At 41.9% G+C, this 142,242-nt stretch overlaps 16 protein-coding genes across 21 annotated transcripts in view; 11 read left to right on the top strand and 5 right to left on the bottom strand.

Annotated features, from left to right (window-relative positions):
* Positions 1–20,537: 20,537 nt before the first annotated feature.
* On the top strand, positions 20,538–21,840 carry LOC126556155 (cleavage stimulation factor subunit 2-like). Its single transcript, XM_050211377.1, has 3 exons — positions 20,538–20,601; positions 20,668–20,746; positions 20,817–21,840. The coding sequence occupies exons 1-3, from the start codon at positions 20,547–20,549 to the stop codon at positions 21,838–21,840; spliced, it is 1,158 nt and encodes a 385-aa protein (XP_050067334.1). The 5' UTR covers positions 20,538–20,546.
* Positions 21,841–25,242: 3,402 nt separating this feature from the next.
* LOC126556510 (glutactin-like) lies at positions 25,243–27,235 on the bottom strand. The gene is made up of 5 exons (XM_050211773.1): positions 27,012–27,235; positions 26,808–26,960; positions 25,845–26,744; positions 25,439–25,775; positions 25,243–25,358 (listed from the first exon to the last, which is right to left on the bottom strand). Exons 1-5 carry the CDS (start codon positions 27,228–27,230, stop codon positions 25,243–25,245), a joined length of 1,725 nt encoding a protein of 574 aa, XP_050067730.1. The 5' UTR covers positions 27,231–27,235.
* A 3,140-nt stretch (positions 27,236–30,375) lies between these two features.
* Positions 30,376–39,641, top strand: LOC126567481 (uncharacterized). Its single transcript, XM_050223700.1, has 10 exons — positions 30,376–30,714; positions 30,798–31,319; positions 31,380–31,757; positions 31,832–32,073; positions 34,244–34,365; positions 37,626–37,876; positions 38,047–38,565; positions 38,650–39,012; positions 39,077–39,389; positions 39,481–39,641. Exons 1-10 carry the CDS (start codon positions 30,376–30,378, stop codon positions 39,639–39,641), a joined length of 3,210 nt encoding a protein of 1,069 aa, XP_050079657.1.
* Positions 39,642–42,248: 2,607 nt separating this feature from the next.
* Positions 42,249–44,289, top strand: LOC126567479 (acetylcholinesterase-like). Its single transcript, XM_050223699.1, has 5 exons — positions 42,249–42,639; positions 42,714–43,232; positions 43,303–43,680; positions 43,744–44,053; positions 44,129–44,289. Exons 1-5 carry the CDS (start codon positions 42,277–42,279, stop codon positions 44,287–44,289), a joined length of 1,731 nt encoding a protein of 576 aa, XP_050079656.1. The 5' UTR covers positions 42,249–42,276.
* A 3,329-nt stretch (positions 44,290–47,618) lies between these two features.
* On the top strand, positions 47,619–49,667 carry LOC126556160 (esterase E4-like). Its single transcript, XM_050211382.1, has 5 exons — positions 47,619–48,008; positions 48,073–48,591; positions 48,676–49,038; positions 49,103–49,415; positions 49,507–49,667. Exons 1-5 carry the CDS (start codon positions 47,646–47,648, stop codon positions 49,665–49,667), a joined length of 1,719 nt encoding a protein of 572 aa, XP_050067339.1. The 5' UTR covers positions 47,619–47,645.
* A 2,633-nt stretch (positions 49,668–52,300) lies between these two features.
* On the top strand, positions 52,301–64,595 carry LOC126567478 (uncharacterized). The gene is made up of 10 exons (XM_050223698.1): positions 52,301–52,666; positions 60,151–60,669; positions 60,758–61,135; positions 61,197–61,509; positions 61,596–61,762; positions 62,364–62,738; positions 62,959–63,474; positions 63,563–63,937; positions 64,000–64,327; positions 64,411–64,595. Exons 1-10 carry the CDS (start codon positions 52,304–52,306, stop codon positions 64,593–64,595), a joined length of 3,519 nt encoding a protein of 1,172 aa, XP_050079655.1. The 5' UTR covers positions 52,301–52,303.
* LOC126556157 (esterase E4-like) lies at positions 56,372–58,410 on the top strand. Its single transcript, XM_050211380.1, has 5 exons — positions 56,372–56,749; positions 56,814–57,332; positions 57,407–57,784; positions 57,849–58,158; positions 58,250–58,410. Exons 1-5 carry the CDS (start codon positions 56,387–56,389, stop codon positions 58,408–58,410), a joined length of 1,731 nt encoding a protein of 576 aa, XP_050067337.1. The 5' UTR covers positions 56,372–56,386.
* A 1,885-nt stretch (positions 64,596–66,480) lies between the features above and the next one.
* On the top strand, positions 66,481–68,724 carry LOC126555986 (GPI mannosyltransferase 4). The gene is made up of 3 exons (XM_050211140.1): positions 66,481–66,638; positions 66,706–67,645; positions 67,707–68,724. Exons 1-3 carry the CDS (start codon positions 66,494–66,496, stop codon positions 68,647–68,649), a joined length of 2,028 nt encoding a protein of 675 aa, XP_050067097.1. The 5' UTR covers positions 66,481–66,493; the 3' UTR covers positions 68,650–68,724.
* Positions 68,725–69,102: 378 nt separating this feature from the next.
* Positions 69,103–99,067, bottom strand: LOC126556119 (single-stranded DNA-binding protein 3). 6 transcript variants are annotated; one of them, XM_050211337.1, is made up of 12 exons: positions 98,974–99,067; positions 85,866–85,938; positions 85,568–85,714; positions 84,529–84,660; positions 82,501–82,599; positions 80,991–81,074; positions 80,849–80,897; positions 79,336–79,365; positions 76,886–77,076; positions 76,656–76,802; positions 76,362–76,568; positions 69,103–69,165 (listed from the first exon to the last, which is right to left on the bottom strand). In XM_050211337.1, exons 1-12 carry the CDS (start codon positions 99,027–99,029, stop codon positions 69,121–69,123), a joined length of 1,260 nt encoding a protein of 419 aa, XP_050067294.1. In that variant the 5' UTR covers positions 99,030–99,067; the 3' UTR covers positions 69,103–69,120. The 6 variants fall into 6 exon arrangements, with proteins under 6 accessions (XP_050067294.1, XP_050067289.1, XP_050067290.1 ...); XM_050211332.1 differs by lacking the exon at positions 69,103–69,165 and adding an exon at positions 72,104–72,361; XM_050211333.1 differs by lacking the exon at positions 69,103–69,165 and adding an exon at positions 72,104–72,361 and having other exon boundaries at positions 76,886–77,067.
* Positions 99,068–117,561: 18,494 nt separating this feature from the next.
* Positions 117,562–118,103, bottom strand: LOC126556364 (uncharacterized). Its single transcript, XM_050211629.1, has 2 exons — positions 118,092–118,103; positions 117,562–118,020 (listed from the first exon to the last, which is right to left on the bottom strand). The coding sequence occupies exons 1-2, from the start codon at positions 118,101–118,103 to the stop codon at positions 117,562–117,564; spliced, it is 471 nt and encodes a 156-aa protein (XP_050067586.1).
* A 2,242-nt stretch (positions 118,104–120,345) lies between these two features.
* Positions 120,346–121,167, bottom strand: LOC126556477 (adhesive plaque matrix protein-like). The gene is made up of 2 exons (XM_050211741.1): positions 121,057–121,167; positions 120,346–120,988 (listed from the first exon to the last, which is right to left on the bottom strand). The coding sequence occupies exons 1-2, from the start codon at positions 121,066–121,068 to the stop codon at positions 120,359–120,361; spliced, it is 642 nt and encodes a 213-aa protein (XP_050067698.1). The 5' UTR covers positions 121,069–121,167; the 3' UTR covers positions 120,346–120,358.
* Positions 121,168–122,034: 867 nt separating this feature from the next.
* LOC126567477 (adhesive plaque matrix protein-like) lies at positions 122,035–122,750 on the top strand. Its single transcript, XM_050223697.1, has 2 exons — positions 122,035–122,046; positions 122,109–122,750. The coding sequence occupies exons 1-2, from the start codon at positions 122,035–122,037 to the stop codon at positions 122,742–122,744; spliced, it is 648 nt and encodes a 215-aa protein (XP_050079654.1). The 3' UTR covers positions 122,745–122,750.
* Positions 122,751–124,213: 1,463 nt separating this feature from the next.
* On the top strand, positions 124,214–125,126 carry LOC126556315 (adhesive plaque matrix protein-like). The gene is made up of 2 exons (XM_050211560.1): positions 124,214–124,400; positions 124,469–125,126. The coding sequence occupies exons 1-2, from the start codon at positions 124,389–124,391 to the stop codon at positions 125,096–125,098; spliced, it is 642 nt and encodes a 213-aa protein (XP_050067517.1). The 5' UTR covers positions 124,214–124,388; the 3' UTR covers positions 125,099–125,126.
* Positions 125,127–126,806: 1,680 nt separating this feature from the next.
* LOC126556314 (adhesive plaque matrix protein-like) lies at positions 126,807–127,720 on the top strand. Its single transcript, XM_050211559.1, has 2 exons — positions 126,807–126,993; positions 127,062–127,720. Exons 1-2 carry the CDS (start codon positions 126,982–126,984, stop codon positions 127,689–127,691), a joined length of 642 nt encoding a protein of 213 aa, XP_050067516.1. The 5' UTR covers positions 126,807–126,981; the 3' UTR covers positions 127,692–127,720.
* Positions 127,721–129,104: 1,384 nt separating this feature from the next.
* LOC126567476 (uncharacterized) lies at positions 129,105–129,800 on the top strand. The gene is made up of 2 exons (XM_050223696.1): positions 129,105–129,125; positions 129,201–129,800. Exons 1-2 carry the CDS (start codon positions 129,105–129,107, stop codon positions 129,798–129,800), a joined length of 621 nt encoding a protein of 206 aa, XP_050079653.1.
* Positions 129,801–138,442: 8,642 nt separating this feature from the next.
* LOC126556078 (E3 ubiquitin-protein ligase ariadne-1) overlaps positions 138,443–142,242 on the bottom strand; it is a 157,895-nt gene continuing 154,095 nt past the window's right edge. The window contains exon 10 of the mRNA XM_050211275.1: positions 138,443–138,454. The gene's annotated coding sequence lies outside the window, so the exon portion shown is untranslated. The remainder of the gene's footprint in view (positions 138,455–142,242) is intronic.

The following is a 142,242-nucleotide window of genomic DNA, read 5'->3' as shown; positions in this document are numbered from 1 at the left end:
TTACTTATATTCCGCTCCGCTGTCAGTCAGACAACACTGACAACATTCGCTGCACATTGGCCCACCGTGCATTTGGGACACACGATTAGCCCGAGCCGACCGTTTTTTTTTTTTTATGGTTGGGTTTTATGCGTGCAGATCTTTTTTTATGTCACCTTTTTTGTGTGTGCATGTGTGCTTTGTGGGGTGATTTGTATTCGCATCAGTTCTTTTTTGCTATCGCCATCGCGTACCCACAGCCCACAGCATTGTCACGCACAATGTACAAAACGCATCCGGACGCACACAACAGTGGAAAAACAAATATTGGAAAATAGGAATTGTTCTGGTGGAATTGCTATACGATCGACAATTGCCCCCATATCTATCGACCCATCCACCCACCGGGCTTTAAACTCTAATTTACGATTGTTTGCAAAAGGCTACCGAGCCGGGTCGATTGTTTGTGCCGAAGGAAAACACTACCGGGACCGGTGCTTCTCGCCGCACAATCGCCGCCTCCGTTCCATTGTGCCTGTGCGCACCGTACAAAACCCGTAATAAAGTGATCCGGTGACGGTTGGCTGGTATTTTATTGAATACTTTCACGCATTTTTGTTTCACATTTTCCACCGAGAAAAACTGCCTTTCCACCCTGCATTCACTTTAACACCTCCTAATTAACAACTCTTTCCTTTTTGCCGCGGCACCGATCGGACCATAAAACCCCATGGAAACAAAGACGACGACTAAAGAAAAAGGTTGCAATCGTTTTGGCTTCCCTACAATTACAAGCTCGTTTGCCGAGCTGCGCAAACACACAGAAAGCTCAAACGAGCTGCTTGAGTCTTTGCCTTTGGATTGTTTTATAGATTTTGCTGTATGAAAACCCCCAAACGGTACATATGGTTGTAAGAGGTGAGTGAGAGAAAATGGTGTTCGAATCGAATGGTAATATATTGCACATTACGGTAGGTTTGAATTTTTTATGTTAAGTTATACCACCATACGAGAGGACGATGGGTTTATGATACAGTTAATGTTTATTTTGCAGATTGTAATGACTGACAAATGTCTAATCCTTACAAATTGTGCTTGAAATCTTGCGTTCTGTTTTCAGCTTCAGTTAAATTAAATCTGTTTATTGCAAAACTGGTTTCAAAATATTGTTCTAAGATTTTACTCAGCTGTATAAATTATGTTTTTCACTAGCTTTTGTTTGATTATTTACTTTGTAATGAAGCTACACTTTCAAGCTTTTTTAACGTCTCATGAGCTAAGTTGCTTATTGAGTTGAGGCGACAGCGGCGCTGGTCTTTAAACGGCAGGATCGAAGTTCAAATCCCATCCGTACCCGCCCCTCCGTAGTGTGAGGACTGACTGACCAACTAAGCCATTCGATACCCGGTATGGCCTTAGAAGGTCGTTAATCCAAGAAGGAGAAGAATGCGTCATAATACATTTCGAGACTAGTTTTCCTTTTTAAGTTGATTAACTTTATTTCTTTTTTTACCTTTTTTACTGCTTATTTTGAATTATTTGCTGCGTTTCAGTTATTTTCTTGTTACTTGTTGTTAGTTCAAGGAACCGAACCATTGTAGTCGGATTCGAGAACCTTCGTATAGCATCGATAAGCTGCGATCAATAAGGCTTAATATAGGAATAAGTTTGTGGTCTGAAAATGGAACATCACCGAGCAATGGCTGATATCAATGTGAGCTATCGAAAGGGGAAATGATCTCAACACTTATTTTGCTGTAACCACTACAGTGGCACCAATTGCTAGTACAGAAGGGAATGGTATCAAATCTATTCTGGGGTCACAGAACTGATTTTCTATGTACTAAAAATCAAGGGGAATATCAATATGATTATAAAATTTATTCAAAACAAGCGGTGTTGACAATACGGCACTGGACCGTCATAATTAATTTTAAAATAAAATAAAAATAAGAAATCAAAAAACAAGGGGAAACCTGACACCTCTTGCCTACATAACACGAATTTTCAGTGTAGTAGAGCTAAAGATAGGCGCGGGTGCGAGGCGTACACCCGACTGAAACGCGAGGCCAATAGAATTGGATTAAGCATCAATGCGACGAAGACAAAATACCTGCTTGCCGGAGGCTCTGACCGTGGTAGAGCCCGACTCAGAAGCAGAGTATCAATTGACGGCGACGATCTCGAGGTGGTAGAGGAGTTCTGCTACCTTGGTACGATCGTAACTTCGGACAACAACGTAAGCAGCGGAATCCGAAGGCGCCATTGTTCAGGGGAATCGTGCCTACTACGGACTCCACAAACTCCTGCGATCCAGAAGACTCCAACAACACACAAAATGTACGATTTACCGCACCTTGATACGTCCGGTAGTTCTCTACGGGTACGAGCGAGCAGGGTGTGTTGCGAAGGAGAATGAACCACGAGCTAGCTGAGCTGTTTGGCGGTGCTGATATCCTGACGGTAGTCAAAGCCGGAAGGATACGTTGCCTCATGCCCCAGCAAGAAGGTGCTCGTTAGCCACAGCGAGCTCGTTGGCTGGATCATGTGGTCTCTAACCTGTCAGAGATCGGATGCAGTACTGGATCGAGTTTCCTGGAAACTGATTGGAGACCTGGCCATGTCGACACGACGTGCTCAATCCTGAGCAGGTCAAGAAGTAGAAGAAGAGCTAAAGATACAGAATAATACTTGGATGGATGACTCTGCTTCATACACTACAGAAGAAATAACAAACTCAAGCCTTTTCTAAACATCCCGCCGGATCCATGGTTTTCCGAGCAGTTTCCAGTTGAGAGCAGGTGAATACAAGCATCTATTTGGACATTTTGAAGAATAAGGTCGTCTCTTGGACCAAAGAGAACTTCGATACGCCCCAACTGGTAATGTTTCAACACGACGGAGCGCCGTATTACACCTCTAGAAAGACTCAAGAGTGGTTGAAGAAAAAAAGGGGTTTTGATCAAAATTTCCTCCTAGCAGCCCAGATTTCAACCCCCTCGATTACTCCGTATGGGGCAAATGTTCAGGCAAAACCCTGCGTTAAATCTCATCCCAGTGTCGACGCCCTAAAAGCTTCCATTTAAAAAAACGTGGAACTCGATACCTAATTCATACATTCAACAGGTTGTATGAATACATTCAACAAGTATTGAGGTTGAATAAACATATCGATAAACTACATTTTTGATGCTCTTCATTAACACTAGAACTAGCGGACCAGTCATTTTGACTGGTTTGATACCTTAATAATTCTGTCGATGTTGATGCATGACTTATACACATGGAATAGGATGTTCAGTTATATGAATTTAAAATTGAAAATATAATTTAATATTGATATTAAGTTAAGTGTTAAGCAAATTCTACGTTTTCCAGCCAACTGGTGGCTTGTTTCTTTTGACTGGTGGTTTGTCGAAACGATGAACAGTGTATTTCAATGCGAAATTCTCACAAAAAGGTGATTATATATAAACGACAGACAGACAGATAAAATATATAAAATACACAAGAAATAATGTGTAGTTTTATAATTTTATAAGTAACAAGGCTGCAGTAAGATGATGCTGATGATGATTATTTTTTTGTAAACGTTTTGAATCTTCGAAGTTTCAACGCAACAGGATCACCTATTGATTTGTTCTATTTGTTGGTGTTTCAATGCTGGCATAAAAAACAACCAATCAAATATGTATTCGGATAAGTATGCAAACTTAAAGAAATATGAAAATTTTAATCAGGTAATAAAAATTATTTATTTGGTAGCCACCAGTCATATTGACCAGTCGCGGTAGAGTTGCACGCGTTAAAAATTGCGGAAGTTCTAGTGTCAATCCAACTGAAAATGATCTTATAAAGTAGTATATAGATTTTCGGTCATTTTAAAATAACCAAATTTATCGTTTGAAGACTTGATAGAAAGAAGTTCTAAAATGCCTTATTGATTATTAACATATTGATTAAATGGCACTATAATTTGCGTATTTTTTACTACTCAATGATTTCTTATTTCACAAATGTTTGCTTAGTCTTCTAAACGACTTAAAGACCTTTGTTTGGTTATGCCGGTCATCTAATGCCTTACGAGACTTGTTGATACCACATCGTTTGATAGTCAATCCTCCCTACAGGGAGACGAACTCCAGCTTGTGGCTCAGCTTGAATGAACCCGCTACACAACATTTCAAACAAGCAATTAATAGTATTATGATTGCTGCACCCTTCATACATTGTTCCGACAAATACACGCATTTCCGACCGGATGTCGACCTAGCAAAACGAAGAAGATAGCAAAAATCAGTAAAGATAGATCGATCCGTCAGCCGTGCGTAGCCCGTATTGATCGATGGCGAAATGATTATCTGCTCCTTGGCTTAATTTTCTTTCACTCATTCCACATAAGCCACAGAGTGCTTCTTCCAAACTACCGACCATTACCAACTGTGGAGAGCATGTGTGAAGTGCAGCATTAGCTGAAGAGAGCCACAACCACTCACGGCGGCTGCCACCCTTGCCAAATTGTAAGCCATTTTTTATTGCCACAGCTTCTGCTTCCGCCGGTGGATCTACGATCGAACGCAAAAGATTAGATTTTAATCGAATCCATCTGCACTGCTATGGCTTTGAGGCAGACCTGATGAACGATGCAGATAAGGGAGGGGGGCAAAAAAAAGGACGGACAAACAAAGCAAACAACATCTCATTCTTTTGGTGGCTTTTTTATTTGCCGAAAAAAAAGCCTCTTCAAACAGGAGTCAATTAAAGCGAAGGTTTTTGGCAAACGTATCCTCCATATGCTTCCAAGGAGAAATTTCTTCTGTAAATCATCTTCCATCCTCCCGCCGCTTTTGAGTTTTTCTATTTCGATTTTTTCCTGCTTATTTTATCTTTATTCGGTACAAATTTCGACCCGCTGCACGGAATTGGCTCCTATTAATGCGTAAAGAGGCGTGAAAATATCGGAACGGAAGTATGCTATCGGAGTTTGAAGCGGTTTTCTTACCGTATTTGCCATATGATGATGCTGATGATGTTGCCTTCCCTAGCTAACTCTGAAAGCTCAACAAACCATTGTGTTGCAGCGGTATCGGTGTTGGGAGGCAATTGAACGATGAGAAAATAATCATATTTGTACTATCTTCTACAGATCTTGTTTTTTTTTTATTATTCTTCTGCAGCGCCAATGTACGGCTACTTAAGTTATGTTTATCTTTTAGCTGCTTTTGAATCACTTTCAAGCCGAATAAAACATATAAATATTTTGAACACAACCCGTTAGCCGCTCAACCGGTAAGCGCCAACGTGAATCGATGGAGGGTAGCCCGGCATGTATCGCGTAAATTCACCCACTATCGGGCACCACAAATCATAGCGATAATTTATGGCAAATAAATTAACCACCCATCGATTCGACGGTCCAGGTGAGATAAATCATGGCGTAATCCAGTAATTTATTGTGCTCGTTTTGCCTCTTCGGCTACCCCAGTTAGATCCAGTAAACTCAGCTTCCAAGGGTTCATATGGTGTTGCAGAAAGAAATAGTTCCAAAATATGGTAAAAATGCAACAACAAAAACCGTATTTAATTAGAATACAAATGATTAAACATATTGTCGTCTCAATCGTGTTTTGCTGAATGAAAATGCAATTGATATACTGGAACAACAAATCAAACATTCAAGACTGGTATAAAACTGTGCGCACTAACACGTTCTCGGTTGCAGTAATCTAATTTTTAGAACATGTCTAAACTTATTTATAAAATTCCAAATTCACATAATGCGGTTTAGCGTATGGTTAAAGCACTAAACCCACTTGTCATCGGTCATCTACAGTGCGATACATAACAATATGTGCATTAACGTAAGTTCACGCAAAACGGCGAGACAGAAACTTGACAAAGAGCAATTCGTCAAGTGAGTAGTGAGTTCACTATAATGAATAATGAGTTCACTACAGTGAGTAGTGCATGAGTGTCACTGACATAAGTATCCAAGATTTACAGTGTATCCCGAGTTTTTTTGCCACGTGAACATTTTTGTTGTCGTCCCAAGGTTTACTCCCATCAGTGGCAAGTTAAACGGTAAGCAAACTAAGCAGTTTGTGGGAGCAGCCGGCTCCAAGCTGATGGGAGCCTCGAACCTAGTGGCATGTTATGGGACCGCGCTGAGTCCCGTTGCCTGATCTGCACGATACGGCCTGATCTGCAGGGACTCACCTTCACCAACCCAATTGACAAACAAAATGTTTTGCTATAGGAAATAGTTTTTGCCAAAAGAAGACTATTTTATCATGATTTAAATTGGACAACGATAGATCATCTTCTTCAGAGGAGCACGGTTTAATAAGTGTTGAAAACTACATCGGTAAACAATTATTTCGAATCAGTAAATAACTGGAGTCGGTGAACAATCAAAATAAGCCCAAAATACTTTTTAAATTTATTGTTTTATGCCATTAATCATCAGTAAAGTAACGGGAAAATTGGTTTTTTTAAACATCTACTTTTTTTGGTTAAATGAATATATAATTTACACAACTTCGGGACGTCAACAAAAATATATGGGCAGACACTTAAAATAAACATGTAGTTTTGGAGTTTAGTTCCTCTCATTGCTTTTAACTGCCAATTGTTTTTTTTGCTTACTCTGAACGACTTCATAGTTTCCTGAAGTATTCGAATCGGGGAGAGTTTTTTAGAACATCGTTTGGAATTCGAATCGCAGAGAGTTAAAAAAAAACTTTTTTGTGATTCGTATCGCAACCGCTCCCTTTAAGCCGCCATCTCTTTCCAGCAATGGATGATTTCTGCGTTAAGAGAGGCCTTCTGCCACGTTATAACGAAGCTGAGTTGTCAATAGAGTCGAATCTCAGTTGGAAGTGAGTAAGAGCTACTTGATTTGAAAAAAGGACGTGAAGGACGGCCAGGCGCATTTGTATATATTTTGTGTATTTTGGTCTTACTTTTTTGACCATCACTGTATTTTTCAGAGACAAACCAAAACTTTACTAGCTTTAGTTTTCTAAGTTATTTTTTTGCCAAAATATCTAGTTTGGCGATTATATTAAAATTTCGTTTTTAATGTCATTTTTATCAAAAATCACAAATACAAAAATGCGGTCAAAATAAGTCAATTATCGATTCTCCAAGTGTTTGAAGTGATGACCAAGTGATACTAGTTTGAAATGTTGAATGGCTTGAACGTAATCGACTTCCAACAACCATGCCTAACAACTTACCTATTTAGCAAATACGGCCATGGCGTTCTTTATGAATAAATAAGCATCACTGCCATTTTTATCAAACATACTTAAGACACCATTTTTGATGAGAAAACTGTACTTCCCAGTGTCGAGCTCTTAAGCTGATGCTCAATTATGAAATAAAAAAAACGCACAATAACACACACACTGCACGATCCATACGACCCGATTGCCAAGACACCATCGTTCGCCCGAGAAAGCTCTTGATGCCTTAGAATGATTGTGTCAAAAAGCCAATCATATTGATTGCAATCCGCAATATAGCGACAGCTAAATAGGAGTCAAATTTAGTTGCCTTTGCACCGCAACAATCCAGCGGGTCTCCGAGTCTGATTGATGTCCACAATTAGCATACAACCCGATGCAAAAGAAAGCCAATAATCTTGTCTCCCTCTCTTAAGCCTACCGAGCACACACACACACACGCATGCACGCGACTACCTGGTTAGCATTGGCCGCCCGTAACACCAGCTAATCCGATTTAACGTCGTCACCTTCGGCACGGTTTCGATTGGCAAAAGCCAACAGCAGGAGAAGGAAGAACAAAATCAGGTGCCAAAACTCGTTCACCGACCATTATAGCTGAACATTCCATCCCCTGAATATTTTGTGGCAAAAAATCATTTACACTCTGCGGTCGGCTTAAACTGACCACCAGTGGCCGGAGGATTGCCCACCGACCATTGAAGCGTTTCCCCCGATTTATCTGTTTCGGCTTCGGGAAGGATATTTTCCGTCCTCACCGTTGAATGAATTGAATGCAAATCGGGAAAAGCGGATTATGACACGTCTTTGCCTATCTTCCGTGCCGAGCCGCACGCACCAGCTTGACCACCACCGTTTGAGTCTTGCCGGCTCGTGCAGGAAAATGAATTCTTTTTTTTTTTTTGCTGATGTGCGGGAGTGTGAACAAAGAGAACAGATTACAGAGATCAATTGGACAAAGGTATTGTTGGGGGTACGATGGCGGATGCTTGCAGAAAGGGAAACCCTATTGTGATTCATTGTGATGTTGAACATTGATTGCAAGAGAAAGTTCAGACATGGAGTAAATACAGACTGCATCATTACTGACGATAGTCTATCCAGAATCGATGTCAATTATTGACACATATTAATGTGGTGGCAAAGGAAACTCCTGGATTGTGACAGATTTCTGTCTCCAAAATGTCTAGGCCTGACATTTACTGGTTTCCTTTAACTATTTGAAAGACCACTATGACTTTGAGAGGCCATTCAAGCCAGAGTCTATGAGGCCATGCAAGCCAATAACATCACAACGAAAGGTAACCAAAGAAACGGATTGGCGTCCTGGCCATGTCTACGCGACGCGCTCAACCCTAGACAGACAAAAAGAAGTAGTCAGAAGGGGGGATCCGTTAGCAGGGGTCCCATCCATTCAAGCCGTTCCTCCCCAGTGAAAACTGACTATCTTACTACTTCTTCTTCTTGGCTTAACGACCTCTAAAGCTGCTCCGGCCATCGAATGGCTTGCTGGACTACTGATACCACGTAGTTGTATAGTTAGTCATTACTACGGGGGGACGGTCCCGAATGGGATATCAATCCTAGTCGTGCCGTTTGAAGACCGTCGTCGTTGTCGTATAAACCACCGGCCCACCGTCTTACTACGTTGTATAAAAAAAACATCATATTATGGCCGGGATTCCGAGGTCATCCTTAAGTCAAGTACAAGAAAAATAAGAAACACCTCACATAATTTTTTACCGATTGACAGTGGTTACTTGAGGTAGAGCACACTGGTATCTTAATATCACGTTTGGCTTGAGCATGTTGATGATCAAGAATTGCTTTTTATGACAAGGATTCATCGGCTAACTTCAGGCAAACCTACCGAATTTGTTATTTAGATGTAGTGATGTATTAGCGATAAAATTGTCCAAAATCTTCAACTTTCAAACATTAAATCAGACGAGACAATTTTGACCAGCTGATCTATACGCCAGGAATAGGCGCAGGTGATTTGGAGATAGTTGTTAGAATTGTTAAAGAGTTCCTCCTCAACTTCTCTGCTTGTTGTCCGATATTCTCTGTCAACTGTGACCGCTCGCACAGCAGAGTCTTATCGATATATGTATATATCAGCACACTTTCACTGTCCCGCTAACATCTTAAAACCACATAATCTGGGAAATTCCATCCATTCCGACTAATCGTCATTCCCGTCATTCCCAACCATCTTCAAACGTTACCCAGCCGAGTGCAGCTCGAACCACCAATCGATTCTATTTGACTTTTCCATTATGTCACTCTCGAACGATGATTGCCAATCGCTTTTGCGTACCTCGTGCGCTCCTTACGCCGGCCACTGGCCTGCAGAAAGATATCAAGGCGATCCATCCTCACCCTCGGTCAGGTTGCATCCCACAACAACAAAAATTGGAAGGTGTATCCTGCCCAAAATTGGACTCCTCTTTCTGCTCCATCGTTCACCGACGAGGGGGCGTTACGGGCAAATTAGAAAGTTAACTTCAGACAAAGGTGGTGCGCATTGTTTCGCACCGATCACGGTATCGCCCACATTCCGCCACAGCCTAAACAAACAAATCCCGCGTCCGAGAGTACAGCGTCTTGGTTGCTTCGTCGCTGTTGGCCATGGGTAGCCAATAATGCGTCTGAAGAAGTCAGAGAAGGATTCGTCAGCAGCGCAATAAAATTGAGTATTTCTACCTGTTGTTCTTTCTGGACATCATTTCCCTTCATACATTCGGGGATGGGAATAAAACTTCTACCCATCCAGAACTCTACCTCGTCTAATTTGCATTGCTTTTACCTTTTAGCTGGGATCGAGTGTTGTATGATGGGCGATAGTGAAATTGTTTTATTACGGCTAAAAGAAAAAATGAGTCCCGTTCAGGATACACTAACTACTCGGCAGTTGGTTTTCAGGAGCCTTTGCCTACATTCTGCAAAACGGTGGCAATAGATATGCTCCGTACAATTCGTGCTGAAAGGCCGGCAATACAATAAAAATTAACTGCCACCAGCACTAGCTGCTAACGCTGGCGACGAGGATCGGAACAGGGAAACCAAACATACGCACGGGGCAATTATCATTGCACGAAAACACCCGATGCCTCCCAAGGACCCGGCAAAGTCCTGATGCCCCTTTTTGCCCCCAGGGGGTAGATTGATCCTCAGGAAGTCGGTGAAGCTCCCGGGCATGACGCTCGTGCTTCGTTTCGTCACGGAGTTTGGTTGGACGGCCGCCACCTTGCCTCAAAACTCCAGGGTGTCCTTCGTGTACGTGTGCTGACTCCCGGACTCCCGACTGTGGCGTACGAACTTTGGAAGCTGCTGTTCGTGGGCGAGTAATAAAACACAACACGCACCGATCGATCACAACCCTGCCGACCGTATCACCCGGAATGCAAATAAGCAATTGCAATTGTTTGTGAGTAAGCCGTTTTGGGGTGCGAGAGTGCGATGAGTTTTGCGTTTGCGTTTGCAGCTATATTTCATGCATGCGGGATGCATGTGGAAGAAATGGTAAATCTGCGCATAAAATGTTTGTTTATGGTATGCTGCCAAATTAGATTTGCTTGCACCAAACAAACAACAAACAGGACACAATGGCCAATTCGAGAAACATTTCTGTGTGCGTTGTATTCTGGGGTTTTGCTACCAGGTTATGACACAATGCCGTACCGATTGGTGCGTATATGCAGGACAAATAAACAAACGGTGCGCTCGTAAATCGATTCAAAGCCAGGTACCTCACTCGTAAAGGACGTAAAATTTCGGCGACAGTTTTACGGCACTTTTGGGTGAGGTTTTTGGGCCGCGTTGTGTCGATTGTCTTACCAATGCGTCTCGTTTGAATGTTGTTTTCATTAGCACCGAAGTCAAATGGTATGGCAGTAAGCATTAGATTTTAATTCTGCTTTGAATGTTTCAGCATAGCTGAAGGGTTTGGATGAGTTACTGTTGGCATCGGAAGCGAACGACATGACAGCAGCATTGGTTGACGTCGTACTCATACGTTATATTGATATTGCAGAGGTTCAGATCATATCTTTCGTAACTCGAATCTGGGACCTCGGATCTCGGACCCTGGATACCGGATTCTTGATCTTGGATCAAGACTGGAAACAACAATATTTATTTATGTTTCAACGCACAATATTACATTTGCCATGCTTCAAATCTCCGAATCACTGGTATTGGATCTCGAATTTCGTTTGACGGATCTTGAATCTCAGATCTCAATTACCGGATTAAAGATCTTGGTTACCAAGTTCCTACTTTCGGACTCTGGATATCTAAACTCGCGTCCCAGATCACGGATCTCTACTACCAGTGGAGGATTTTACCCCTCGGAGACTAAATCCCTAAGTGAAATGGAAATTGTTGATCCATTGATCACATTGAATCAACTGACCGACGGGAAGGTTCTCCGTGAATTCGGGAACAATTACTAGTTCGGGGCTTCTCGTATGCTGGATTCTTGTTACATTCAGATCTCGCATTCTGGATCCTTGCTTTCGGACTCAGATCACTGATTTCCGACTCAAGCAAAACAGTATTTTCGCAAACTGATCATTCTAGTTTATTTTAAGGAATCACTAGAGTTAGAAACCTTAAGCTCCATGTTCTGAATACCGTATGATTTCCATGTGTATTTTATTGTACAATGCTGGAAAGAAATCATCATCGTCAGTAGATCTTCTTCTTCCTAAGATCAGTGAGTTGGAAAGTCAGTCCTCGCTACGGAGGAACGATTCGAATGGGATTTGGAAGGCGGGTCCTGTTGTGTGGACTGGCGCTGCTGTCGCCTCTACCATGGGGCCATGTGGTAGATAACATCACCAAATATGATCGGCTAGAATAGTCTGAGTCAGTGAGCGAGAGTCGTGATGAAATGGTTGGTTTATGCTCCCAGAATGCAGCATTAGACCACAAATTCTCTAGACATGGAATTGCTCCATCACTGAAAGCCATGCTTTCGTCAAACAACGATAACAAACACACAAAACCATCCTTTGTAGCGTTTGATGTGTTGCCACTGTTAAGACCATCTTCCACTGTGGCAAGATAGTTTGCATCACATCACCAATAACAATGTGTTAAGAAAAAAAAAGTCGAACACTTTAGACAACGATTCCGGCCAAAGGGGTTACGAAAAAAAAGCGACTTAAATCAACATATTATTAACCTTTCATAATATTCCATTCACAACACAATCAGCCTCAGTCGAGACCGGTCAACCAATTTCACGTCTCAGAAGCGTCCTAAAAAAATGAACCAGAGTGTACTCTTCATTTCCTCCAGTGTTGCCGTGTTCAGCTTTTCTCTTGTAGCACCGTACAGTGCAATTGCCGTTTCCAAATTTTATTTATTTTCCCTCTGCCACACCATCAATAGCAGCAGCACCAGCAACAACAATTGCACAAATCATACGGTAGCGCATAATTGTAGCTTCTATTATACTCGCACTCAAACAGACCCATTATGGTGCCAAAGGGGTTAGAGCCTGGTTAGCGGGAGGAGGAAAGCACGAGGAAAGCATCCGGGAAGGTGCTTATTAATCGTTTTGAACTCAAACATTTAAAAGTGATGGGCCCTGGATGGATGGTCGATGATGGTTTGATTGACTGTGGTCTTTCGGGACCGAGCCACTGTGTGGCGCACCGTGGCGCACAATCATCATTCCCATCCCAATCGGTGCTGCTGCTGCTCCGCACACAACCGGGTACGGGTGACGCCTTCGATTTTGGACCATGGTACGAAAGGCTTGGAACCGGTGGGACAGCATTCCGAACGGAGGCAGAGACGGCAGCATCAGCAGCGACCATGATTTTCGAGCTGGCAATCTAAGCCACGCTCGTTGCTTATCCGCACCGGTTCGTCATCTCGTCCGGTGTCGGAGCTGGGCGAGAGATCGAGAAGAAACCCACCCCAAAGGTGTGACGATTTCCTCCCATCGAAATTTTCCCTAAACTTGCCGGCACTGTGTACGCGACTCTACCCGGTGAGGATAATTATATGTTTCCAGATCCTTTTCTTTCGGTGGCATTCTTTGCGAACGGGGGCAGGACGAGAATTTGAAAACAACTTCGTGTGCAATATCGGCGCAGTTTGGACCAATGTTGGATTTGAGTGCGTGAGTGCGTTTACTTAGCGCTACACTCCATGTTTGAGTTCAATGAAAATGGCACAAAAAGGCAAATATTTCCACTACAGAATAGACTATAAACATTAAAGATTATCGTTATTGCAGAAGAAAATGTTCTAGATATGTTCCTTTTGTGACTGTTTATGTAACTCGTTGTTTAAGCTACCCAAGTATACTAAATTTCCAAGAGCAATTGCTTCAAAATATAAATCAAGCTTAAGAAATTCTTTAAAAAAAATTGTCACCTCTTTACTGTAACACATAAAATTTAAATACGAGAATGAATCTTCACAAAATACACTCCAAAAATAACGAATAAAAGTTTAGAACACTGCGTACCAATGTTGACAGGATCAGGATTCGTAATATTCGAAGATGTTACATCCAAGAAATATTCGTACCAGATTGGGATTCTGATTCTATTGGAATTCGATCAGGATTCGATTCGGAATCGAACTCAATACATTCACTAAATCAATTATTTTTATGTTCTTTTTATAGATTGGAAATTCCATAACCGATTCAAAACTGGGCCAGCAATAGCTCTGGTTTGCGTTAAAATCTTGACTGTTCGGTGCCATTTTTACAGCAGGACGTAACTATTCAACTACGAGCAACTTTTTACAACCTTTTCTTTGACTCTACAACCATAAGAGTCTTCCTTTTCCTTATCTTTCCCTCAGAGTAAGATTTAAATATTCGAGGCAGGTTTCAAGTGGCGGAACCTATGGTAGAGGCGATAGCGGCCCCGGTCTTCACTCGGCGAAACTGGGGTTTAAATCCCATCCGGAAAGTTCCCCCGTGAGGACTGACTAACCAACTACGTGGTTATATTAAGTCTAGTAAACCTTTCGATGGCCGGCGTAGCCCAATAGGTCGTTAAGCCAGTATCATACCAGTCCTGAAAGCAGTGAGACGATCTGGACTGGATATGATACAGGTTCTTGTCGGAGCAGGTCGGTCTCGCTCTTCAGTCTGTCATCAACTTTTTCATCCTTTAAAGTTCTAAAAATATATAACAGCGTGTTCATACTTTACTCAAAGTCGAAGTAACATACGTAACGTAAAGAAGGCCTAATTTTTGCTTCGAGGATGTTTGAAACAAGATATTATAAGCACATCACTTACTTCTTCGACACGTAATCTACTATTGAAACGTCTCCACCTGAAGTACTTCCTCCCTACGATGCTGATCGTGATTATTAGATGTCTAAGCTTACACCTCATCCGATTAAGTAGCAACCCTGTATGGTAGGATTGCCTTGCAGCATAATGAAAAATGCTGGTGCAAGGTGCGCTCGATTTAAATCCCCTCTTTTTTGTTCATCAAATGTTCAAACTGTTCATGGTAAGGTGACTTGCACACTTGTAGAGAGTGATTCATACCATTTCGTGAAAAGAGACACCTAATAACACATAATGATGGACTGCCCACTTCATCATTCGGGCCAGATATTCATCCGAAAACGCATTTTTTTCAACACCCATCCATCCAACCTTCCAATTCGCACCCTGATGGACGTGAAAGTTTGATGAGGAAATTATCGACTTCCGACCATTTTACAAGCACGCTTTTGTCTTGCTTTGAAAATACTCGATCAAGCAATTAAGATAAACGTACAAAATAATTTACAATTTTGTATATTGGAGCAGCTACTTGGAATTGAAGCTGTTTGTCTTATAATGAAGAATAACTTAGTTGCGTATGTAACTCTTCTAACAATCAATATTAAATTAACCAAGCGTACAATAAACACTAACCTTTTCATTCTCATCAATATCTGCCGACTGGAAACTTAGTTTTATTGTATTCCTCGATCAAGAATATTTTTTTATACAACCATGTTAGCCATACCAAAATCAGCAGTGCCAACGAGCAACAGAAATGTAACAAATCAGCTGGCAGCGATGAGCTCATGGTCGAACTGTCTTAGATAGGTCCGGAGAGCTTGCAGCTATTACGCGCCGACAGAAAGGGTTTGAAATTAGGAAGAGCTAAAGGTCGAACGATTTCGTTGGAAGATATATCAAGCTTTGTTGGAGGCAAATCCACCACTGACCAGTTCTTAACTCTATGGCGAATCCTCTTGAAACTTTGAGAACACCAGATTCATACGCGACACCTGTTCATTAACTTCAAGGCTACCTACAATATTATAGATTGGACCAAACTTTGAAACAACATGCAACAGGACGGATTCCCTGGTACGCTGAAACGGCTTTTGAAGGCCACTATGGACGTGATGTAGTACAAGAGGAGAGTATGGAGCATGTCGTCGAAATTGTTGGACTTCGTCAACCGGGGCCAGAAGATTTTCACCCGATCCTTCCAATTCCTTGGCTTCACGGATGACATTGACATCATCCGACAGGCAACGCGGGGCCTCTTTGTCAAAGTACCTTGTTGTCAGTGACGTTAACTTTAATGGAGCCCGACTCGGAAGAAGACTATCACTTGAGGGCGACGATCTCGAGGTGGTAGAGGAGATCTTGCTTGGTACGATCGTAGCTATGAACAAGAATGTAAGAAATCCAAAAGCGTATTGTTCAGGAAAATCATGTCTACAAAATCCTGCGCTGAAGAAGACTTAAGCAATACACGAAATACACGATATATCGGACCTGAGATGTCTGAGGATCATTGCTCTAAGAGTACGAGTCCTAGACTATCTAGATGAAGCATGCCAATATGCTGGCCATTTTCGAATAGCGGGTGCTAAAGACTGCTACGGATGGCAGACTCATGCCCCACCATGAAAATAACTGAGAAAACGAGAAAACGTTAAGTTTTGATAGATATTCTCTTGTTGTCTAACAAGTTTTATCCATCAATTACTCTTCTAGTACTATAATTCCAGAATATACAGTGAACTTGTAATATCTAGAACCTACCGCATGTGAATAATCCTTCATTTGAAGCAGTTCTTCCTTCTAACTCCATCAATGTACATCTCATCGTTTCGTCTACTAATTCCGTTTCAAAAAGATACCAAAACCAAAACGAATGGAAGGATTAAGTGCATCTGAGGAGTGTTAAACACAGTTATCAAAACCAGATAGTTCAGACTCCTCTTGTTTATCGCTTTTTGTACAAATGAGAGCATATAAACTACCATTTTCCTAAGGCAATACCACAAACCTCGACTAAAAACCATGAGAAATTCAATTAACTGATCAATTACACATAGCCTTCAGCTGTAAAGCTTATGACCATTGATTGTAAGTAAAAAAAAACCTTCGAACCTTCTAGGCTTCTGTTTGTAGTTCTCAAAATTTCACAATTGAGCCAGATCCTTGGATACTTAGACGTGCTGTAGACTTCACACAACAACAAAAAAAAAACACTTTCAATGGCACCGGTACAGAAAAAGTCCCACACAGGCAGTATCACATGCAAATCGCCCTCTTTAGCCACTAGATTAAGTAAAGATCAATTAGTTTCAAGTGATTCTTAAGAAAACGGTTCCCAGAGCAACCGGACGAAGTACAAATTTTTACTCCTTGTTGGTCAAGGACCCGAGGCTGCTCTCCCGAGGCGGTGCATTAAGTTTGGTTCGAAATTCCATCAGTCGACGGTGAAAAAGGTGGGAAAATGACTTCATTGTCGGATCGGATACAACAAACTAAGGAAATCTCGTCGCACAGAGAGAGCGAGAGACAGAAAACGCAACATAAAGAAAACCAATCCGCCGAGCAATGGGTTCCAAAAGCGGGGAAAGAATCAACAAATTAACTTGCTCACAATGGATCTTGGCTTTGGAAGGATGAAAAAAAAACGGAAGCAAAAGAATCCATCACTTGACAAAACTTCCTGGTCCGCGGACGACTCAAGTGGCGACAGCGTCCCAAGCGTCTTAATTGCTGCGAAAGAACCTACATCCCACGGATTCTGTGTGGCCACAGAAACAGTGGGCTTCGCGGTAGTGTAAAACGCGGGACAACCTGGGAAGAAGGGCCTCGAACGAGTGGTCCATAAAAAAACGGACTCGCACACACACACATACATTTTCTGTGAACAATATTGAGAAAATGAGGAGCAAAAAAAACCCACCACAACAATCGCTAGCGGGCGCAATGAGACGATTTTTTGTTCACTTCCGCAAGATTTTAATCGCACATTACGTATCCCGGACGGATCGCGATCAATGAACGGGGGTACACAAAAAACGTACCTTCTTTCCGCTAAAGGGTCCGCTACGGGTATAGTGTGTTCCGCTTCCCGGTTGAAGGAGTTGTGTGCTTGAGCCGAGAACGAAGGTTCACGGACTGCATCGATAGCACCTCTCGGAGTGGCGGTGTCGCGGAACCGGCGAACCCTTGTTCTCGACGACGTTCGCCACTCGAGCGCGGGATCAAGTGCTGTTCAGCTCGAAATCGATTGCACTATTTTGCATTTGCGGTGTAGTTTTCGTGTGCTGCTTTTGCCCTTTTTTCACAAAAAAAAAACTGCAATGGATCCCGATCGTCGTCGATACGCTCTCGGTACCGGGAACCGAGTCCAGCCGTGGAACAACTTTACCGCGGGACGCGGTGGTACTTCGGTGCAATTGTTGGACGTAAAATGCCACCGGGACCGTTGACAACTGGACTAACTAAACCACTTAGGCGTGAATGCTGCCAGAATGCAATAGCGAGTAACCGATGAAGAGAAACAAAATGTGTAAGTAAAGTTTTCAATGGAAAATCGTTTATTCCAATGTTTCAAGGAACGATATATTTGCGTTTCGATTGGCGTACCATGTTTTAAATTGCTTGGCTCTTTGTGAATCACATTGCTCGCTTTTGTTGCTTTCGCCTCATTAAACCTTTCACAAAAAAACTTTTTGTAAAATTTAGAAAAAAAAGTTCAATGTTCTTTGATTATTTGAATCTGTATTCAAATAATCAAAGAAAACAGAAAACAAAAATGAAATGAAATATACTTAAGTAAAGAGAAAACTCATAGAAATCTTTAAAAAAAAATTCAATGATTGAACAAAACAAAAATAATTAAAACATAACTCTGCAATAAACAAATAAAAAAAATGAAGATATGATAAAATATACCAACACTAGCTTTCTAATGAAATTGTAGAACAACTAAAACAGATTTCATTTTTCTAATAAAATAGACAGCAAGAGTAAAAATAACTAGGTTTCTCTTTTGAGAATAAATGCAAAACAATTAATGTTAAATGTTAAATTATTTTGAAAATTAACAGAAAATCTAAAGCTGCAATCAATAGGGTTTTCTTTTAAAATAAACGTTTTACAGGCAAGTAACGTTGAAGAATAGAACTTTAAGAAAAATCGAAAGTATAGATGACACAAATTCACCTGTAATATTAAAATAAAAAAAATTAATTAAAATATATTAACATAACTGTCATGCACCGGGTCAAGGGAAATTTCAAGCTATTGAAATCGATGTGAACTTGTAAAAAAAATCGATGTGAACTTGTGTCTCCGTTGCTCCGTGAAGGTAGCTTATGAATAAACCATGTTCTCAACAAGCGATTGCAAAGCGAGAAAATTTCACGAACTAACATGAGAACCTGAAAATCGCATTTTGAAATCTCGGGTTAGCAAATACGGCAAAGCCGTTCTTTATGAATAAAAAAAATCTTATACTAATACTTTCTTATACTGATATACTGAGTTCAATACTTTTCTGCTTTTTAAATGAAAAAGTCATTGGAAGCCAGAAAGACTAAATATGCTCGAAAGTAAGCGTTTGTGGATTTATTGTAATTTCCATTTTATGTTCCTTTTCTGTTACTAAAGATGGCAATCGGTAAACAATACGGTCAGGCCATCCTTCACGAAATAAGAAAAATAAAGGATGGCAATCGGTAAGTGAGCTAGATTAAATAAGAGAGTGTTGAATAATATATGTATTTGCAAACAATAACGCCTCTAGTTTGGTAATTTATGTCACCGCGGACTACGACCTCGGAGGCAAGCAAAACAGTATTTAAAACATCAAAATCTCATGCTATAACATTGTAAAAGTATTAAGACTTTAAATTAATAGTGAATTTAAGAACAGACTGCTGCTCTTCATGTACTCAATGTGTCAAATAATAAATATAAAAAAAGGCTACCGTGTTTCTTCTCTCATCGTAATTAAATTGTCAATAATCAATTACGAGCTCAAAGCTAAGGTTCTAAAACGTTCCAATTCTTCCCAACTGCGACTGGAATTTATTATAACCAACCTTTGAAGAAAACCCGGTGGGAAACCGTTTCCCATATCTCCGTGTAAACGGGACCGGCGGGTGGGCCCGGCTCGGAACTCAGCAAAAGTATTCCATCATGCTCAAACTTACACGAAAGGTGCGTACACGCCGATCGTGGTCCACATGTAAAGATCAAATTACGTACGGGTTCAGACCCTTTTCTCACACACACAGACGCACTGCAGACAGGGGCGAAGGATGGCTTAAGTTGGGGTCGGTGTGAAAAAAAGGATTGAGGGCAATGCGTGGCTGTGATTCCTGGCGTGCACTATTGTGAGGGTTAATTGACCACTTTTCTCCTTAATACCCTTTCATGGGTATGGGGCTCTGCATGCTGCTGTGACATCCGGTTGCTATAGTGACTGTTGCCAACGAATGTCCGGCACCTAATTTTCTCGGTGGGCTTTAGCCTTGAAAAAAAATTGAATATAGGAGAACGGAAAAGCACTTGACTTGGAGGGCTCTATGTGGAGAAGAGTGAGGAAGCTATTAAAATTCAACAAAAGTTTTATTCTAAATTCAAATATTTATCTTTGTATACATTACATTACTAGGACTTGAATTCTAAAAATTTGGGCATTACATCAACCAGTTTCGCTTTTGTAGCAAATTACAATTCTACTAAAATTCATATTATGTATAAATGTAATTTAAACAGTCCCAACTGTTAGCAGAAAAGTGGTTAAATTCAACGCACCGCTTGAATTTCGCATGTTCTAAAATCGTTTCGTCGTCTATGGACACCCTTTCTACCGACGCGGCGAAAATGGGGCGAAAATGAATCCGAACGAAACCCGAGCTGTCACAATAACCGGCCGCTTTCAACGGGAAACAGTTTGTTTACATTCTAGTTTCTGTACAAAAAATCGTAGAAAAACCGCACATTTCGTTTGAGAAAAGTGATTAAAGTTTATTAAATATTGCGTACACAAGTCGCAATACAACGTCAAAATGGTGGACCGGCACGATCAAACGTTGATGGACAAATCGATGCGTTCGGTTTTCGGTACGTAGTTGGCGGAGTGTGCCATTTCCTAGTTGCAATAATCCTGTGTTTTGAAACCTTTTCCAGTTGGAAACATCCCGTACGAAGCGACAGAAGAAAAGCTTAAAGATATTTTTTGCGAAGTAGGACCAGTTCTGTCACTAAAGTGAGTATCCGAGCGCTCTGTTGTGTGTCCGAAAACCATGTAAAATCTATTCTCTCTACCCTCTACACAGATTGGTGTTTGACCGGGAAAGCGGTAAACCGAAAGGATATGGCTTCTGTGAGTACAAAGACCAGGAAACGGCGCTCAGCGCAATGCGAAACCTGAACGGATACGAATTTGGCGGACGCGCGCTACGAGTGGACAATGCTTGTACGGAAAAATCGCGCATGGAAATGGCCGCCTTACTGCAAGGCCCACAGGTAGAAAATCCTTACGGGGAAGAATGTGACCCATCAGAAACACCTGACTTGATTGCGAAAGCCGTCACAGGTCTGCAGCCGGACCAGATGTACGAACTGATGCGACAAGCGAAGGCCTGCATCCAGAACGATCCACACGAGGCGAGAAATATGTTGCTGGAAAATCCGCAGCTCACGTACGCCTTGCTTCAGTCGGCTGTCGTTATGCGGATTGTCGATGCACACACGGCGCTTTCGTTTCTCCATCCTCGACACACTATGCCTCCGGTACTGACGGAAGACCCGATCAGTGTTCTGCCCGTGCACGATTCCATTCTTCCTTCGTTTGGACCGGACGGGCACGGTGGCCCAATGCAGGGTACGTTTCACGATAGCGACGAACGCCATTTGCTCAACGATCGAGGCATACCACCGCAAGTACCGGTTGCAATGGACATGGATTTGCGCATGATAGATCCATTCCTGGTACAGGGGAATGGTCCTGAACCTAGCTTTCCCGCGCCAGTTGATATTCGACCACAGCGTCCCGTTGATCCACGGTTGCTAAAAGATCCACGTTTGGAGGCAGCATCGGTTGCATCAACTTCAGCAGCTGGATTGCCAATAGGAAACAAACCTCCAATGGTACCACCATCGGCATTGGTAGATCATACAGCAAGCGAAGCGGGATCAAAGTCGAAACCCGGTTCAAATGATGCATCGGATCAAGAAAAGGCGGCCCTTATAATGCAAGTGTTACAGCTTTCTGACGAGCAGATTGCTCTACTACCACAAGACCAGCGTGCTAGCATTCTTGTATTGAAGGAACAAATTTCACGAAATGCTCCAAAATGAATCGGAGAAATCAACATGAAAATTAGAATACTAAGATTGAAATGCAAATAAAGAGGAACTGCACATAACAATGTCATCTCTGTATTGTCTTCAATCTGGCGTTAGAGAGACCCATCCGATGCTCGGAGATGGAAATCCAGATGCTCTCCTACGTAGCAGAAGGTTAGCAAAGGATCGATCAATCGGCCAAAGTCCTCGGGATGGAGACTAGCGAGGCGGAAACCAAAACGATCGTGAAGCCATCATCAGCCATTTCCATAAATACTGATTAACTCAAAACTTATTTACAGCCCGGTCAGAGGAATTATTGGTGGTAGAGGCGATAGCTACGTTGATATTCAAACGATACGATCGGAATTCTAATCCCACCCAAATGATTCTCCCGTTGTTAGGAAGGATTTTCCAACTACGTGGTATCAACAAGTCTGATATGTTAGTCGATGGCCGGCGTGACTTAGAATAAAAGTTCGTTAAGCCAAGCAGACAGGATCGTATCTTTGAAGTCGTAAAAAAATCATGTATCGTGGGTCAAAATATACCACCGCAAACAGCATAGATGTTAAGCAACGCGCGCATCTCTGAGGCAAAGACTCTTCCCACCTCTGGCGAAGTCCTCTTAGTCACAGTTGAGACACTAAAGCTGCGATCTCACCATCTTGCAGTTTATTAAACTTGACAGCCTCCGATGAGGTAGTCATGTAATGAACAAAGCACTGGTCGCCTCCATAGAAAGAGGAGTCCTTCAAAAAGCCCGGGATATTGGATTAGCAGGCGACAGAGCTACAGCAGTTTCAAAGGTTCCTACAAGTGATGGACGAATCCTCATTTTTTCCTATGTTGGATTTTCTCCGACAGGACCAAAAGATGGATTGTTAGCCCACAAACATTTAAGTGTGCCAGGCACCTCTTATGCTCATGCGAAAGCGTGTTCTCCAACACAGGACAAATGCTGCGAAATCGATTGGGACGACTCAAAGTAAAGCCAATAATCTTTTTTCGATGTAGTTATGAGGTCAAATGATAATAAAAATAGAACGATGAAACATGAAACTGTGGCGAAGATGTTGATATTGATGCAAAAATATAATGTGGAGAATGTGAAAGGGGACACAGGAATTATTCCGGAAACGACAGCCATTTCGATTTCAATTTTAAATCCAAAGTTAAATCCCGAAAAATCAGAAATAGACAACAAAGTAGTCTGCAGTTGGCTCGGGAGCAATCCGGAGTAACCTTCAGTGCACTCCGGTGTTGAATTCAGAGATACTCCAGATTACGTCGAAGTCAACTCCGGATTTAACTTCGTTTAATGCGGTTGTCCCGCTTAGTAGGTAAATAAGTAGCACATTAAAATGCAAATTTTCACTTCAAAAGTTTTTTTACCGCATTGAATCGAATTGCAATTTTTCATTCCCTTCTCAAAGCCGATTCCCACACACCCGGATCGTGTTGGTCTAATGGCTAAGGTTCATTAAAAAATAACAACACCCGAGCACAATGAGCGACATTCGACTTTTCCTTTACAACGCACCCGTCAGAAACACAATCGACGCCGTCGATTGATTTTCCTTCCACAAAGCCACAAATCCATTCAAATCAGATACATGCGGAGAAGGGTCCTGCACGTACCGAACTTTCCTCTCAATCAAGCTTTTATCCTTGGAAGGAATAAAGAGAGAGAAAACTTACCTGCCCACACACACACGCGCGCGCCCTTCCTCATTCTACATCCGAGATGCCGTAGAATGGCGAAGGGCTGACAGGAGCTCAACATTTATTTGAATAGGATTCGCAGGAATAACAGCTTCAACGAACAGGATCGGGGACTTTTTTTTTCTTCACTCGGCTGAAAAACATGTCAAAAAAAAGAAAAGGGAAAACACTATAATTGAAGCAAAACAAGGATAAAGATAGAGAAGAAAAATAACATCATTTCTAATAATACAACCTTTACGAGCCCATTGCATGTCGGGGGTGAGAGGCTGAAGAAAAGAGAGAAGAAAAAAAAAACGCCCACTATGTCACCGGAACCGCTCGCCCTTTCTTCACAAACAAAAGGCCCAACAAGGTGACGATTATTGAAATCGAATATCCTGTGTCGGTCTGAATCGGAACACGTCCGGGGGAATACAGGGAACATCAAGAATGAAACGGTGCGAATACCCAAAGGGGGTTGCTAGAACTCTCTTTAAAAAGTGTCAAATGCAATCCATGCCTGAAACCACGCATTTTAACGCCCATTTCCGGATGCAATGGGTGCGTGCGTGTTTGATAATGAGTTTGATGAGGCGAGGACCGCAAGTAAAATGTGTCACTGTGTCTGACTGAGTTTGGTCCGGTAATTTGTGTGGAACATTCATTTGGGTAGCAAACATCGATTCCTGCGTCTTCTGCACTCATTATTTCACCAATTCAACGATTTTCTCTGTGGACTCACCTCCCCTTGGCAGGTCCTTTTATAGAGGACCTATTTTTTATATGGATCCAAATGCTCAATCAAATCCAAAAATTCTGCGGCCAACTTTAAATCATGATGGTGATCATGTTATGGTTTGGGATGCCTTTAGTGTAAATTGCATCAAAAACTTGACGATGATTCACTCTACAATGGATCGGTTCAAGTATTTAAACATTCTGAAAAATTAACTTGAAAGCAAATGCAGTAAAATTGGACGATTAATCAAATTTTCAGCGCAAAACATACTTCTAATTTGGGCATGGGATGATTGCTGCATAGCATCAAAACAATGCTTCGCATCCGCCCAAGTCTACGGGCATCAAATCCTGTTGAGAATTTAAGAAAATTTCTTCTAAAACAATTTAAAAATTGAGTTTTTCGATTAAAAGGTGTTGTTTTTTATAAAATCCATCCTGGTTGATGATACCAATACACTGTACTACTTTGTGGAACAAATAAAACATTTGCTTTGATTGGTTGAACATGTGTCATCAATTATTTTGTATTCCCGTCTTTGCTGTACGGACAATTTCAGACGCAATTGTACTTCCTTATTTTTGTACATCCTGATTCCCATTCGTGCCATTGCTACCGTAAATATCTTCCTTTTCCAACAAATTCCATTCATACCAATATCATCCCACCTACAATAGACGACACTTGGCTTCCCACGTCCCTTTTTACAAATCGTTCCAAGAAACGGTTGGCCAAACAAAAGGGATTACACACTGCACTTTCACACCTTTTTTTCGGATCTTTTTTCCGGCATGCATTTTTTCGCATTGTTGTGTTACCGTACAGATATTTTTGTTTTCTCTCAATTATACGCTTTTATTAGTGTTGAATTCCCTTCTTTTTTTGTTACCAAATGCAGCACCAAATGCTGCTTTACCTTTTACCCATGTTGATGTGATGAATGTATGTAGTTTTAGTTTTAACTTATACTATACGTGTTCCTTAAGACGATGACGTTTCTCGTCACTTGCTACCGTAAATTCGACGTAATAATTATCACCAACGCTCTGTGGATCGTCAATGTGTAAGTACGGACCGGCATAGTCTGTAGGATACGGTGAGAAAAAATACTTTTGATTAGTTCTGATGGTCAACTCCTCACGAGAGCCTCTCATCAGTACTCACGTTCCATCGGATTCCACTGAACAGTGAGATGTGCCGACTTTGGAACTCCTTCCGATGCGAACGACGTCCACAGATCAACCATCAGCTTTGCCATGGCAGTATCATTTTCGTTTAGCTTATCCGGCTTTCCCGGTGGATAAGGAAACAAGTACAGCTTATCGTTCGAATGATGTACTCCACCATCAAACGGATAATGAGATGTATCGCTACCATACCCAAACCGTGTGTGCTCTCCGACATAATCAAATGAATAAAGATATGTTGAATTTGGGCTCGTTCTAGCATTAGCTTGAGCTTCACGTAACAGTGGCGCTTTTATCAATATGGTTCCTGCCAACTGAAAAAAAAAATTACAAGAATTTAATTTTATACCTCAGAAGTTACTTTAAACCGATCCTTAACTTACATCAATTAATCCATCTGCTAGCTCACCAAAATCCCCACTTTCTAGCTCTTTCCCGGAGAACAAAGTTCGCATCTCGTACCCTCCCAGCGCACCGGTTGGATCCCGGGCTCCGAGAAACTTGTTCACTTCATCAACAAGAAAATACTTTATGAATTTGGCATCATCTAGCTTCCCGGTGCGTTTGAAATGATCGTACACGGAGGTTAAAAGGAACGTTCCCTCGTGCTTCGTCACACCCGCCATCATCGGTATGTTATTCCTTATCTTGCCCTGCTTCATACATTCCCACGGAGTTTGCGGTAGAAATCCGTGATAGTCTTCCGTCACGAGCCGATTCCCACCGACATGGTCCAATCCTTCCGCTATGCTTTTCTGCACCTTTAAGTCAATGAAGCTACGCAAAAGTGTCCAAACGTCCACCTGCTGAAGAAATGCTTCAATCTCATCCAGCGTAGCGTTCGCGTGCAAACCGGCATTGATTGCGATACCAGTGGCACTACCGATCGGATCCTTGTCCCATACCCATGGCGATGCAGATCCGGCCGATTGCAGTATCACTTTGTGGAACAATCCGTCCGACACTTTGGGGCTGTACATTAGCGCCGAAATAGCGGCCGCACCGGCCGATTGTCCAAAGAGCGTAACATTGTTCGGATCGCCACCGAATCGATCGATGTGCTGCTGTATCCATTCTAGGGCTAGCGTTAAATCCATAAGCCCTGCATTTCCCGGTATGCGTTCCGTTTTCGTCGAAAGAAATCCTAACGGACCCAATCGATACTGTACCGTCACCAGTACGACATCGCGCTCCATCAGATATTCGGCTGTTTGGTTCTTGGCACTGCCCTCATGGAATCCTCCACCGTGGACGAAAACCATCACTGGTCTGCGGGCTGCCAGCTATTGGACAGCAATATCAAATAAATTAACCGTCACGTTATCGTTGCTCAATCCAATACTCACATCCGAGCTGTAAATCGACACAGTCAAACAATCTTCCACATCCCCTACAAACGCTTTGCCGGTAAACTGAGAGATAAGCTTCATCTGCGGGCAAGGCATCCCGTGACGTGTCGCATCTTTGATTCCTTGCCATGGGGCAACCTTTTTCGGAGGCTAGAAGAATATTCATCAGTAAAGTGCCGGGCGCTGATAATACTCGCTCACCTTAAACCTGTTCTGACCGCCAGTGGACTGCGCATATTGTACGCCCAAGAATTGAGAGAACTCGCGCCCCGTCCAGGCACTCTTACCAGTGGAGCCTTGTAACGCTCCCAAACCGGCCAAATTCACAATCGGAGAACTGTTTTCTGCTTCCGGGCTGGTCATGACGAGCAGCAAATGACTAAGTACTACGGAAAGGGTTAAACACGAAAGATAAGCCATCAAATTGTGTTGCTTTTTTCCCTCGAGTTCCGTAACGAAGATCCACACAACGAAACTCGCTACTGATTCCTACCGATGCCAAAACAAAACTGAACTGAAGATCAACCGTTGGGGAAAGTAGATCACCGCTGTTGTGTTCCAGGTTTTCGAAGATCGTTTGCTAACTAACAAGTAATATTCTTGTGTTTACGGTGCCTGGAGCAGGCTAACAGCTGATGAGAACCGGTTTATCATAAAGATTGTGGGTGCTTATCATAATTTTTGTTGCGGTGTTCCATGAAGGGGAGCGCGGAGCAACGAATCAACACAGTGGAGCACTTTCTGGACAAGCACGTTGACGGTTGAGCATGTTTTGTTTGAATATTTGAAAATTTGAATTTTTCGGTAGCTTACAACGGAAACAAGAATTATAAAAAATATAAATTTTGCATAGCATAAACATGATTTATAAAATCTTACAGTTAATCTAGTTTATAAAAACAGTCAACACATGCGGTGGTGATAATACGGCGCAAGCCGTCATGCTTCAAATAAATGAATAAGTATATAAATAAATCTTACAGTATCTTACAAAGCATATACATAATTTATAAAATGAACTTTAATCTATGAAGTTAAAGATGAAGTTGCTAGCAATAAAATACAGATCTTAAAATATACATTTACACCAATCAATCAAGAATTCAACAGAACGCAGAACAGAACAGTGGTGTTTGTTCTAAAATTGGTCATATGTTTATCATAAGACTAGCATTTTCAGATGCTGAAACGTTACTAGTAGTGATGAGCGGGTCGACCCAAAACTACCGGGTCGGAGCCATCAATAAGGAACACGAAGCGATTCGTAACGTAATCTCAATCCCGACGAGTTCGGGTCGACCATTAGGTCCAGCAAAGCATATGCGAGTTGTTGGTTCGGGTCGACCCTTGGGTTATGTTCAATTTGTAGTAGCAATAGGTGCGGAATGACAGTATGCTTTGCTGCACCTACTGGGCAATCCGAACTCGTTGCACTCACGGATCGAACTCCATTCCTAAAGGAAGGTACTCAACTCCTGGTCGATCCGTAAAAACTGTCATTTGAATAGTTACTAGTTACCCTCCATATAAAGGGTGTCCAGGAGGTATAGGCGAAACTGGCGCCGGTCTTCGCAAGCCAGGATTGAAGTTCAAACCCCTACCGGGATTTGATCCCTTTCCCCCGTCGTGAGGACTGACTATCCAACTACGTAGTATCAGGAAGTCTAGTAAGCCATTCGATGGCCAAGCCAGGTTAAGCCAAGAGGAATAAAAATTAATCCTACACATTTCAAAACGCGTACTAATAATTTACTGATTAAAAAAGCAGATTCGTTTTAGAGATTGCTCATGTAAAAAGCTCGAAGTCTTAACTATCATCCTAGCAATAAATTGTCTTTTGTATTAGGTTTTATTTTTATTTTTCTTCTTCTTTTTTACTTAACCACCCTCTCTAGGTCACGCAAGTCATCGAGTGGCTTACTGGACTTATTGGTATCACGTAGGCGGATAGACAGTCCTCAACTACGGCAGAACAGTCCGGATGGGATTTAAATCTCGGTCCTGTCCTGTCAACGCCCTGTCTTTTACCTGCAAACATCATATTATCAGCGACATCTGTTTATTTGAAGAAGCTATGAGCAAAACATGCGAGAAGCCGCAGTTGATTATATATTCTTACTATGAGATTTTTCATTTAAAGCTAAAAACTAGAAAAAGGGGGACACATTCTGAAGATGTGTTAAAATAAAATAAATAAACGTCTAATAGGACTTTTCGAAAGCAACGGTAACTTATGAGGGAACCAAGACTTTATAGTCATACTTGTAGAAAATTAGTGCCCAGTGCTCAGTGGAACAATACAATGGAACATATCCTGGACAAAATGGTCTTTGTTATGCAAACACTCGGCCGTCCGTACGAAAAATCACGCAGAATGAGTAGATCGAAGAGGGGAGTCGATCCAAGAGACTCCCTTTGAGCTGACCTAAGCAAACGATCAATCATGTTTTGGGCAAACCTTTATCAGGCGAGCTTATCCAATCACCACGCAACTTATCGCTTTGTCTCAGAAAGGTCTGAAAAGTATCGAACATTTACTTTTAGGACAGTCATTGTCAAAGTATCAGATACTGAGTTAGAACTCAGAGACAAATGAATGGATCACTTTAAGTTATCTGAAGACTTTTTTGTCACCCAGAGTATATGGTAATATGTACAGCAAAAAAAAGGGTAAAGTAACGTGGTTTTGTTTACTAAACATTTATTCTTCAAAAATGTCCATTTTTTTTAAATTTAAATAATGTTCATTCCATGGTTACAAAAAGGATATCCTCATTTATAAAACCAGCAATAACCAATAAAAGTTGCCACTTAATAAATCACACACAAATGGAAACCAGTACTGCAGAAAAATTATATAACTGTGCCATAAAACAGGCCACAAAAAAAGAAAGCAACAACTGGCGTTGAACATGCAAAAGCAATACAACATTGCAAATCCATGTGAAGAAAGAATTCGTTAAATAAAGAGAAGAAAAAAACACCAACAATCCAACTAACGAACAACATGAACAAACAAACCCACATGGCATACATCTTCCACCAAACAGGTTTTCCCAAAATAAGAGTTAGGCCAAAAAAACAACATAACTTGCCAAGCTGTTCCAACGCCAGTTGCAAAATCGCACGCCATTTACACCTTCAGCTTCAATAGAGATAGCTGTGCGAAGTAAACAAATAATTGCGGCTTAATAACTAACTACTGTTTGTTCCAGTGCGTAACTATCGCTTGTTTTGAAGGTTAACTCACGTGGATTGACAAATTGAATTCGATCGTAGCGATTTGCAATCGTTTACAAATTTGATTGATTGTTATCTATGGTGTAACTATCGAAGCAACGTTATTTGACAACGGTATGTATCACACCGCCCGTTAAACGCGCTCTCCCTTTTTCGCCATTATTATCGACGCACCTCAAGCACAAGGGCGGCCCCTTATCCAACTCTTATCATTTTATCGTCAAAAGTCAGCAATTTATTGCCCCGAGCAACGGTCATCAGCGGTCGGGGATTGTGTTGTAAGGTAGATTACGTCGTGCCGGAGACCGTGCCAGTCATTAGCAAGATGTTGCTCGTGTCGGTTCTGTCGGTGTTGTGTCTCGCTACAGCTTCCAATGCGCTTACGGTGCAAATTCAGGGCCTCGGACAGGTGACCGGATCCGAAACGGTGACCGCCCGCACCCAGCAACGGGTGTACCAATTTTTAAACATTCCGTACGCAGAGGCACCGGTCGGAACGTTACGATTTAGGGCACCGGTACCGATCGTACCGTGGACCGCAGTCAAGGATGTGTCTCAACCTGGACGACCCTGCCCACAGTCCGGTGTAACCGATCAGCTCAATCCGGGCGAAATTACACCAGCGGTCGAAGACTGTCTCTCGCTATCGGTGTACACGAAAAATGTAAGTCATTTTGACGCTTGATAAAGCCATCCCTATTAATAAACATGTTGTCGTTTCGATTCTCATTTGAATTCAACCTACAGGTGACAGCGAAATACCCCGTCATGGTGTACATCCACGGTGGATCATTTTCGCTTGGTCGCGCTGCCGACCATCCTCCAAATTATCTGCTCGAACGTGACGTTATGCTGGTCGCCATACAGTACAGGCTTGGTGCGCTTGGCTTTCTCTCTACGATGAGTTCCACCATTCCGGGCAATGCCGCCATGCTTGATATGATTATGGCACTGAAATGGGTACAGGACCATATCAGTGATTTTGGCGGTGATCCACAGCGTGTTACCATCTTCGGACAGTCGGCCGGATCGGCAGCTGTTAGCGCATTGCTGTACAGTCCATTAGTGCCGGCATCCTACTTCTCCCAAGTGATCCTACAGTCCGGTGGATCAACCAGTGCCTGGGCGATCGATCCTAATCCGATCGAAAACGCTAAAGAAATTGCCAGATTTGCTGGTTGTGACATAGTGCGACCCATAGAGGATGTGGAGAGATGTTTGCAAGAATTGCCGGTGCTAAGCTTGATCAATGCGCTCAATATGCATTCGGTAAGAAAGATCAGCTCAGGTTCGATGGTTTCACTAAACAACTAACGACATATTTTGCAGCAAGATCGAATGCTCAATCAGGGAGTCAACAACATTGGCGGATGTGGCATGGTTATTGGTGGACCGTCCGGCTTTCTTAATGCGGATCCTATCCACGTGATACGATCGGGACAAGTACGCAAAGATGTGCGTATGATGGCCGGTGCAACAAAGCACGACGGATCGTTCATGATGACTGGCTTGTACGATATGCTGGCAGCGATGGAACTGATCAACAACACGCAATTCAATCAGTACGACTTAATCGACACGGCCAACCGTGTCTTCGGCATTGACGAGCATAGCGGAGCACTGGCCGGATACGAAATTGAAGCCTTGTTCGGGGAACAGGATCTCAAGAGTGGTAACTTCTCGCAGCTTATGGCAGGCTTAATAGATGTAAGTTTATGAGCTCCTTCTTCCTTCCTTTATTTCTGTCCTGCTCAAGAAGGTTTTGTTTTTCGTTCACCTAGATTGCTGGAGCAATCGTCATAAAAGCGCCTGTTTTACGAGACGTACAAAACAACGTGAGGCACAGCGAGAAGGAAACATACCTGTACTCGTTCGACTACCAGGGTGAACACACTCGCTTTGGTTATGGGGCCAGTACTTCGCACTATCCGTTCAAAGGTGGAGCACACCATTCCGATGAAAATATGTATCTGTTTCCTTACCCGATGGAGGTTACCAATTTCAACGCCGCTGATACGTTGATGTCCGAAATTATGGTCGACCTTTGGACCTCTTTTGCAATTGAGGGTGAACCAAAGTCGTCAAGAGGTGTGCCAACTTGGCCAAAAGTTAATGGTAAGAAGATGTAGATCAGTACATGGCAACGGAATAATAACCGCGAATGTTTGTTACTCCTAGGTCCTACCGGTCCATATCTGCACATCAACGATCCGTTTTCTATCGGAACCAACTATTACGACGAATATGCAGTCAGTGCTCATGATAGATCAGCAGCACACACTATTGGAAACATGTCTGCGTCTTTCATAGTAACACTTGCGATAGCTGCTTTAACTCTAGTTTCACTTAACCACCTACGTCAATAAAGTCGCCGAAAATTATGTTTTGCTAGTAATCTTTGGTTGAATATTGCATACAATGCTCTATGTTAATAGGCATGTGTTTATGCGTTTGCATAATTCTTACAGCGAATTAGTAGCGCATTTAATCCTGTATCAACATGTTGCGTAAAAATAAATTAAAAACACAGTAATATCAGCTGCTTGTAATAACCGCCATATACAACACGAAATATATATTATTTCTCAATCAAAGAGTAGCAATTTAATTTGAAATTTTGGTAATAATAACAGGGAAAAAACAGGGTAAAATAATTATTTCATTGCAAAAGTAACTGTAGAAAACACAGTGAAAAAAAAGTCTTGAATTAGTTAGGAACGCTATTTTAGTGGAGCGAAGCAAAAAATTAGTTTGATTTATTTTCTGGTTTTCTAGCGGTACTAATGCCGCTCACGCGTTGTTCAGCCCTTTTATGAACCTATTTCTCGTCCTGGTCCTTCACTCACCGCGGAACTCAGTTATCCCGACCGCGAAGCTTTCTTCCGACAACTTCGTAAATACGAATTAAATTCCGACAATGACAGCAGCGGTCGGTGTAAACACCGCTTGTTTACAACAGTAACAATTGACAAGTAATGTGTGCAATAATTACAAATTATATAGATAAAAATGCAACACATACTCGTCTTATCTATTCTGAAAAGAAGAAGCAATTGTTGATGTGAAAACAGCGCCATCTGTTTGTGAAACCTCGGAACTCATCACAACAATCAGTCGACATAAAGGTGTTCAATAGTAAAAGCCGTTACAAGAAAAGGACGTGTAATTTATCTGATATCATACTGCATCAAAATGCTTTTTAAAGGGAAAACGAAATCTATCCTGATCAGCAATATCTGTCTTTCAAAACTAATAGCACAGCCGGCATAACCACGACAGGAGAAAGTTTATATAAAAGTACTTTTTTGTTAGAGGCAGCCAGGTGATAGAGGCGAAAGCCACGCCACCTCGTCACACGGCAGGACCGGGTTCCCATCCGGAATATTCCTCCGTAGTGAGGACTCATCTACGTGGTATCATCAAGTCTAAAAAGCCATTCAATGACCGGCGTGCCCTAGAATAGAAGTTCTTTAAGCCAAGTCAAAGAAATACTTTGTTGATGCGTATTTCTTCGAACACATTTTATGTTGTGTGATAAATCACTTCGAAAATTTAACCACATGTTTCAAGGTTAACAATACCCAATACAATCCTTTACTGTGGGAAAAACCATCCAGACGACTCAACATTATACATGATTTAATACAGATTGCAGTCTTAAAATCTTACTTCCGCTCGTCTACACGTTGGTGATACGGCGTGATCAAAGATTATTATTGATTACACAGACAAGACTCACATTCTGATAACGCTCACAAAAATTACCATCCGTTCAATTGATATGTTTGTTTACTACGGTCTTATCGGACTTGCCTTTAGCTCAGCAACAGCCGTTCAATTTAACCAACATATTCACAGACCGGTCGATTGCTGAAGAGTCTCGATCAGTTAAGCTATCTCCAGTATCATTGGTTCTTAAACTTATCATCTTTTAATCGCATCCGTGCATTTGCGATCATCATCATGTGCAACCAGTTCATAATCCATTCCTGTCGCGTGCAATTTACTACACAATCGAATAGCTGTTATCAGCCTTATACGATATCTAATGTTCCCAGTAAGCCAATACAGATAGCGAACACCTCAGCGACCTAGTAGCTTCTACCGCTGTCCAGCCCATATAAAAGGATGCAGTTTCGGATGCTTATTCCAGAAAGCGATTGCTTTTCATACATGAGACACGTATCCACTAGACCACAGTCTAGTAACATGGCACGACTTCAACATTCAGTAGCTGCACTGCTACTCGTGCTCTCGATCACCACGGTCACTACAGATGCACAGGATGAACAAGGTCCGGTGGTAAACATCGAAGGTCTGGGATCAGTCTTGGGAGTCAAGGGAGAAACTGCCTGGACTTCAAGACCCATCTACAAGTTCTTCAACATCAGGTATGCAGAGGCACCAGTAGGAGAGCAGCGCTTCCGAGCTCCAGTCAGTGTACTTCCCTGGTCTGGAGTCTTGGACGTAACTGCCCCGGGCAGAGCCTGCCCTCAGTCTCGGACAGTCACTACCGACGACCCGAACGCCGAGGATTGTCTGACGCTTTCCGTCTACTCCAACGATGTAAGTACCACATACATCTCTACGCCTGTTATGCACGTATCTAACATCAAGTCTCATCTCTCAGCTTCAAGCTAACCGTCCTGTTATGGTTTACATCCACGGAGGCGCATTCGTGGTCGGTTCGGCAGAGCGCTTCGGTCCGGAATATTTGCTCGAGAAAGACATCGTCCTTGTCGTCATCCAGTATCGTTTGGGTACGCTCGGTTTTCTCTCAACTGGTACCGAACGTATTCCTGGTAATGCCGCCATGTACGATGTAAGGGAATCCCTCGAGTGGGTGTCTCGACACATTCGAAACTTTGGAGGAAACCCACAGGACGTTACGATCTTTGGTGAGTCCGCCGGAGGACATGCAGTGTCCGCAATGCTGCACAGCCCACAAGTGCGTGAGGGTCTCTTCCAACGCGCCATTATCCAGTCTGGTACATTGTTCATGCCGTGGGTCATCTGTCAGGATCCTACCGAGGGAGCATATGAAATTGCTAGTATCATTGGTTGTCCCCTAACTACACCCTACGAAATCGACAACTGCCTTAAACAAGCGTCTGTTCGAGATCTCGTTCAGGCTCAAGACCAGCATAAGGTAAGTCATTATATCATCGTAGGTGTAACGCAATTTCATTACATTGTACTTGGTTTATCACAGAAAAACGAGTTCAGTTCCCCGGGATACCCGAAAGTAGCCGGTGCTTGCATCACCATCGGCACTGACTTCATGCCCGTTCATCCTAAGGAGTCTACCTACTTCCGAGATGTCCCGATCATCTTCGGTATGAACTCTCAGGAGGGACTCATATTCTTCAACGAATATTTCCAATATGCCCTCGACTCGCAACCTATTGAATTCAAAAACCACTGGGACTTCCTCGAGTTTGTCAAAACCGTCAACGTCAAGTTTGGATCTTCCGCTTTCGTCGATGCTGTCGTTGGTTATGAGCTCTTGACCAAAACCACCTGGGAGGAAGTGAGCCGTGCCAGCTTCTCGGAGCTTGTTCCAGTGCTCATCGATGTGAGTTCACAATTCAATTAGTTTCAGTACATGCAAGCATCTCAACATTAATAATTTTCTTCCTCAGATTGCCGGAAACTTGGCACTCAAGTATGGATCAGTCGAAGAGGCCAATCGATTCGCTAATGCACACCCTGGACAAATTTATCTCTACAATTTCGATTACGTTGGTCCGCCGTCTCCTGTGACACCAGGTTTCCCGTATGACTTCCCTAACAGTGTTGGGCACGGCGATGAGCTCAAGTTCCTGTTCCCGATGACGAGCAACCTTGGTGATGTTCATGTGCTAATGGCTAAAATCATGGTCGATCTTTGGACATCCTTTGCGATTACTGGTGTACCTCAAGCTGACAACGTGATTCCATGGCCACCTGTATCGCGTATGTATTGCCACAATGACTTTGTTTTCAAATTTTCCAAAGCGCTGTTGAGCCAAACCGTTTTGTATTTACGTTTTTACATGCACAACTGAAAAAATTAGAAAATTAAATGCAGCCTATGAAACTTCCTTTCAGTAGCTGTGGAAGAACAACGGAACTGACAGCTCTTTGAACAATGGATGCCTATGCACATATTAACTATATTTTGATTTCCCTTCCAGGACCGTTTGGCCCCTACTTCCGACTAGTCAACCCACCGGAGCAGAAAGAGTACTTCGTGCAAGAGCTTACTAACAGCGTTGAGAAGGCCCGAGCATCCAACGAATCATACGCCCTTAAGAGGTGTCTTGATCTGTTCCTCAAACGAGATCCCAAGAACTGAACAACGATTCCAACACTTTATATGCAACTTCAGATCCTTTCCTAAAGCAGTCGATCTAATCACGGCAAATGGAGAAATAAAATAATTATCAAGCATCATAAGCTTTCATGTTTAGATTGATTGAGTAAGATTACGTTTACGTTAGTGTGTTCAACGTTTTCCACGACCAAATAATTAAATGCAATGATCACAAAAAAATTTAATTTGGACTTTGTTTTCAGGGATTGACATCTAGACTGCACAGTACTATAAGACTTTTACATCTTATTATATTTCATTGCTCTAACTCGAAACCAAGGCTCACAAAGCTTTCAGCATAGGAGCCCGAAGATTCCGAGTCACTTTTTCGAAACGTCCGTATCTAACACTGCCACACCTTTATCACACACCAACAAGCAATAAATAAATAATCAAGCATCATACATCGGTACGTGTTCATTGACAGATTGCGATAACCCTACGTCACTTTAAGTTACGTTACTTTGGACCCCTGGAGAGTAAGAGAGTTAGAGATGTGGATGCGAGATTGAGCTTTGAGCTTTCATATTCATAAATACATGATACATTGGGCTGGTGCTTCTGAAGGGACTATCAAATACACTTATTTCATTATCTCAATGCCCGTAGCTATAGATAAGAAACCGGTTTATACTTCCGGTTTTGGAGGTTGACTTTAATCAATGCAATAAATCTATCTCCGGTCTTTATGGACATCCACTGTGGAGTATCATCTGCCAGAATTTTCGATCCAAAGATATTCGTAACAAATTGAATAAAGATTATAGTCACCCAAATCTCACTCCAGCAAAGCTTGTTACTGATTCCACAGACAATAACTCCATTTCTGATACCGCCTTTTCGTAAAAACCGAAATCTCTGACTTGCAGCTTATCAACCTTTGATCACCTTTTATATAGGTGATCAGCAGATCACGCACATCAAGTAAGGTGCCATTTTTTACAATCGAATAGCTGTTATCAACCTCACGCGATATCGCATTACAGATAGCATTTACATTACAGATAGTGAACACCTTCTATCGCTCCCCAAGTCATATAAAAGGACGGAATTTCGGCTGCTTGGTTCAGAAAGTAATAGCTCTCCACAGTAAATCGGAGGACTAAACATGGGACGCCTTCAACATTCAGTAACTGCGCTGCTTTTTGTGCTATCGATTGCCGCGATGACCGGCACCACAGATGCACAGGATAAACAAGGCCCATTAGTGCGGATTGGAGCACTCGGATCAGTCTTGGGTACCATGGGAGAAACTGCCTGGACTTCAAGACCCATCTACAAGTTCTTCAACATCAAGTATGCAGAGGCACCGGTCGGAGAACAGCGCTTCCGAGCTCCAGTCAGTGTACTTCCCTGGTCCGGAGTCATGAACGTTACTGCTCCTGGCAGAGAATGCCCTCAAGCTCGTACTCTCTCTATGGATGATCCAAACGCCGAGGATTGTCTGACGCTTTCCATCTATTCCAACGATGTAAGTAACACATTTACTTCATCAAGATTTGCTAAGGTTAGGCCGGCCATCGAATGGCTTACTAGACATGCTAAAACCACGTCAGCTCTTACCTTCTTGCTCTTACTCTTATCAGCCTCTAACTTATGCACCTGAAATGGATATTTTCAAGTCCTAGACTCTAATTTCAGCTTCAAGCTAGACGTCCTGTTATGGTTTACATCCATGGAGGTGCGTTCGTGGTCGGTTCGGCAGAGCGCTTCGGTCCGGAATATTTGCTCGAGAAAGACATCGTCCTTGTCGTCATCCAGTATCGTTTGGGTACGCTTGGATTCCTCTCTACTGGTACGGAAGGTATCCCTGGTAATGCCGCCATGTACGATGTGATGGAGTCCCTCGAGTGGGTATCTCGACACATTCGTCACTTTGGAGGAAACCCACACCAAGTTACGATCTTCGGTGCATCTGCCGGAGGACATTCAGTGTCCGCAATGTTGCACAGCCCTCAAGTACGTGAGGATCTCTTCCATCGTGCCATCATTCAATCCGGTACCACATTTATGCCGTGGGTCATCTGTCAGGATCCTACCGAGGGAGCTTACGAAATCGCTAGAATCATTGGGTGCAACATGACATCACCTAGACAGATCGATTACTGTCTGAAAAATGCATCAGTCCGGGATCTCGTCCAAGCACAAAACCAACACAAGGTGAGTACATACTTACATTGCTTTTAATATTTTTAAGCCTCAACGTCTTGTATCTTGTTTCATTCTAATGCATTTTGTCCGCAGAGAAATGAATTCAGTTCCCCAGGATACCCGAAAGTCGCCGGTGCTTGCATCACTATCGGTACCGACTTCATGCCCGTTCATCCTAAGGAGTCTACCTACTTTCGAGACATTCCAATCATCTTCGGTATGAACTCTCAGGAGGGACTCACATACTTCAACGAATATTTTCGTGATGGCCTGAACTCGCAACCCATTGAATTCGAAGACCACTGGGACTTCCTCGAGTTTGTCAAAACCCTCAACGTCAAGTTTGGATCTTCCGCTTTCGTCGATGCTGTCGTTGGTTACGAGCTCTTGACCAAAGCTACCTGGGAGGAAATAAATCGTGCTAACTTTTCCGAAATAGTGCCTGTGCTCATTGATGTAAGTATTCCAATCGATCGCCTCTTAGGCCTCTAAGAAACTTAACTGTTATTTTCTTCTGCAGATTAGTGGAAACTTGGCCCTGAAGTATGGATCGATGCAGGAGGCTAACCGATTCGCTAGGGCGCATCCCGGACAAATCTACCTTTACAACTTTGATTACGCAGGACTCACGTCTTCTGTGACCCCAGCATTTCCGTATGACTTCCCCAACACAGTTGGGCATGGTGATGAACTTAAGTATCTCTTCCCAATGTCAAGCGTTCTCAATGAAGTGCACGTTCAGATGGCTAAAATCATGGTTGGTCTATGGACATCTTTCGCAACTACTGGTGTACCACAGGCTGACAACGTCATTCCATGGCCCACTGTATCTCGTATGTATTGCAAATTTTGTCCAAAAAAAGAAAACATTTATCTTTCCTAATGTTTTTATTTTAACCTAAATTTTCTTACGTGCCCTTCCAGGACCATACGGCCCCTACTTCCGACTAGTCAACCCACCAGAACGGATGGAGTACTTCGTGCACGAGCTTACTAACAGTGTTGAGAAGGCTCGAGGACCCAGACAATCCAACGATCTTAAAAGTTGTGTAAATCTATTTCGCAAGCGGGATCCCAAGAACTGATCGACAATTCCGGCAATCCTTGTATGTCTACTGAAACTATTCTTATGTTATCAGTAGTGATGAGAACGTATTAGGTTCGCTCCGTTCTTTAATGAAACAATCGAACCTAGGTTCAAATAAAATCACAAACTTTTGCATCTACATTTTGTTGTCTATGAAAATGTTAAAGGACTGCATTTGCGAAGTTATTTCTTGCATAAAACTGCATTATATCTATTTGTTCATGTAATTTTTCATTAATTTAATAAATGTCATTGTCTGCCTGAGAGGTTTCACAATTTAGATTCATTAGTCTCTAGTTTAGGGCGAAAATGAATAGGAAAACGTGTATGGTAATAGGTTACAAGACATTGGTCGAGTCAATGGGGCTTGTTCGAGGGTGCGGAAGGGGAAGGTGGAAGTCAAACATTTGATGATCCCCATTAAACGAGACGCACGCTCTTTACCAAGGAACATTCTAGCCTAAAATCAAACAACGGGAAAAGAAGAAAATAGCAGGTCTTTCCTTCTATTCTCTCTGAAAAATACAGGGAATGAAGTAGAACTGCGCATGTGAATGCCGAGACTCAATATCGATCAAAAACAACAATTGGATAGAGTTTCGAGACGAAGTCGAAGAATTGCTCCGCACTGATCATCCAACAACGTCTTCAACTGAACTGAACTCAGAAAGTTTGCTAATGACTTAAGCGTGTCTCACGAAACGATTCGCCAAACGATGAGCAATAAGTAAATAAAGAATACTATTTGCAATTAACGTTTGGGAAGAAAGTGCGTAAGAAACGTAAGAGATTAGAAGTAAGTAAAATCACAATTCATCACACCGTCCCGTCGTCTCGCAAGGCTCATATTGTGAACGCTTTTTTGTCCAACCAAATGTCCTCAGGGAACCACCATATTAACTAGACTAGGACTCTCTGTAACTGCTTTTTGTTCCCAAAAATTAAGTAACTACACCATAGATGCCACTTCGAGTCAATGAAGGTGATCGAGGAGAAATCGCTGAAGGAAAAACGTAAAAAAATGTTTCGATGACTAGAAAACGATGGCATATCTGTTTTGCTCCTATTGAAGCCTATTTTGAAGGTAACCAAATCTATTCCGATTATTGAAAAATTCATTTAATTTTTTTTTAACATATTCAGGATACATCTTCACCAACAAAATAACCCATATAGAACTCGCAATGACATGCTAGGCATGAGTGTAATGTCCTATTAGACTATTGCATCTTATTATATTTTATTGCTCTAACTCGAAACCAAGGCAGGTTACAAAGCTTTGAGCATAGAAGCCCGCAGAGTCCGAGTCACTTTCTCGAAACGTCCGTGTCTAACACTGCCACACCTTTATCAAGCCCCAACAAGCAATAATAAATCATTTATCAAGCATCGTACGTCGGCACGTGTCCATTGACTGATTGCGATAACCCTACGTCACTTTACGTTACGTTACTTTGGACCCCTGGAGAGTCCAGATACGAGATTGAGCTTTGAGCTTTCATTCATAACGACCTGCTTATCGATACGTTGGGCTGACCCTTCGGAAGAGACTATCAAAATGCACTTATTTCATTATCTCAAGTCCCGCATTTAAAGATAACAAACCGGTTTATGCTTCCGGTAGTGGGGGTTGAGTTCAATGAATGCAATAAATCCATCATCGGTCTTTATAGACAGCCCAATTAGCTATCGATAAGCAAACATATCGAATGTTTCTTCACATAAACCGAGGCTGATCAACGGAATTTTCGTATAATCCTTACATTCATCCATTCAAGCAGTACAATGGCTTATTAGATTTATTGGTAACAAGTAGTAAGAAGGTCAGTCCTCACTATAGGGGATCGGTCTTATAGGGATTCCAGGATCGATTTTCTGTCCTGCCATGCGTCTACTCCATGCTATCCCCTATATTACCGCACCAATCCTTAACTCCATGGAATTCAATACTTGTAAGTCTTCCACTTCTCAAAACACCGCATATTAGTTTTAAAGACAAATCTGAGAGAGTTTTACCTGAAGGTTTAAAAACATTACTCGCTTGGTGACTGACTTCTGCCACAAAATACCAATGAAGTAAAGAATTTTCATCGCCTTCATCCTCAACGAACTGGTAAAAAGTATCCTCTGATACAATCCTTCCTCTATTAAATCGCATGACAAAGCTGCGTGAAAGTACTTTGATATGGGGAAAACCAACGATTAAAGTGTGACCGGAATTTCCGCCCCAAATATATTCGTAACAAATTGAATAAAGATTATAGTCTCCCAAATCTTACTTCCGCTCGAAAGTATGTTGCTAGCCACACCTGATTAAAGATTGTTACTGATTCCACAGACAATAACTCCATTCCTGATACCGCCTTTTCATAAAAACCGAAATCTCTGACTTGCAGCTTATCAACCTTTGATCACCTTTTATATAGGTGATCAGCAGCTCACGCACATCAAGTAAGGTGTCATTTTTTACAATCGAATAGCTGTTATCAACCTCACGCGATATCGCATTCTACTAGTGAGCCATTACAGATAGCGAACACCTTCTATCGCTCCCCAAGTCATATAAAAGGACGGAATTTCGGCTGCTTACTTCAGAAAGTGATAGCTCTCCACAGTAAATCGGAGAACTAAACATGGGACGCCTTCAACATTCAGTAGCTGCGCTGCTTCTTGTGCTATCGATTGCTGCGATCACCGGCACCACAGATGCACAGGATGAACAAGGACCGGTGGTGAACATCGAAGGCCTGGGATCAGTTTTGGGAATCATGGGTCAAACTGCCTGGACTTCAAGACCCATCTACAAGTTCTTCAACATCAAGTATGCAGAGGCACCGGTCGGAGAACAGCGCTTCCGAGCTCCAGTCAGTGTACTTCCCTGGTCCGGAGTCATGAACGTTACTGCTCCTGGCAGAGAATGCCCCCAGTCTCGTACTCTCTCGAGAGATGATCCAAACCCTGAGGACTGTCTGACGCTTTCCGTCTACTCCAACGATGTAAGTAACTAATTCCCCTATACATCCTGTATGGACTAATTCCCCTATACACTGTATCAACTCTCTTCTATCAGCTTCAAGCTAACCGTCCTGTCATGCTTTACATCCACGGAGGGGCATTCGTACTCGGTTCGGCAGAGCGCTTCGGTCCGGAATATTTGCTAGAGAAAGACATCGTCCTTGTCGTCATCCAGTATCGTTTGGGTACGCTCGGTTTTCTCTCAACTGGTACCGAACGTATTCCTGGTAATGCCGCCATGTACGATGTGCTGGAGTCCCTCGAATGGGTATCTCGACACATTCGTCACTTTGGAGGAAACCCACAGGACGTTACGATCTTCGGTGAGTCCGCCGGAGGACATGCAGTGTCTGCAATGCTGCACAGCCCTCAAGTACGTGAGGATCTCTTCCATCGTGCCATCATTCAATCCGGGACCACGTTTATGCCGTGGGTCACCTGTCAGGATCCTACCGAAGGATCCTACGATATCGCTAGAATCATTGGATGTCCTATGACTTCTCCAACTGCAATCGACAATTGCCTGAAACAAGCATCTGTTCGGGATCTCGTTCAGGCTCAAGACCAACACAAGGTGAGTACATTCTTCACTTGTTTTGCATTTTCAGGGGTCTCTATAATATTTTTAAATTTAATCTCCGTAGAAAAATGAGTTCAGTTCCCCAGGATACCCGAAAGTAGCCGGTGCTTGCATCACCGTCGGTGGACCTTTCGGAGACAACAACTTCATGCCCGTTCATCCTAAGGATTCCACCTACTTCCGAAATGTCTCGATCATCTTCGGTATGAACTCTCAGGAAGGACTCATATTCTTCAACGAATATTTTCAATATGCCCTCGACTCGCAACCTATCGAATTTGAAGATGATTGGGACTTCCTCGAGTTTGTCGAAACCGTCAACGTTAAATTCGGATCGGCCGCATTCGTCGATGCAGTCGTTGGTTATGAGCTCTTGAGCAAGACTACCTGGGAGGAAATGGGTCGTACCGATTTCTTGGAGTTAGTTCCAGTACTCATCGATGTAAGTATTTTGATCAAGATCAACGATTCCAAACAACGCAATATTTACAACTTTCTTCCTCAGATTGCTGGAAACTTGGCACTCAAGTATGGCTCAGTGGAAGAAGCCAACCGATTCGCCAGAGCACATCCTGGACAAATCTACCTCTACAACTTCGATTATGTTGGACCTCCTTCTCCTATGAGGCCTGGTTTTCCATACGATGTGCCCAATAGTGTTGGTCATGGTGACGAACTCAAGTTCCTGTTCCCCTCGAACAACCTCAATGAAGTGCATACACAAATGGCTAAAATTATGGTCGATCTATGGACATCCTTTGCGATTACTGGCGTTCCCCAGGGCGAAAACCTAATTCCGTGGCCACCTGTCTCAAGTATGTATAGTTACTGTCGACAATCTTTCACACGTACGAACGCACTCACACACAAACTTCTTCTTCTATTCTCAGGACCATTTGGCCCCTACCTTCGACTTGTCAACCCGCCTGAAGAGAAGGATTACTTCGTGCACGAGCTTACTAACACGGTTGAGAAGGCCCAAGCACCAAGAGAATCGAATGCTCTTAAGAGATGTCTTGATCTATTGCTCAAACGAAATCCCACGAAATGAGCAACCATTTACGTGTATCCTAACGCTGTCGAGCTAATCTCGATCAATGAAATATTTAAATAATTTTTAGTTATTACGGAGTCCCAAAGTAAACAAGATAAGACATTGCACTTTACACTTTCTTTCATGAAAACCTTCTGTTCAGGCAAAAACATCGAACGGAAACATGACGAAAGGTATTTCGACAACTGAGTTATTTGTCCACTTCATTGAGCAGTGCGTGAGTGGCACATAGAACGAATAAGGCAAATTTAGGAAATAAATCTCTCTTCGCTTTGTACTCCTTTCAAACTATAAGCACAGTGTTAATATTCACCCACACAAAACAAGTCCGAATGTTGCGCGATTGTAGACGTCCTTATCGATTCGTTGGGCTAATAACTCTCACGCCACGTTTGAACCAATTAAAAAGCAATCCGTTGTTGGACTTCTTCTTCTTCTTCTTGGCTTAACGACCTCAAAAGTCATGCCGGCCATCGAAATGGCTTGCTAGACTGCCGATACCACGTAGTTGGATAGTCAGTCCTCACTACGCGGGGAAGGTCCGGATGGGTTTTAAACCCAGTCCTGCCGTATGAACACCGGCGCCGTTGTCGCCTACACCACCGGGCCGCCCCAACGCGGGCCGTTGTGGTGTAGGTGTCATTTCATCCGTAGGGCCATCACTGATCATTTTCTTCGCAGTCCACAATAATTCCACTGTGTGAAACCAACATCTCTTCAATGAAAGACCAATCCCCAGTATCACGGCATATTTCAGTAGAGATTTCACATTCGTTAATTTTTCTAGAGAAGACTCTGTTTGATTTAAACTATGCTCTAGTTTGTCGTCTCAAGTCATTTAAATAAAATATGTTTATCACCTACCTAGTTGGTATGTGTCAACGGTACGAGCCTAGGTTCTTGTCCCATTTCTCAATCAATGCTTAACGAAAGGTAAGCTCTTTGTACCAATGAAGCTCGAAACGTGACAGACTTCTCAGCGTACTCTAACAACTGTCACACCTTTTTCACGCTCCAACAAGCAATAATAAATCATTTATCAAGCATCGTAGGTCGCGGCACGTGTCCATTGACTGATTGCGATAATCCTACGTCACTTTACGTTACTTTGGACCCCTGGAGAGTCCAGATACGAGATTGAGCTTTGAGCTTTCATTCATAACGACTCTCTTATCGATACATTGGGACGGTCACTCAGTCAACAAAATGCATTATCTGAAGTTCCGCAGCCGTAGATAACAAACCGGTTCATACTTCCGGTTTAAGGGGTTGATTTTCATCAATGCGATAAATCTACCTCTTTCTTTCTAGAAAGATCATAAGCTATCGATAAAATAATAAATCATTTGCCAACAAACGATAGCTGATCAAAGTCCTAAGTGTTGATCTTTATAATCGATCGCGATTAACGATCAATCTTTAAGACATACTTTTTTCATGCATCTACATAGTTCGCATTCGCAGGTTTTCACCAGGCTCGGAAATCGAATCACTTACAAGACCTCTCGGTACGCAAAACTGGCTATCCAGCTACGGCTAAAATTAACTCCAGTAAATCCAGAATTGTCGGAATCGTTCGAATTTCACAGGGGTCTGAGGCAAGGGGACGGACTCTCCTGTCTACTGTTCAATATAGCCTTGGAAGGTGTCATACGAAGCGCGGGGCTAGACAACGACATCCGTGGCACGATTATATATCGGTCTCTTCAATTTCTTGGCATCGCGGAAGACTTTGATATCGTTGGCAAGACGACAGCGAAGGTGTGTGAGGCGTACACCCGACTGAAACGTCAAGCAGCAAAAATTGGGTTGATGATCAATGCGATGAAGACGAAATACCTGCTTGTTGGAGGCTCTGATCGTGATAGAGCCCGAGTGGGAAATAGTGTGTTAGTCTTCTTCTAGTCTCTTCTAGTCTAGTCTTCAAATCTTCTTCTTCTTCTAGTCTCTTCTAGTCTAATCTTCAAGTCTTCTTCTTCTTCTTATAGTCTCTAGTCTCTTCTATCTTGGGACTGTCGTAACTTCGGATAACGATGTCAGCAGCGAAATCCGGAGAAGCATCGTGTCTACTACGTCCTTCACCGTTTGCTGAGATTCAGAAGACTTCGAGACCGCACGAAACGTGAGATATATCGCAATGTATTGGACAATCCGAGCGGAGGATGCAAACGCTCCAAAGCTTTAGCTTAAGCTCCAAGCTCCCAAGCTTTAGCTTCAGCTCCAAAGAAGAAGAACTGTTTATGGAGAAATTCATGATTGATAATCATAATTCTAATAAAAGTAATCCTTATATGTTTTTATCTAAATAGTCTGCGATTAATGTGCTAAAATGTTACATTGAATTATTATTTTATAGCTAGATTTGTAACTGTTTTTTCAAGAATGATCCAGAATTATTTACGAGCTGAAACTCTATGTTACAGGGCTACTCAACTGTCGGATCGACTGACCAGCACTGCTCGGAGGACTCAACCTATACCTTGATAGAATGTTATTTGACGTAGAGAAACGCCGTATTTGTTTTGGTTCCTCTGATTCGTCGCCCGTTATGTGCCGCCTCTCCGTTTCAACCTTCTCTTCTTTTATCGAGCGTTACATAAATCAACGACCTCTAGGTTAAGCAACTCAAAGTTTGGAGGAGCAATCTCTCATTTAGCCTCGCATTTCTCACAGTGTAGCAGACCTCATTTAAGCACATTTATAGTTCATTGAATGTACAAAGCAAAACGATCAGCAATTTTAACAACATATATAATTTAAAAAACAATGCGCAGAAAGATTCTCGAGTTGCATTTGACAAAGCCAATCGCTTTTTCCCAACACAGACGCTTGCGATAATTATGAGTTTCAATTCGATTACTATACTGCTAAAAAGTACTTTGCAATGGGGAAATCCAAGATTATAATTTGACCGGAATTTCCGCCCCAAAGATATTCGCACCAAATTGAATAACGATTATAGTCTCTCAAATCTTACTTCCGCTCATGCTCATGCACATGATGCTGGCCACGCCCGATAAATGCAATCTACTAACAATAAACCCCTATTCCTGATACCGTCTTTTCGCAAAAACCGAAATCTCTGAATTTTCAGCTTATCAACCTTTGATCACCTTCCTTATAGGTGGTCAGCAATACGTACACCAAGAAGATTATCCCTTTCGCTTACAATCGTCATTGCTTTTACAATCGAATAATAGCTGTTATCAACCTCACACGATATCGCATTCTACTAGCAAGCCATTACAGATAGCGAACACCTTCTATCGCTCCCCAAGCCATATAAAAGGACGGAATTTCGGCTGCTTACTTCAGAAAGTGATAGCTCTCCACAGTAAATCGGAGAACTAAACATGGGACGCCTTCAACATTCAGTAGCTGCGCTGCTTCTTGTGCTATCGATTGCTGCGATCACCGGCACCACAGATGCACAGGATGAACAAGGCCCATTGGTGCGGATTGGAGCACTCGGATCAGTCTTGGGTACCATGGGAGAAACTGCCTGGACTTCAAGACCCATTTACAAGTTCTTCAACATCAAGTATGCAGAGGCACCGGTAGGAAGATATCGTTTCCGCCCTCCACGAAGCGTACGTCCATGGTCCGGAGTCATGAACGTTACTGTTCCTGGTAGAGCCTGCCCCCAGTCACGAACTATCAATACAGATGATCCAAACGCCGAGGATTGTCTGACGCTTTCCGTTTACTCCAACGATGTACGTAACCCATTTACTTGTGCACCTTAAATGTATGTTTTCATGCCCAATACTCTAATTTCAGCTTCGAGCTAGACGTCCTGTTATGGTTTACATACATGGAGGTGCGTTCGTGGTCGGTTCGGCAGAGCGCTTCGGTCCGGAATATTTGCTCGAGGAAGACATCGTCCTTGTCGTCATCCAGTATCGTTTGGGTACGCTTGGATTCCTCTCTACTGGTACGGAAGGTATTCCTGGTAATGCCGCCATGTACGATGCGATGGAGTCCCTCGAGTGGGTATCTCGACACATTCGTCACTTTGGTGGAAATCCACTCCAAGTTACGGTTTTCGGTGAGTCCGCCGGAGGACATGCAGTGTCCGCACTGTTGCACAGCCCTCTAGTGCGTGAGGATCTCTTCCAACGCGCCATCATTCAATCCGGTACCACATTTATGCCGTGGGTCATCTGTCAGGATCCTACCGAGGGAGCTTACGAAATCGCTAGAATCATTGGGTGCAACATGACATCACCTAGACAGATCGATTACTGTCTGAAAAATGCATCAGTCCGGGATCTCGTCCAAGCACAAAACCAACACAAGGTGAGTACATACTTACATTGCTTTTAATATTTTTAAGCCTCAACGTCTTGTATCTTGTTTCATTCTTATGCATTTCGTCCGCAGAGAAATGAATTCAGTTCCCCAGGATACCCGAAAGTAGCCGGTGCTTGCATCACTATCGGTACCGACTTCATGCCCGTTCATCCTAAGGAGTCTACCTACTTCCGAGACATTCCAATTATCTTCGGTATGAACTCTCAGGAGGGACTCATATTCTTCAACGAATATTTCCGCTATGCCCTCGACTCGCAACCCATTGAATTCGAAGACCACTGGGACTTCCTCGAGTTTGTCAAAACCGTCAACGTCAAGTTTGGATCTTCCGCTTTCGTCGATGCTGTCGTTGGTTACGAGCTCCTGACCAAAGCTACCTGGGAGGAAATAGATCGTGCTAACTTTTCCGAAATAGTGCCTGTGCTCATTGATGTAAGTATTCCAATCGATCGCCTCTTAGGCCTCTAAGAAACTTAACTGTTATTTTCTTCTGCAGATTAGTGGAAACTTGGCCCTGAAGTATGGATCGATGCAGGAGGCCAACCGATTCGCTAGGGCGCATCCCGGACAAATCTACCTTTACAACTTTGATTACGTAGGACCCCCATCCCCGGTGACGCCAGGATTCCCGTATGACTTCCCCAACACAGTTGGGCATGGTGATGAACTTAAGTATCTCTTCCCAATGTCAAGCGTTCTCAATGAAGTGCACGTTCAGATGGCTAAAATCATGGTTGGTCTATGGACATCTTTCGCAACTACTGGTGTACCACAGGCTGACAACGTCATTCCATGGCCCACTGTATCTCGTATGTATTGCAAATTTTGTCCAAAAAAAGAAAACATTTGTCTTTCCTAATGTTTTTATTTTAACCTAAATTTTCTTACGTGCCCTTCCAGGACCATACGGCCCCTACTTCCGACTAGTCAACCCACCAGAACGGATGGAGTACTTCGTGCACGAGCTTACTAACAGTGTTGAGAAGGCTCGAGGACCCAGACAATCCAACGATCTTAAAAGTTGTGTAAATCTATTTCGCAAGCGGGATCCCAAGAACTGATCGACAATTCCGGCAATCCTTGTATGTCTACTGAAACTATTCTTATGTTATCAGTAGTGATGAGAACGTATTAGGTTCGCTCCGTTCTTTAATGAAACAATCGAACCTAGGTTCAAATAAAATCACAAACTTTTGCATCTACATTTTGTTGTCTATGAAAATGTTAAAGGACTGCATTTGCGAAGTTATTTCTTGCATAAAACTGCATTATATCTATTTGTTCATGTAATTTTTCATTAATTTAATAAATGTCATTGTCTGCCTGAGAGGTTTCACAATTTAGATTCATTAGTCTCTAGTTTAGGGCGAAAATGAATAGGAAAACGTGTATGGTAATAGGTTACAAGACATTGGTCGAGTCAATGGGGCTTGTTCGAGGGTGCGGAAGGGGAAGGTGGAAGTCAAACATTTGATGATCCCCATTAAACGAGACGCACGCTCTTTACCAAGGAACATTCTAGCCTAAAATCAAACAACGGGAAAAGAAGAAAATAGCAGGTCTTTCCTTCTATTCTCTCTGAAAAATACAGGGAATGAAGTAGAACTGCGCATGTGAATGCCGAGACTCAATATCGATCAAAAACAACAATTGGATAGAGTTTCGAGACGAAGTCGAAGAATTGCTCCGCACTGATCATCCAACAACGTCTTCAACTGAACTGAACTCAGAAAGTTTGCTAATGACTTAAGCGTGTCTCACGAAACGATTCGCCAAACGATGAGCAATAAGTAAATAAAGAATACTATTTGCAATTAACGTTTGGGAAGAAAGTGCGTAAGAAACGTAAGAGATTAGAAGTAAGTAAAATCACAATTCATCACACCGTCCCGTCGTCTCGCAAGGCTCATATTGTGAACGCTTTTTTGTCCAACCAAATGTCCTCAGGGAACCACCATATTAACTAGACTAGGACTCTCTGTAACTGCTTTTTGTTCCCAAAAATTAAGTAACTACACCATAGATGCCACTTCGAGTCAATGAAGGTGATCGAGGAGAAATCGCTGAAGGAAAAACGTAAAAAAATGTTTCGATGACTAGAAAACGATGGCATATCTGTTTTGCTCCTATTGAAGCCTATTTTGAAGGTAACCAAATCTATTCCGATTATTGAAAAATTCATTTAATTTTTTTTTTAACATATTCAGGATACATCTTCACCACCAAAATAACCCATATAGAACTCGCAATGACATGCTAGGCATGAGTGTAATGTCCTATTAGACTATTGCATCTTATTATATTTTATTGCTCTAACTCGAAACCAAGGCAGGTTACAAAGCTTTGAGCATAGAAGCCCGCAGAGTCCGAGTCACTTTCTCGAAACGTCCGTGTCTAACACTGCCACACCTTTATCAAGCCCCAACAAGCAATAATAAATCATTTATCAAGCATCGTACGTCGGCACGTGTCCATTGACTGATTGCGATAACCCTACGTCACTTTACGTTACGTTACTTTGGACCCCTGGAGAGTCCAGATACGAGATTGAGCTTTGAGCTTTCATTCATAACGACCTGCTTATCGATACGTTGGGCTGACCCTTCGGAAGGGACTATCAAAATGCACTTATTTCATTATCTTAAGACCCGCATTTAAAGATAATAAACCGGTTTATGCTTCCGGTTGTGGAGGTTGAGTTCAATCAATGCAATAAATCCATCATCGGTCTTTATAGACAGCCCAATTAGCTATCGATAAGCAAACATATCGAATGTTTCTTCACATAAACCGAGGCTGATCAACGGAATTTTCGTATAATCCTTACATTCATCCATTCAAGCAGTACAATGGCTTATTAGATTTATTGGTAACAAGTAGTAAGAAGGTCAGTCCTCACTATAGGGGATCGGTCTTATAGGGATTCCAGGATCGATTTTCTGTCCTGCCATGCGTCTACTCCATGCTATCCCCTATATTACCGCACCAATCCTTAACTCCATGGAATTCAATACTTGTAAGTCTTCCACTTCTCAAAACACCGCATATTAGTTTTAAAGACAAATCTGAGAGAGTTTTACCTGAAGGTTTAAAAACATTACTCGCTTGGTGACTGATTTCTGCCACAAAATACCAATGAAGTAAAGAATTTTCATCGCCTTCATCCTCAACGAACTGGTAAAAAGTATCCTCTGATACAATCCTTCCTTTATTAAATCACATGATAAAGCTGCGTGAAAGTACTTTGATATGGGGAAAACCAACGATTAAAGTGTGACCGGAATTTCCGTCCCAAATATATTCGTAACAAATTGAATAAAGATTATAGTCTCCCAAATCTTACTTCCGCTCGAAAGTATGTTGCTAGCCACACCTGATTAAAGATTGTTACTGATTCCACAGACAATAACTCCATTCCTGATACCGCCTTTTCATAAAAACCGAAATCTCTGACTTGCAGCTTATCAACCTTTGATCACCTTTTATATAGGTGATCAGCAGCTCACGCACATCAAGTAAGGTGCCATTTTTTACAATCGAATAGCTGTTATCAACCTCACGCGATATCGCATTCTACTAGTGAGCCATTACAGATAGCGAACACCTTCTATCGCTCCCCAAGTCATATAAAAGGACGGAATTTCGGCTGCTTACTTCAGAAAGTGATAGCTCTCCACAGTAAATCGGAGAACTAAACATGGGACGCCTTCAACATTCAGTAGCTGCGCTGCTTCTTGTGCTATCGATTGCTGCGATCACCGGCACCACAGATGCACAGGATGAACAAGGACCGGTGGTGAACATCGAAGGCCTGGGATCAGTTTTGGGAATCATGGGTCAAACTGCCTGGACTTCAAGACCCATCTACAAGTTCTTCAACATCAAGTATGCAGAGGCACCGGTCGGAGAACAGCGCTTCCGAGCTCCAGTCAGTGTACTTCCCTGGTCCGGAGTCATGAACGTTACTGCTCCTGGCAGAGAATGCCCCCAGTCTCGTACTCTCTCGAGAGATGATCCAAACCCTGAGGACTGTCTGACGCTTTCCGTCTACTCCAACGATGTAAGTAACTAATTCCCCTATACATCCTGTATGGACTAATTCCCCTATACACTGTATCAACTCTCTTCTATCAGCTTCAAGCTAACCGTCCTGTCATGCTTTACATCCACGGAGGGGCATTCGTACTCGGTTCGGCAGAGCGCTTCGGTCCGGAATATTTGCTAGAGAAAGACATCGTCCTTGTCGTCATCCAGTATCGTTTGGGTACGCTCGGTTTTCTCTCAACTGGTACCGAACGTATTCCTGGTAATGCCGCCATGTACGATGTGCTGGAGTCCCTCGAATGGGTATCTCGACACATTCGTCACTTTGGAGGAAACCCACAGGACGTTACGATCTTCGGTGAGTCCGCCGGAGGACATGCAGTGTCTGCAATGCTGCACAGCCCTCAAGTACGTGAGGATCTCTTCCATCGTGCCATCATTCAATCCGGGACCACGTTTATGCCGTGGGTCACCTGTCAGGATCCTACCGAAGGATCCTACGATATCGCTAGAATCATTGGATGTCCTATGACTTCTCCAACTGCAATCGACAATTGCCTGAAACAAGCATCTGTTCGGGATCTCGTTCAGGCTCAAGACCAACACAAGGTGAGTACATTCTTCACTTGTTTTGCATTTTCAGGGGTCTCTATAATATTTTTAAATTTAATCTCCGTAGAAAAATGAGTTCAGTTCCCCAGGATACCCGAAAGTAGCCGGTGCTTGCATCACCGTCGGTGGACCTTTCGGAGACAACAACTTCATGCCCGTTCATCCTAAGGATTCCACCTACTTCCGAAATGTCTCGATCATCTTCGGTATGAACTCTCAGGAAGGACTCATATTCTTCAACGAATATTTTCAATATGCCCTCGACTCGCAACCTATCGAATTTGAAGATGATTGGGACTTCCTCGAGTTTGTCGAAACCGTCAACGTTAAATTCGGATCGGCCGCATTCGTCGATGCAGTCGTTGGTTATGAGCTCTTGAGCAAGACTACCTGGGAGGAAATGGGTCGTACCGATTTCTTGGAGTTAGTTCCAGTACTCATCGATGTAAGTATTTTGATCAAGATCAACGATTCCAAACAACGCAATATTTACAACTTTCTTCCTCAGATTGCTGGAAACTTGGCACTCAAGTATGGCTCAGTGGAAGAAGCCAACCGATTCGCCAGAGCACATCCTGGACAAATCTACCTCTACAACTTCGATTATGTTGGACCTCCTTCTCCTATGAGGCCTGGTTTTCCATACGATGTGCCCAATAGTGTTGGTCATGGTGACGAACTCAAGTTCCTGTTCCCCTCGAACAACCTCAATGAAGTGCATACACAAATGGCTAAAATTATGGTCGATCTATGGACATCCTTTGCGATTACTGGCGTTCCCCAGGGCGAAAACCTAATTCCGTGGCCACCTGTCTCAAGTATGTATAGTTACTGTCGACAATCTTTCACACGTACGAACGCACTCACGCACAAACTTCTTCTTCTTTTCTCAGGACCATTTGGCCCCTACCTTCGACTTGTCAACCCGCCAGAAGAGAAGGATTACTTCGTGCACGAGCTTACTAACACGGTTGAGAAGGCCCAAGCACCAAGAGAATCGAATGCTCTTAAGAGATGTCTTGATCTATTGCTCAAACGAGATCCTACGAAATGAACAACCATTTACGCGTAGCTGGCAACCCTCCAAAAAACCTATCGAAACGCTGTCGAGCTAATCTCGATCAATGGAATAATAAAATAATTATCAAGCATCATTAGCTTTCGTGTTTTGATCGATCGAATAAGATTACGATTACATTACCGCGAGTCTAGATACGAGATTGAGCTTTGAACTTTCTCTCATGAAAACCTTCTTATCGATTTGAAGGGCTGGTCACTCTCACGTCACGTTTTGAACCAATTGATAAGCTTAGCATTATAAGCATTTTTTTCAACTTCAAAGTCCACCAAAGTTCCACTGTTTGCGAATTTCGAACTACGTACAATGCGTGGCGGACCAAAATGTGACACACCTTTTTCACGCTCCAACAAGCAATAATAAATCATTTATCAAGCATTGTACGTCTGCACGTGTCCATTGACTGATTGCGATAACCCTACGTCACTTTACGTTACGTTACTTTGGACCCCTGGAGAGTCCAGATACGAGATTGAGCTTTGAGCTTTCATTCATAACGACTCTCTTATCGACACATTGAGCCGGTAACTCGGTCAACAAAATGCATTATCTGAAGTTGTGCAGCCGTAGATAACAAACCAGTTCATACTTCCGGTTTTGAGGGTTGGCTTTAATCAATGCAATAAATCTACCTCTTTCTTTCTAGACGTCACCATAAGCAATCGATTAAATAATAAATCTAATGATAATAAACAGTAGTGGATCAAAGTCCTACAATGAAATGCGCTAATAACGAAAACAACTAATCTTGATAATCGATCGCGATTATCGGTCAATCTTTATGATATTCGCATTTCAGGTCTATAAAATGTAGGAAAAAAGTGAGAATTTTGCAGGTTTTCACACATCAGGACTGGATTTGAAATCTTTCCGAACCCTATCTATATCCAAGATTGGTTCTACAACTGCGGTAAAAATTAAATCCAGAAAGATCAGAATTCGGAGGCTTCTCATCTCTCGAGGTTTTACTACCAGAGAAAAAGGAGATAACCATGGAGAAATGTAAAATTGATAATCATAGTTAGATAGTCATAGATATAGGATGTGATTTTTCCTAAGCAATACGTCCTGGTCGTCTTACATGAATAAAAAAATGTAAATTTTCCTTCCACGAACGAAGTCTTTCTGTGATTTTTTATCATTAAAACGTTCGATTAAATATGCTCAATGTACTGATATTCTACGAATGTAAATACGCTATAATCAAAAATTGTAAAAAAATACTGTATCCAAAATGATGACGAAGACAAGTCTCGTCTTTGTCTCTCACAAGCTCAAAAACTGTCAATCAGTACTAGCGATATAGTTAGTTATTCAACGTGTATGAACCCGCAAATGCTTTACGCTCAACCTGTCGGTCGTCTCTCGATAACATTATTAAAGAAAATTATACAGCCTTGAGCCAGTAATAATATACTCTAGAGTCAGTAAATCGAATGAAGTCAAGGTAACTGCAATTTAATTGATAGAGTATATAGCTTTCAAACATAGAAATATCGATAATCACTTTTCTTCAATTGGAAAAGTGTCCTCTGACCCAAACCTTGCAATAATCATGAGTTTCAATTAGATATACACTACCGTACTTTGGCATGCGAAAATTCGAGATTATAATTTGACCGGAATTTCTGCCCCAAATTGAATAACGATTATAGTCTCTCGAATCTTACTTCCGCTCATGCTCGTGCACATGATGCTGGCCACGCCCGATAAATGCAATCTACTAACAATAAACCCCTATTCCTGATACCGCCTTTTCGCAAAAACCGAAATCTCTGAATTTTCAGCTTATCAACCTTTGATCACCTTCCTTATAGGTGGTCAGCAATACGTACACCAAGAAGATTATCCCTTTCGCTTACAATCGTCATTGCTTTTACAATCGAATAATAGCTGTTATCAACCTCACACGATATCGCATTCTACTAGCAAGCCATTACAGATAGTGAACACCTTCTATCGCTCCCCAAGCCATATAAAAGGACGGAATTTCGGCTGCTTACTTCAGAAAGTGATAGCTCTCCCCAGTAAATCGGAGAACTAAACATGGGACGCCTTCAACATTCAGTAGCTGCGCTGCTTCTTGTGCTATCAATTGCCGCGATCACCGGCACCACAGATGCACAGGATGAACAAGGCCCATTGGTGCGGATTGGAGCACTCGGATCAGTCTTGGGTACCATGGGAGAAACTGCCTGGACTTCAAGACCCATCTACAAGTTCTTCAACATCAAGTATGCAGAGGCACCGGTAGGAAGATATCGTTTCCGCCCTCCTCGAAGCGTACGTCCTTGGTCCGGAGTCATGAACGTTACTGCTCCTGGTAGAGCCTGCCCCCAGTCTCGCACGAGCGCTATAGATGATCCAAACGCTGAAGATTGTCTGACGCTTTCCGTCTACTCCAACGATGTAAGTAATTCATTTACTTCTACACTTTAAATGTATGTTTTCAAGCCCAATACTCTAATTTCAGCTTCGAGCTAGACGTCCTGTCATGGTTTACATCCATGGAGGTGCATTCGTACTCGGTTCGGCAGAGGGCTATGGTCCAGAATATTTGCTCGAGGAAGACATCGTCCTTGTCGTTATCCAGTATCGTTTGGGTACGCTTGGATTCCTCTCTACTGGTACCGAAGGTATTCCTGGTAATGCTGCCATGTACGATGTGCTGGAGTCCCTCGAATGGGTATCTCGACACATTCGTCACTTTGGTGGAAATCCACTCCAAGTTACGGTTTTCGGTGAGTCCGCCGGAGGACATGCAGTGTCCGCACTGTTGCACAGCCCTCTAGTGCGTGAGGATCTCTTCCAACGCGCCATCATTCAATCCGGTACCACATTTATGCCGTGGGTCATCTGTCAGGATCCTACCGAGGGTGCTTACGAAATCGCTAGAATCATTGGGTGCAACATGACATCACCTAGACAGATCGATTACTGTCTGAAAAATGCATCAGTTCGGGATCTCATTCAGGCACAAAACCAACATAAGGTGAGTGTATACTTATATTACGTTTATCAATGTTACGCCTCGACTTTTTTCATTCTCATACATCTCGTCCGCAGAGAAATGAATTCAGTTCCCCAGGATACCCAAAAGTAGCCGGTGCTTGCATCACCGTCGGTGGGCCACTCGGAGACCAAAACTTCTTGCCCGTTCATCCTAAGGAGTCTACCTACTTCCGAGACATTCCAATCATCTTCGGTATGAACTCTCAGGAGGGACTCATATTCTTCAACGAATATTTCCGCTATGCCCTCGACTCGCAACCCATTGAATTCGAAGACCACTGGGATTTCCTCGAGTTTGTCAAAACCGTCAACGTCAAGTTTGGATCTTCCGCTTTCGTCGATGCTGTCGTTGGTTACGAGCTCTTGACCAAAGCTACCTGGGAGGAAATAGATCGTGCTAACTTTTCCGAAATAGTGCCTGTGCTCATTGATGTAAGTATTCCAATCGATCGCCCTTTAGCCTTCTTAGAAACTCAAATATCATATTCACCTACAGATTAGTGGAAACTTGGCCCTGAAGTATGGATCGATGCAGGAGGCCAACCGATTCGCTAGGGCGCATCCCGGACAAATCTACCTTTACAACTTCGATTACGTAGGGCCCCCGTCTACGACACCAGGATTCCCGTATGACTTCCCTAACACGGTTGGACATGGTGATGAACTTAAGTATCTCTTCCCGATGTCAAGCGACCTCGGTGAAGTGCACGTCCAGATGGCTAAAATCATGGTTGGTCTATGGACATCTTTCGCAACTACTGGTGTACCACAGGCTGACAACGTCATTCCATGGCCGACTGTATCTCGTATGTATTGCAAATTTTGTCCAAAAAAAGAAAACATTTATCTTTCCCTATGTTTCTATTTTAACCTCAACCTTTTTGCGAGCTCTTCCAGGACCATACGGCCCCTACTTCCGACTAGTCAACCCACCAGAACGGATGGAGTACTTCGTGCACGAGCTTACTAACAGTGTTGAGAAGGCTCGAGGACCCAGACAATCGAACGATCTTAAAAGTTGTGTAAATCTATTTCGCAAGCGGGATCCCAAGAACTGAACGACAATTCCGGCAATCCTTGTTTGTCTACTGAACATATCCTAATGTTATGAGGCATATACATGCCAGAATTAATAATGAAATAGTCATCAAGCATCTAACTGTCATTCGAGTTCATTCAATATTTCACCAAGCGATACTTTCAGTTACGCAACGGGCCTCAAGGGCAGCGGTGTCAAACTCATTTTGACCCGCTTGTTGGGCTCTACGCTCAATGCTCAAGGGTGGCATTGTTAAATGTCACACATGTTTTGACCCAGGGTTTCACAATCTGAAGCAAAAATTAAACGAAAAATATTTTTATTTACTTACATACTCTCTTTCCTCAGCAAAGAAAAGCTTTCGAGCACATAATTTGAATGATTCATAATTTATGTTTTTATTTGAAACGGTTTTACCAACAAGCTAATAAATGGGGTATAAACATTCTGATTTTTAAAAACAAAACTGAACTGAGTGTATGTAAAAAACAAGCACAACACTGTATCTTAACTCGACGCAAGACTGCGTTGCCACTCACACACTTCAATAGATAACGAGAAGTACTACGGCGTGCGAACTTTTTTCTTGACCGTGAGCACAACAAATAAAAACAAAATACAGCAACGTCACACTTTAGGCGTTTAGCCTTTCGAGACGAAACATTCATTAAACGCAAACCCTATTCATCTATTAGTTATTGAAAAACTAAATTCTCATGAATGTTTTATCAATATAAGCATGTAGCAGCAAGTAACGTTGAACCTTCTATTGCAGGGATACACAGCTTAAGAGCTTTAAAATTACGCCGCTTATTTTAGGGACCATTTCACTGATACTAATGTTACACGGTAATCGCTGATGGTATTCTACAAAAATTCGCAAACGTACACAATACGCACGAAACAAAATTACTGGTCGCGCATTTTTTATCTTTCCAATCAACGATCCATCAGTTTGAAGATTACTTTCGGCGATTAGCACACATGTGCAGATGACTAATCTCAAATTTAATTGTTCTTTCTTGTCCGTAAAGCAGCACAGGCTTCTGTCACAAACCCATTAACGTTATTACGCACTCCATATATCACCAGTCATTCGATATCGTTCTCCATCAAGTGAGAATAAATGAAAAATAGATAGCTGTCCCGATGTGCAAGGTGAACGGGCTACACATGTTACTACCCAATTTCTAGATAAAAACGGCTACTCCTATACTGATCGCTCAGTAACCTTCGAACACAAGCCCCGGAAAGAGCTTACTTAAGTGAAAGTGATATATGTAAAAGTGTAATTGTAATTTATTTTCCGCAAAGATGGGATTATCAGAGAATGCGAATGTACGCAATGAGTGCTTTAAAAATATACTTCTAGTGCTGTCCATTACTACTGTCATGGGCACTGCCATCGCTCAAAATAACCAAACTCCAGTGGTAAACATTCAAGGATTGGGATCAGTTATGGGAATCATGGGACAAACTGCCTGGACTGCAAGACCCATCTACAAGTTCTTCAACATCAAGTATGCAGAGGCACCAGTAGGAGAGCAGCGTTTCCGAGCTTCAGTCAGTGTACTTCCATGGTCTGGAGTCTTGGACGTAACTGCCCCGGGCAGAGCCTGCCCTCAGTCTCGGACAGTCACTACCGACGACCCGAACGCCGAGGACTGTCTGACGCTTTCCGTTTACTCCAACGATGTGAGTATCACATACATTTCTACACCTGTTATGCACATATTTAACATCAAGTCTCTTCTATCAGCTTCAAGCTAACCGTCCTGTTATGGTTTACATCCACGGAGGTGCATTCGTGGTCGGTTCGGCAGAGCGCTTCGGTCCGGAATATTTGCTCGAGAAAGACATCGTCCTTGTCGTCATCCAGTATCGTTTGGGTACGCTCGGTTTTCTCTCAACTGGTACCGAACGTATACCTGGTAATGCCGCCATGTACGATGTGAGGGAGTCCCTCGAGTGGGTATCTCGACACATTCGTCACTTTGGAGGAAACCCACAGGACGTTACGATCTTCGGTGAGTCCGCCGGAGGACATGCAGTGTCTGCAATGCTACACAGCCCTCTAGTGCGTGAGGATCTCTTCCATCGTGCCATCATTCAATCCGGGACCACGTTTATGCCCTGGGTCACCTGTCAGGATCCTACCGAAGGATCCTACGACATCGCTAGAATCATTGGATGTCCTATGACTTCTCCCAATGAGATCGACAACTGTCTCAAACAGGCATCTGTTCGGGATCTCGTCCAGGCTCAAGACCAACACAAGGTGAGTTTATCTTGTATTTGTTTATCATTTTAAAGGACCGGAAGACACACCCAATCCTCTATAATCCATGTAACTATTTTCTCCACAGAAAAATGAGTTCAGTTCCCCAGGATACCCGAAAGTAGCCGGAGCTTGCATTACTATCGGTGGACCGCTCGGAAACCAAAATTTAATGCCCGTTCATCCTAAGGAGTCTACCTACTTCCGCAATGTTCCGATCATCTTCGGTATGAACTCTCAGGAGGGTCTCATATTTTTCAACGAATATTTTCAAGATGGTCTTAACTCGCAACCAATTGAATTCCAAAATGACTGGGACTTCCTCGAGTTTGTCAAAACCCTCAACGTTAAATTCGGATCGGCCGCATTCGTCGATGCAGTCGTTGGTTATGAGCTCTTGAGCAAGACCACCTGGGAGGAAATGGGTCGCGCCAACTTCTCCGAACTTGTTCCATTTCTTATTGATGTAAGTATTCTAATTCGTACCCAAACCTTCAGACAAACTCAATTATTCACTTCTTTCTCAGATTGCCGGTAACTTGGCACTGAAGTATGGATCAGTGGAGGAAGCCAACCGATTCGCCAGAGCACATCCGGGACAAATCTACCTCTACAACTTCGATTATGTCGGTCCCCCGTCTCCTATGACGCCCAGTTTTCCATACGATGTACCCAACAGCGTCGGTCATGGTGACGAGCTGAAGTATCTGTTTCCGATGTCTGGCAACCTCGGCGATGTTCATGTGCAAATGGCTAGAATCATGGTCGATCTATGGACATCCTTTGCGATTACCAGCGTGCCTGTGGCAAACAATGTTATTGCATGGCCCCCCGTATCGAGTATGTATGGAGTCATTGCCGTCAAGATATTTTATCATTCTCAAATTTTCTAACCGACACACACAAATTTCATCTTCTGTTTTCAGGACCGTACGGGCCCTACTTACGATTAGTAAATCCACCGGAAAGAAAAGAATATTTTGTTCACGAGCTTACTAATACCGTGGTGAAGGCCAGAGAAAGCAATGGAGCCCTTCGAATGCAGTTCTCTCTTTTATCGATGTTTCTAGCGCTTCTAGCTGCAGTTATTCGATGAATCATTGAATCAATCGAATGATCTAATAAGTTGTTTTAAGCATTACTATACACTGCAGTAGAATTATCTCCAGCCACACCAATTCCGGCATTTGTCATCCGATTTACGTCACTCATAATAACTTCAAGCCAGACATGTTACTGCTTCACCACACTGTGTCCAATCGTCCACGGAGATCATAACCAAACATACATAAAAATGATGTTCTGCTAGATTGATTGGCATTTACCGGGCAATGTTATCTCGTTCTTGGCACGCTTTTTAAAACCGAATGGTTCAAGAAAAGTAGCTTCTTCGTAGATAGCGAACCATGCCGGCAGGGGCCAGATACGAACATAGAATGTCGCAAACTCCACCAAAGGGAATAAAAAACACACCATCGTGATATCGCTGTGTTGTACTGCTCTATCTATCATTTGTTCGATATGATTCGTCATCCAAACGTCACGGAGTGGATGTAGAAGATTTGAGCAAAAAGGCTTCAACCATACATCCACGAAAACGATCGCCGAGGTTACAAAAGGGTCCACCCCACTAGGACCCTTGATTAGTTGTCAATTACCTGCTGAACGGTACGCACTACCCGGGTACTCGATAGAGCGTTTCGCCACTTCCAATGCATGTGCAGTGGGTTTCTATCGGTTTGTTATCAGTGTGTCTGCTGCTTTTGCTTAGTGACCGTGTTAGCAGTCAGCAGAGTTCTCCGCTCGTGGTGATTGATGGCCTCGGCACGGTACAAGGAACACGGGGCCGTACGGCATGGAGTGATCGTGAAATTTACAAGTTTTATAACATCCGATATGCGGAAGCACCGATCGGGCAGCAGCGTTTTCGCAATCCAGTGTCTGTGAAACCATGGAGCGGAGTGTTTAATGCAGTTTCACCTGGGAAACCATGTCCCCAGCTTGGATTGAACAGTACCAGTGATGCTAATGCCGAAGATTGTCTCACACTGTCGGTGTACACACAAAATGTAAGCCACTATTCAATACACCGTGAGTGCTGTATTGCGAAGGCATAATTTTTTAAGTACACATTCGATTTTCGACTCGTGTTAATGCATAGTTTATCGCTAATACTCCATCAATGTCAACAGTCTAGTTGCGTTAATGAGCTATAATGCAGCCATAACAAGTGGCTCAAATGGTCTGGAGCGCTGAATCAAATTTTTATGTAATGCTGTCCCTCTCCAGATAACCGCCAACCGTCCTGTAATGGTGTTTATTCACGGAGGTGCATTCGTGGTGGGGGCCGCTTCCTACTACGAACCAGACTATCTGCTCGAAAAGGACATCGTGCTAGTTTCAGTACAGTATCGTCTAGGACCGTTGGGTTTCCTGTCAACAGGCACAGCAAACATTCCGGGCAACATGGCCATGCTGGACATGATAATGGCGCTGGAGTGGGTATCGAGTTACATACGCTTTTTCGGCGGTGACAGCACCGCAGTCACCATATTCGGGGAGTCGGCCGGTGGTGCTGCAGTATCCGCATTGCTCTACAGTCCTTCCGTGCGAGACGATCTGTTCCATCGTGCCATCATACAATCTGGATCGATATTTTCTCCCTGGGCGACTTGCAGATCGCCCAAGGAGGGAGCCCTCGACATTGCTCGTCGCGTTAACTGCGATCGGCCCGCCGAAACCATGGAGGATTGTTTGCGTTCCGTGCCAGCGCTAAGACTGATGGAAGCGTACGAGGAGCATAAGGTAAGGCACCCCATGCAAGAGTATGGAGAAGCAATATTGTCTTAAATTAATCTTTGCTGTCTTCTCCGCGTCCGAACAACCGGAATAGAACATGCAATTCAACCTCACCGGCTATCCGGACGTTTCCGGCGCATGCATCGTAATCGGCGAAGCATCACCATTTATGCCAAAGCATCCAAAAACACTGACACGCAGTGCGTTCCGGAATGTGGAGCTAATGGCTGGAACCACCTCGCAGGAAGGGCTCATGTTTTGGGAAGGTGTATACCGTTACGGACTGTCCTACAAACCAGACAACATTCAATCCTCGTGGGAGCTTCTGCAGCTTATCGATACGATCAATGAGCGCTTTGGTGCCAACTCGAACGATGGATCCCACACGTGGCATCAAATTTTCAGCACGTTCCTCAGCGGTGAGCTGGATCGGGCCAACTTTACCGAGCTGCTGCCCGGACTGGTGGACGTGAGTGCTTAGCCTAAGACCGTTCAGTTCCAACTCGATTCAAACCAATTTATCAATTGCAGATCTGCGGTAATCTAGCTATTAAAGCGCCAGTGCTGCAGGACGTGACACGATTCGCGCATGCCAATGCGGGCAAAGTTTATCTGTACAGTTTCGATTACAGTGGCACACCGTCGATGTACAACTTTTCGGCGGGCGATGAATTCAACTATCCGTACCGCAATAATTCATTCCACGCGGAAGATCTGTTCTACCTTTTCCCGCTCGGTCAGCGGCTCGATCAGCGTGACACGGAGATCGCCAAAACGATGGTTGAGCTGTGGACTTCGTTTGCGATCAGTGGTCGACCAATGGCAGCTGGCTTGAAACAGAACTGGAATCCCGTTTCTCGTAAGTTTTCGTTAGCTGATCCGGTATTTTTTACTCAGAAAAGCTATGTCATTGTAATTAACACTCATTTTCTTCAATTTCAGATTTTCACGGACCCTATGTGAAAATCAATGAAGAATGCGAGGAACGGCAAAACTATTTCAACGAATTTTCTGCCTCTACTGACAAGGCTAGGAACCAACGATCAGCGGGAACTATACTTCAACTTTCAAGAGTAGCTATCGTTCTAGCAATAATTCACAGTGTAATTAAACACGTTGTGCAATAAAATCCGTCTCCGTACATTAACATTTTACGATGAGTCTTTAGTAGCCATGGGAAGGTTCCATTTTAGTACGTTCTTTGAGCCTATTTCAAGAAAAAATTAACTACGTCATAGTGTCTATCTGATCGGGAGTTGCCAGTTACGCCTTATCGTCTACCCAACAATATCGTGTTGCGAGGACCTTCATTTGATTTTCTCCTTCTTGGCTTAACCTACACCTTGTCAGTCCTCGTTACAAAACCTATATAGAACAATCATTGAGCGTTACTTTCGTTCTAGCATAATGGAGGAAGTTTTTGGGGAAGTAGGTCATAGGAACAAGAGAGTCATCTTCATCAGTAAAAATCAATAAGGCGACCAACTGAGCATGTAAAGTTATTGCTACTTGCGACTAGATATAGTATACCGAATTCCATGAAAAATAGTCAACTTTATTCACTTTTACGATCCTTTTTCTACTGATCAACAAAAACTAAGTCTCAATTTCGGTTAAAATAAGCTCTCAATACACAAAGAAAGAAAATATAAAAAAATGTGAACACTGTGAAAATATTTTTTTAAAATACACGACAACGTTGCGACAAAAAGACTTGAAACATAAAGGCAGATAAAAAATAATATTTTTTTGGGGCAAGGAGCACTACAAGAGTGCAGCGGATTAGTCGCTGATTTTAATGAGAGTTGAGCGATAAAAAACGTAAAAATTGTTGTTCACGAACACAAGATCTCAATTCTGGATTGGAATTAGTATTGAGATTCGTCAGGTTCGCATTTTTTTTTTTTTTTTATTCATAAGGGACGGCCTGGCCGTATTGCTGGTCGTCAGGTTCGTATTTCTTGCAAGTTAGTGTGTACATGTAAGCAAACTAGGTTCCAAGAAAGGATGGCCAAGGGCCATGAATGGACTCGGCAGTGAGATCCATGACTGAAAGGAGCACTTGACGACATGACACGAACCGCTTTAGAACACGAAGCTTCACTGATAACACAAGTGAGATGCTAGAAGCACACGGAGGCAAACGCTAACACCTGTTAAGAGGTGTGTTCAAGTAGTAATGACAATATGTTTAAAAATATGTTCCATAGAAGGCTCAGAACGAAATTCTCATCAGAGGAAGTCCGTAAATTACGACACCTCATCCGGACCGTTTTGGGAGAGTGAAGGGGTTGCATTAGCGTTGCTTTGGAGGGGATCTCTTCCAGCGTTACGTTGTGTTACGATGGGGGGAACCGGCTAAAAACCCAATTTTATCGTTGCGTAATTTACGGACGGCCTCTCACTAGTATTTAGTAACGATCTTCCATCTTCCCGCGTGGTAAACTGACCACACAACTTATGGTAAATCATGTCAAAAAAGCCAGAAAAGATCGAGCAAGACCATTTCGAGACAGTAATGCCAGAACAGAACATCTAATTTTCAGTTTAATAAATAAAATACTTACCGAAAATTTATTACACTAATTGCACTACCACAGCACTATCGGTGTGTTTATGTGTCCACTTGTTTCGCGTTTCCCGTTGTTAGAATAATCACTTGGCACTAAGTATTTCGCTTAACGAAAGCATTTAACACATCGATTCGTATCACTTTTAACTAACTTTTAATGTTTTACTTACTATATTACTTCAAGTTTACACTCCCGTAGATCACTCGACCGACGCGACGCGACGCGAACGAAGCGTTTTTTGAATGCTTTTTATTTTTCCTCTTCCTTGACCGGCACACGTCAAATCGTTTGACGTTTCGCCTGACGTACGGCAAAAAACCGTAAACAAACAAACCGTCCTACAAGCAGAAACAACAACAACAACACCGATCGCTTTTTTGCGGCGATTTTTCCGCACTTTTTCGGAACAATTTCCTCCAGTAGTGTAATAGTGTCGATTCCTTGATCTCATTATGCAATTTAAATCGATCAAACCAAAGGATCCATCGTTAGTGTCTTACTTTATACTATCGTTTCTAAGAATTGTGCTCGTTTTCGTGCCGCAGCTCGGTTACATTCATCCGGATGAATTTTTCCAATCGGTTGAGGTTGTTGCAGGTAAACAGGGCTAAGTATATTGTACCACTTCTCCAGTATGTAATGGCTTGCCTTCCTCCATTTGCAGGCGATGAATATGGATTGGAGGTGACACGTACGTGGGAGTTCAACACCACATTCCCCATCCGCTCCATGGCTATCACGTACTTCGGCATGAAAATCCCCTTTTCACTGTTACGCTTTGTTTCCATGTACACAAACTACTATCTGGGCATTAATTTACGTGGTAGCTACATTACGCTGGTATTCCCACGGCTGCTCATGGTCGCCCTATCGTTCGTGAACGATTGGAGTTTGTATAGGATTTGTCGCTCGTACGGTTTACAGTACCAGTTCCGGTTGCTTACACTGGCCAGCTCGTACGTGATGCTCGTCTACGCAACGCACACCTTTTCCAACTCGATCGAAATGGCACTCTGTTCGTTGTTGCTGTACATCGTGAGCGATTGTATGATCCACTCGAACACGGTCATTTATCAACGCGAATTTCTCGAGGAAAAGTATCGCAAAGCACAGCGTACGGTGGAAAAGGTGCGCTTCTACAAGTTGAAAATGTCCCTTCCATCGCATTCGCTTAACAAATGTGTCCTGATGGCGACACTGTGCGTGGCAGGCGTTTTTAACCGACCCACGTTTATCCTGTTCGGTATGCCACTGGTATTCCACTGGCTGCTACGCGGCATGGGCACTAAAACGGTATCGTTTACGGACTTTAATTTGCGCATTATGATATTTGTGGTTTCGGCCATCCCATCGTTGGTATTGTTTATCGTAATCGATTCCATCTACTACGGTTATTTGACGATGGCAGAAATTGAACTGCAAGACATCGGCATTAACAACTTTGTCGTCACGCCGGTCAACTTTATACGGTACAACATCATATCGGAAAATACCGCCCAGCATGGCGTTCATCCGTTCTACACGCACGTGCTTGTGAACGTTCCACTGCTGTACAATGTGCTCGGGGTACTGGCCATATTTTCACTGCTCTTCATGATTTACCGGTAAGTTTGCGGTCTTGTTGACGAGGAAGAACGTTCTGAGCAATTTCTATTTTCCTTTCAGCTTCGCTACAAACGATTACACCAGCCTTCCCCGAGCGCAATCCTTCGTAGGGCTAATGCTGTCGGCGATTTTCTTCCCCATCATAAGCCTCTCGCTGATAAACCATCAAGAGGCGCGCTTTTTAATTCCCATCACCGTACCATTGGTGCTACTGCACGCACCAAAGCTTCAAGTAGGACTGTCCGCCAACTATCCCTTTAAAACGCCGTCCCGCTTAAAGGATTTACTCTACCACAATCTGCTCTGTCCAGCCGTTAGTCCAAAGTATCTGCTCAAAATCTGGTACACCGCCAACGTTATCCTGACGCTGTTCTATGGTTTTTTGCACCAAGGCGGTGTCTATCAGCTGGCCGAGTACTTTAGCCGCCAGGTCGATGTACGTTCCTCGAACGTACACATCCATCTCGTTACCAGCCACATCTACAGCGTGCCCCAGTGCTTTGTCGGACTGCCAAGCACCGAAACGTTGCTCGTCAATCCAGACAACGGCCAAAAGTATCGTCGTACGAAGCAATTTTTCCTGTACGAGTATGGTTCGCTCGAGCTGGAGCAACTCTACCGGAAGCTTAAGCTGCTGGTCGATGTGTGTGAGATGCGCTCCATCAGCGCTAACCAGCGATACCGTCTGTATCTCGCAATCCCGTCCAGCTTGTCCGAGCAGTTGAACGACATCTTCCAGAATCGTACCGCTGCGCTCATCAAGCACAGTCAGGTGCGCGTTTTTTACCCACATCTGTCCATCGAAGCGATGCCGAAAGTGTTCGGCCAGCATCCGTGCGGTATCAACACGGATGTGGACGAACTGGACGATACCTGTCCGATATACGCGCTAGAGGACGAACAGAATCCATTCAGCGTTGGGCGAATGTTGAAGCAGTTTTCCTCGGTGGCGCATCAGTTTGGACTGATTTTGTATCGGATCGAGGTACGGCGCATCAAATAACAGCTACATTACCAACCGGCAACCCGTGACGGACGGGCGACGGCCTGGGTTTGGAGTGATACTCGAAGCTAGTCATGTTTTCCGCTCTTGTAGCAACAGCAGCACTTTCGAACGTTCCACAAAGCCATTCCCATTATGCACTTTATGACACTTAACGTTTTGAACGATGTACGTACAAAAAAAAAGGTTTACCAAATAAAAACATTATTTATAAAGCTTGCAGTGAGCGATTTATGTTCTGCTCGATTTTCTTTTGAACACTTTTGTCGGTTTTTAATAATTATTTTTCCTTTTGGAAAGAAAACGAGTCGGGAAGTTTAAATTAAGCATCGTTTATTTTACACCTTCATTTAAAATTGAATCTCAATTGAACGAAAAAAAATGTCGATGAACAAACAATCGTGTTTCGCAAAATGACTCCAAGACGGCAAAGCATAGTATAGCCGACGAACAGTATGCAGTTTCCAAATATCAATTAAAATCGCTTTTCATCGTAGTGTTCCAATTGTTGTAGGTCTGAAAATAGAAAGAAACACGTTTATAGGAGGTTTAATTGTTGTTACCATGTGCGCACCACCGCCCTATCGCCGTTGTTATTACTTAACCATTAAGAATCACATTCGAAGAAGCACTGGATGTTAAAAAAAGGGCAAAGCGAGCAAAAGTAGCAAAAAGTAGAATTAACTTGATGACACTAAAGGTAAGCAGGGTGCATATTTATAATTCTTTCTGTTCGCTTTTAGAAACGATTATACAGACGCAAAAGTACGCTTTAGTTTAAGCCCGTCAAAGCGCATAAATTATATTAAAACTATCACATAAAAAACCATTGATAGAAGAGAAAAGAGTGGCGCGTGGTTAGGATTCAAAATAAAATGTTTATTTCTTACTTTTTTTTCGGTCTCTTATTTGTTGGTTGCCTTTTTTATTATTTTTTTGTTTGTTTTATTTTCTCGTTTGCCAGTTCCTTTCCCCACCTGTTTGCCATCCCTACAGTGTACACACGCACGTACGGACCACACCCCGCATAGGTTCCCATCATAATTTTCATAATCTTTCTTATTACGTGTTGCTCGCTTGCTTGCCTGTCTGTCTGTCAACACATACTGTCCCATATTGGGAGCACAGCAGCATTGATTTTTAGTAGTGTAGAACAGTAAAATAAAAGAAAAACGATGAACAATTTTCTTTTCCTCTGTTCCATTTTCCTGTTGATATCTTTCATTAACTGCTTGTTTTTGTTTTGTTTTGCTTGCTACACTACGTATCCTTTGTTCTTTCGTTTCCATTTTCCATCTACTATACGACATAATTTAATGATTTAATGTTGGTTTCTTTAAACATATTTCCTTTCTCGAAACATATTACATACGAGTGCCGAGCGTCTGTGTTCTGTGTTCTAAGGGTGTGTCTGTGTGGGTGTGTTTGACAATGCAACAAAAAGGTGTGTGTGTGTGTGTGTACTTGTGCACACACCTGCCACATACACTCTCGCATGCACACCATGTGCCATGACCAAGAGCGAAATAAATTATTCTACAGTTTCCATTGGTTGGTTTGTTGGTTGGTTGTTTTTTTCTCCTTTTTGTTGTTACTTATGTTGTTGTATCGTTATCGATTTTTAAATTCAATGCTTTGTTCTTCTTTAATGCACCCTCTCTCTCTTTACTACGTGTACTTGTTTTCTGTTTTCCTTTATCTTCATTTAACCAGTTTTTACACACATTTCTTCCACAACTTTTTTCCCTTTTTTGTTTTGTTTTTAATGGTTTCCTCATTTTTGTGTGGTTGGGTCATTTATTTCGTTCACATAATCTGGGGCCTTAAATATACCTACATTCCAGAGCTTATCCCCCTCTCGTTACCTTTCTCTCTCTCTCTCTCTCTCTCTCTCTCTCTTCCTACTTCTTTAATTATTTGAATATACCCGGCACGAAATAAGAAGAAATTAAACAACATTTTAAGCTTTTGCACAGTACTTCTACATGTACTCTCTTTTAAATTGAAACAAACGATCATCATCAAATTACGATGCGTTTTCTGTCTACCTTTGCATGCATGCCAGATTGCTTTTGGCATTCTTGATTTGTATCCGTAATTAAATTTTCCATAAAAACCACATGAAGCTTCTGTTTGCTACCCTGTTTATTTATATTAAATTACACCACGCGTACCCAAGGGATTGAGGAAGTCTGTAACAGTTCTGCTAGCCACCGCAGTGTAGTAATGCATGAAGTAAAAAAGAAAAAACAAACAGTTTGAAGCCATTTTGACCGCCTCTCTGCTTACCGAAGTAATCAGCGGGCTCCGGACGAAGATCACACAAGGATTATGCATGATCCTTTACAAAAATTGTATCTTCATAATGCAAATTCTATTCAATTCTTGACAATACGGCACTGGCCCGTCATAATCAATTGTAAATAAATAATGCGAATTCTATTATTTTTCCCCCCTAAAGATTTAAGAGATTATACACAAACGAGCACGAAAGACGAGTCTTCCGTTGATGGCGACGAGTAGATTTCGTCAGAGGCAAAAAACGAAAAAAATCTTCGTCAGGACTAGTCCCCCTACTCGGTCTGGTGTGGTGTTTGATCATCATTTTTTAAAGCCAAGATTAATGCTTGTAGTAAAATGAATAATAATTTTACTGCTAAAAACTGCTGTGCGCACTTACTTCCTTCTTGTGGGTAACAATATATTCTTTAAAAAAAACTCAGATTTTGACTATTTCTCTCTAATCAATCTACTATCCGGGGGTGTTTATATTCAACTCTTTGTTTTTACGTGTGTGGTGTAACCAGTTTTACATATTGCATTCCCTCATTCTGTTTCTATTCGTTCCCAACCTTTCGTTTCAGCTTTTTTGTTTATATTTTTATAGTTTTTTGGTAAAAATGTGTGTGCATGTGTTTGTATGTGTGGGTGAGTGTAGCAACCAGTTACACCACCAACCAAGATCACCCACTGTTATTATTATGCTTATGCACACCTTAAATATTGTAGGCTTCTTTATGACGAATTAAGTTCACGCCGAACGTGATTTCAACGCCCTGCTCTGAGACAGTTCCAATCATTGCTGCAGAGCATCAGAGCATCGTACTCTCCACTTTGTACCCAGAAGAAGTTACCTGCAGTAGTAACTGATCGCTACTGGTAGTAGCACTTTAAAATGTTTCACTGCATCAACGGTCAATGCAGATAGCTTCTTCAATCTGCTGTTTGCTGTTAAAGTGGTTGCTTTTTTGGCGAACCCAGCAGTACCTGTGGTTGGACCATTTTTGTGGGTAAAATCTGATGTTGCGCTGAAGAAGGTTGCAATCGTAAAGATGACATTGTGGTTATTGTTGCTGCCACTGGTGGAGATAGTCTCGTCGCTCATCGTAGTGCTGGTGCTGCTGTTGATGCTGCTGCTGTTGCTGCTGATTGCAGTAATAGTGGCGATGATGATGATGATGGTGGTGGTGATGGTGCCGATAGTGATAGTGGTAATGGTAAAAGTACTAGTATAGATTGCCTTTACGATATCAGTACTAGATTCGATAACAGAAGTAATAGAAGTTCTAGTAGCGGCTGTTGTAGTAGCGGTAGGAGAAGGAGGATGTTATTGCATATAGTAATCAGGCTGATCTGAGTCTTTCTCAAAACGCTTCGCCTCTTCCTGCATGCTTTCCTTTATTTTCAGTATAGCGGCCGACTCTGTCTGGTCCTGGAATTGAAAAATATAACACAATGGGGCACAAAACGTTCGGAACGGTGCATCAGTTGATGGAGCAGAATAGCATAAAAGAAAAAAAAACAGAGGGCCACACTTTACCACCTTTTTGGGGGGTGGAAATGATGGTGGTAGTAAAAAATGGGGCACAGGAAAAGGGCAATTTTGTTAGGTGGGAAATATTGGGGGCTAGTAGTAGTAGTAGTAGTAGTGTGCGTATGGAAAATGGTGTGTGTTTTCAGTGAGTCTCAGCGTTGTCCAAAAAACAAAAACGAAGATTATTTTACATTTTGTTAAAATAGAGGTGCATCCTTATTGAAAAGATTTAAAAAAAAACATAACACATACATTGATAACTTTTGATGAGGGCGCACGCAAACAAAAACAAAAAGGTAAAAAAATGCTTCAATTGTGCAACATACAACTTCATCGTACGGGTCAATCAAACAATGAACTCTTCAAATATTATTTTCATTTTAAAAAATTATAAAAGTTGTACCAAAATAAAACACTTAATCCAAAACAAAAGCTTAACATTTTGTTGAGCATCTATTGAAAAATTGAAAAAAAAACACAAAATACGTTACACCAAATAATATTATTTTAGGGGCTTCTTTGGCAAGCTACATCAAATCTTTACAACAATTTACATTTCACCCGTTCTCCAAACATGAAACGATGTTTTCTTTTTACATTGCAAATCCTATTCTCATCCAGCGTTATCATTTTAATATATTTTTATGTGTATTTATGAGTCTTTTTTTTTTGTATGATCACCACATGACCACTACAGCATCATCCGACAAGTGAGAGAGAGAGAGAAAGAGAATATATTTTTTGTTTTTGTCGATCATTCAGTCGATCGACCACGCCATCGGCAACTAAAGCTTGCTGATACTAACACACAACTTCCTACATACAACACTAACATTACCCACCATTACACCCGCCACACAAAAATCCACAAAATTTGGACCATCAACCATCAAGAAGAATAAAACAAGTTGTAATAACGTTAGCAAAACTGCTAACGTTTAGCCCACGGGCAAAGATGTACTTGCTACGTGTATGTATACTTTACTTTTCCCGCTTCTCCTCTTCTGGGGTGGAGGGGGTAGGGTCTTGGTTGCCAGGGCTGGTCACGCACTGGGGCAGGTTGCCATTCCTTCCGGTCGTCTTAGTACGAGTGAGGGATGAGAAGCTTTGGAAGCAGCTGATGGATTTTATGCCATTTTTAAAGGACTTTTTCAATGTGCCAGCGTGCGATTATCATCAAATAGGTGGTAGAAACGGGGAGACAGACAGAGATAGTGGCACGCATGTGTTTCAACTGCATAGGTAAACGAGAGTACGCTTTATTTCAAAACGGGCTTTCACAAGAATCAGACTTTACTGTCTATGCTTAACACGGTGTAGTAGTAGTAGTAGTAATAGTAGTAGTGTGTTTCAATTATTTACTAGAATTTAATTCCATTCCAAAGCATTACAACCTAGCCAACAACAAAACACATTCTTGTTGCATTTGTCTTCAAGCATGATTTATGGTTCTATTTTTTTATTGTTCCTTATCATTTACTCTACCTTTCGATACCCAATGCTGCTGGCTTTTACTATGGATAGAACCTTAAACAATTTCATAAGTAATATTGGGATCATTTTACACAATATGCTAGTAGCGCTAGCTCATCTATCTGTTACAGACACGCTTGAAGAATATGGCGAATGAAAACATCGTTCTCTTTCTCTTTATTTATTATTATTGTTCATGCTTTTTTTTATTTTTTTGTTTATATATTTCGTGCCGAGAGGAATCGAAAACCAAAAAAAAACAATTCCACATAAATATATTCCTTTGTATTCTCTTTCTCTTTCTCGTCGTGGTTGTGGGTGTAGTGATCAAGGGATTTGTTGTATTTTTTTTTTTTTTTCTATAAATAATATCATCGTTTTGCCCCCTTTAGCTAATATATTAAGAAATATCTACATTCCTATACAGTCAGTTCATTGGTGTAGTGTTGCGGTATGAGAGACGTTCCGTCGGAAACTTCTCTTCATTGCCATTTTTTTATCAAGTGGCTTAAACAAGGGCCGCCAGCTGCGTTATTGGCAATGTATGCATGCAATAACCGTACCACAAAAAAAAACATGAAAATGATACCGTATATGCAACTATTAAAGAACAAGAAAAACGCCGGATTTATGGTTTTAAATTAACAAAACGCACTTCGTACAGTATTTGAGCTATACCGAACCGGATATTTGCATGAGAAACAGAAAGAAAGTGCATTCACAATCATAGAAAATCAATGCAAAGAAGAAAAAAGAATGATAAAAATATTTAATTGACCGGAAATTAAAATTGTATGGTACAGATAAGATCGCTCTAATGAATTAATAAGAAAATATATGTATAATAAACAATGAAACAAAATAAAGAGAAGAGAAGGAGATTTTCATTTTACAAACTCAAAACCAAATCTTCCTCAAAACCTAAAAACTTACAAATTAATTATTCAGAGATGCCGCGCGGTAATATATTTTATATGTACACAAAATTTAACTATGAAACCATCGCTACCGGAACCGTGTATATCTCTCGCGTACATGGGGTACGCTACCTTTCTTTTCGCAATCATTTAAAACAATTTAAATTAGGAAACCACTGCTACTCCTGCTCTGTGGCGTTTACAAATAAAATTTTGTTGCCCCCTTTCTTACAGGCGTTTTGTGTGTGTGTGTGTGTGTTCCTCTCACTCTTCTAACGATTAAAATTCGATTTAGAGAAAGTGAAGCTTAAAATACGGTACACAAGTGTATGGGGGCACACATTCCGCCGCCGCCCCATTGCAATTCCTATATTAATTTTGCTCATTTTTTTTTTTGTAGTTTTTTGTGCGTATAACAATACGAAAACCAAAAACACTGCATACTTTTATGTGTTTGCGAAAAAAACATAGGAAAAAAACCCCACATTATAAGTGTACCGTCGTTATCAAGCGATGATACCATCGTGACATGAAAATGTTACACCTTTTCATTTAAATTCTATTTACACAACGATGAAAACCGGACCAAATTTGTGTTTAAAATCCTGTTGTTGCTCTTTTTTTGTAGCACAAGTACGACAAGCTTCCCTATTGAGAAAATATTTCTTACTAAAGCACTATTAACGCAAATTGGTATTGCTAAAACGTGTAATAGTGGTTATTAAGGCAATTTTGTCAATAGAGTTAAGTAAAAGGTAGTTCTAGAAGTACACGGTTTTCACTTGCTCAAAAGGGATCTCGCAATCGGATATTGAAAAAGGAAATTAGAAAAAAAAGAAATAAAACAAAAACACAAACCCCCTCCTCTAATAATAGCCAATATCCGTGATGGAGAGAGATTAGTCAAATAATGATTCATTCGCATTTGTAGGATTGTGGAAAGGAATTGCGGACATTTGATAGGTTACAACGCAACAAAACATTTTATGAGAGAACCCAAACGTATGCTAATTTAATACAATTTATTAATTTTCGTCCCTTAATGATTGTTCTAATTAAAATTTGCAATTGTAAACTGTAATGTGCACTAATTCTTCTAGCACAGTTTGTCAATTTATCAAGTTAATTTACACACATCAAGCTTGAAAGTTTATCCTTTCATGAAATGTTTTGAACCCTTGCGATGAACAAATACGGAACCCCGCAAGTGAGTGTTACAAAATGTACATAGTGGTGGGTATGTTGTGCACTTCAATAAAACTTCGTTTTGCCGTCACATCGACTAAACCCGTGTCTCATGCACCGCCTGCACACAGGTGTTACAAGGTATATAGGAACAGTTTAAAAATGTTGTTGTGAGATAAAATGTTCGGTGCAGTATGTAAGTATTGTATGAAGTTTCTACCCGCCCCTCCCGGGTCGCATTTCGTCAATGACAAACCAAAAACTGGAGAGGATTGGTGAACAATTTGTGTGGTAAATTGTCACTAGAAATTGTCGAAACTTACGTTCTCGCCTGGACCACCGAAGCCACCAAGGTTGTAATCACCCATACCACTGCCGGAGTCTTCCCGTGGCGTGCCGGGACCATTCGCGGGGCTGTTTTTCATGCCATCCAATCCATCGTTATTAAGTACCGGGCCACCCATCGTGTTCGGGCCCATCGGTCCACCCATTGGGCCACTGCCGTCCGCGCCACCGACCATTGGGAATTCCTAAAAATGGAAAAAAAGGAGATCGCATTGTAATAAGCCAAAAGCGCCGGGATAGAGTGGCATGCAGGGGCCTTAGTCGACACTTACAGGTTTCATTGGTGTGTACATATTTTCGCCACCGGAGTTGGATGAATCTTGAGGTGATGGCATTATCGGCGTTCCCGGTCCGGGTGGCCCACTCGGTCCCGGTGGTCCTCCGTAGTTGCCAGGCGAGGACGATGAGTAGTTCATCGGCTGTATAAGAATGAAACAGAGACAAAGATTGATCATTAAATTAGTAATGTAATTATAATATATCAGTATTTATCTATACTCACCGACGACGTGTTCGGTTGCCATTGGGGCCGACCTCCGGCCATACCCATCGGTGGCATACCACCGGGTCCTAAACTGCTGTTTGGCGGAGGACCACGCATTCCAGGACCGTACGTTCCCGCTCCCATGGGACCCATGCCTGGGCCGCGAGGTGGATTCATTCTAGGATTCATAGGACCCATACCTGGAGGGCCTGAATAGTTGTAGTGTGGTTGTTTTGGATACATATGTATTGGTTTTGTACGATCATATTACGGGAAAGGGAACCAAAGGGATGTGTGGAAGTTGGTGAAGGTTTTTACGTTTTTTTTTTTTTTTTTTTTTAATAGGAAATAGTGGATGTTGCCAAAATCACACAACAATCGCACATGGTGCCATTTTATGGAGTCCACACACAAGAGAGAGAAAGAGAGAGAGAGACAGACACACATATGCAAGTCAGTCAAAACAAATGACATACAAACAAGAAAGAATGGTGATGATATGTGTGATAAAGCCATCAAAAAACAAGTGAAAGATGGTATGAAATGAGTTTACATTTTCAAAGAATAGATTCACGTCGTGAATGATGCATGTAAAGTGCAACAAAGAAACACATAAACCATTGTTCATGATGAGATAAATGTATGTAAATGTAATGAAACAAAGACAGCAGGATACGCGCACAGGCACATTTAATGGAGGCGATTTACAGGTGATGATTTTTGGCAGCAGGTATTTTTGGAGGTGTAAGTGATCGATACGAGAGAGAGAAAGAGAGAGAGAAAGAAAAAAAAGAAAGAATGTATGGGAGAAAAGAAACATGTACACAATATGATTAACACACATTTTCTCAAGCAAGCAATTATAGTGCTTCAAGCGGGGTAAACGTCTAAAATTTGACAAGTGCAAACAAAAGAAAAAGCAAAGGTTATCAGGAACGCAATGAAACAACACAACACTACGCCTGTAGCAAAATAAAAACGAAAGAAAAAACTAGCAAACATAATGGGAAGCAAGTCAAGATTTGTGTACAGAAATGGTTCAATTAAATTAAACAGAAAAAAAGAAAGAATGCTCGAGGATAATGATGGAAAAAGATACTGATTCTTCTGCATCTCACGCTCACACATATTCATTTGTTTCAACAAAAAAAAAGGACCAAAAACATTATGCTTAACAATCTAATCCCCTTAACACATACGAACATAATCTTTCACCATCATAACCTTTGATATTCCCAAAAGAATGAACCAAAGATGTGTACAGAAAAAACCAGATCACAGATCAAAACATTGAACAGTATATTACATGGAATTTTGTTGGAAAACAATCAGAAAACTGTGTGCACTTGAGGTAGAAAATAGAGGAAAGCATAAAAATGAAAGATGAACTCTCGTTACTTCATTGGACACATGATTTGGATGGATGAAATCGAACAAGAAGAATTTTTTATCATCAGAATGTTTTTACACAATCACAAATTACTTAATCCAAATGAATGTGTGTCAATAACGCACGAGAGCCTATGTTTGTTTCATTGTTGGCGTATAGAGAAGGTGAAGTGAAAAGATCAAATATAGCCCATTGAATGGAGTTGCTCCAAAAAGTTTCCGCTAGTGTTTGTTAGACACCGATTTTTGCTTTTGTTTTCTTTTCCTCAACTCCTTAAAACCGAATCGTCAACTTTCAATTTGAATTTTGTTCTCCTATTCAATGTACTTCATATATTTCGGAATCGCAAACCCGATAAGGAATAGACATAAACAGGAAAAAAAAACACAGAAAACAAAGACAATAACGAAATGAAAGTGCCAGTAAAAAAAGAAGGAAACAATCTATATCTAAATTTATAAAGAAAATTTGTTAAAGTTATCCTCGACGAAGAAACACAGCAACAGAATAAAAAGAATTATCTTACAAAGAAAGCAAAGCAGAAAAAATGTTAGTAGAAGCAGATGTTACATAAATGAAAGTGAAGAAACATAAGATGAAGAACAAAAATGAAATGACAGGAAAGAAAATAAACATGACACATCAAGAAAAAGAAGCAACAGACAGGACTTGCAAATGTAGAAAAACGTGAACACAATAAAATTACAAAATAAAAACAACACTTTAATTCATTTCAAACTCCAATTTCTCTAACTCTCAACATTTAAATCAGAGGGAAAGGGCAAGTAAGTTTTGCTCAGCAAGCAGATTTATGATAAACCCGGTTTACAACACAAAAACACAAAAAAATTAATATAATTGGGTGATTGATGGCAGAAATGGTAGTGATTAGGAGCAAAAACAACAACAGCAAAACGGACCAAAAAAGACAGCAGAAAATAGAGAGTGATAGAGTGATAGAGAGAACGTATATGTGTAGGAAAAGCAAATAGGAAGAAAAATAAAAAAAGGAAACAAATGAACTAAAAACAAAAAGAGTGGTTTTAAGTAGCAGACAAGCGCGACATAGATTGCCTACCTTGCCATGCTACAAAGTCTCCAGCTTCACCTGAACAGAGAACAAAGAACAAAAGAAAACGGTGATTCGATTTTATTACAGTTTTTTGTTTCTGCATTTTTGCTATAATTGTCGTTTATCTGTCGCGTATTTTTTGCGGTAATGCGCGAAAGCTGTTCATTTACGGATGTGCAGGGCCATTACCGCCACAACGTACCGGGCCCCGATAATAGTCAGAGGAGGGAGAATAAACATACACGAGCACAAACACACTTTGAAACAAAAATTGATACTGTACTGCCTGGCATCTTCATCAATAGTCTTTTGAATCGATTTTTTTAAGTGAAAGTAGAACTTTCTTTGAAGAAATTAATCAAAAACATAAAGTAGCACTGTTTTCATCTTCACACATATTTAAATAAATTCATATTGTAACAATGCATGATTCGTTACGATCATAACAAACTGTTTCAGCTGTGAGATCTTTTTTTATCGCACCTAGTTTTATCTCTCTTTACATTACTGTCAATACTATTTGCTTCCTCATTTGTTCATCAAAATAACTATCGATCAAATAGTTGTCCAATCCAGCCACACCTTAAAGATATCACAATTGCGCGCCGAACGCCCTAACCAAAGGAGAGAGAAAGGCTTCGTAACATAACTGTGTCAGAATTTTCAAACCAAGTATTAAAAACATGTAAAACAGAATAGCATAAAGCTGTGTAAAACTAATTTTGGGAATATCAATGGAACAGTTCATTGATAAGCAGAAGATGGCACAAAAAACAAAACAAAACGAAAACATTGGTTCAAAACTCAGGGGAATCACAACAAATCAAAACCATAGTAGTTAGGAGCAGTTGTAGTAGAAGTAATAGTAGTAGGTGATGGTACACAATCGAAATCAATTAACTAGGATAAATATGAACGGAGAAGATATATAGATAACTATTGTAGCCAACGATAAAACGAAGAGCGGGTGACGGAATTTCTTGGTGGGGAGAAGAATAAAAAAAACGACAGAGGCAAACGAAAATCTTGTCTGCAAGCAAATAGGCCGGTGAACTTCTTGTTGTTACATGACAAAACAAAAACAAAACTACGCTTTGCTTAAAATTGATTTTTCATGAGGAATGTCTGTTTGGTTTTTTTGTTTGCTCTCTCTTTTTTTTTTTTTTTTTGTATGGGGTTTCACAAAAGGTACAAAAAACAATGATTTCCAATTCTGATTAATGCTGCAATTTGTATTGAACAAATCGGCACACCTAATTGATGTTTTTTTTTTTTCAAATTACTATTTCATTTATAAAATGAAAATATGTATATGAAGAAAAGAGCGATAGTACGGTCTGAGGAGACAGAGAGAGAGAGAGAGAGAGAGTGAGAAAGGGGGGGAAAAAAGGGGGATATACTCTAGTCGCTTCAGTATGTAATCTCGCATTGTTATTGGTGGAGAAGAGTGTGTACACTAATGATCGTATAAAGCGCGCTATAGGTAACACACAGGGGGACGGAACAACGATCCTCTTACCTTGCCGCGTCGGATCCATACTATTTGGCATCATTGGTTGTCCAGGGGGCTAAAAAGGGCAAAAGGTACAATTATAAGTTAATGTTTTAAAGGCAAGAGCAGTTTATTGCTTTTTTTTCGTTGCTGCTTCCAGCGTACTTACACCATTGAAATCGTTTCCAATTCCTTGCGGCATTCTCACTCCTGGCCGGGGCCCTGGTGGATATCGGGGGCCACCCATGAACGGCTGCAAAGTAAACAACGACAAGAAATTGAATACACACCCAATAAGGTTTGTTGCAGAAAATTAAAGTTAAGCAATGTTTGAAACAATCCAACAAATGTGCGAAGCGAACAATAATGAGCCGTTCCCTACATTCGATGTTTAATGAGTAATGGATATGTGTATGTGTGTTTGTGTTTGCGTGATGGGCTCGTAATTTTATGTATATATGACAGTACTCCCCATTTGCTTGACAGTTTGAAATTTGATAAAATATTTAATGAAACATGTAACGATTATGAATGAAACTTCAAACCATCCAACGGCCAGAGAATCTCTGTGCAATGTTTTTAATTAGTTCTCATGAACATTTGCTAACACAATAATGTTCGAAAGGAATGAATTACCCATTATTCCAGTGCATTGAATTGTGATATCACTGTTTTAAATGATTTACATGTATTAAAACCCATACTCTATCACTATCTTCTGTGAATGATATATGATTCTTTTTGCTGACAGTAGCACAGAAACAAACAAAACACACGCACACGCAACAAACACCGCGCAAGAAACACGCGAAGAGAATGAATGAATGGTTAGAGGAACAGACAGACAAATAAATTACACAACATTTAGCATAGAAAAGGGGAGACAGAGTATATAGAAACACAGATAAAATTTAGACACAAACTTAAGAACAGATGGACACTTATCACAGGCAATGGGGCGCTTTTGTAGCACAGATATTTCTACGGACTGTATGCATTTAGCATGAAAGTAAAAGAAAAGGAGCACGATCTGCTGTCACTTTACAATGAGCTTTTACACTTAGTTTGCTACAGACGAACAAGAACGAGCGCAAAGTTAAACATTTAACACACTCAGAGAAAAAAAGGGAGATATAAAGGTGCATTTTTCTTACAATATAACATTAAAACATAGGATAACATAACGAGCGACAACGAACGATCACAATATTAGGAGGGTAGTTCAACTATCAAATCTAGCAATGAAATTATTAAGCCTTCAAAACACTCAATCTGAGAACAATGATAAAGTGTGTTTGGTAAAACAGATTTTCTTAAAGTAATGCGAGCAAAGTGTGGGAATGTTTCATGGATGATTGGCAAATGGCCGATTGAAGACCCGGTACATGGCGTGACATGGCGTACAAACGATTGCATCTTTTTAATTTTCTAACTCCTGTTTCCTAAGAGCTCAAACCCTTACCTCCCCTTTTCTATGTTTACCATATATTTTAACAAATCTTTAATCATTGTCGAACCATTCTATTGCAATAATTTCCAGAGACGGAATAGGCACATACAAAACAAAATACGAAACTTGGCAAACGCGCTCTCTTCGGCAAAGTGATCGATTCGCTTTACATCCCAACGGGTTCGCCGGGGGGACGATGGATTCGTTCGTCGAATATGTAGATACTAACCTGACCGCTCATCAACTGTCCATGCGAGTTTGGAGGCTGTGGATGTGGGGACTGCTGACTACTAGGGTGTGAAGGTTGTGATGGCCTAATGGAGGAGTTCTGCAAAAATAATCAGTAATAACGACACAACATTCACGAAGAGAAAGAAAAAGAGACAACGCAAAACAAAAACCAGGAACCACAACAAGGAAACACAGCACACGCCACATCTTCAAGCGCCTTTTTAGAATTGGTTTTTTTTTTTTCAAATCATTACAAACGCCGAAAAAGAGGGAAATAAATTCAAACTATACATACAACGCACGGGGAGAGGTAAGAATATTCAAAACTAAAAACAACAACATTCTACACAACGCTGCAAAACATTAAAGCTAGCCTAGCACATGCGTGGTACAATAGGAAAGAGGGTTTTTACAACAAGACAAACTAAAAAGGTTAATTTTAAGTATGTTCTTCCAGTCTCGAGGAAGGGATATGAAAAGTAAAAAATTTAACAGTTCCCTATCCCTATTTCCCTATTTTTTATTTAGTTCCCTAACAGGCCTTTTTGTTAATCGATCTACATCGCATAAGGATTTACTGCTTTTATGTCAAAAATCTAAAATTTCTTTAGATATTTGTCGCACTGATGATGAATAAAATGAAACATACATTAAAATCAACTACGTTGAAAACCACTACACAAACGATACCGAAATTGTTCAACGAAAGTAGAACATTAATTATTATTAGTTGTAAGTTGAGAATTAGTACAGTAAAACATACAACTGACAGTACACACACTGTAAATATTCTAAACAAATCATTTTTTAAATTCTAGGCGTGTTAGGACAAACACTATTTTACGCTTTGATGTAATTTTCGAGAGTAGTACAGTGACTGCCAATAATGTAGGACCACTTTTACGTCGGTTTCTTGCCCGTACAGGCTCGTGTCAGTTCTTGTCAGTTGTGTGACTTAACCCTCGTTCGTTGGAGGATTTTGCTGCTGCGGGAAATTGACAGTTCCGTTCTCCTATCCCGTATTCTTTTATTTACCCATTCCAGAATCCTACGCAATCGATTGTGTCAGGGTCAATTTAATGTTTTTTACTCGTTATTCGATTTTAATTTTGCGTCGTCGACCTTCCGTCGATTGATTTTAAATTCTTAGTTTAGTTTTCGTTCCTAAATCTGAGTTATCTTCACAAAATCTATGTTTTTTTATTAGCATACCCCACTAGAGTCCAAAACTGTAAAACAGTTTACAAGTAAACAACTTTATTTTACAAAAAAATTAGTTAGATTTGTTGAAAAATGGCGTCACAATCTCATTTTTGCCTTATGTGCAATAGCTAGTGATGTTATTTTATAGGCGGTCACTATAAATATATTTATGTACATGTTTTTACATGTTATTCCAATAAATCGTAAAACGATTGTATTATTTTCCAACGGAACTGTTTAATATCACAATTATAGGAGACGAAAATTCGAACTCTATCTGCTCTATATGTTTGAAAACGATCCATCTGTTACTCCTCGATGTATATACATTAAAATAAAAATTGTTATCAAGCAAAAAAAATTAAAGAAATACCCAAAAACGAGAAAAAAGCATGCGAAAACGTGCTCCACCTTCATGAAGAGCTACTGAGCTAGTTATGACACAAACAAAAAACACAAATGAGCAAATAGTGCGTTTGGCACACCGGTAACACCTTGCGGACTTATGCTACATGGTATACTACTAGCATGATATGCTATTCAATTTGGATGTTTGCTAGATTGTGCCACATGTTTTACTGTTATTGTTCGTGCGTAATGCACCTCTCTACAGCAAGCACCACACACACGAAAGGAAGTAAGTATGAATGTGTGTGTGTGTGTCGTAAGAAAATTAAAGAAAACCCACTAAAAGAATGATAGCGGTGGTCGGTGACGGTGGTGTTTGAAAATGTGTTCTCCCGTGTGAGATGTTACGGTGAATGAGAAGAGCGACCAAGAAAGAGATGGTTGGTGGGCCCCTTGAAGATGCGTGGTAACTTACCGGAAAGAAGCCTGAAGGTGCCATCGGGCCGCCGGGCATGCCTTCGTTTGGTGGTAACTGTCCCAGTGGACTTGGAGCGGGTCCTGCATTGTGTGCTATTCCGTTCACTCCGTAGCCTGAACTCACGAAACCCTACAACGGTAAGTGCAAATAAGGGATGGTTAGTAAACAATAAACATAGAGAGAAGTTTTAAAGCTGCCTACAATTGGTAACACTTAACCTTAGTTTCACTAAGGGTGAGCTTGCTAAATTAGGACTCGATCCAAAGATAATTATAAACAAAATTTGGTTAACAAAAACTAAAAAGCCTGACCTTTATATAGCCCAGTTCTGCAGCAAATGCATTACTGAAGAGAAATTTTGCTTCGCCTTCAAAAAATTCGTATGGAAAGTCTATAACATTGACTTCCTCTTGTTTTGCTAGCTTTCTTGCTCATTAAACCGTGTGCTCTCCACACTACTGCGTCCTGCCGTTGTTGTGACGTGGACACATCGCTTCTCCATCTTACCGGAAACCTACGTATCTACTCGCCTGTCTTCAAAATCGCTGGCACGTCACACAATGAGACCGTACGTCTTTGCACGAGCCTACGCGCTCCAATTTTCTATCTTTCATTTCCCTTCCGTTATGCTACTACACTACAGCTTTGCATTGGAGAAATTTACAGTTTTTCGTTCGCTTTTCCTAGCTTTCTAACGGTTGACCACCACCACCCGCCATCAGTCACGTGGCGATGGGAGAGCGGGTGTCTTACGTGCTCTCTTCGCTGTAAGATTAATGATCGACTATAACAACAACAACAAAAACCGTCAGCATCTCTGAGGCAAAGTTGGAAAGAGTTACTATTATTGATGAAACAACCCTAACGGAAGTAGAAACTCTTGCAAGATTCGCTCAGACTAGCGTTCAAACGTCACGCGGCAAGCGGTACATAACATTCGTTGTAACATCATGTTTGAATGTACCACTAGAATCTCCTTCGATTTCGATATGAGAAATATGCGTTTATATTCTAGGAACGATCGGTGTATACTTACGTAGTCATGAAATGCTTTGGCCTCGGATGAATGTTCGCAGGTGTCTCGTCGCTCCGGTGCCGCACAGTAGAGATCCCAAAAGACACACCACCACGAATGCAGGAAGCCCGGAGGTTCGCCTAGTGTGATATTTTTCTCCCATCGTATCTGCAAAGGTTGTGAACATGAGTACAAGCGATGGTAAAGATGCAAAGATGCACAAAATTTAAGGGCGCACAGATCGTTTCCGATTTGCCGATCGCAGCATAAGAAGTACGACACACAAAATGCTGGCGATCATCGCTCGTCGTACACTTACCTCAGATAAGAATGTTTGTGCTGCTTTCGATGCTCCTACGTGTAATAAATATTCATATACATAAAGTGCAATTCTGTGAAATGAGATGAGAAGAGAAAGAACGAAAAAATTAGTCAAACGAGAACGCACACTCCACTGCAATCGTTCGAGATGATACAGCAAACGAAAAAGAAAACAACGTCTACAACAATCTGCGAAAGTAAGACGTCCATCACTGGAAGGGCCCCCCATCATCCATCCAGAACCGACATCTGAAAATCAGCGCATTAAAACAATACATAATTATCCTTCGTTATCTCCCAGTTTCACGCATTTCGCGTCGAACGCGGCACCGGATCGGGAGGACGGATCGACATTATCGATGGTGTGCTTCCGACTCCACAGCACTCTCTTCTGCCGATCGTTCAAACGCGCGCGCGCTCGAGTAGCTGCAAAGGGGAACTAAAGCAAAACCAAAGCGCAGCAACGCGTCACGAATGATGGTCCCATTTCAAAATTCCAATTAAAGGAACTACTACACAGCAACTGACCGAGACCCGGATGCAGCAGGCTTTCCTCCCTCCCCACCCAGGGTCGCCGTCGAGTGATAGCGCGCCGCAATGCCGGACATCAGAATACCGCGTAGTGATTCGACGATGATCCGACTCTCGGCGGAAAGAAAGCGGATTGTGTCGTAAAATAAAAGAAAAACAGTCCAGTCAAGCTGGACACAGGGCATCCAACGCAACGAGATGGCATGCGGGATGATGGATCATGGAGCATGACACTTCTTGTTGAAAATCGACCTAAGCTGAAGGTTGAAGATGAGGAGAACGATCATATAAAAGCACTGACTTTGTAAAGCGTAAGACAAGAAACGAATGTCAGATAATCAGAGCTAGGCCTTGGATTCGATCGTACGACAAAGCGATTACAGCTAGTTTTATAATGACCTGCAAACACAAGGATCTTTCATATTAAAACTCTCGTATTTGAAACTATTTCTTATAAAATTAAAATTTAAATCAACAATCCTAACTGCTTAATTTAATGCGTATTAATATTGTTTCAGTTGAATCTGTTAAATATTGGTTAGCTCCAACAAAGAAACTTTTCGTATCTGCAATAATCTAGAACATCTCTGCTTAAAACTAGAGCATAAAAAATAGAAATTATTTATACGAAAGTGAACCAATCAATTGAACGCAGAAGAGCACTGCTATTAGAAGCTTTGTTCGATCCAGAAATGATCATGTCTAAGCAAAAGTTCGAGTGTCAAATCCCAGCAAAAAACCCTCTAAGAAGCACTCCAAATCAATGATCTTCTGCTTTTTGTGAGAATATATCAAGGTTCGGTAACGGAGTCGGAGCTTCCTGGGTCCTCCACTGCTAGTCCGTGATTGTGATGTACAACCAACAATCCTCTTAGAGCTGTTTGGACCGGCAAATAGAGGCCCTATGTACAAACTAGTAATGGGCGAGTCGGAAGCATCCTTAAGTGATCCGGAGCGTTTTGGGTCGTATTCCCATTTCCAGCGAGTTTGGGTCGATCCGTGGGTGAAGCAAAGCATATGTGAGCTCGAGTCGTTGGTTCGGGTCGACTTGTAGATGCAATGTGTTCGGAATGACCATATGCTTTGCTGCACCAACTATTCAATGAGCCCTGAGCCTACCATGAATGAACGCAAATGAGCACGGCTGTTAAAAGCTTCGATCGATCCAGAAATGATCATGTCTAAACAAAGGTCCGAGCGTCAAAAATTCATACTAACAAAAACCCTGTAAAGAGCCCTCCAAACCAATTATCTTCTTTTCTTTGAGAAGATCTATCACGGTTCGGTAACGGAGTCGGAGCTTCCTGGGTACTCCACTATTAGTCCGTGAATGTAATGTACAATGCTCAAACAATGCTCTTAGAGCTGTTTGGACCGGCAGCTAGAAGTCATGTGTGTACGAATCTACCGGCTCAAAACCATCCATAAGAGAGACCCGGTGCAGTTTGGATCATATTCCCAATTCCAACGAGTTCGGAGCGATCCGTGGGTTCAAAAAATTCTGGTAGCATTAGCGAGTTCGAGTCGTAGTTTCGGATCGATCTGGATCCACGGGTTCTGGCTGCTAAACGACCAGTAGGTGCAACAAAGTATATGAGAGTTTGTTGAGTTCGGGACGACTTGTAGGTTTAATTGGTTCAGGATGACCATATGCTTTGCTGCATCTCTTGGTTGATCCCATGGGAATATACCGAATCCAGTCACTTTCAACGAGTCCTTTCACGCCTTCGTATAGGTCATACCCGCCTTACACACTCCTACCTCCTAGAAAAATACAGTCTTCAACTCTGCAGCTTCTGTGGTGTTGACATAACCGTCCACCACATCCTCACCGATTGCCATGGATACACGACTCACCGAGCCACTAGACATCGATTACACGACAACTCCATCACCCGACAAACTTCATCAAAACCGTCTTATTAGATTTTTACGGATCAGTCATATAGACAAAATTAAGCAATATTTAAGCAAAACGATAGTTTTGTTTTAGATTATACCATTTATTTATACAGTAGAGAGGCGAATGTAGTCTTTAATACTCAAAGCCTCTATAAAGCCTCTATATATTTTCGTTTAAAAAAACACTGGTTGATCCGGACTCGTTACACTCACGGATCGAACTCGATTCCTATAAGGACGAACTCGACTCCGGGTCGATGCGTAACAAGAGTCGGGTGACCCATCACTAGTTCCAACCAATGATCAAAATAAGGTTTTCGACAGCTTCCATATAAAATCTAGCGAAAACTTTGAGATAGACGGCATTTAAAATTAAAAAAAACCCATCAGTTATGTAGAACAGCTTGTTCAACAGAGTTTTACCACCAAATAGAGGTTCTTATCAAATAAATGCTTGGGGGGTTCTTAAACGTCATTTAAGTGTAGTAATTTTCTAAGCCTCTTGATCGCAACAACCATCGAATTTGTGAATATTTTATAACAAATTCTGTCAACCAGTCTTTTTGTATTTCAAACCTTCACGTTGCTTCACGAGGGGTCCATGATTTTGGTTGGTGCTGCCCCGTCTGTGGCTGCTATTTGCTCGTGCAGACAACGACGGCGCGTCGTTTTATTCCACCTTTGCGCTTATTTCCACCCCGAGGAGGAGTTTGCGAATCAACCGCACCAAAGATGATCAACCACCAGCAGCAGCAGCAGCAGCAGCAGCAGCAGCAGGGGATAGAGACGTGGCTGATCGTAATGAAAATGACGATCGGTCATCAAGAAAGCGACACACACAACAAAAACGAAGAAACCAGTCAATCCAACCACCACCACCGGGGCGCGCCGGTGGGCCAAACCAACTCAAACCACCAACCACCACCGGAGAAGAATACAGCAAACGTACGAAGCAGGGAAAAATAAAACAGGTTTTTGGCGATACGCAACACCTCGTGCGCGCTTTGCTTTTATTTTGTGTTGTGTACGGCACCCTCTCTTCCCCCCAAAACGGCAGAGTATGTAATATGGGTTTTATTTTTGCACACCGAGGGCTCTTTCGCGTCTTATTTTTCGCGCCACAGTTCTTCGGAGTTCTTGGGGAGGGGGGGGTGCTCACCTGTGCATACACAACGCAACCACCCCGTTACATACGCTTCTATATAGATTCACCAACACATCTGCAGACAGGGGGGAACCAGCAGAAAAATGTTGGATCCAAATGGGGTTGTGAGAAGGTGGGTAAAAAATCCTCAAAAAATCCACAACCTCAAAAAAAAATACAGACGATCGAACATTGAGCCCCAATTGCGCGCACAACATAATATAGCAGCCAGCAGCAGACAACAACAAACAGCTGCAAACTGCGGCAAGGCAGAAAATAAAAATGTTTGCACTTCTAGGAAACAGCTATCTCGGCAGATTGCGCCGAACCGATAAAAAAATGGGACAATTTTTACGCAATTGAGCAAAAATTGGTCTTCATTCGCGCACCGGTACCTCAAGCAAATTGGAGCATTAATGGTGGGGATTAATTAACAAACCAAACTGGCGCTTATTAGGCCACTTCATCCACGAAACTACTGCGTGATGTAACTTACAAAGATCACACAAATCATTTCAAAAAGCACAAAAATTAGTCATCCTCATCAGCATCTTGTGCTGCCGGTCAATATTAACCACCTTCAAACTGCTAGAGAGTGCCGCGCGCCCAATTTTTATTATTTCCATCGTTAAAACCATCGTCACATCCCGGTGTCGTCATGCGGGGAGAGGATGTGTGTTAGGGGCCAAACCCATACGTCGTGCAATTGCCGCCGCCGGATACACCAGGACAACAACGACGGGGGCAAACGCGTGTACAGGGCGCGCTATTGCTTATCATGTGCTTTCGTCGCCGTTTGTTTCTGATAAGAAGCCAGGCCAGGGTAACCGAGCGAATGGTAACCCCACCAGCATTATAGGCATAGTAGATATTAAGTACCCGCCGGGGTACTTTCATCGCTCGCTACGCTACGCGTGCACCCAAATCACGCGCTCCTCAGTCCGAACTTTAACGTCAAACTTGTTGTTGTTGCGTTGCGACCACGAACGAACCTTCCCGGTTCTTCCCCACCACCATACGAACGAATCTGCGCGCGGAAAACAGATAAGACATCACCCCGCTGGACCGCGTTCTCGCTGGAACCTTGAAAAGTGTGTACCGCAGAGGAGCATCGCCGACACCTTGTGGGGGGATGTACACAGGACGCCACAGCTGCGGAACGATGCGACGTTTAATTTGTTGGGAATAATTATTTACAATTGAATATGACGGTCCAGTGCCGTATTGTCAATGTTGGGAATAATTATCAATACGATTTGTTTGTGCGAAAGCAGTTCTTAATGAGTAAAATGGAATGTTTTAACTAGTAAACTAAATAATTATTCACAATCAGCGTAAAATATTCTAAAATCGATGTTACTGCTGCGGCTCAGGTTATAGCAAGTTATAGGCAAGCAAGCTCACCGTATGGAAGGCACAATCAACACGATTTGTTCTGAAGTCGTTTAAACGCTTGCCTTTAGTGATAGGTACTCGGAATCGGAACCATCTCGTTCCGTTTTCGTGGTCGGAATCGATTCTGGCTTCTCAGAATCTCAGATCACAGAATCATTTCCGGAAGCAATTACATTTTTAATTCAAAACTCTGCTTCGGAACCAATTCCCGAACCGATTGCAATTCGTAGAACCGATTCCGGAGTCGATTCCGTTTCTTAAAACTTTTGATTTCGATTCCTACCACTTCGAGCGTTCCAGCGGAATCGATTCCAGCATTTAGCACATCACTAATTGCTTTACAAGCCATCTCAATAATTTTATTAATTATAACTGAATACGATCACTTGATCGAGCGTTAGATCGGCTCCTATATATTAGCAAATAACTGTCTCTCTGGTTACGCGTAAGCAAATTGCATTCTAGCACGTTGTAATGAGACAGATATATCGGGCATTGCGACAAGATGAGTGTTATCAAAAGTGTTCGTAGATTTTAAGGTTTTATGAGTTGGAACAGACTTAAGGGGCTTGAAGAATGGAGTACCCAAGAAGGTGAAAGAGGCCATATATGAAAATTGACATAATGTCCTTAGCAATTTAATTTAATAAACTAATCCAATAAACTTTAATTTAGTAATAAAGGGTAATAGGTAATACTGAAATACATTTACAGAGCAAAATTAATCACGTTTTCTGTCGTATAACACGCTGTAATTTAAAAAAAAACTTTCGTAGAGTTTTGTTGGGTAACCAGACGGAAAAAGGCCTCATTAAAAAGGTAAGATCATCAATACTACCATGCACCACAAGGACCCAAGTGACAAAAGAAATCTTTCGATGTCGCCCCGGTGATGGACGCTACAGCGGTGCCGGTCTTTACATGGCACGACAGAGGATTAAATCTCATCCTGAATTATTCCCCGTGGTGAGGACTAAATGAGCAAGATCCCGAAATTGTATCCTGTTTTGCTCTTAAAGTACCTCAATAAAATGGATCAAACAGGATTAGATGCATCCAAAATGCTTTAAAAACAAAAAGTTTGTTATCTTTGCAAATCAATTGGGAAACCATGTTCATCATACCGTTAAGAGATCACTCTGATGTCTAAGTAACTCTGATATCTACTGAGAACTCTTCTTTTTCGTGGCCTAACATGACCTATTAGATCACGCTGACCATCGAATTTCTTACTGCATTTGCTGATATACCAAGTAATTGAAGGGGAACGATCCGAATATGGGAATTGAATCCCGATCCTGCTGCTTGTGAAGTCCTGCGTCACTATAGCCTCTACTGCAGGGTCCCCTCTTGGGGTAATAAAATTTTCTTTTGGCGTTCCATTTCTAAACACTAAAGTCAAAAACGAACAGAAATTTTCTCCTTCTTGAATTGCACCATACCTCAACAATAAACGAAATCGACCAAACTGTAACAGCTGGTAGTGTAGGAGAGATCGCCAACCCTTATCAGTTGTTTTGATGTTTCACAACCAATTGGGACCTTCTCTCTTTCCCCCTCTTTTTCTTAATCTCAACCGTTACAGCTGCGATAGGATCCACACTTTTCTTTTCCTCTTGGCGTCGAAACTAGACGAGAATTTACTAACTAAATATTGAAAAAATAAATTTCTGTTAAGAAATATTTGAGAAAATATTGCACAAAAATGACACCAAAATTCGAATCGAAAATGAGCTTTAATTTAATAGCAGAAATATCGGGTACCCGTTCTTATTAAAGCTGTACACCGTGTCGCTCTCTCTCCCCCTAAACCAACTCCACGTCCCAATGTCTACTATCCACTCGCGACTAACCACTACCACGTCGACAAAAACGATGTGGATTTTCAAACCCACCACCCCCAACAGGAGAGAAGAAGAAGACGACAAAAAAAGAAATATTTGTCCAGCTCTCTTCATTCTTACTCCGAATCACCTGCTTGCCCTCCAACTTTTTGCTCCAACGAAGGGCCATATACTGTTGAAGTGAGGTGGCTCGCATCCACCAAAAACGGCGTATATCCTTTATTCTTCAATCCAACCACCTCACAGAGTGACCATCGTATCCTTTCCAGGATTTGACCGGAGGACACTTCTCTCGCTCACGAGAAAAGCTTCGGTTTGGCGGTGACAGAGAGAGAGAGAGAGAGAGAGAGAGAGAGAGAGAGAGAGAGAGAGAGAGAGAGAGAGAGAGAAGCCTTATATACCACAGAGCCGTTAGCATACATATGGAGCGCCGCTATGCTGGCACACCGAATAATGTTGCAGCGAGACATAGTGTGTTCCTGGGGAGCATGGGTGACGGGTTGATTATGGGAGAATCAGGTTAGAGTATGTCACAAGCTTTGTCGCCGCACATCCTTTCCGCCAGAAGAGGTCCGCACAATCAAGCTCTCCCTCGAACCCGGCACATAAGGTTTCGAAGATAGTTACAGCATAATTTATGTATCCCTCAGTCACTCAGTCAGGCAGAGCGGAATATGAGTAGCAACAACGTACCTCGTGCCTAGCCATACCTCGTGCGTCCTATGGACGCACTGGCGTACTTCAACTATCGGTGAAATGAGTTCCTTCGGCATAGTTTTTCAACGAGGAGCTTGAGGAGCGTGTACTACTCTACTGTCGAACTACCTACCGACTAATGTCGCTCTCATCAGCTCAATAAGCCTGCAGAGAGAAAGTTTTAGTTGGTGAACTCATACCACCCACCACCCAACTCGGTTTGATTCGTGACCATCATCATCATCATCGTCAATCCATATCTATCTCTGCTGGCTACGTGGGAAGGTTATTCAACAACGCACAGGAAATCAGCATACATAACTCGGCGTACAATCAGATTTCTTTGGATGGACAAAAATATGCGCGCTGGTGCAGCAGCAGGGTTTGATTCGATCACGGTAAGGCTATTCTCGTCCTCGACCGTGTGTGTGTGTGTGTGGTCAATCTGCAATCGATCCATCAAAAAAAGGACTCATTTCGTACCCTTACTGCTGCCGCTGCATCGGTGTATGAATCATTTTGGTATTATTTTTGGAGCTTCGTTTTAATACTACGTTGAATGCTTGAAGTCCTCGACTGTGTCCTTCCTGGGCATCAGGTCTCTGCTTTTTAAGTCTATTGGGACAGTTATAGAGACGACTGACATGTACTGGATTTTACCCACGGTGTCACAACTTCTTCAATTAACCTGCTCTTCTCCTTGGCTTAGCGTCCTTTAAGGTCATACCGGCCATCATTTCGATTACTAGACTGCCGGATACCACGTAGTTGGTTAGTCAGTCGTCACTACGGGGGGACCGGTCCCGGATGGGATTTGAACTCCGGTCCTGCCGTTTGAAGACCGACGCTGCTGTCACCTACACCACCGGTGCGCACCATAATCTGCTCTTAAAACTCGTAATTTCAAATAGAGAGACCCTAAAAAAGAACTATGTGTGACTTGAGTAAAAATTTAAATTTGGCCCTACTTTATTAAATGCGCAAATATTAACAGCAAAAAACGACTACAAAATATGAGACCTTTTCTCTGTTCTGATCAACTGATCTGTAGGTAAAAATGGCACAAATAAGAAGCTAGTTCATTTAAATAGAAAATTTAAACCATAGACATCCAATACCAACAACTTACGACGACCGAACGCGCTGGAACTTGTAGGAAAAAGACTTCCCACCACTAAGGAGGCAGAGAGTGTTGTGCCAGGCCAGTGCCACAAGCCGTTCGACCTCGAAAGCACGTCGTCCGTTTGGGACGTTTGTTTATCGATCGAGAATCGGCCAATGTATTCCGTGACTATGCTGCTGCTGCTGCTTCAGCGGTGTGTGCTCCACCGTCACCGTTGTTCGCGGGAGGACACCGAATAATCGAGCACATTCGAAAGCAATATATGATTGGTTCGTTCGGGCTCAGTATTGCGGTCTGGGCGAATGTTGCAATGCAATAGTTGGTGGCGGTGTGGTGCGATGGTTCACCCGAGCCACACTCCAAGACCGCCGATACGTGCGCCCATCGCCGTCATCGTCCTCTGCGTCATATCTTCGACTTCGAGACAAGTGTGCCTCCCCTTCGCACACCAACGATACCAGGGTTGCTTCGCGATGTAAACAAACGCCTTTCTAAGTTCCCGTGCAGTGGCGCGGTCGCGCCAAGGATCACCAACAACCACCATCTCTCTTTCTCCGACACAATCCGTGGTGCTGTGTTGTGACCGAATGATGACTTTTGGATGGCAACCGACGTTGGTTGTTACAGCATACACACGCATCAAACCACCTTCTCTCCAACGGTTCGCGAAACGTGTTGGAACATTCGAACGGTTGGTGACACGTGATGGGGAAGCAAACGAGAAACGAGCGGTACAAGCGGTAGGCTCATGACCGTTACACAACACAGCCATGCCACCTTCACTTCGCCACCTTGGTTGGAAATAGTACCGCAACAAAAAAAACACGGTTCACGAGGGAAATTCCTTCGGTAACAAAATGAGCCGAGAATCGCCAAGTTTGCTCCGTGAGATTGGTTGCTTCGAAACCCCGCTAGCGGCCGTAACTACGACGTCATAACTTTTTGCGACCGGCCTCTGATGGGGTCCGGGGCTTAAGAAACGAAAACGAACAAAAAAAATGCAACACAACGGTCGAAGTAAAAAAGAAAAGTATAGACGGATATTTATAGGACGTCCAGGGATACAATGCAACACCACACAGAGGCCAAGCAATAGCCGCACTACTACTGCTGCCCGATACGAACGTGTTTGCTTTGGCGCCAATTGGATACAATTCTGGTGTTAACAATATAGACGAACAATTTATACGGGTTTGCCCAAGATTTTGTTAATTTTGAATATCTAAAATTGATCGTTGGGTGACGTCAGTAACACAAGTTTTGATAATCTTGCCAAGTATATCCGGCACATAAAATTGGAATTAAAAAATGAACATCTTACTGATTTGCTCTTCCTGAAAAGAGAAAAATTGAAGGTATGCAACTTTATCGAACCAATAAATATCGAACGTGAGCACAACCAGCTCACCAAATTCACTCAGCTATACGGCTTTGTAGGGCCCAGCGCCTTTTGTCGATGATCGGCACCACCAGTGATGATCGCGAAACAAATCGTACAACTTGTATGCCGCCCTAAAGGACGCGTATTGCTCCGCGTATATAGTAAGAACAACAGACAGACAAAGCAAAAGAGAAAGAAAGGAATTAACCAGACGTTCAAGGTTGAAGAATATGCGTACTTGAAGATGGAGACTGCTGCCGCGATCCCTCTTTCCCGGATCTCCTCAAAAGTATCTCTTTTTCTGCCCGTTTTTATGTCCACAATGTGTCCATGATGGAGAATGGATTAGTAACAAGGGAAAAAGATTCTAAAAGACTCATATTCTCTGGCGGCTAATGAAAAAAATGCGACAGAATGACATTGATAATTCTTATGTTTCGTACTGTTTTACGAAAAAAGCCAGTTTAACTATTGAAGAACGATTTATAGTATCAAATATGATTGATATGTTGATCATTGGACATTGGATTTGAACAGATTTTGATGATCGGGAGCGACCAGCTGGATAGGCTACAAAGGTGTCGGACTTCACACGGCAGGACCGGAGTTCTGATCCGATCTGGACCATTCCCCCATAGTGAGGACCTAGTAGGTCGTAAAACCATAAGAAGATAGTCCATTTATTTTTCCTAATTGAGAGCCCTGCTAAGTATTGAAGAATTGCTTAAAAATATCAATTTAGACGTAGAGAATGTAGAAATTATCAGACAGTTCAACTAGGAAAACTACACTAATATCTCTTGGGAAAAAAACCCTTAAGACGTGTGTCAGTAAATGTGTCTAATATTTTCTCGTTTTGTTTAAATACAATGTTGTGATGTATAAGCCTAAAGCGTGAAGCATGAAGGGATAAAGACTCAAACAATCAGGAAGATTCCCGCATTTAGTCCATATTTATACACATTTGAACCCCTAAATAATCCTTTTGGGAATCGAAACACTAATAAGGGCTCAAATCACTTCCAGCGATGAGAGGGCTTCCATGACTTGATCGTAGCCGTAGTTCGTATACCAAAGTTCTGACAGTCTTTCATCACTGCTCCAAATAATGGCTCTTTATCTGGTGCCTTTTGCTTCGAGATAAGAGTTTCCATGGGGAAAAAAAATTCTTTGGATCCTAACGCATGCCATCCCGAGCTGTCATGCGTCCTAGAGTTTCTATACATCCTGATATTTTTAAGCATCTTGGAATTTTTATGCATCCTGTCGTGTTCCATGCGAAGCCCTGTAACTGTAACGGCCTCTTAAGCTAATGGTGCTCCATCCTTGATTAGGAACCAAAGTTTTGGTTCAATTAAAAAGACGTCATTTGTCTTGTTTTAAGTAACATAATAGTTTACTTCAAACCTAACCATAATAATGTTGATATCTTCTTATAATCCCTCTATCTTAAGCTGCAAGCAATTCATTCTTAAGCGCGGTAATTTTCTTTATTTGGGAAAAGTTCTCCTCTTCTTGGGCCTTCTGCTTATTTTACACCTTATCGTCAGACTAGATTTCTAGCGATCGAACTTAGCCAACAACTTTGCTAATCAATAGAAGACGTATTGATCTATCAATGATATTTAGATCAACGATCTAAACAGATGAAAATGTGATCGTGGCACGCCCTAAACCGTACACCCATATGAGGTACAATTTATTTTACCAATGTTTTAAGCAACACCTGTAAACATTGAATCTTGAGTTGAAGAGTTAAAGGATGAGAAAGAATGATCTATTTGGTTTATTTTGCTTAATTAGGTCGGTTAGGTCATGCCAACAAAATATTGGCTTGTGTGACATATTTAAATAGCGTAGACGAAGATCTACGGGTCAAGGTGGGTTTCGATAGCCGACTCGAGGTGTAAGAAATACTTGCTCGGATACCACTCGGTAATCGATCAAGCACAGATCTTATGTCTTCAAGCAATACAAGGACACATATTTTTATCAACAGCTGTAGTAAGTTATAGCTAAGATTTTTTTTTTTCGAAGATTTGGATTAGAAATTAGCAGGTCTGGTTTCCACCCACAGGCAGGCATGGTTCCTTTCTTGTAGATGATGTTTTTCGGTACAGTTTTTGGAAGATCGTCCTGGGTGCTCATTTTATAGGTGGTTGATGGAATCTCGACATTTCCGATTAATTCCGAGCTATGATGATACATCAGATTGATAAAAAAAGTTATAGTTTTTTAGCAAAAGGTAACAAATATTTTACATGAGTATTTTTCTTCTTCTTCTTCTTTTTCTTGATTTAATAAATCATGGAGTAGGTAGGTCATGCAAGCTTCATCTTCTTCTTCTTGGCTTAACGACCTCTAAGGTCATCCCGGCAATCGAAATGGCTTACTAGACTGCCGATACCACGTAATTGGATTGTCAGTCTTCACTACGGGGGGAAGGTCCGGATGGGATTTGAACCCCGGTCCTGCCGTTTCAAGACCGGCACCACTGTTGCCTACATCGCCCCAACTTATAGTGGGATAGTCAGTCCTCATTACAGACGAATAGTTCCGATTTTGAGGTTTTGAGCCTTGGTCTTGTCGTATTAGTGTTGGCAGACTCGGGACTCGAGAGATTCGAAGATTCAATCACTAAAAAAGGTTCGATTCGGATTGGAACCTGATTGACGGATTCGATTAATATTCGAATTCGATTGGGATTCTATCCGATTCGATTTGATAGGGATTCTACGCGATACTACACGATATGGATTTGATAAGAATAGGAGTCGATTGAGTTTTTGTACGTTTAAAATTGTCTCTTTTATTTGAATGAGATTGCCGGTAAAATGGCTACAGAAAGAAATATGAAATAATATGAAATGCAAATGAAATTTGGCCTTTTCATTGAATTTCATGCGTTTTGCTCAACCGGACGATTTCCTTGCTCACGTAAAAAAAGTAGAAACACATCCGTGATCATAAAATGATGGGATTCGGATTCTGGGATTCGAATCCCAATTACGATTTTGATCCGAAGATTCGAATTACCATTGAAATAAATAAACATTTTTATTGTCATACAGTCGCATTAAGCATACTTACTTTTCCCTAGCTTGTGCATCTGACGGCACCGCTGTCCCTTTGCCCTTTGCATACATCTTCACCCACACTCACTGAACGCCGCGTGTGTCCGTGTTGTCTCCGTGTACGAAGGCGTTGGGTCAAAAACGCAGTGCCCCGCGTGTGTATTCCTTTACGAGGCCAATAATTAGCCGATTCTCCACCTTGCACGGATCGTTTTGTTGCCCTGTTTCTTCACTAAATTTGCTCGCTCGCTCTCTCTCTCTCGTTCCCCCGGTTTGCTTCTTCGGTCACTCACTGGTCAGACAACAAAACTCACAAATACACGCACCGTATGCACGTCCCGGCTAAATGATCCTCAAAAACCGCGAGCGCGGGATGTGCCTTTTTTGCACACACCACTGCACCAATCGATCAGCTGGCGGCTCTTGACTCCACCAGACACTAGACGCGAACCCACAAGACCGCACCTCCTGCACACACCACCACCCGCTTCTATTATTGCCCGACGACGCGCACTCGTCCCAGCAGATGAAGTTTCGTCGTCGACTACTTTCACGGTAACAATATCACGTTTTCACACGCACCAGGGACTTCCGGAGGATGATAGACAGGCATTCACACACACACACACACACTCACGCAATATTGCGTCCCAGGATGAAATGATAAATGTGATCAAGGCTCTGGTCACAGTATTACGCACCGAAAGTAAGGAGGATCCACGAAGATCACCAATGGGAAGATTCCTTTTTTTCAATTTTTACCACATAATAACAAACACACACGCATGCACACTCACACCTTCCGATGTTAACGCACTTTAAGCGTATATGGCGTAGCTTTGCCGATTGTTTAACTCTCGATAAGTTACAGGAAATTTCCCAAAAACTTTTCGTTCAACAATTTTCACACACCATTACACACACATCCACACAAACATATGTAACGTCAATAAACGAGCAGCTGCGGTGAATTCTGAAATGAGAATAAACGATTCAAATATTTTTTACTAGTTCATTTGATTAATGTAAAGGAAAAATAGTATTTCGCCTTGCGTTTAAAATAAAAAAAAATATTTAGACGAACATAGGAACATATTCGCGAGCTCTTGATAAAGTAAACCACTGCCTTCATACACAACAAACAAACAAACAAAAACGCTTAATTGCGCTGCGTCAGGTTGCACGGAAAATTCCAATACCTTTTCCCTGCGCCGTTCACAAAAAAAAGCATAAATAACAAACGTCACATAGGGGTGAAAAAAAGCGCGCACACACACGCGCGCACACAGCTTCACCCCCGAAGGGAAGAAGGGACGACAGCGCGGTATACGCGGTGCGCGATTATCTCGCTCGCTGAAAGACGCTCTCACCAACACACGCACGCACGTACGCAACGCATACGCACACCGCTAACGGGTACGGGGGGTACGAGGGTACGCAGAGAGAGAAAAATAATGATGGCTGCTGGCTCTACGCGCTAGGGTGGTGCCCCGGCGGTGGTTAGTGGTGTGTTGACGGTGTTTTGTTGTTACCATGGTGAGCGTTTGTGTTGGTGCATTCAACCTAATTGTTGATAATAATTACCGCTTACACGGCAAGCGAGCGAGCGCGCACACACACATACACGCATCATCTCTCCCTTCGTATGTGCATCGCCCTTCGTGTGCGTACGGTTGTATTATGGTGTGTTTGTGTGTGTACGAGCGAGAAAGAGAGAGAAACAGTGGGAGCGATAAATCGCAGTATAGGCTTCGAATGAAAAACGAGACGCAGGCTTCGGGGGGAAACTTTTCCACCGAGATGATGATGATGACGGTGATGATGATGGTGTGTTCCGTGCTCTCCATTATTTCTTTTCTTTTTTTAACATACACGACACCACACAAAAAGAAACGAAACGAAAATGTTGAACAGTACTGCATTCGTGGTACATTTTTTCCTCGCTTGCTGGGCTGACGCACAGTGCAAACACACATGCAGGAAAAGTGTTTGAAGGCGGCTTCGCCTGCCTGCCTGCCTGCCAACCAGCACAGCCTGGGTGTCATTCGGGAAAGAATTGCGACGAGAAGGCAATAGACCGCACAATAATTATGTTTCCAGTGGTGATGATGCCTAGCAGCAACGAGAATCTTCCTTCGCAACACTTGATTTTTTTTTAAATCACTGGCAACTTGGAATCGAAACTACATCCAAGCAGTCCGGGATCAGCCATTACACGACAACAAAAATCACAACAGCATGGGAACACACTTTCAGTCTCGCCTATTTTTTCCACAGTTTTTTCGTTGCGTTTCCATCAATTACACACGTTTGCCATTGCACACACCCAACACCAGCAGCGGGTTACCAACAAAAGCAACAGAACAGTTCCCCAAAAAAACCACACACACCGCACACTGAAATTTGCAACTCACACACTTTGATTTCCACACAAATAAGTGAAACTGGCTCATCATCGCTCGGATCACCAAAGAGGGAAAAATCGGCAGAACCTCACCGGAGCATAACCGATCCCGCGCCGATAAAAACGCAGCTGGACGTCGCTCGTTCGCACCGTGCTGCTTTTCTGCTGGACGACGACAAGATACTTCTGCTCACTTCCGTCGTTGTGATGCGAGTAAGGAAGCTTCGATTCGGCGCACGAACACACTATCAACGCCGCCTGGTGCCCCTGGCACTTCTTGACGCCTATTCTTCTACCTGTATCCGGGGCAGGGTGGTAAATGCCAGCGTTGTCAAACACGGTGCATAAATCTTCCTTTTTTTCGTATTGCTGGTTTGTTTGGAATGACAAAAGTGGTTGTAGAAAGGGATTGCTATGTTAAGCCTAGGCTAGCAAATTTTTATTTCTCGCTGAGCTCAGTGCACTTTGTTACTTTTTGGAGGAGGAAAAGACCGTTTATTTAAGCAATTTTTTGGAAGGCTTGGTTTGTACTATGAAAAAGTTGTGCAGGGAAAACAAATTATTAAATTTAACTCATTTTACAAAGCATGGGCCTCAATTTACAAAGCAAAGAAGCAAATACTTTCGACTGGGTTTTGATCTAGGTCTCATTATATTATTAATTGACGACTTTCTATAAAACTAGGATTGAGCTTTATCCCTTAATCTTCTCAGTTTTTGTAAGACCTAGAGCACAGATGAATATCTGTTGCTGGTTTCCAAACCGAATTCTAAAGATGGACAGGATGAAATATCATTCTTTAGTTTACGAGTAATCGATTTTAAATCAACCAATATGTATTGTGCATTATTTCTAAGGATGTCCGACATTTAAAAGCTTTCTAACGTATGCACCGAGTATTGAGTCCCTTCCGATCGGACCTTATTATCCAGCTGTTGGAAAAAAAATATTCACGGAAGCCAGACATGGTAGACCTTTCGTCACTGTTGTATTAAAAGCACTATTGATGGCAAATTCTTTAAGAGCTGCTCAGCAGCAAGCGCCATTAGTAGCAAAATTCACATTAATACGTTCGGTACCAAGGATTATTCTGACGTTTCTTTCTCGTGAAAAATAAACGTAACAGTGCATCTCATTCGCACAATTGAGGTTGCTAATGGCATGTAAAAGAGAGCATATGTTCATATGAGAGAGGCTCTCTAAAAGTGAGAGTGTCACCCAAATTTGGGTGACATGGTATTGAACGTGTTAAAAAAAATTTCTAGAAAATTTTCTAAAAAAATCAAGCAAATCTACAATCAATTACCGATTTGCCACCTTTCGAGTTTGACAACCCTGAACACCAGAACGCATGCTTCACGCACACAATTCAAATCCCTCCGAAAGACCGGCCTCGATGTGACAGATCAAAACATTTTCTTCGCGAGATTTTGCTCCCTACATTACACATCTTGCAGATTCTTCATATTGAGGGAAAAAGCCTTTCCAATCGCTCAGAGTTATCGCTTTTCTTCGCCAATGAATAATGTTTTTCATCCTATGTTTTCACATTCGCAGCATAGCACACTCTCCCTCCGTAGGTGCGAAACCTATTGCATGAAAAGGTGATGGCAAATCAAGCTATCCATGATGATGTTGAACACACACGTGCACACCAAACCTTCGATCCGGACTGACGCGCGCAAGTGTGTGCGTGACATATTTACCTCTTAGCCTCATTACAGCGTGTGCATGTGTGGTTGTAAATTAAGAGAATTTCACTGATTTTCAGGCGTCAACAACGATTCCGCGACGGTAATTTCCACAGTGCGTACTGTTTACTCCACACCCTGCTACTACTTCACCCCTAAAAATGTTCTTCCAACGACGCTAGCACACACTCCCGACCGTCTCTATCTTCCCACACTAGCATACTTTCATGTACCCGTTTACGTTCGCACTTTAAGCGCTCGGTTCGCAACTGTTTCGACAAATAGCCCTTTTCCCTATTGTTACCAACCTGTAGTGGCAGCGAGCAGCAGCATCAGCAGTAGTAGTTGTACGATTGCATCACGAGTAATCCTCCTACACCAATCATGCGCTTTTATTGTTCCACACGCATACAAACGCCAGCAACGGTATACGATCCAGTACGCACCAACTCACCAACACACACGCCCCAGTGGCAATGGTTGCTTGGATGGCTTTCATGCTTGGAGCTGTATTTTTTTCCCGATATATTTCATGGACACTTTTCTTCATTACATGTTGCTAGTACTGCGCTTCCAACTGCGTGTAACGATTAGTCTCACAACACACACACATACAACGTTACAGAAGCTATAATGTGCACATTATGTACAAGCAAGCTGCAGGGAAGAAGCTCAAGAACACAATAGAGGGATGAAGTTACGAAGGGAGTACGTACAGTGGTGTCCAAGTTGGTAGCAGGACTCGGAAAATAGAATTTTAAAATAATTCCTACAAATAATGCCTTTTGTAAAATAACAAAAAAGGGTTCAGGTTTCTTATAAAATTTGCTTGAAAATAGAAAGAATTATTATTAATTTGCAATATTCGCTGCTACGATAATCTTATTATACTTGGTTTGATGTTTAAAAGTAAGCAAATAAGTTTTAAGAAATAATAACCATTCACGATTTTATTTTAATTTTATTTTTATGTATAATTTATTATGATGGTTTAATACGGTATATTCAACACCGATGATGACTAAATTAAAGAAACATGATTATAAGGCTTTTTTCCTGCTTCTTTGCCTTATCCAGGGCATACACGGTTCCTTGGTAGTTATTTATATAAATTTAATGTCAAACGTTTTGTAATTAATTTATCTGTTTCGCTTTTACGGCTTATGATTGCTCAGCTATTCGAGAGCTGCTAGCTAAAAAATCGTAGATATTTAGCTAAAGTCATCATAGACCTCATTTTACTTTTTTTTTAAATAAGAGCACTTTCATCTGAGACTTAGACTTTGCAGTGGATTATTTATATTTTAAAACATTTATATTTAGTTTAGATCCTTTTCAGTCCCTGTTGTGATCTATTTTTTTTTCTTAATTGAAGCAACACTTCTAAACAAACTACACTACAAATTTTGTATCAAATTTAGCAGCTCCTATTGAGTAGGACACTGCATGAGATTGGCATCAAAATACTTGTTTTTGTAAAGCATATTAAATTGGTTCAAATAGCCAGATTTACCAAAAATAGCCCGCCAGTAGTTTGAAATAATTTTACTTAAAAAATGGCATGAAAAAGCGCCAGTAAACACAACCAAAAACACCAATAGCAATCCGCAAAACGCAAGCGAAAATTGCCATACTTTTGAACACAATTGTATGTATTGCGCTTACACATGTAGTCTCGCTATGGTATGTATAAATATAAACGTGTTGTAAAGAAGAAAAAAAATGTGTGCCCGAGAGGGTGCCGGGTGAGGAAACGAAAATCCCGGATCTGTTGAAGAAAAATCCAAAAGAAAGCAAACGAGCCCAGAGAGAAGATGAGAAAAATTGATCGAGAGGAGCTACCACGCTTCGATGTTGGTATGCGCTGTCGTTTTGAAAATGTGTGAGTGTGTGTGTGTGTGAGTTTATGTTGCTTTTTTTTTTGTTCTATTTGCCATCGTACAGCTCAGAATGTTGCGTTTCTTGTGATTGTATGTGTGCGAGAGAGGGAAAGAGAAAGAGAGACAAGGTGGCTACAAGAATTTTACCCTGCACAGGGGTGGAAAAATAGCAGACGATGGCAATGAAGGAAAAGATACAAAAAAATCCACACTTTTCCTTACCCTACGCACAGCCACACAAACACACACCCGTGTCCATGCATTTGACCGCCACATCGAACACAGTGTGAGCTATTAAACACGGGTACGTATCACACACACGGTCTAGAGCAGAAATAGGGGTTGGTTTTTGTTGTTAGAGGGCGGAAGGGCAGATGGCAGAGGGAAAAGGGGACGTATATTTCCGTATTTTTTCCCGTCAAGGTACACAAGACCAGGCAATGACGTTGACGGTGGTGACCGAGGTGGTTGGTGACGGTACGGTATGATGATGCGCGGGCACATGCGAGCCACGAGCGGAGGGCAACATGAATATATAAAAATTGCTACAAATGCGAGCGTCACACCAACACTCACACACACATAGCCGGCTAATGACAATTGTGTATAAGAAGGGGTGGGTTTAATACTGCGAGTAGTGGTGGGATGGGGGTTGCGCGGGACAATGCGCTGGTGCTACCTGCGATGGGTGAGCGAGCGAGAAGAGGGAAGCAAAATATCACCAACGGGCAACTGTGCGTGCATTAGCCATGGCCTGCTCGGGATGTTGTACTACTGCTAGAAGCAATAGAAAGATTTGACAGCGAATCGGAAACATTGTTCATCGATTCTGTTTCTGCATAGATTTCTTGTTTAATTTGCTTCTTTTGTTGTTTAGTTTTTCCTTAAAACTAGCTTTATTTACGTTATTTTGCAATAGTTTTCCTATTCTTTTGCAAGGATTCTTATTATTTATCTTTTAATCTGGGATTTCACTTATCTTTCATATATTTTGCCTTTTTGTTTTCATTTTTAGAAAATTTATTAATGTTTTTAGCATATTTTATTATTTAAAATAAGCCATAAATTAGCATAGGAAAATTTTAAAGTGTAAGGATTTGGAGGATTATAAAGAGATTATAAACTCAAGTTAAATTCTTACCCCACTGCTTTAAATAACGATACCTTCGGTACGCTGAAAATCACTTGCCAGCGCTCACTCTCCGGCTCTGCTTTGTTTGTATAGCTATAGAGCCGCAACCCAATTCTACCACAGCATGATCATCAAAGACGGATGACCACGATCAAAGAATTCCCCCAGAAAAAAAGCCCTTCGTTTTGAGGCCTTATAAACATCTGTAAAACGCACGTTCTGCCCTCCGCACACAGGACACTAAAGGCGGGAGAGCCTTCGGTGGCCCAGGTTTCGTGTACATAAAGGGATCGATACATAAAGGATGCATTCACAACAGCACCGAATGTGCGGTCGGTTCCGTTCTCAACCGTGCCTTTCCAATGATGTACTTGTGTAGGTCTATTGCGTGTGTGTGTGTGTGTGTGTGTATGCGTATGTTAAGCTTGCCTCAGGCTGCCGTTTATCTGCTTATCTATCAATGCTACTCACCACTTTCAGCCAAACAGGTGGATTAGTAAGGGTGGATGGCCATTGGAAGGGGATGAGGGTAAGTATGTTAAAGGAAGGTTCCTGTGTAGTCTCGTGGAGAAGTTTAAGGGTTGTGTTTTTCTCCTACTTTTCGAAGCGAAAACGGAGACGTTCGATAACTTACTAGTGGTTCGTCAACTTTCTGGATGTTTCGAACGAAGTTTGGCATGTAAACATACAAAGAGCGCGACACAGGGCCACCCGGGGCCCGTTTGGGGGGTTTTGATAAGGAAAGTTTCACGTAAAACCGCATCGAAGTTGGCTCTGGTTGGCTGGGAAGGGGTTAGAACTTTCTATGCTCTAATGTAAACTTTTGCGCTGTTTGTGTATGGACGAACGGACGATCTTTACAACAAAATTGCATTTCTATCAACTCTTCTATTTCAATCGCTCGGTTACAATCTCTCTACATGCTTTATAATGCTTTTCCTTGACTTATTTGTTTTCTTTTATTTCTTTGAACTTTAGTATTTTTCATTTGTTTTTTTTTTTTTGTTAAATATCTTTTTTTCTCAACTTTTTACCTATTTTTATTATTTTCTTATATTTTCTTAATTCGTTTTATCTAAGACATCCAACTTTTCACACTCTATTAAACGTTTTCACCCGCTGCCAAATTTCTCCCTGCAGCGCCAGTGTACCTTATACCTTTTTTCCATTTCTTTTTTTGATACTGCAAAAATGAGTTCTGTCAAAAAGTGAGGTAAAAATAAAGCACAACCAAAACAACCGACACCAGCCCAAAACCCGACCAACATTGCACGCATTTTCATTGTGTGCACCAAATGGAAATACATAAGCCACCGCCACTTTTGTCCACCTCCCCGGGGCCCCTTCCTGTCTCCCACTCTCCCTCCCTCCCTCTCTCGCTCCCTCTGTCACCCAAAGTCCAGCCGATTTTCACTTCTTCCATTTGTTGGGCAAGGCATTTTTCCTGCCACACACTGCTGTTTTGCCTTTCTTTTCTTTTGGTTTGGCTACGATCGCACGGGTCTGGCTGGGTGTACGATATGCACCAACACACATGCACGTTCGGTTGTCGCTCAGCTCGCTCGCGCCCACAACACCCACAACACCGGGCTTTCCGATGGGCTGGGAACACATTTCAATCGCAACTACATCCCACAGAAGCGATAGAGAGATGTGTGTGTGTGTGTATGTGTATGTGTGTGTGTGTGGTTTTGAATCTTACCAAAATGTGTAAAACCTTCTTTTTGCGTTTAGTTATAGAGGAATTTGTTAACCCCAAACACGACCAAACATACAAGCAAAAAACCACCCCTTACTACTCCCACACCAGCATGATAACGAGCGTCATAATTATTATATCAATAAAAACCAACAAGAAAGCATAAAAACGCACCTACACACACACACATACCGAAAGAGTACCGCGCGCGGTTTTCCATCGCAAAAAAAATTGTTCAACGCTTGCAGCGAGAGAGAGAGAGGGAGCGTACGAGTGAGAAAGAGAGTGTATAACGCTGTTTAATGAAACAAAAGAAGAGAAAAAGAAGAAATAGAGTGAACAGATAGAGCGAGAATGATTGAGAGAAGGCAAAAGATGAAGAGTAATGGTATCGGTTGGCTGTGTGCGTGAGTTGGTATATAAGGGGTAAGGGGTGAGTTTTTTTTTTTGTTGCTGCTCGGTTGATATGTACATGATGATACACGCATCCCTATGTACAATGGGATGCTGCTGCCCGTAAGAACGAGTGCGCGAACGAACGCAAATGGGTAGGGCGTGCGAAGGAGAGAGAGGGAGAAGATATGTGCGCTTGCACGTGAAAAGAACCAGAAAGAGATGGATGAATCGATGCGGGCTAAAAAACGCATAAAAAGTGGTATGTGCTCGCTATTTCCAGCGCCTTAATCTCCTAGAGGTTACAATTACTTGTAAAATTTAACAATTTTGGGATTTTGGGTAAAAAATTATTAATTTTAAATTATTTTTGGTGTCCAGCAACTCGTGTTACTAAACGCAATTTTATAGTTTTTTTTCGCTGCGATTTTCATGTTCGTTTTGTGAGATTCGGAACTAAGTAAACTTGCTTTTCGTTTTTATTAATTTTTGTCCTATTTTTCGGTTTGTGTTTTATCTACTTTTATCGGTCATTTAACCTAATTTCTTTTTTTTTTGTTTTTGTTTTCCTGTCTTTTATTAAAGCTTTCTGTTATTGATTTTGACATTTAGTTCTAAGACCAATGGTTCTTTAGTGCTACAGTGACAGACAATAGTTTAGGACCTTTTATCTGTTTTTGTTAATTTGTTAATAGTGATTAACTGTTTTTGTTAATTCAAAATGAACATATCGAGAAAACATTCCTATCCAGCCACAGTTGAGTTGTAAATTTCCCTTAACTGAAAGCCAAAATTCAACTATATAATTGAAAAGTTCCACAACGGGCTTGCAATATTTCAATTTCCATTTGAGATATTTCCCTAAGCAATTCTACAATTCCATTATTTGGATCAAAACCCATTCATTCCACTTATCTATTTTTTTTTTATCAAACCAAAAATTCTTTGTTAATTGTTTTAACTAATAATATAGAAATAATTTATGAACCAATGGATGAAAATAAATTCATTATAGGTAATTCAGATGCTGATGAACATTCCACCAAATTTTAGTAAAATTATACCTGGTAGAAGTAACGAATACAGCAGCTAAAAAATCGAGTATACAAGTGGTCTTAATCTATTGTCCGTCATTGTAAGTCAAATCGCTAATACTTGTTAGAATAAGTATTCATTAAATAACCGAGTATGCCCGGGATAAGGCAAAGAATAAGGAGGTGATGCCTTATCAATATGATTATAACATTTATTTAACACAAGCGGCACTGAACCGTCATAATTAATTATAAATAAATAAGTATTCATTAAATGAAAAGAAGATTTTTAAGTTCACAGTCTTGATTCAAAAATGTAATAAAAACATATGACTTTTGCTAACAAAACAATATTCTTCTTTGTTAAATAACATGCTAAGTTATGTCTGTCCTCTAATGGCTTATTTTGCTAACTCTTTGGATTTGAGGATTAAGAGCAATCTTGGCCTACCATTCCGGACTTTCTTGACTTAATTTACCCTTAGCTGGGCGATCAGTTCTATGCACAGGGAGATGGAACTCAGGAAGGGACCGATCTCTCTAGTTGTAAAATTCTATAAATGATGCTATCATGACAATTTTTCTACAAATCGATTTGTCAAACTTTGTCTAAGATTTTGGAAAAAACTAATCAAGAAATAAGCAGAGATATCAAAGAAAGTAGTTTAAAAATTGGACATACAAGTGCTGATGTATTTATAGAGCGTAGACGGATAGTAAGTTCTTGCTACGATGCTAGTGGGATTCGATACGCGGCTTTTTCGCGACAAAACTGGCGCACCCAGACCGTCCTAAAGAAACAGTTTTGTAAACCTGCAGAGCTTGATTCATCGAATAAATTTAATTTTGTTTTTGCTAAATAATTACTTTTATCCTGCTTGTTTCACAATAAGAAACATGCACAGTGGACAAGCTGACGAAAGAAGAAGAAAAAAAAAACAACCGTCATCCGACCAACAAACGATCAAACGGCATCCCTATCCTATCGTGGCGGAGAAGCAGGATGCGCAAGGAGCAGGAAACTGACGGTAAAGTTTCTTTTCATTTGGGGGTCATTCTGTGCTTTTTTTTTTCTTTCTTCTGCGTCGTTTTTTTGTTTTTTTGTTGCAAACTTCGTCGCGTTCCGCATGGCCAACGGGGAAAGACCATCGGGCGGTGTGCGCGAGTCCGAGACCGCGTCTGGTCCATTTCCTCTCGATTTGCGTCGTCGCGGCATTGAAGTGTGTGTGTGTGTGTGTTTGCATTTTTTTTTCCTATTTCATTCCGTCTTCTTACGCGGGCTGCAACCCAGCCCGCAGCCACCAGCTCACTCCGAAAAAAAAAACGAAGACCTTCGCCAATCGGAACAAGCGAATGTGCGCGACAATGATGGCGTACCAGCACTATGGGTTTTTGGGGGGGGACGAAAGGCCACTGAAGGGAAGCGAAAGAAGTCTCGAAAAACAAAACGGAAGCAAACATACACACACACACAACACCAACCTTCCCGAAGCGAGCGAGAGATGGGGCGGAACAGTGAAGAAAACAAAATAAAACATCAACAGCGCGAATCTGTAGTACATAGCCCGCTGAGAGTGGGTGGTGGTGCCTTCGTCTGATGAGACTCATGGGACAAACGAGATCGGTGGAGGATCGCGGGCAACGCGCGCATGTACAGGAAAGGGCGCCGCACCGTGCGTATGTACTTTACTCCAGGGCCGGCCGACCCGGTACAGAAGCTCCGGCAACAGCAGTAGAACACGCGCCGCAAACCTTTACTCGTCTTTGGGTACCCGTACCTGGCAAATACTGGCCCACACTGGGGCGCTCAAGAACGCTCTTGACGTAGGGAAACTGCTGGAGAGATGTTGGCACATTTCTAGTATGTTCCCAGGCTGTTGCAGCCAATGCTGGCAGCACTGGTGTGTGGAGAAATGTTTGAAAAACTACAGCGCTAACGATAACAATTTTATACCCTTTCCGAAGGATCCGAGGGCCAGGATGGGGTGGGGGCGGAGGATGATAGTTCTTTGTTTACCAAGAGTTGAACATTATTTCTTTTATTTATTCTTTTAGTTTTGAAGTTTCAAAGCAGAAAAGGTAGAATGTTGTACTTGCGTTTATGCTTCAATTAACGAAGGTTCCCAAACTAAATCTAGGAACTTTCGCTGTGGTAAAGAGTCGAAATTTACCAGCAGTGGTAGTAGAAATTTCAAAATAGCTCTTCAAGTACAAGGAATAAAAATGAAGATAAAATTCCTTGATTTAATGCTTTAAACTCTTTTGCATCTACTTAATGATAGATCCATGACAAGTTACTTAAAGTTTTTAAGTAATTATCGTAAAAGTATGTGGAAATCATAGATACATACAACTGACACTTTCAATGAGAAGCATATTTTGTCAGAATTTTAATACTTTTAAGTTGCAGCTTGGGCATTGCCAGCGTGTAATTTTGGCGCGAATCGCTCTTTTTAATTTTCATATTATACCAGTAACAGTATAGCCGTTGGATGCTAGTATAGCTTTTTTTTAAATAAGTTTATGCCAATAACCAGATTTGACATGTATGCATGACATGTAAATTAATGAAAATTATTTACTTCATAGTTTGTTTGTAGTTTTACGACATGTTATCCTATTACTGTTGAGTGTTGGGATTTAGGACAGTAACAGCCTGAAGAAAACATCTCACCTCAAAAAATCTGTCGAGACGGTCGAAGCTGGCACTGTATCGTACCTTTATAGTCCCAGTACTCACATACGCCTCTGCGACATGGACCCAGTACAAAACAGACGAAGCCCTCATAGCCGCGTTCGAGAGGAGGATGCTCAGAAGGATTGTTGGCCCCGTATGTGTGAAAGTACAATGGAGGAGTCGCTACAACGACGAGCTGTACGAGCCATGTTATACGCATGGTACCGGACGACCCAGCTCAGAAAGTCCTTTTAGGCCGTCCACATGGACAGAGGAGGCGTGGCAGGACCAGATTGAGGTGGGAGGATGGTGTGGAATCATCCGCCATCAAGAGCGGGATAACGGATTGGCGATTCCGGATTCTGCTGCGGCAGGCCAAGACCGGAAAGCGGTTGTGGCGTCTAATAAATAAGTAAGTAAGTCAGATTTATGAATAATTTTGCCAGAATGATAAGTATGCTTTCAATTTCATAGGAAATACCGGTAATGGAGGCCCGGTAGTGTAGGCGACAGCAGCACCGGTCTTCAAACGGCAGGACTGGGCCTCAAATCCCGTCCGGACGTCCCCCCGTAGTGACGACTGACTAACCAACTACGTGGTATCCGGCAGTCTAGTAATCGAAATGATGGTCGGCATGACCTTAGAGGTCGTTATGCCAAGAAGATGAAGACTGGTAATTTATATGATTGCGATGCTGGTAACTATCATTTGTTTACCCAATGCAATACCTTTATTTGACGGATTCTTATAGGTTCCTGAAAATCTCAGATGATATTCACGATCCTGCTGTTGTAGGTCCAGGCCCAGATATTTTCGTCCTAAAGATACTTGGGCTTAGGGGCGGACCGGTGGTGTAGGCGACATTGACGCCGGTTTTCAAAAGCCTGGCCCAGGGTTCAAATCCCATCCGAGTGAGGACTGACTATTCAACTACGTGGTATCAGCAAGTCTAGTAAGCCATCCGATGGCCGGTATGACCTAGAAGGTCGTTAAGCCAAGAAGAAGAAGATACTTGGGTTAGGACGGCTTGGTGGTAAGGCGAAAATGGCGCCGGTCTTTCCCGTAGTGAGGACTACGTTCCACGAGCAAGCCTAATAAGCCATTCGATTGCCGGTGAAACCTCCAAGTAGGTCTTTGAGGGCCAAGAAGGTACTTGAAGAATAATTAGTTTTTATTCACTTATTTGTTTTCAACGTGACCTTCAAAATTAGTGATTTATCGTTTCATATTCTCATATTTGGTATCAACTTTTAATGATCTTTTACATAAATTACTCTATTATTTTTATTATAATTTGCGGCTTGTGGTTGTAATGTCATATTGCAATGTGTCATTTTAACGCTTTACGCATCCTTTATTGAGTTTATCCCATATTTTCATTATTTTTACTTAACTTATCGTTTCTTTTTCAATACAATCGTATTTGTTCGTTTTCAGTTTTATCTTCAAGTATAGTGATTTTTCATAACCAATTTCTTCTGCTTGGCTTAACGATCTTCTATGGTCACGCCTGGTCATCAGATGGCTTACTAGATGGCTCACTGCCGATACCACGTAGTTGGGGATAGTCAATTTTCACAACGGGTGGACGGTCCGGATGTGATTTGAACCCCTGTCCCTGGCCGGCGCCATTGTCGCATACACCAGCAGGCCGCCCCTACCATAACCATCTATGACATCCAAAAAGTCTATTCATTGACAAATTACGATCGCTGCGAAATCCCTGACCTTACCCAACTTATCGATTGTAGTAGTATTTAGTCCATCTCAATAATTTTGTATTCAAAAGTTGATATTCCACAAAAAAGACTTAAAGTTCCTTATCCTTAATCCATATTTACCGGACAAGCATAATAACGCATTCTTCCTATTGTACCGCATCATGTAAAAGCTCTTACCAGAAAGAAAGGGAAGTGATTCTCCCTTTACAATGTTTGTTACAAACCACTTTTTTCCGGACATTGCAAACTGATCGTCACACACCTGAGAAACTGAACATCATCAGGCTCAGTTCAGTGGATTAGTCTACTTCAATCCCGGATCGTGGCCAAGTAGCGGCACGGGTGGACAGGAAACGCCAGTGGGCAAGTGAGTACGAGTTTCATTCTGCAAAGCCGGCCAAAATCCTCAGCTTATGCTATCGCATGCATAGCGAGCAAGGTCTCCGCAGATCTCGTCGATGGTCTTTGTTGGTCGTCGTCGTCGTCGTCGTCGAAAAGGCTGGCAGTCGGGTGAATGTTGAACGGAAAACCTGTTCCGAGTGGTGGATTACAAACCCGGCGACGGGGAAACAAGCAGCAGGAACCGTGCCGCACGCCACTCCAGAGTCCAGAGGAGATTCGACTATAGCTTTTCTTTTATTTTTCGTCGTGCTAGCCCTCATCTCTTACCTTTTGTTCTTGTTCGTTCCTTACGCGCTTGATTCTTAAAATAAAAAAAACACACACACACAACTGGCGAACGTTGACGAAGGAATAGATCGAAAGCGGTGAAGAAACTGGTGGTGATGATACTGCGGCTCCACCGGCGGAGGTATTTATCTTACGGCAGAGGTAGAAGCGGGCCAGGTGGGAGGAACGATACGCACCGGTTGAACCGATCTTACAGATGCCCAATGGTACACCGGGCCGGCAGAGATGTACTCGCGTCCGGAGTTCCCGCGTCCCGTGGAAGCAGCGGCTGGAAGCAGATTTGGTAGCTTTTTTTGGTGGTTTTTGGGCGCGTTTTCAAATAAAAACATGCACCCGATCAACAACCAGTTTCCGAAGCAGGGAGAAGAAGCATACAAAATATATATCAAAAACACAGCCCCACACATACTGTGGATGATAGTCACATGAAGGTCGGCGGGAATGATGGATAATCGTTGGCGGTAGAGGGGAAATCCAAGACCTAAGACTAAAAAAAAAGACACAACCAAATCTTTAACAAATTTTCCATTGTGGAAGTTTCAACACGGACTGCGATAATCACCCCAAAAACAAGTTCTTAGTTGTAGAATCTGTTCTGCAACACGGCACGAAAGGAAAGCAAAGCAAATTTGTTGGAAGACTCCTAAACCTAAACGTCCGCTTCCTCCAGTCCAGATGGTGGCTGGTGCTGTTTGGCATATACTATTAACTTTGCATAATGAAAATGTCACCAACAAATGTCAAAAAAATGTGGAAAAACAAAGTATCGAAAGGTTAGTTCAACTAACAAAATTTATAACAAATTTTTTTCAACAGGCAAATGGTAATCGATATTGAGACAACATTTCTTTTATCATTTACTCTGCTCCTTAATCTTTTCCTTTTTACATGCATAATTAAGATAAAATCGTACAGCACAAACAAACACACAGACAGCTGGTACTTTTACATAATCATAATTGCCACCGGTTGCATTCGTGTTGTACAAGCTAGTTGACAACTTCTAGCGTGTTTACAACATCAGCGAACATATCAACCATTTTCATAGGGACCAAAACGGAAGGGACAACAACAACATTTGCCGGATGCATCCTAGCGCTGAGAGTGAGAGCGTGAATGAAAGGGCATTTTAGGAGAGCGTTTTTTGCTTGGCAGAACCAGCATTGAGACTGCCCTCATATTTGGCTATTATTATGCTATTTCAACCCTTTTTTCTCGATAATGTTTGGAGGGATTTCGGTTCACGATCCATCCGTTTCGGGCTTATGCTGCGTTTAATCGATGATTCACGTTTGTTGTTGATCCTGTGAAACAGGTAGTAGTAGTCGTCCTAACAACCCCTCGCACATCTCGTGACCCCGTACTGGATGGACTGGAGCATAAGCATATGGGTTCTGTGTGTGTGTGTGTGTGTGTGTGTGTGTGTGTGTGTGTGTGCGAGAGAGGGTTGCTAAAAGAGTTGGAAAATCGCATGTGCATGAGGGTTTTGCTCGATTCGGTTGACACCTTGTTACCCGAGGGGACTTAGGCAGACGGATTAACGCCGCATAGAGGGATGAGTGTGGGTTGATGCAGTCGGAACGCACAATTTCTTACTGCAAACTCGCAAAAGATTGATGATTTTGGTTATTGTTATGATTGATTCTAAAACTGTTTTATAATTCAGTTTATTTGCTTTCGTTAACGAAAACGATTACTTTTTACTTTTATGTTTATGATTAAATCAAATGTAAACCTCTGTTGAATGTATTATTCAGATTATGCATAATGTTTCCAAAATAAACATGAATTAGGAACATTAGCATGAAAAGCGTTACAGTTTAAATTATTTCCTGTGAAAAATACTTCATTTCAAAAAATATAGAATACAGACAACAAAATAAAACTGAAAATTGAATAAAGACAACGAACAGAAAACTTAAAAAGAGAAAATTGTGCCAAAAATCGACCGGAAAAAATATTATTAATTGTTTGACGCAAGTTACTCAAATGATTTTAAATGTTAAATATACTTGCTGCAAAACTTATACAAACAAAGCGATGCAACATAAATTAGTGTAGTTTTTCTGGAACATCCTTGAGTAAAAGGTATCATAGTGAAAAACTCAGCAAATAAGCTTGCTATAATAAGGCAAGCCATAACACTCTCGCGGTACGTGTTGAAGGTGCTAAAGTTTTATACCACCGCTAGAGGACGCTAGCTTCGCTAAGGGGGAATTGGTTTGAAAATAAACGGAATCTTCCGGGGATTTGAAATGCTATTATTATCATTTTATTTCAATTTATCAGCCTTACGGCTACACAAATGTAACTTAATAACTACTGAAGTAAAGATTTACTTAACCTAAGTCATAAACTTACAGTAGAATTTTTAATGTGGAGCGGAAGGAGGTAAGAGAAGAATTAAAGTCCAAGTCGTGAGCCACAAGGTTAAAGCTGACCAAAAGCACGAAGCAGAGGATCTTTGCGACCAACCGCAGAGCGCCTTTTTCTTATTGGCTTAGCGACCTCTTCTAAGGTCGCGCCGGCCAACGAAATGGCTTTCTAGACTGCTGATACCACGTAGTTGGTTAGTCAGTCCTCACGTCAGTCACGGTTAGTCAGTTCTACGGGGGAACGGTCCGGATGGGATTAGAACATCGGTCGTGCCGTTTGAAGACCCTCGCCGTTGTCTAATACACCACCGGGTCGCAGAGTGCCTATTTGGGATAATTAAAGGAGGACTTGGATTGAGCATAGGAGTGCAGGAGAATCTAGTAGGTCGACAAGAAGGGATCCAAGAAAGAGGATTGAGTAAGGAAGCGGCGATCTTGCAGAGAGCAGAAGTTGACATCTGGACTCGTAGGGAGGAAGAACAAAGGCCGAATCACCCATCAATCTGGTAAAAGAAGTCTGTACTCGCTCAATACGATCGATGTGAACCCTAGCAGAAGGGATCCAGACAACTAAGCAGTACTCCAGCAATGACCTGACCAACGAGCAGAACAGAGCCTTGTTACAAATAGGTAAGTCTTTTGCAAAATTTTGAAGTATTTTGTACTGATGAATTGACTGACAAGGCTATTACCTTTTTTTTTTATTTTGGCTATCTTAACTTTAAACTCCAAACAGAAACTTTACGATAAATTAATCATGTGTTCAACTGCTTACAAAATCAACAACCAATCGGCAAGGTATTTTACGAATCCTATAGATAAAGAAGATAGGCAAACAAGTCTCTTTATTCTCTATCCCTTGCGGGGCATATTTAGGCTGCGCGATGTGATTTTTATCCGACACATTTAATACACATGCCCAAAGGGAGCACTTTGAGCGCCATAGTATCCAGCAGCATTGATAACATTCTTGTCATACCCGTAGCCATGGTCGTTAATAAGATTGGTCGGTTCGTGTGTGTGCACTCGGTTCGACACATGGCTAGTGACGTACGTTGGAGTAGACACTAGCGTTTTGGTGAGTGTAGTTTTACCCGCAGGCAGTGCGCCAGGCCCACCGTATGACAGCGGTGTTGAAGTAAGGAAGCTGTTCAGCAGAGGAGCCTCCACCTGCAGATGAGATGCTCGTGCGAGCGGCTCAGCAAGATGAGCTGCTGGCGAATATCCAGACAGAACCGAACCATGGGCAAGGGCTGACGATGCAATGGTTGATCCGTAACCGAAAACTTCTGTGTATGGAAGATCAATATCGGTTGGCACGTAATCGGCTTTGGTGCATGCGAGAAGAGCTAGGATTGCAGCAAACTGGGAACGATATTGGCAAAAATTGTTATTAAAAATCATTTATTTTTTAAGTGGCACCTAAGATAGCTTACTTTGAACGCCATTGTGGAACTGGCTTGCAGAGCGATGAGCATACGTGTGCTTGATAATGCGTTTAGCACTCATCACTTATATACCCGCTAACTAAACTGCAAACGATTGACCCACCTGGACTTATAGTTAACACTCAATTTCCTCAATACGATTGTGGTACGATTTCCTATCATTCCGATGGTCGCTAGGAAGATGTCAATACCAAAAAAATTTCAGCCGACCCCGGCGAGTGTGTAAGCGACGAACGCCCACAAATGAAGAGGAAACAGTTTAAAGTAGACCACCTCATCACCTCCGCACACCATTACCTGATTAATGTTCGATCGGTGACAATAAAGTGGCAATTTGAACCAACGGCGTTCGAAAGGACCGACGCTGGCAAACGAAGGAAACTTAATTTTAGTATTTTACCAACGTTACGTAACCGCGATGTGGAGCGCAACGAAAGGACGGACACAGCGGGCAGACAAATATGTGCGATTTTCTGTCCTCATGGTGTTACGGCGGTGGTCTTGTCTTGGTCTTGATGTTTTTTTTTTGGCATCAATGTTCAAAGCAAAAACTTCTCTCATTTCTGCAATTCGCTTCACTCCCTCTCGGGCCGGTGGTCGCATTGATACTTGCCCTACTCCTAGGGCCTTCCTGTCTGTGTTGTACGATCGAGCGGACGCGCAGCGCACGGCACACGTGCTACCTTGAACTTTTGTCGGTTTCTTTCTCGTAGCAGCAGCAGCAGCAGCAGCAGCAGCAGCAGCAGCAGCAGCAGCAGCAGCAGCAGCAGCAGCAGCAGCAGCAGCAGCAGCAGCAGCAGCAGCAGCAGCAGCAGCAGCAGCAGGTATTATTTAGTCATTTCCTTACTTTTTCCTCACTGCACACGGATTTCGATGTTTTCGATCAGTTTCCGAACAAGCGGATCGATCGTACAACGCGCTTGGATGGATTTTGTCGCCAACCAGGGGGGGTCAAAAATGTTGCTCAGTGTCATTTTGGCTAAACTTGGTTCAATTAAGCTTAAGCGGACGTTGTGGTTCCAATCCGATGCGGATCAATTCCGACACTCCGCTTCCATCAAGAGTGTTGTATGCTTTTTTTTTTAGCTCTAGCGTGAATTGGATTGAGTTTTTGAGGAGGATTATTTTCGGACTTGAAGTGTTATCGACTACTTTAAGCTGGGTGTGCACGGGCAGCCCTTGGGACACCTGTTCTGAGCTGTAACTTAATTGATAATCCATAAACACGACCTGTCGTTCCCACTGGGTCGATTGCTACTATTAATCCATATTTGGGTGGATGGTGCCACTAAAGGGACAACTCGCGCCCTTAGGGGGTTGAGCTTTTAGTGTGAGTCATTGTACAGTAAAAAAAGGCAACATTATGTGCCCGATGTGGTTTCGATCAGTACGGATAAGTAGCCAAAAACATTTATTGCCCTTTTAATGGACGAATGATGGTAGGCTAGACATTTAACGCCCCAGTCCTTGAGTAAAGCATCCTTTCGGGTTTGCTTGGTGGACTGTACACTCTAGCTGTGATGATGATAGTCCGATTGCAGGCAAGTGAGTGCAAGATTTACTCTACTTTTAGGCAATAAAAGCGTTTCTCGGTGTAATCTCGATAACACCGATACGACTTTGAAAAGGAGCGCTTGCGGCTTAACTCTGAAGTGATCCAAATTTTGGCGATTCATTAATTGGGGGTTTTGTAGTTAAACTTACGATCGAAATGAAGTGCATATCTGTCAATTCACTTCTTTTGTTTTGTATCATTTCAATGCCATAAACGCTTCTATTTAACTTGAGTCGTAAACAAACCTTAAATTGAGAAATATATATTCCAAGCAATTTAAAATTGATGTATCGGAACAAAACATCCGGTTTAGGTTTGTATTTATAGTCCAACCTTCCATTGGCTCTCCGAAGCTATCAATTTACGTTTGTTTTCAGGGATATTAGAGGTTATTTTTAATCACAAAAAACATTTTATATGCTTTCCGCATTTGAAGAGTTTTGATAAGAGCAATAAAAAAGAATTATAATTAAAAACACTTTTTTTGTTAACGAACTACACCAAAAACATCTCAAAACGATAAAAAATGTCTTGTTGATAATTCTGTAAAAATGACAATCAAAACAGTAATGCTTTTCTTTTAACAAAGAGCTTTTTCTTGTCATAGATTTTATTATAAATATTTTTTTTTTACAATCACATTCACTCACAACCGTTCATCACCACAATCAAACCAGTATTTTATCACAGGAACAAATCTTTACCAGCCATGGGCAGAGATGCCTCCGTAAGCGAGGTTTGGCGCATAGGACAGCACCTTGCCACCATAGATCGGAGCTGGCTGAGCGATAATGCTCTTACCGTACACTGGCTCAGCGATCAGCGCCTTGGCCGGATAGATTGGTTCAGCGAACACATTCTTGGTGTAGATCGGCTCCGAAACGATGGTCTTGGCGTACGTTGGCTCAGCGATGATCGTCTTTCCGTACGTTGGCTCAGCGATGATCGTCTTTCCGTACGTTGGCTCAGCAATGATCGTCTTGGCGTACGTAGGCTCTGCAATCACGGTCTTAGCAATTGGACCATAGGACAGTGGCTTCGAGTATTCGATGTTCTTCACCAGAGCCGGAGCCTGGTACAGAGAGTGAGGAGCAGCATAGGACAGGGTTGGCAGAGGGTTGGTGAGTGCCACAGGCTTGCTGATCACAACCGAAGGAGCAGCCTGAGCATATCCGTGGTACAGCTGAGGTTCCTGAAGGATGGTCTTGCTTAGAACCGGGGCTTGATGCTTGATGATGTTGGAGTAGCTCACAGACGGAGCATAGGACAGATGATCATTCGGGATGTATCCAGCGCTGACACAGGCCAGGGATGCGACGATCAGGACGAACTGAAAAGATTACAATCGTTTAAGAACTGAGGACACTAGGATCACTATGAGAGATCGCGTTGACTTACTTTGGAAGCCATTGTAGATGGAGGGTGTACTTTGCTGAAGATTGCACGGTGAGTGATGTCTAAGGGGTCAGCTGATCGAGCTTTTATACCGAGTGTCTTTGTGCGAAAATTCGCAACAATAGGATGAGAGAGGGGCGTCTAACGGTGGTTGTTGGAAAACTTAATGTGAAGTGTGTTGTGGTATTTCAAAAGAAATTATGTTAGTGGTTTGATTTCTTGTTAAAAAAGTTAAAAAATCGTTAGTAAAGAAACAGCCCTTTGCTCATTATGTACATGCATTTAGATATTATTGAACAGAGTAATTTCATTCGTATATTTATTTAATATTTATGCAAGCGAGAAGCTATTTACTTAGACCATTCAATTAATTATTCATTCTTTTTGACTATACAATGTTGCTCCTTTAATAAGATAAAAGTAAATTGAATCAAAAAGTACATAAAATATAATCTGTTTGTGTCGTTTGAATTGTCAAAACTGGATTTGATACTCCTTTTAATTGAATGATACTACTTTAAATTGCAACACAAAAATAAAAATTAAGATAAAAGAAAAAGTATTTATATTCAAACATCAACATATTAAACGTCAACATATTTAAAAAACGTAAAAGATGCCTAGCGTAAACGGGGCTTTATATGTTCCAATGCGCTAAGTCATACTAAAAAATAACTACAATATTTTTTTTTAACGAAGATAGCAATTAGAACTTCACAACATATAACACGAAGTTTGATAACATTCTGAAAATGTTTCATGTGAATATCTGTTAACATCACTCAACTAAACATATTTTTTTTTGCACATTTGTTGCCATCGAGTTATGACTACCCACAAGACAAAGAGTTTTTTAATTACACCCCTCTCTCATCCTATTGTTGCGAATTTTCGCACAAAGACACTCGGTATAAAAGCTCGATCAGCTGACTTCTTTGACATCACTCACCGTGCAATCTTCAGCAAAGTACATTCTCTACAATGGCTTCCAAAGTAAGTCAACGCGATCTCTTCAAGTGATCCTAGTGTCCTCAGTGCTTAAACGATTGTAATCTTTCCAGTTCGTCCTGATCGTCGCATCCCTGGCCTGTGTCAGCGCTGGATTCATCCCGAATGATCATCTGTCCTATGCTCCGTCTGTGAGCTACTCCAACATCATCAAGCATCAAGCCCCGGTTCTAAGCAAGACCATCCTTCAGGAACCTCAGCTGTACCACGGATATGCTCAGGCTGCTCCTTCGGTTGTGATCAGCAAGCCTGTGGCACTCACCAACCCTCTGCCAACCCTGTCCTATGCTGCTTCTCACTCTCTGTACCAGGCTCCGGCTCTGGTGAAGAACATCGAATACTCGAAGCCACTGTCCTATGGTCCAATTGCTAAGACCGTGATTGCAGAGCCTACGTACGCCAAGACGATCATTGCTGAGCCAACGTACGGAAAGACGATCATCGCTGAGCCAACGTACGGAAAGACGATCATCGCTGAGCCAACGTACGCCAAGACCATCGTTTCGGAGCCGATCTACACCAAGAATGTGTTCGCTGAACCAATCTATCCTGCCAAGGCGCTGATCGCTGAGCCAGTGTACGGTAAGAGCATTATCGCTCAGCCAGCTCCGATCTATGGTGGCAAGGTGCTGTCCTATGCGCCAAACCTCGCTTACGGAGGTATCTCTGCCCATGGCTGGTAAAGATTTGTTCCTGGAATAATTAATGAGTGGATGTGCGTTGCTTCAAATGTGATATTTTTGAAAATAAATGATTGTATATGTTAAATATGTGTACTATGCTGTAACTAACAAGTTTTTCATGCTGATAAGGTAGATATTTGATGCTAGCCTAGCTGTTAGCGATGTGTAATAGTTTGTCAAGAAATATTTTCAATCAATAGTTCTTGAAACTCAATTCGTCGTTGATCTAGAAAATGGTTGATTATTTACTTTATTTTATTGTGGTGTTGTTACATGATACACATTTTGTCTTGATCCAAATTTCATCATGGTAAGACATATGTTATTGCAAAAAAAGAAAACATTTTGCTTTGCAAGGACCTTGATTGTTTCATGTTTGTGAACACTTGACGAATTTATGTTTTGTTTTATTTTCGATTGATTTTTTACTTATTCTTCAAATAGCAGTAAAATTAATTTATATCACGGTCAAAGTTACATCAATAGCAATGCGGTCAGACCTTTACTTTAGAAAAGAGGCAAATAATTACATCGATACTTATAATTTTCATATAAGTATCGTTTACTCCATTTTATGTGTAATTATTCGTTTGCATAAACTATCCTCTTTTGTCTGGATAATGTTACAATATTTAATTATAATAATTAGACATAAAAGAGCTCTTTATCACGGATGTCCTCGAATGATGTTTTACAACCATATCTTATGCAAATTTTCGAACCTCAACCTCGAAATGAAATCATTTTGTTTGATTGCTTATTTCAATAATAATAAGTCTTGGGGCTCCTTTTTAATAGACTACTTCTTTATTCCTTTGAAATTCAGATCAGAAGTGCTTTTTTATAGATCCCAATGTAGCTCATCCAACTTTCATTTGCGTAGCTGTCAGTAGGGCATGGATGATCAGTGTTGGTATGACATTACATTGCATTTCAATTATATCACTTATAACTATATATTCATAAACAAAAATCACTGATCATCTCTGAAATATATTACCGAAGATCCTATCCGGTCTGTCCCCCCTCTGGTGAGGACTGACTGAGTGACCAACTACGTGGTATCAGCAGTCTAGTGAGCCATTTGATGGCTGGCATGACCTTAGAGGTCGTTAAGTCAAGAAGAAGAAGAAGAAGAACGCCGAAAAAAACGATGTAAAGCCAGTATATAATCAACTATCAAAAATGTTTAAAAAGAAGAAAACAAACATGTAAATTATTTATACTCAAACCACTGTAAAGCAACCAGATTTTTGCAATGGAAACCTTCTGCACATGTTCCTAAGATAAGCACAAGTATCAGCAGCTATCATCAAATATTAAAAAGTATTGGATTGTGACAGGAACGCATATAGATTTCACGAGTAACATCTTAGTTCAAGTTGGACCAGTAACTTGTAATTCTCATGCCTCTATCGACAACGATACAAAACGTTTAAACGTTTAGGAACACAAATAAGAAAATCGTCGGAAAACGCATAGCAACAAATTGACGATTGATTTGATGGCCAACATTTGACGCCCCTCTCACATCCTGTTGTTGCGAATTTTCGCACAAAGACATTCGGTATAAAAGCTCGATCAGCTGACACCTTAGACATCACTCACTGTGCAATCTTCAGCAAAGTACATCCTCCATCTACAATGGCTTCCAAAGTAAGTCAACGCGATCTCTCATAGTGATCCTAGTGTCCTCAGTGCTTAAACGATTGTAATCTTTTCAGTTCGTCCTGATCGTCGCATCCCTGGCCTGTGTCAGCGCTGGATACATCCCGAATGATCATCTGTCCTATGCTCCGTCTGTGAGCTACTCCAACATCATCAAGCATCAAGCCCCGGTTCTAAGCAAGACCATCCTTCAAGAACCTCAGCTGTACCACGGATACGCTCAGGCTGCTCCTTCGGTTGTGATCAGCAAACCTGTGGCGCTCACCAACCCTCTTCCAACCCTTTCCTATGCTGCTCCTCACTCTCTGTACCAGGCTCCGGCTCTGGTGAAGAACATCGAATACTCGAAGCCACTGTCCTATGGTCCAATTGCTAAGACCGTGATTGCAGAGCCTACGTACGCCAAGACGATCATTGCTGAACCAACGTACGGAAAGACGATCATCGCTGAGCCAACGTACGGAAAGACGATCATCGCTGAGCCAACGTACGCCAAGACCATCGTTTCGGAGCCGATCTACACCAAGAATGTGTTCGCTGAACCAATCTATCCGGCCAAGGCGCTGATTGCTGAGCCAGTGTACGGTAAGAGCATTATCGCTCAGCCAGCTCCGATCTATGGTGGCAAGGTGCTGTCCTATGCGCCAAACCTCGCTTACGGAGGTATCTCTGCCCATGGCTGGTAAAGATTTAATCCTGTGATAATTAATGGCTGGATGTGCTTTGCTTCAAATGTGATATTTTCGAAAATAAATGATTTTATATGTTAAATATGTGTACTATGCTGTAACTAACAAGTTTTTCATGCTGATAATTTAGATATTTGATGCTAGCCTAGCTGTTAGCGATGTGTTATAGTTGGTCAAAAAATATTGTCAATAAATATTTTATGAAACTCAATTTGTCGTTGACCTAGAAAATGGTTGAATAATTACTTTATTTTACTTGGGTGTTGTTACATGATGCACATTTTGTCTTGATCCAAATTTCATCATGGTAAGACATATGTTACTGCAAAAAAAAGAAAACATTTTTCTTTGCAAGGACCTTAATTGTTTTATGTTCGGAAACATTTAATAAATTTATTTTTTATTTAGATTATATTATTGCAGCTTCCCGCCATATTATCCTTAGCGAATTTGTGTTTCATTGTTTTTTATAGTAATAATCAACATTACTAAAACAAACTGAAACACGTAATATTTCCGTATATTGCATGTCCATACGAATGAAGAGCAATTCTTATTGTTCTTTTCAGTTTTTAAATATTGATTTGAGATGTACGATATGTGTTCCCTTTGACGATGCATACAAGAACTTTATAAAAAATGGTTTTCTTTTTCTTCTTGGCACTTGACATAGTTTACATAGTCGTGCAGACCGGGTTATCATCTCGACTATCGGGCCACCCATAGTTTTAAGATGGTATTAAAAGTAAAATAAAATTCGAACAAAACCATAGTTGGGTCGACATTATCACATATCGACACATTATTTTCATTTTGGATGTCGGTAGAGCAGCGGATAGTGCCTCAGAGCATGGGGCATGTTTGGCGACCATGTCTAACTTATGTGTGAAGGGCTTGGTACAACATGGAAGAAGTTACACCAATCGATGCTATGGATCGACAAACCAGCGAAAGCGAGAAGGAGTCCACAAACAAGATCAAGAACTCAAAGAGCGGATACAACTTAGTGCAGTCGAAATGGAAAGCTATCAAGACCTCTAGCTCTAGTCCAGATTCAGACGATCTGGACTTTGCACAGGCTCACAATACCGAACACTTTGCAACGAAACGTCCGCACACACCCAGGATATGGACTTGATTAGGCCCTCGCTACGAACTCGACTTTAACTTTGGATGACGGAATATTTTGAAAAGATACGACCAAGTACACCCGGGATAAGGAGCCCTTTCGTGGTTTCGAGGAGGGAATGCTTTTCAACTGAGCTGAAAGAAGATTTATTTGTAAATTAATTATACACAATACGGCCAATCCGTTCCATCGGAATAAAAAAGCATATATTCATGAACAAAAATCGCTGGTCATCTCTGAGACATAACACCAATGCTAAGCGATATTAAGCCAGTATATAAACAATTATAAAAAATGTTGAAAAAGTAGAAAACAAACACGTAATTCAGTTGAACGCAAACCTCTGTTAACCAAGCAGATTTTTGCAATAAAATCCTACTGCACATGTTCCTAAGACAAGCACAATCATGAGCAGCTATCATCAAATCTTAACAAGTATTGGATTGTGACAGGAACGCATATAGATTTCACGAGTAACATCTTAGTTCAAGTTGGACCAGTAACTTGTAATTCTCATGCCTCTATCGACAATGACACAAAACGTGCATTTTTAAGAATACAAAAAAGAAAATCGTCGGAAAACGCATAGCAACCAATTGACGATTGATTTGATGGCCAACATTTGACGCCCCTCTCACATCCTGTTGTTGCGAATTTTCGCACAAAGACACTCGGTATAAAAGCTCGATCAGCTGACTTCTTTGACATCACTCACCGTGCAATCTTCAGCAAAGTACATCCTCCATCTACAATGGCTTCCAAAGTAAGTCAACGCGATCTCTCATAGTGATCCTAGTGTCCTCAGTGCTTAAACGATTGTAATATTTTCAGTTCGTCCTGATCGTCGCATCCCTGGCCTGTGTCAGCGCTGGATACATCCCGAATGATCATCTGTCCTATGCTCCGTCAGTGAGCTACTCCAACATCATCAAGCATCAAGCCCCGGTTCTAAGCAAGACCATCCTTCAGGAACCTCAGCTGTACCAAGGATATGCTCAGGCTGCTCCTTCGGTTGTGATCAGCAAGCCTGTGGCATTCACCAACCCTCTGCCAACCCTGTCCTATGCTGCTCCTCACTCTCTGTACCAGGCTCCGTCTCTGGTGAAGAACATCGAATACTCGAAGCCACTGTCCTATGGTCCAATTGCTAAGACCGTGATTGCAGAGCCTACGTACGCCAAGACGATCATTGCTGAACCAACGTACGGAAAGACGATCATCGCTGAGCCAACGTACGGAAAGACGATCATCGCTGAGCCAACGTACGCCAAGACCATCGTTTCGGAGCCGATCTACACCAAGAATGTGTTCGCTGAACCAATCTATCCGGCCAAGGCGCTGATTGCTGAGCCAGTGTACGGTAAGAGCATTATCGCTCAGCCAGCTCCGATCTATGGTGGCAAGGTGCTGTCCTATGCGCCAAACCTCGCTTACGGAGGTATCTCTGCCCATGGCTGGTAAAGATTTGTTCCTGTGATAATTAATGAGTTGATGTGCGTTGCTTCAAATGTGATATTTTCGAAAATAAACGATCGTATAAGTTAACTATGTGAACCATACTGTAACAAACGAGTTTATTATACTTCTGGGAAAAATATTTGGTGTTAGCCTTGCTCTGCGAAAGGAATTATTTGCTACCTTATTTTGCATCTTAAATTTTATATTGAAAATTAAATAAATATTCCTAGTGATGTGTAATAGTTAATCAAAAAAAGATCAATGTGTCGATCGATCTAGAAAATGATATTGTCACATTGCAAAAATCATGCATCGCAACCCAAGACGTTTAATTTATATTACTTTGATCGAATCGGATTGGATTGTTGCGAAATATTCTCTACACTTATAAATTTTCTAATCATCTAATGAGTGTCACTTTTTCAATAGAAATACATCGTATCGTATCTTGACTGTAAAAACTCCATCAAAATAAGCTAAGTATGATTCAAAAATTTATTTTCTTTTAAAAAAGTTGCCTTAACCTACTGTTATTTTTGAATGGATTACAATCCATTACATTTGCCGAGAAAAATATTTTTTTGATAGTTATCTTATACGGAGAAAATTTGCATGTGCCAACAAATTGTTTAGCTAACTCTTCTACTTTCTCTTCATCATTTAAAAAGGGTGGTTGAAGTGTATAATTAGGTAAACGACTGTAAGGATATTATTAAATAATCTTATTCTTATTCTTGTATATATTATTATATATTTATAATTTATTTTCTGAAGGTCTGCAGCACAATGTTAAAAACTATAATTAGCTATGCTGCATGACCGTCTTAAGGCAATAAAATAATAAAATTTTACATTTGACAATACGGTATAGAGCAATCATACAAAAATAAATAAAATAATAAAAACTTTAGATAAAGTGTTACTTTCATAACAGTTCACTTTGCAAGTGGCCATTGAATTTTGGAAAAAAACAACTTTTATTGTTATGCTAGCCGGTTTAGCGAGGGCACATTTCATAATGCACAAACCACAATAAACCGAAGGCAAAATATAATTCCATTCCTGAACGATTTACATATTAAAAGGAAACCCATTATTAGCTCCATAACGAACACTTAGTAAAAGCTGAAGGTTAATAAATGACGATGTGTTAACGATTTGATAAGAGGTTTAGCTCGGTCTTTTAATTGCTCTTGAAAATGATAAGCAGCAGCACAAGCGGTCGCGGGAGTGTAACGAATTAGATAATGAATTTTCATCTACGAGTATCAAACCAAGCGTGGTCGGTTTAGGCCTCATCTCAAGTTGGGGCGTATAAAAAGAAAGAAAGGTATCGATCCTATCAACAGTGTCATCCCTGGTGTCCTGCAGTGAAGTGAAGCTTTCTACCATACAATCATCAGCTTGGCGTACAGAATGAAAGCTCTCCGGTGCATGGTAAGCAGTGGTTTATTTTTTGGGATTTTTTACCTTAAACTAAAACGTTTCTAATTTCTGAACCTCAATCAACAGATTCTACTGCTTATTGCCTCCATAAATGGAGGAATAAGTGCATCAGAGGAACCGAATGTATCCGATATGGTTAAAACGCGCTACATACCAACGGCTGTTAGCTATGTGAGCTTCGTGAAACACATCGTTCCAAAACGAGTAGAACAGTCGTCCGAGCATTCTAAGCTGCCGACTCGTGCCCCTTTCAATCATTATATTCCGACGCGGAATTTCGTTCAAACTGATCAGTCCAGCATGGCTATTGCTCCTCCGACCAAAAAACCGCTTCATAATTACTACAACGAACAGACGGCCGTTGCTCGAGATCATACTATGTCCTACCATAGCACTGGTATAAGACCAGCGGTTAACGATTATCATCCCACTTATCCTACCATTGGTTATGCTGAACCGATTTTTGTGCAAAGCAGAATTCCTCTTTCACCTCGACCTGTCAGTGGAAACCGCGAAAGGAACAGTCCTATGGTGATTGGAGTACAGCAGCCGGCCTATGTGAAGAAGTACGTACAGTATGGACCACCAAATCCTAGTTCGGTACGCAAAACGCTTACCTATGCTCCAAAGCTTGCGTACATTCCTCACAACTACCAAAGGGTGTGACGAGTTCTATTTCTTAGTGCGAAACTGTAGAAGCCTTTAAAAGAGTGTACAAAAAAATTCAAATAAAAAAGGCATAAAATATCCACCAAACCAAACATAATTTGATGTCGGCAAAAGTTTGACCTACATTCAAAAAAAAAAAAACCCTTTAAAATTTCACTAGTCTCCGTGGCGGGCTCCCAACACTAAAACGCATTGTTTATACTTCTGAACCTCAATTCGTCAAGTCACGGTAGCTGTCTTGGGGCTGTCACACACACACACACAACGTGTGGTTACAGCTGCAAATTCGTTTCACGCCTCCCGGAGCAGCAGGTCTTTAATCGACCGATCAGTTCAGTTCGGTGAGATGACGACCCGGCGTGACCTTTGCGGTGGTAATGTTTCGGATCGGGTGGTTTGTATTTAGCATTAATGTTATGAATTTGCCAGTCCAGCTAGACGGCCAAATTCCGTCAAGGTCTCCGCGAAGTCACTGTCAGGTGAGTAAGAAGGAGTTACGAAATTGACAAAACAACTTAGGCTGGTCCCTAAATATGCTCGGGTCAACGGGCGGTTTGCACTTAGAAATAGATTGATGGTTCGATTATGACTAATACGCTGAATAAATAAACAGACATTAGTCTTTTTAGAAGTTTGGTGCACGTCCAAGTAGTGGTAGATGACGGTTCATTTATAGTTTCGATTTCTGTTAGAAGCATTTGTATTATTCGAAGAATTCAATCATTTATGTTCTTACCATTGCTACTTATTATGTGAGCATTATTAAAGTTCTGGATAGATTGTAAACGACCACTTCACATGCCAATTTAGTAAGCCATTCGAAGACTGGCGTGACCTAGTAGGTCGTTAGGTCAAGAAGATGACGAATTAAACAACACAGCGAGACGGTCTGGTGGTAAAGGCGACAGTGACACCAGTCTTCATACGATAGGACTGTGACTCAAATCCAATTCGCGCCGTTTCCCCGCAGTGCGGATTGACTATGCAACTACGTCATATCAAAAATCCCAGCAAGAGTAAGGCTAGGTTGTATGGCTTCGTATCAGGAAGAACTACCGGACAAGTGGAAACAGCATGTCATACATTCTGTGCACGAAAAGAGCGTCCAGCTGGACTGTAATAACTTCCAAAAAAACACAGCCCTGAATGTTCACTATAAGAACCTGTAGAGAATACTCCCTGACTTGTGCCCCTTGCTGCAGATGTTATCGGAAGGCATTGAGTTCTGGACTCTGCTGACGGAGGACGTTGCAATGCACTCGCCATTTTTGTTAGATGGGTCCTAAGGACTGAGCTGTTTGACAGTACAAATATCCTCACAGTAGTCATAGCCGGAAGGATACTTCGGTTGGTGCGCGTTCTGAGAATGCCTAACTCATGGCCCACCAAGAAGGTGCTCGCCAACGTTCGTAAGTTCGATAAAGTTGAGTTAAACCTGTCGGAGATCTGTGGAGGGAGGACTACACATCATGTTTCCTGGAAAAGGATTGGTGACCTGGCCATAACTGTGCAACGTGCTCAACCATGAACAAGCAAGCAAGAAGAAGCAGAACTTAAGAAACCATTTATGAATTCCCTAAGCTACAATAAACGCAGCTCGTGAACGTTTAATGATCCACCAAATAAAATCCCAATAAACCATTCCGCTACACCCCTTAGGCAAGTGTATAATTTTAGTTTGAATTTGTTATGCCCCTTTACTATTTCCGTTGCCGTTTACAGGTTGCATAAACTTAAAGGATAGATGTGTAGCTTCCGAAATCCGGTTTTTCCTCTTGCGGTGTCCATGAAACTTGCTTTGCAGATTCCCTTTCAATCGATGAAGATGATGAAGTTTCATCCTCGGTTGTGGTCTGCCCAACGGTAGCCCTGCTACACTTTCAATCGCCGTACGGTACGCTACGAATCTTCAAGGTGAACTAGTTATCCTGCTTGCAGTACAGCAGCCACTAAGGGCACCCGAACCGAACAGTCTTACCCTCGAAACACCTCGAAACGAGAAGACAATACCCAACGCATCGAAAAACCTGTGTCCTGTGGTCCAGTAATCCAGTTTCTTCGCGCTCCGTCACAAACCCGTTTACCGGGCGCTATCATCGACGGGTATGTATGGGCACAACGAGCGGGAAATCAATTGGTGAACTGCTGTTACCGGGCTCACTTTTACTTTCGTCGGTACCTAACCAAATTTACCATCTCGCCATCGCGGGTATCACACGATCAGTGTGTGCACCACCGTCGATCATATGTCGCCGCGTTTCATATTTTGAAGCATTTTTCGATTACCCCCAAAAATGCTTAAGATCATTCAGCATCGAGCAGCAAATCGACCATATCAACCGAGAAATCTGTCCACATAAGCACGTGATTGTGCAGCTTTCGGGAACCATTTTCAAGGTTGATGTCCGCCGGCTGATTTCGTCGGTCGCCCCGAACCTGCGAACGAAACTGCGGGCGCTTACCATATAGCGGCGGCCTGGGAAGAAAGTAGGCTTTCAACAGAAAAAAAAGAGCTAAAAACAAAGTGGCACGCACCGAAAGTGACACGCGATTGAACTCCGAGATCAGCGTGACGTAACGTGTGTATGTGCCAAAGGGTCGCCCGCCACATGTGGAAACCGGTCGGATGCGACCTAATTATTTCGAATCATACGGAATACTCGGCTGGTTTGTCGTTGCGAAGGCGTGATGCTGGTACGGAAAGTGATTGAAATGACTTGGTTTTTGGGGTTAAATTAAGCGGACGAGATTGTGATTACGCCGAACACATTTTGTGTGAGGTATTTTTATCGTTCGGTCTCCCATAAAAAGGTCAACAATAATGTTCGTTAAATCGAATGATCTAGGAGCTTTATCATATCTACATACTCTAAAAATAATCCATGGAAAGAACCATGGAACTGGAAGAAGGGATTTAATAAGGCTACTGTATTTTACAGAATAAAGTCTGTTTTTCTTAATTATCTCTTACAAGTTGAATCTTCCAAAATCTAGAATAGCTTATGATGTTGGTAATATATCTATCTTTATCCGGGATATCAATCTATCTTTTTATATCTTCCATCTATCTTTATCCGGGAAGAGGCATTACTAAAAAAGTCTAATTTCAGTCGATTATTGTTCTTCAAACCTTATAATTATGGAGGATGGAAAAAGGCTTAGGTACCAAACTCATAAAACCTCGGATAGACTTTGACAAAATTATCTTTAAAGAATGACAAGCAAAGTACTCGATTTAAACAGGATTAGACGATTTAAAAAACAAGCAAATTAATTCTAGTTCTGTAGAATCACCAGGAAGTTAACAGCACTTCATGCTCTGTCTTCGATGTTTTACAAGCTATTTCTGTTCTCTAGGACTTGCTATTTTAGATAACATGGCATATCATTTTAAGATACGATAGAACTTAGAGTATTTCAAAGAATTTTAACCGCACAGTGTTGGATGACTTTCTCCCAGAAGTTTGATATCCTTCGAGCCCTACTTCCAAGGTTTAGAAAGTTAGCTTTGCTCGATCCTCATCGCTGTGTAATGCACTGTTTGATTTATTTTATTTGTTCTGATAAAGAGCTCAGAATCTTGAAAATCGCTGCGACCACCTTAACACCATGATAAGTATTTAAGGCGACTTTTTTTTTGCTTTAATTCTTGTCTAAGATATTTCCTCCACATCCTGTAAGACTATAGCAGAAATACCGTAGATCGTGAGATCCAGTTCAATGCGAAGCAGAGTTCTTGGCTTAATGACCTTCTATAGGTCACGCGTGCCATCGGACGGGTTACTAGGCTTGCCAACACGCTTGCTGGGAGGCTTGCTGGGATTTGAACCCCAGTCCTGCCCTCCATCCAATTCTATATATTTAAGAGATTATTAAAGCAAATCAAAGGCACCTTTACCATGCGGCAAATCTTGGAGAAGATGGCTGAACAGCAGTTGAACACGTACCATCTCTTAATAGATTTCAAGGCCGCATTTGATAGCATAGGCAGGGTAAAATTCTACGAGGCCTTGAGCTCTATTGGAATCCCGGCCAAATTGAACAGGCTTGTTAGAATGACCATGACCAACGTCAGGGAGATGGGCTCGCCTGTCTCCTATGCAACTTGGCGCTAGAGAGGGTATCCGTGACTCGGAGGTAGAGACTTCGGGAACCATCTTCTATAAGTCAACCCAGATCCTGGCATATGCTAGTGATATAGACATCATTGCTCTAAGGCTCTCCCAGTAGCAGTGACCTACCAAAAGATCGAGCAGGCGGCAGAAAACCTCAGATTGTAGAATAACGAGGCAAAGTCCAAATTGATGGTGACACCATCGGCGGCCCTACTAAGAAATCTGGAACTACTTGGGGGTGATGTAAGGATAAGTGACCGCAAACAGCATAGAGACGGAGTTGCGCGCTAGGATGCTGGCGGTCAGCCAGTCACCCCACCCCAAAAAACCTGTCGCGACGGTCGAATCTGGGACTGTATCGTACTTTAATAGTCCCAGTACTCACATACGCCTCTGAGACATGGACTCAGAAGGATCGTTGACCCCGTATGTGTGGAAGGACAATGGAGGAGCCGCTACAACGACGAGCTGTACGTCACCATCGTGCAGCGAAGTAGGCTCGCCAGGCTCCGATGGACTGGCCATATTATACGCATGGCACCGGACAGAAAGTACTTTTAGGCCGTCCACACGGACAGAGGAGGCGTGGTAGACCCAGATTGAGGCGGGAGGATCGCGTGGAATCATCAACAATCAAAGCTGGAATAAAATCCGTTATCCGGCAGACGACGACGCGGGACCGTGAGCGGTTCCGGATACTGCTGCGGCAGACCAAGGCCGCAAAGCGGTTGCAGTACCTGATAAGTAAGTAAGTAAAATAGGAGAGGTGTCTTCCTAGCTTCAGTTTGTTCCATATAAAACATTTCGTTTTTAACGTTTATTTCGATAAATCCTTCAGCAAAAGTATCTCTGACAGCGTATTGACAATGTGTTACCAACTGCTGTCATCCAACCGTTATCATAAAAAACCCACCAAAAGATGGTCACAGTAGTACATAACGCTACGATGCAATCATATCTGTTTTCTGCTTCAATCGATTTACGTTACGGCTTTTTTTCACTTTTATCATCATCGAACGGTTCGATTGAACAATCGACATTTCTAAATGACTGCAGTCGTCGTTCCTTTTGTTTTATTTTTTCTACCAAATGGCTACCAATCTGCAAAGGAAAACAAAATTGATCTCATGGTTTATTAAATTTTTCGCACATTTGGTTTGCTTTTTTCCCGTTCGGTTTTTTTTTTCTTTCCTCTTAAATCACGCCTCCTTAGACCAGCGAAGTCACGAAGTAAGCACGGAGTCAGCGAAAACAGAAAAAAAATGGCATCACAGAAAGCTTTCCTCCTTCATGGATGTTTTATTAAATTCGTTCCATCTAACGTCGGCTAAGCGAAATGTCACATTCTCGATGAGCTGTCGGGTGTGAAATTTATTTCGTTGATGCTTTGTATGTACCAACATCACCCAGCTAATGCAGGAGGTCGACGCCAGGCAACAGCTAGCTTTCGTGTCCTCGGATGTTTAGTTGCGGGATTTGCTCATTTCGAGCGAGGTGGAATGTGTGTATCTGTGGAGCCAGACAGTGTGACGAGTGCACCCGAAAATGGTGAAACGATACGCAGGTGGCACAGCGATGGATTGTGCACTGCAAGTGTTGCACTTGAAATCTAAACGGTTTTCGCAAATTGGCTCCACTTAGGAAAAAAAAGCATTGACTGTAAAGCCTTGTATGCTGATGAATTGATTGAGAGGGTCATTTGTTTTAGCCTTTTTTGTGTTACAAAGAATGATTTAAAGACAGGGATTTGGTAATGTAGCACGATAAAGAAATGACAAAAATTACAGACAAAGAAAAACAGTTAAGACTAAGACATAAAGAGCAATTATTGATGTTTGTCCTTAAACTTCCATTATCGCCTAAGTTCGATCACAATTAATCCCTTAATTGATCCTCAATTTCCTTTCTTCCCAGTCCATTGATACGAGTCATCCATTCGCGATCATGTTTGTTTTGATTCAATCGCACTTAAACGCTACAAAGTAATGATCCTACAGAGATTGAAATAAATCCTCCCCATCCACAGACATCTCATCCCACCATCTGGCTTCTATTTTCACAACAACTTCACCGATGGCGATTCAGCCCCGATTCCCAGACGATGTCTCGTAACACCGCGAATGGCGCGCGCGTCTATGTGTGGTTGTCAATGTCAAGAGGCGTAAGCTGTACAACACTTCAACACTGGCAACACTGGAGAAGTCACTCGTAACAACGACTGAAGTGTTGCACTTGAATGTGACCGCCTTTTTTTCACCTCGATCACAGTGACTCATCTCTCAACCGCATCGCTTGCACTGATGTCGTCCGTAACGCAGCTTTCGATCCTCGCCCCCGGGGGGTTCATAACCAATAAGTTCGCAGTTTTATGATTAATTACGCGTGTGGACAAGCAGTAGCCTACGATATCGCCGGGGTGGAGCGCGAGTGACGTCCAAGACGCAAGGTCGTGCGCGTGTTGCGATCTTGGGACCACCGCGATCATTAGGCTGAGCGTGCTTAGACGGTGTGTGTTTGATGGTTGATTTGCGTGCCCGCCAAGGGAGTAATGTCCTTGGTGAGCGTGAGCGCAACACTCGGGTCGTATCGGTGAAAGGTTCCGGTTCTAGACGGTGAGGTTCCGGATGTGGGAAACATAAATTAGACAAAAATATTGCCATTCAAAGCACTCTGGCTAGGGGGTCGTTTGGAAAACTGCGTTTGTATGATCGTGAACCGTGCTGCAGTGCTGCCTAGGCCCCGATCGGATCGATCGAATGTGATCCGGAAATCTATAAAAAAAGACCGGTTCTAATGTGTTGTTTGGTGTTTTATTACAGCCCGCTATAAAGCTAATTGGGGTTAGAAAAATAAAACTGAAATTAGTAAATACTATTTTTAAATCGTAGGTCCCTCGCTTTGAAACGCTTATTGATGAATAATATGGCAAAAGGTTTGCATCATGGTTAGGAAAATAATGATTTCTGTCTTTCTGAGCATGAAAAATGTATTCAAAGCTCTGTTAGGATTAGTGTTGGGAAACACAATTGAGGGATTTGATCCGATCGAACCGAATTCAGTTAGGTATCGATCTTTCGAATCCGATCTGGTATTAAAACTCTTGGTATTAAAAAAAAAAGGTCCTTACAAGGATCTAACCGATCCGGACCTTCCAAATCCCTGCTATGCCTGTATCCATCCTTATCTGTATAGGACCTCAAAATTAGGACCTCCAAATCTCTTATCGTTTCTGGATTTGATCCGGTTGATTGATCTGATATTCGATCCGAAATTCGAACAAGGATCAAATCCAGATCGATCCGGTTAGGGAACGAATCCCCGAATCCGATTCGGGTTTCAGTTCCCAGCACTAATTTGGATGCGATCCTTTCAAGAACTTGTGTAGGTGTCAGCAAACGTTTATTTTTCGAGATAGTTATGCAAGAAAAATACAGTACTTTAACAAAATTTAAAAACATTTCTTTATTTGAAATTCTACTGTAAAGTATGTAAGCCATTAATTCCGCTAAACTTATTGGTACGTGAAGAATGGCCGTGATTGGTAGTTAGGTAGATAGACAGTCTCGACCCTAATGGGATTTGACCATCGATCCTGCCGTGTGAAAAGCGGTGCCTCTGTCGCCCATACCACCATACTCTATTATCAATGTTCCTAGCTATAGTAAGAAATAATAACATATTTACTAAATTAATAACTTACTAAACAATCCTTACCTAATCATCAATTATTTTAAAGCTTTATTTAAGATCGAAAGAAATTTTAAAAATTAAATTGAACAGGATAGGACAATTAAATAAATTATAAAGTATTGAAGTTCTATTGTAAGCTCTACTTTTCTTATAGCGCCATATTGAATATGAGCAATTAACCAGAAACGATCGAACCATTAACATAGCTCTAGTTGAATCGAAAAAGGAAACCACGATTTGTAGACATACGATCAATTTGTCAGCAGTATAACAGATCATTTCGTTACATCGAGGGACGCGATGAAAATCCCAAACCCTAGCCATACCCAATCCGGCCATGCCCTGCAGCCAAATCACGCTCCACACAATGCACCGATGTGTGGTTTGGGTGGCGATAGATGTAAAGTCTCTTCGCATGCTCCATTCAACCTCGTAATGTTTGACATTCAGCACCGCAGGACAGCAGCAGCGGGTACGTTACACGTACGTTCTGTTACCAAGACAAAACGTTACACGGTGGATCTGGGCCCCGTAAGCTACAGCGCTCCAACATCGTGACATTTGCTGGTGTCGCAAAAATCTCGATAAATGTTTTCTCCCCACGCTTTAAGCTCCAGTTTTCTCGCTCCATCGGGATGGCGATAGTTTTGGTGCGATGAATAGGTGTTAAATTTGTATGAATTATAATTACGGCTAATGTATGCAGGTTTCGGTAACACGCGCATCAACCGCGCGAACGTGGTCGAGAAGTGTCGCGGTGCACTTGTTGTGCAATACGAATCATACGAATGACTGTATTCGATCATTCTTTCACTCACCTTCCTCTAACTTCATTTTCCCATTGCCCTAGGGAGGGTCTCTTAAAGCAAGCAAGCAAAAAACAGCCCCTTCAACGAATTAATTTAAATGACACGAGGCCCTTTTTTCCGTGATCAGGTACGTGATCGTAGTTAATGGTTGCACAACGGGGTAGCGCTACAGGTAGGGATGATTAATGCTATCGGTATTGAATGGGACGGAAATGGAGCACAAAGAAAGCCCTTACGAAGCTGGCAACTATGTTGGGAGCAGTATGACAGGTGGATTAAGGTTATTAGACCTATCCAGCACTTATCCCCACGTGTCGATCATGCTCGAAGACTTGCCGACAAATGGAGTGATGTAGATTTGTGTCACTTTAAGGTGAATATTCAATTAATCCTAACCTCAAAGCACAGAAGCATGGGAGCTAGCACTGTTGATGTGTTCAAATTTAAGGAAACAAGGTTATTAATGTGGTTTTTATTTCGCTCGATTAAATAAACGACTTGTTCCTACTGACAGTTCTTCCGGAAACAGGTTGACAGAGTGCGATCGTAAAAGCGAAATGACTTCCTAATGTTCGCGCTACGTTCAAGGTACTATCACACCACAAAAAACCATCTCCCCGTCCCAAACAAAAAAAGGAACAAGTTTCATCTCGTTTTATGCTTCACCTCACGCAGGTTCGCATCAGCTGCGTGCCATCTGTGGCCATCCTCAGACATTGACATTGAACTCGAAAGCCGGTACTGGGTCTCATCACGAAACCGGTTACAGGCTCATCTGCACAAAATGAAGATGTACCTTACCGCTGTTGCGTCTGTTACCGGCAGCCAAATAAAGATCAGCTGTTTCACTCGTCCTGTCCGGTTCTCGGCAAAAGGCTGTGGAAAGGTCAGACAAGCGCATCTTGAAACGTAATCTGTCGTCACCCTTGCTGTACCGTTCGGTTCCGATCGAGTGACGTCTGAGAGGATGAGCAGAAGGTGAGTTGAACGAACGCGCCTGCCGTTACTGATCGAGCTTCTTCGCTTGACGGTTGCTTCTTCGATCGATTATGCAACAAACCGGGTGCATCTTTTTTGGAGGCTCGACCACAGCGTGACCAAAATCGAGCTCATTCGTTGCGGAATATGCTAATCAAGCTTGAATAATGAAGTTCGAGTGACATTAATTAGACTGCTAATAGCTTATGATTTAGTTTTATAGCATTTATAATCTTTTTTGCTTAATAAAGAACACCAATTGTGAGCGTTATATACTGTCGTGTGGTTTTCCCGCGAGTGAGCATGGACACCTTGGAATGGTGCCATCTCACGCGTCAATTTACAGTCACGTAAACGTTTGTCAAAGTTTGATGCTGTTGTCGAGGCCGGTTTGATGAAACTTTAAAATCGCAATCGAATAATAGTGGGACACGGAATTATAATCGTTCTTCTAGGCGATTATGGCCGCCAATCTCCGACAGCCCAATCTGTCGGTCCACCCCATCAATCGAGTTGCTGATTGTGGAAAACTCCCAAAGAAACGTGGTCCTTTTGGTGGTTTCATTCAAGGTCTGTCCTAGTCTGCTAGACAAGTGTTTTGTGCGGGCCGGTGTAAATGTCGCCCCAAAACTATGAACAGCTGAAAGCCGATTGTTCACATCAGCTTGATTCGTTTTTAGAAGGTTTCAAAGCTATTATATGGTTTTACAGACGGCGTCACCTTCAGCAAAAATTGGAAAGATATAATAATAATAATTGGGAGAGAAACAAAGTAGTTTGAAGTTATCGAATTTTATAATGCATCGAGTTGGGTTGTTATAATAAGCGAAACACGAGAAAACGATGATGATATAAGCGAAAATACGATACGACAAGATGATTTAGCGATCGCAAGCCTTAGGACTCATCGTTAAAAACACTTGCTGAGTGTAAAATGTCAGATACAGCAGTATTATGCGTAACCAACTAATTAAATAAAATCAGAATTCACTCAGACTGTCAAAACCCCGAAATCAAATCGGGAAAAAACTCTGAAATACTCCTTAGTTTTCCAGGTGATTCCAATACTCCGATGTTCTGAATCAATCGATTATTTTGGACTGAATCCAGAGAAGACTCCTACTTCTAAAAAAGCTCCAAGCTGAATCAAGGTCGGAGTGCACCGGAGCAATCTATTACATCAACAGCTTCTTAAAACAGGTCTCGCCATAGATGTCTCGTCAAAGGGTCCTCGACCTAACCTTACTTTTCGCTGGGAATGAGGTCCTAATCACAACGTTCTACTGCCTAGGAGTGATGTTGATAGGATTATTTATTATTTATTATTTAAGGCACAATTATTTAAACGATTCTGTGCCATTATTTGATAGTAGAGTAATCAGTGTCTTTTTCGTAAGAAATATAATAAACATATCGCTATTTTTTTAATATTTTAGGTTGCTTTGTTGCTTTAAACATCAACAAAAAACATTACCCTTCATTCTCTTCCAAAGTTAATATTTCATAATGTCTTGCGTGATCGCCTGACCATATTGCCTCTAAATTAATTTAGGCTAGAAAGAAATCTTTTTTCTGCTCTTGCAATCTAATTGAAAAATTATCATTTTAAATTACATCTCACAACCACATAAGGTAGTAGCAATTTATTGTGGAAGCTGTACGCTTACCGCTGCCAGCACGCATTACAGCGATGTATTTGCTACATGTTCCACAATGTTTATCCTCCTACCATATTCCTGTACACAGCACACCATTTTTGGCACTGCTGCGGCAATATGTCAACTGCGAAAGGTGCGTACCTGTGGCCTTGAGAATCATACGAAAATAAAAAAAACATGAGGCAAATTGCGTCCGTTACGTCACATTGCTCTGGCGTGATTCTCATCGAAAACGAAATTTTAGGGTTAACGTGACACATAATTCCAGATTAACAAGTAGGGAGGAGAGGGGAAAAAACGGACGATACGGGACCAATTAGAAACGATCAACGCAGTGGTTGCGTACCACGATCGTTTAGGTCATCTCATTTCCTCTATATGTTATGTTTGACGCATTCTTCTGAGCGGTAATTATGTGAACTCCGCTTCAGAGCCGTAACAACGCGGAACGGAGATTTATGTTACGTTTGGTGTCTCGTGTTATTTGAAAACCGATAGAAAAAGATCACAATGATCGATAAGCAACAAGAACACCAACTTGCAGGTAATTAACCTTTGGTACTACATTGTAACGATTGTTCCGAGGAACTTTTCCCATTTTTTTTATTGCCTGTCGGTACGGTTTCGATTTCGATTTCTTCTGTCACCGTAGCGTGACGTCACGAATTACGATCTGCACCCCCCCAACGAACCGAAATGTGCCCCAGCTCAGGAAAAAAACGCACAAAGATTGAAGGATCAATCCATCTGTCCCATCCAAAACGAAAGACTGCATCAAGCGACGAACCCCTGCACCTTGCTGTGGCAATAAAAATCGACTAACAAGCATGCGACAAAAATAAACAATCGACCAGAGAGACCACAGAAAAAAACATAAATAATGCCCGTAAACTTCAAGCCGCAAATGTACGGCGCGCCGATTGGTACGGCGATTAAGAGACGAAAACGACAAAAAAAACCTCCAAAATTCACTGACGAACGGTAGAGCTCTCCGATTGGAATTCGTCGGTTTTGTGAGGTGAGAAATTGCCATCGAGATCTGTGCCCCATTCCGATTTCGTGGCCGATCTGGTGGCCCTCTCGGGCGGGGAGCGCTGCTTGAAGGAAGGGATTCCAAAATCCGTAAACACTACCAACCAACTTCAGCACCCATGGTTCGTCTTGTAAAGTGAGATGTGATAGTTCTGTC

This window comes from Anopheles maculipalpis, chromosome 2RL, assembly GCF_943734695.1.
Source record: "Anopheles maculipalpis chromosome 2RL, idAnoMacuDA_375_x, whole genome shotgun sequence".
Classification (NCBI taxonomy): Eukaryota; Metazoa; Arthropoda; class Insecta; order Diptera; family Culicidae; genus Anopheles; species Anopheles maculipalpis.
This window is presented reverse-complemented; position numbering and strand designations above follow the sequence as displayed.

Excerpts from the sequence above, each read along its gene's own strand:
- LOC126556157 (XM_050211380.1), top strand. The coding sequence starts at position 56,387 with ATGGGACGCCTTCAACATTCAGTAGCTGCGCTGCTTCTTGTGCTATCA. Across the intron at positions 56,750-56,813 it reads TTTCCGTCTACTCCAACGAT|CTTCGAGCTAGACGTCCTGT; the intron begins GTAAGTAATTCA and ends CTCTAATTTCAG. Across the intron at positions 58,159-58,249 it reads TCCATGGCCGACTGTATCTC|GACCATACGGCCCCTACTTC; the intron begins GTATGTATTGCA and ends GAGCTCTTCCAG.
- LOC126567478 (XM_050223698.1), top strand. The coding sequence starts at position 52,304 with ATGGGACGCCTTCAACATTCAGTAGCTGCGCTGCTTCTTGTGCTATCG. Across the intron at positions 52,667-60,150 it reads TTTCCGTCTACTCCAACGAT|CTTCAAGCTAACCGTCCTGT; the intron begins GTAAGTAACTAA and ends CTCTTCTATCAG. Across the intron at positions 61,510-61,595 it reads TGCATGGCCCCCCGTATCGA|GACCGTACGGGCCCTACTTA; the intron begins GTATGTATGGAG and ends TTCTGTTTTCAG.
- LOC126556119 (XM_050211332.1), bottom strand. The coding sequence starts at position 99,029 with ATGTATGCAAAGGGCAAAGGGACAGCGGTGCCGTCAGATGCACAAGCT. Across the intron at positions 79,366-80,848 it reads TATGGATCCGACGCGGCAAG|GTGAAGCTGGAGACTTTGTA; the intron begins GTAAGAGGATCG and ends TTCTCTGTTCAG. Across the intron at positions 72,362-76,361 it reads TCGGTGGTCCAGGCGAGAAC|GACCAGACAGAGTCGGCCGC; the intron begins GTAAGTTTCGAC and ends TTTCAATTCCAG.
- LOC126567481 (XM_050223700.1), top strand. The coding sequence starts at position 30,376 with ATGTTGCTCGTGTCGGTTCTGTCGGTGTTGTGTCTCGCTACAGCTTCC. Across the intron at positions 31,320-31,379 it reads ATGCGCTCAATATGCATTCG|CAAGATCGAATGCTCAATCA; the intron begins GTAAGAAAGATC and ends CATATTTTGCAG. Across the intron at positions 32,074-34,243 it reads AACGCCGCTGATACGTTGAT|ACCACAGTCTAGTAACATGG; the intron begins GTCCGAAATTAT and ends CGTATCCACTAG.
- LOC126567476 (XM_050223696.1), top strand. The coding sequence starts at position 129,105 with ATGAAAGCTCTCCGGTGCATG. Across the intron at positions 129,126-129,200 it reads TGAAAGCTCTCCGGTGCATG|ATTCTACTGCTTATTGCCTC; the intron begins GTAAGCAGTGGT and ends CTCAATCAACAG.
- LOC126556155 (XM_050211377.1), top strand. The coding sequence starts at position 20,547 with ATGGTGGACCGGCACGATCAAACGTTGATGGACAAATCGATGCGTTCG. Across the intron at positions 20,602-20,667 it reads ATCGATGCGTTCGGTTTTCG|TTGGAAACATCCCGTACGAA; the intron begins GTACGTAGTTGG and ends AACCTTTTCCAG. Across the intron at positions 20,747-20,816 it reads GGACCAGTTCTGTCACTAAA|ATTGGTGTTTGACCGGGAAA; the intron begins GTGAGTATCCGA and ends CCCTCTACACAG.
- LOC126556510 (XM_050211773.1), bottom strand. The coding sequence starts at position 27,230 with ATGGCTTATCTTTCGTGTTTAACCCTTTCCGTAGTACTTAGTCATTTG. Across the intron at positions 26,745-26,807 it reads TGTCGATTTACAGCTCGGAT|CTGGCAGCCCGCAGACCAGT; the intron begins GTGAGTATTGGA and ends GCTGTCCAATAG. Across the intron at positions 25,359-25,438 it reads TCAGTGGAATCCGATGGAAC|ACTATGCCGGTCCGTACTTA; the intron begins GTGAGTACTGAT and ends CGTATCCTACAG.
- LOC126555986 (XM_050211140.1), top strand. The coding sequence starts at position 66,494 with ATGCAATTTAAATCGATCAAACCAAAGGATCCATCGTTAGTGTCTTAC. Across the intron at positions 66,639-66,705 it reads ATCGGTTGAGGTTGTTGCAG|GCGATGAATATGGATTGGAG; the intron begins GTAAACAGGGCT and ends CTCCATTTGCAG. Across the intron at positions 67,646-67,706 it reads CTGCTCTTCATGATTTACCG|CTTCGCTACAAACGATTACA; the intron begins GTAAGTTTGCGG and ends TTTTCCTTTCAG.
- LOC126556160 (XM_050211382.1), top strand. The coding sequence starts at position 47,646 with ATGGGACGCCTTCAACATTCAGTAGCTGCGCTGCTTCTTGTGCTATCG. Across the intron at positions 48,009-48,072 it reads TTTCCGTTTACTCCAACGAT|CTTCGAGCTAGACGTCCTGT; the intron begins GTACGTAACCCA and ends CTCTAATTTCAG. Across the intron at positions 49,416-49,506 it reads TCCATGGCCCACTGTATCTC|GACCATACGGCCCCTACTTC; the intron begins GTATGTATTGCA and ends GTGCCCTTCCAG.
- LOC126567479 (XM_050223699.1), top strand. The coding sequence starts at position 42,277 with ATGGGACGCCTTCAACATTCAGTAGCTGCGCTGCTTCTTGTGCTATCG. Across the intron at positions 42,640-42,713 it reads TTTCCGTCTACTCCAACGAT|CTTCAAGCTAACCGTCCTGT; the intron begins GTAAGTAACTAA and ends CTCTTCTATCAG. Across the intron at positions 43,681-43,743 it reads TAGTTCCAGTACTCATCGAT|ATTGCTGGAAACTTGGCACT; the intron begins GTAAGTATTTTG and ends TTTCTTCCTCAG.